Raw genomic sequence first — 141,096 nt, 5'->3', positions numbered from 1 at the left:
AGAACAAAGGACATCTCTAGGAAAAGAATGAATGGCTCGTGGCTTTGAAGGGGGGTTATAGGGTTGTTATTGCAGTAGCTTTCCTCCAATTAGCATGTGTGATTTTTGGACGCCCTTGTCTGTCTCCTATAAAAGCATGGCTTTTCGAGCAATAAATTGATGCAGCTATATGTAACCATATTGGTGTTTGTCTGTTTGTCCCAGCACGCTGACATTTTGCCTTTCAGGTTCACCAGCAGTGGTGGGTGAGCAGTTGGCCAGCAGTTCTGTCCCAAAGAATTATAGTCAGTGGGTTTCATTGGGCTGGTAGATGGTCACTGTCAGAGTTCCCCAGGGTTCCATTTTAGGGCCACTTTCCTTTCATGTTTATGCAGATGACTTGAATGCAGGACTAGAAGATGTTCTGAGCAAGTTTGCTGATGAGACCAGATGAGGAGGTGCTGTTGCCTCCACTGAGGGTGGAGAGGACTTGCAGAGAGATGTGGACAAGTCAGAGAAGTGGGTACCAGTTGGTACTAAGCACCAAGTGCATAAAGCATAACAAGAGCAAGTGCCTGACTGTGCACCTGGGTATGGGCAACACTGGGCATACACACTGACTGGATATGGGACACATGAGAGAGGTCTGACTGAAAAGCATTGGGGGTCCTGCTCAACATAAAATTGGAAGTGATTCAGCAGTGTGCCCAGGCAGCCAGGAAGGCCAAAGGTAACCTGGAGCGCATCAAACAATTTATTGCCAGCTGGGTGAGGAAAGGTTTGTCCCTCTTTGCTCTGCATTGCTACAGCCTCACCTGGAGCGCTGCAAGCACTTCTGGGCACTGCAGAACACAAAGGACATCAAAATATGAAAGAGTGTGCACAGGAGGGCACTGGAACTGAGAGATCTGAAGTTCAGAGTTTCACTGTGATTGACTGCTTGTTCAGACTGAGCCCTTCTCACACCCCACATCCTGCGATGAGACACAGGGCACATGTGGGATAGGAACTTAACAGCATCCTTGCACCACATGCAGAGCCTGGGATCTTCCATTCCCATATCTTTCACTTAACATCATACAGACTTCCAACTCACTGCCCCAGGAAGTGCCTTGAGACAACATGAGAGACAGGATCTCCCTATTTCTGGTCTTGCAATCAGGGCTTGACCTGTCTGCTTCGTAAGGCAAAGGAGAGGTTTCTTAGCATGCCAGTGCCTTTCCCTGCCTGTTTCCATGTCTTCCAATTATCTTCTCTAACTAGTGCCTTGGGAAGCTTACTTGGTAATGGCCCTCAGTGGGCCCGTTAGTACTCCAAGAAACTTCACTGTTACTTCTGACTTTGTCTTCTTGAGCAGTTTGTGCAAACTTCTCTCTGCACTGGTGGTTGATGGACTCAGCAGCAAATGAGCCCTGGGACCCATTCTAACCTAAAGAGCATCTTGTGCCTTGTGCCTTCCTGTTATCTATTTCGGGTTATCAGAACTTGTTCAGAAAAATGGGGAGATACCTGGAGAGAGTTTAAATAGGAAGAATCCAGCAAACATTTACTGTTTATTTGTTTATAGTTCTGTTTAAGGAAGATATTAAAACAGCACTGTGCAACTCCTTGTGCTCATCTGAGCTGAAATAGAGGAATCCCAGCTCCCAAGGTTCTATGGGGAGCTGAATCCCATTTCTGCCCCAGGGTTTCCATCTAGGGATGAGGCACCTGCACTGCCTCGGCTGGATCACTGCCCTGCACAGAGAAGCTGTCTCAACCCTCCTTGTCCTTGTCTGGTTGCCCTTTTTGTTTCATCAAACATTCTCAAGCAGGACTCAGCAGATGTCAGGAAATGACTGGTGGATAACTCAGCAGATTTCAAAGAACCGTTATGATACTGTTGTCTTTCAGGAGCTGATGGCCACGAGGACCCAGGGACAACACAGGGGAAATGAGCGGGAAGGATAAAACTGACATCCTCTGCTGCTGAGCTTGGCCGCGCTCCTGGGACACAGGGAGCTCATAAAAGTGGGCAGAGCTGTAGAGAGACAGCTGTGCCCAGGAGCAGCTCTTGTGCACAGCACAGCCTGCAGGTGAAAGACAGAGACGAGAGAAATAGGAGAGAGCTTACAGGATGTGTGCGGTGTGAGCGGGCTGTGAGCTCACTTCAGGAACATTGCTCACAGGCCATGACACAGTAAGTCCCTTGCAGTAGGTAATGCAGCTGCTATTCATAGAGGGTTAACTTAATCTGGAACATCCCGAAGCAGATCTGGCTTCAGGCAATGAATGTTTCTTTACAGTGGAAAAAGCCTTCTGCTCCACCTGAGGGCTTCCATACTGCAGTATGAAAGCACAGCCCTGAGGGCTGGGTGTCCCAGCACGGCTGCAGGCTGTGCAGCCGGGGCTGCAGGCGGGTGCCCAGGGCTGTCCTGCAGAGCAGGGTCCCTGCTGTGCCCCAGGGGCTGTGTGCCGGGTATGGGACTCTGCCGCCTGCCAGGCTCAGCACTCAGCCTGCCCGGGGAGCTGCCCAGGGCGCTGCGGGGAGACGGGTGGGGGGAAGGAGCCCCCAGCAGGGCTTGTGCTGCCACAGCTGCTGCCTGGGGCAGGGGATCTCCACTGCACAGCTGAAAGTTTCTGTGGGTACTTTGCAAGAGGAGAGCCAAGGTAGCAATTTTCTATTTCTTGTTTGGACAGAAGGGAGAAGGATTCGAAGCAGAAGTCTAAGAGTCTGTCAAATATAAACACAGCTCTGAGACTTCCAATTCTTCTTCAGTCAATTGCTTGTTATGTGAACTGTCACACGTGAAGTGTTTTCAGCCTCTCCTTTCACAAAAATGAACCTTTCCAAGCGTTGAACTATTTGAAATTATCATTTTTGTTGACAAGAATAATGCACCTATATTGCAAATAGGCATGTTTCCAGAACAGAAAGTGAAGGGCACAAAGGTTGGGACTGAGGATTTTAACAGTAGTGAGGGTAAAGATATGAGACACGAAACAGATGAAAAAATCCAGGGAAATGGGATAAGATTAGAAGATGAAAGGAAGGTTAAAGCTCCATGTGCTTTTTCTGCTTATAGAATGGTGAACTTAATGAAGTTAAATTCAATTAGAGTTGCTAAATGAATATTGTCATAGGAGAATGAAAACATTTCATAGTATAGCAGGAGGAATGTCTTTGAGAATCATCTGGACTTGTCATTATCTTCTGCATTCTGAACAGGTCTCTGAGGCAAGGAACAACAGCAGATGTCCAACAGCAGCTCCATCAGCGAGTTCCTCCTGCTGCCGTTGGCAGACACGCGGCAGCTGCAGCTCCTGCACTTCTGGCTCTTCCTGGGCATCTACCTGGCTGCCCTCCTGGGTAATAGCCTCATCAGCACAGCCGTAGCCTGCGACCGCCGCCTGCACACCCCCATGTACTTCTTCCTCCTCAACCTGGCCCTCCTCGACCTGGGCTGCATCTCCACCACTCTCCCCAAAGCCATGGCCAATGCCCTCTGGGACACCAGGGCCATCTCCTATGCAGGATGTGCTGCACAGATCTTTTTCTATGTCTTCTTCATGTCAGCAGAGTTGTTCCTTCTCACCATCATGTCCTATGACCGCTACATTGCCATCTGCAAGCCCCTGCGCTACAGGACCTTGATGGACAGCAGAGCTTGTGCCACCATGGTAGCAGCTGCCTGGGGCACTGTGCTTCTCTATTCCCTGCTGCACACTGCCAGTACGTTTTCACTGCCTCTCTGCCAAGGAAACATTGTGAACCAGTTTTTCTGTGAAATCCCCCAGATCCTCAAGCTCTCCTGCTCAGAATCAAATCTCAGGGAAGTTGTGCTTCTATTTTTTAGTGCCAGTTTAGCCTTTGGGTGTTTTGTTTTCATACTGGTGTCCTATGTGCAGATCTTCATGTCTGTGCTGAGGATGCCCTCTGAGAAGGGACGGCACAAAGCCTTCTCCACGTGCCTCCCTCACCTGGCCGTGGTCTCCCTATTTCTTAGCACTGCTTCTTTTGCCTACCTGAAACCCCGCTCCATTTCCTCTCCACTCCTGGATCTGACAGTGGCACTTCTGTACGCAGTGGTTCCTCCAACACTGAACCCTATTATCTACAGCATGAGGAACAGGGAGATCAAGCACGCTCTCAGGAAGATGTTGCAATACGCACTATTCCAGCTTCCATAAAATGCACAACTTCCTCATACGATTCCCAGTGATGGTTCTTCATGTTTTATGCATCTTTGATTGTTTGCTTATGTGAGATATAGCAATGTGCAAAAAAAAAAAAAAAAATGTTATTGAACTTATAAATAAAAATTTATTTCACTTCTTTCCTACTTAATTTGCATTTTTTTCACTCCAAGAGCTCATGTAAACATATAACCAGATTCCCCGAATACGTTATATGATACCTAAAAAGCTTTCAAAATTGACATTTACTTAGCTTTTCTTTCTTCCTACTTTGTCTGGATTTGGGGAGGTACAGCCACAGACAGCAGCTCAACGTGCTCTTTTCATTTCTGATCTCTTTACACTGCCATAGTGCTCTCAGGCCCTCTCATTTGTGCAGTCCTGAAGGTCTTGTGTGTCTCACGACAGTCCTGTTGCCTCTACAGCAGCAATCCAGGGCTGCAGTCAGTATCCGGCAATACGAACAGCTGTGTCAGGGCTGGTCTCCTTGCTGGCACTGCCATAACAAGAGGGCTCCTTCAGAGCAGGACCAGAGAACTGGAGGGAGGCCTCTTCCAAAGCTGGTGTAAGGAATATACCTCAGGAGCTGCTCCCTGAGAAGACCTTGGGATCTTCTGGTGATCTTCAGTGTGTGACCGGACCAGATTGAATAGTCCCAAGGAGATCAGTAAGAGACTCGGGGCAGTGCTGTGGTTTAAGGTTTATGGGTTGAGATAAAGAGAAAAGAGGAAAAAAAAAAAAAAAAAAAAAAAAAAAAGAGGGAGAGAGAAGAAAAAGAAGAAAAAGAAGAAGAAAAAAGAGAAAAAGAAAAGGATAATAGTTTTGACAAATGTATTTATACATATATAATATATTTAGTATATTTTCACACATATACAATATATGCATTTGCAAACATATATGAAGTAATTCTTATGTTTTTCTGTTTGCAAGTTCAGAACTAGTTGCAGGGGTTTTAACAGCCATAGTATTCACTGTAGGAACAGAAGTGACTGTTGGGCTGTTGCAGGAGTTGGAGCAACTGCAGAGCTCATTGCCAGAGCTGGAATCACCGCAGGACCTGAGATTGAAGTTGGAGCAGCCACTGGGCTCATTGGAGGGGTTGGAGTGACCACAGGGCTGTACCTCCTGGCACAGTGCACCTCCCTTGGGAGGAATTTGTTTCATTTTCTTATAGCAATACATGGAACAGCTACAGGACCTGTAGCAGGAGTGACTGCAGAGCTCATTATGAGGGGATGAGTGACAGCGGGATCTGTCCAGAGCATGGAGCAAACGCAGGACATGTGGCAAAACCTTGGAGCTGCTGTAGGGTCTGTGCGAAGAGTTGCAGAGGCTGCTTCACTGTCGGCATTTCCAGCTCTCTGGATCTGGCACACTGCAGTCATGTGTGTTTGTTGGGGGTTACCAGAGCCACAGCAGACCTGCCCGCAATATTCTACCAGTTTCTCAGGATCCTGCAGTTGCTCGGAAATGAAGTTCCAAAGCCCTGGGGGTGCCCACCGCTCCAGGCAGCTGCCCAGAATGTCCCACACCCTCTGCCATGCAGAGCCTTCTCACCTTGAAACAGATCTCTTACTGATATTCCTGAATAATTTTTTAAATTCAAACATTGCCTGGAACACATTAATGACACGTAGCAATGGGAGTGTGCTGGTGTAAGCATCCCATGGATAGTCAAAATCGTCAGGAGCTATTGGAACTAGATCTTGATCTCCAGGACAAAAAGATGTGAGAGCAAGTCCGAGAGACTACTGGAAAGTGTCCACCCTTCTTTCCTCCGTAGCCAGACTCTCTGAGGAGTCCAAGTCAAGAGTGTAATTACTAACCTTATCAACAGTATTACTTCCATAAATCAATTATGACCTCAGAGATGAATGTGCACAAAACGTCACTTTGTTGGCTGCCAATTTTATCGTGATACAAACCAAGGTCAAACAGCATAGAAAAATAAATATCCCTTATCCAGCATCCAGAGTTGACAAATAATGCAGCAGGGAAAACAAACAGCAAGCAGGGAGCTGTGCAATGCAGCTTCATGAGAAGACTCAGCAAGCTCCAGACATAGGGAAACTATCAGCATCATGGCCAGCAGTTCTCCAACTCCCACAAAGCCCTGTCCACTCTGGATATCCGTGCTGTTATCTCAACCCTTTGAGCCTCACATCGGGCACCAAAATGACGGTGGTTTTTGAACTCAACATGTGGCTCAGCAGCACACAGTGCTTTGTGCACTGCCCCATTCCCAGTGGGATGGGGAAGAGAATTGGGAAAAAAAGTACAACTTGTGGGTTGTAACAAAGCAATTTACTAAGAGAGACAAAAGGAGAGGAGTAATAGTTATCACTATATATCCGTTGATATGGAATAATACGTAATAACTGATGCACAGGCACTTGCTCAGCACCACCAGACTGATGCTCAGCTGGGCCCTGGGCAGTGAAGAGACTGAGATGGACTCCCACCCCTTTCAATACAATTTCTGCTTGCTGTCAAGTGGCACAAAATGTCCCTTTGGCCACTATCAGTCAGCTGTCCTCACTCTTTTCCCTCCCAGCTCCATGTGCTCTCCACTGACCATGGCCTTGGCTCTGTACAATACTGCTTAGCAGCAGCTGTAAACATCGAAGTGTTATCAGTGGTTTTCTCCTAGAACCAAAACACTGCACTGGAGCGGACAGTCTGAACAAAACAATTCCATCCGAGCTGTAACTCAGAGTCCTGCCTGTCCCCCTCCTCTTGTTCTTCCTGATCAGGAAGCAAGGAACAGAATCTGCTGCTCTTCTTTTTGAAACCTTTCCATCAGTATTCAGGTGGCTCCTCTACCATCCCCAGGCAGAGCTCAGTGCACTCTCACAGATGGCAGCAGCCTTTCTTCATCTTCATTGCCTAATCGTAATGAAGAGTCAGTACATACTTTGCTACAGTTCAGAGATGGAAACCATCCCACCATGTCTCTGTGAGACAAACAAGACCCTAGGCCTGCAAAGGCACAGAGATTTGGAGTTCGCTGAGTGAATGTTTGTGGTCCTCTCATTAGTGTAAGGATTCTTCAGAAAGCATCCCCTTCCAGAAGCATGCTTTGATTTAGCCTGGCTGGGCCTTGCATCTACACCGTGGTACTGGTGTTCAGGGCCTTGCTCAGAAGCAGCAGCCTGCATGAAAGGAAATGCTCTGTGGTTTTCTCTTGAGTTGTCCCATTTATTTCTCATGCTACCTGCACTGGTCTGCAGGCACTTATGGGCAGCAGCAGGTTGGGGTTATCCCCAGAGGGTTCACAATAGGATTTAGGATGGGGTATTTGCAACAAGACTTTCTCTGAGGAATCCTCACACAATCCTATGGAACAACTCAGAGGCTTTCCCTGCAGTCTCCAACAGCAGCAACATCCCTCAGCCCTTCTCTGTCACATCCAGTTCCCCACCCTTCCCCATTTGGACCTGGTTTAAAGCCCTTTAATCTATCAGTGCAGGAGCATTTCAGATGGGGTCATGGAGGAGGCAGACTGCCATTCTTGGGGTGGCCATTTTCCCAGGAGGGCATGGTGGGAGGGCTTTGTCCCATCTGGTTCCACCAACACTTGCATCCACCCAGCAGAAGGCTGTGCCCTCTGTGTCCCACTTGAACTCTGCATGGAGCTTACAGTTGGCAGTGACATGGCTGAGAATCTCTGGGCATGGACTAATGGACAAGAAAGTAAGGTAGCTTCTTAACTTCCTCTCTTCATACCTTAGCAACTTCCTTGTAATCTCCCCAAGTATCCTGTCCCTTCTTCTGGACGATGGAGATTCTCTTTTTCTTCCTGAGTCTTAATAGTTTTTCCCAGTTCAACTGCACTGGTCTTCTTCCCCTATGGCTCACCTGATGGCATTCAGGGACAGCCTGATCTTGTGCCTTTAAGATTTCCATCTTGAGGAGTGTCCTGGTTTCCTGGACCCCTTTACCCATACGGAGCGACTCCCAAGGGACCCGTGCTACAAGTGTCCTGAACAGGTCAAAGTCCGCCCTCTAGAAGTTCAGGATAGTAGTTTTGCTAGTCACCCTTCTGACATCTCCAAGAATAGAGAATTCTACCATTTCGTGGCCACTCTGCCCAAGACAGTCCCCAACCTTCTCAACTCCTACCACTCCTTCACTGCTAGTGAAGAGCTGGTCTAGCAAGGAACCACCACTGGTAGGCCTTCATACCAGCTGCGTAAGGAAGCTGTCTTGCATACAATCTAGAAACCTCTTGGACTGATTCCTCTGCTCTTTATTATATTCCCAGCATATATCAGGGAAGTTGAAGTCTCCCAAGAGAATGAGTGCTGGCGATCGTGCGACTTCAGTAAGCTGCTCATAGAATGCCTCACCCATCAATTCATCTTGATTAGGCGGTCTATAAGAGACCTTTAGCAAGATGTCACACTTACAGACTTTTCCCCTGATCCTTACAAATATGCACTCATCTCGATGGTTCTGAAGCCCACGTTCTTCAACATCAAAACTCTCTTTAATATAAAGGGCCACACCACCACCCTTCCTTCCTCATCTATCCCTTCTGAAGAGCTTGTAACCATCCATCACAGCACTCCAGTCATGGCAGTGGTTCCACCATGGGTCGGTAATAGCAACTAGGTCATGGTTTGTCTGATGCACATTTGCTTCCAGCTCCTCCTGCTTGTTGACCAAGCTGCGTGCGTTGGTGTAGACACTTCAGCTGAGGCATCTGCCTCTCTCCCAGCTCAAGAAGCGTTCCCCTTGGCTCATCTCTGGTGAGCCCTGTTTCGTCCCCTCCCCCATTGTAGCTAGTTTAAAGCTCTTTCGATAAGCCCCACTACCTTCTGTGCTAGGATTCATTTCCCCCTTTGAGACAGTTGGGTTCCTTTCATGGATAACAGACCATGGGCCAAGTAAACTGTCCTGTGATCAAAGAACTCAAAGTTTCTGGCTCAGTACCAACCTCTGAGACAATTGTTCATTGCTTTGCTTTCCAAGCCTGCTCCGTGTCCCTCACTGCCACTGAAGGTATAGAACAAAATATCACTTGCTCTCCCACTCTGTGAACTAAATGGCCTAAATTCCTGAAATCTCTTTTCATAGTTTGTAGTCTTATCTAAGAAATTTCATCACTGCCCACCTAAACTATGAGTAGTGGAAAATAATCAGTGGACCTAACCAGCATGGGGAGTTTCCTCATTATGTCCCTGACCTGCAGCCAAGAAGGCAGCAGACTTACTGATGGCTCGGGTCCAGTTTGCAAATGGGGCCTTCTATTCCTCTGAGAAGGGAGTCACCCACCATGACCACCCTTCTTTCTTTCATGGCAGAGGAAGTCACAAGGCTTGGTAGTGACTGCCTTGCATTAGGCTCCTTCCTAGGCAGATCCTCCATTGCCTCCCTATTTTTATCTCCTTCAGATTTCAGAGTGTCAAACCTGTTGCTTAGATGGATCAGGGGTCGAGGGCTAGGCAGGCATGGGGGGGCTCCTGTGATGTTGAGTTGGGACTCTCTTCCAACCCTCCTCATCAGTCATGTCTGTCTGACTGTGACAGGGCAGGGAGTCAACCACTTTTCTGGGGGTATCTGCCTGGCAGCCTTCCCTCGGGGATGCCAGCAAGTCACTCCACCAGCCCATCTCCCAATCACACACCCTGATGGTAAACTGTGAGTAAAACCTTGAGTAAAGTGAGAGTTCACCTAGAAAAAAGTATGAGTAGAAACCTGGATTGACGTGAGGGTAAACCCAGAGTAAACCCAGGATCCCATCCATCATCATGCTCGGCCTCTAAGGGGAACATTTTCCAGTGTTGCTGTGTAAAAATATAGGTTCCTCACATCTAACCTATGTCTCCCCTTTTTAATTTAAATCCATTTCCATTTGTCCTGTTATCAACAGACCATCCCATCCTTATTCTAGTGTTAGGCATCTCATCCTCAGATGGGCTCCAAACAGCAGCTTTCCATCTCCAATGCTTCCCTACAATATGAAATGATCCATCAGTGAAAAGAGCATATTTCTTTTCATTTTCTGGTAGTTCGATGTATGGTGGGGCCGCTTAAGCACATGACACCTCTTCTCCTGGTGATGTTCCAAACTTTTTATCTTCAGGCCAGTTCATGATCACTTCTAAAATTCCTGGACGATTGAGGTTCCCCATCCGCGCTTGTTGTCTAATCAGTGCAATCCACTTGCTCCAGGTGGCATCGGTAGCATGATGGATGGAGGGAACCTCCCCTTTCAACATCCGGTTCATCATTGACAGTCGAGGTGCGAGAAAGAGCTGCATTTCAGTACCAACTACTTCGGAAGCAGCCCGAGCCCCCTTATACGTGGCTAAGATCTCCTTCTCAGTTGGAGTGTAGCACTCTTCAGACCCCTTATATGATCGACTCCAGAATCCCAGGGGTTGGCCTTGGGTCCCTCCTGAGGCTCTTTGCCACAAACTCCAAGTGGGACCTTTCTCCCCAGCAGCAGTATAGAGGATGTTTTTACATCCTGTCCAGTCCGTACTGGCCCCAGGTCCACGGCACAGGCTATCTCCTGTTTAATCTGTTCAAAAGTCTGCTGCTGCTCTGGGCCCTATGCAAAATCATTCTTCTTCTGCATCACCTGATAAAGGGGGCTTACAATGAGGCTGTAGTTTGGAATGTGCATCCTCCAAAAGCCCACTGCACCCAGGAAAGACTGTGTCTCTTTCTTGCTAGTTGGTGGAGACATGGCAGTGATTTTGTCGATCACTGTTGGGATGTGATGACATCCATCCTGCCACTTTATACCTAAGAACTGAATTTCCTGGGCAGGCCCTTTTACTTTGCTTCACTTAATAGCAAAACTGGCTCATAGAAGAATTTGAATTATTTGCTCTCCAGCACAGCAGCTCTCAGTGGGGGTGTGACCTCATTCAGGCCACGGTAGTCTACTGTCAGCCTCCATTCTCCACTGGCTTTACGCACTGGCCATATGGAGCTGTTAAAAGGTGAGTGAGTTTTACTGATCACTCCCTGATTCTCCAACTGGCGAATCAAATCATGAATGGGGAGCAAGGAATCCCTGTTGGTGCGATACTGCCGTCTGTGCACTGTCTTTGTAGCAATCGGTACCTGCTGCTCTTTTATTTTTACTCATAGCAGCCTCACAACAGACGGGTCCTCTGACAGGCCAGGTAAAACTGACAGCTGCTTAATGTTGTCCATATCTACAGCAGCGATTCCAAAGGCCCAGTGATACCCCTTAGTATCCTTGAAATGCCCTCTTCTGAGGTAATCAATACCAAGTATGAACGGAAACCCTGGGCCACTCACATAGGATGTTTTTTCCAGTCTTTACCAGTGAGGCTTATTGACTGGAGGGCATTAGGGTGCACTGTGCACCGGTATCCACCAGCGCCTTATATTTTTGTGGTTCTGATGTGCCAGGCCATCGAATCCACACAGTCCAATAAACTCTATTATCCCTTCCACTCCCTTGAATGAGGGCAGGGCCCCTCTATTGGTTACCTGTGATAACTGGAGCAGCCGTACTGGTGGTTGGACTGTTTTGTAGTTCCCTCACCCGTGCTCATAGTACAGGAGTAGGCTGGTCATGCCACTTCCTCATGTCTTCTCTGTGGTCACGTAGGTAACGCCACAAGGAAACACGCAGTGCAATTGTACTGTTGTTCCTTGCTCGATCTGGAAAGCGCTTGTGTCTAATAGCTGAGATTTTTAATGATACACATGAAGGCTTTATGATCGTTAATTTCTTTACGATCTCTCGCCTTCAACTGAAGCAGCAGCTAGGCCAATTACCAAGTGACACCAAGGAGATGAAGTGGCAAAATGGCGATTTATTGAAACAGACACATTCTTATATAACCTACGCCTTTTTGTCTACACCCACTGTATTACACTAAGATTCTTCCAGAATATGGGGAAGGGCCTGTCACATCACAACAAGCTACCGTCCCAGCTGTCCCAACAGCGAAGCAACCAGGTAACAAGAGATTCATTCTGGTGCCGTGTGAACTCCTGTCTTACGCCTTGGATTTCAGTCATCTTCAGGGGTCGACAAACAGTAATAGAGATTTCCTCCTCATCACTCTCTTCTTCATGCCACTTTTCCTTTTGCCTTTCTCAGTACTGATCCAGACCCGTCACCTGGATCTTCTGCTGCCTCCTCCTCTGCTTCTTTTTTCTGTCCTAGACATGAGGACACCCATTTCCATTTCTTGCCTTCCACAGGGGCAAGTTACTGATCAGAATTGACTTGGGGATTTCCCTTTTTGGTTTGAACATCATCTCAGAAACTGTGTCTTTCCAGAACAGTGTTATAAAGAGCACAGTAAACACAAGCCAAGCCCCAATTCAGTCATACCCCCTTAGATTTATCTAGGCTGCACCATCCCTGTCTCCAATACTGGCTTAGTTTCTGGGGATCCCACTGGTGTTCAAGAGTGAAATCCCATGACATTGCCGGCCCCCACGTGCTGGTGAACTTGAAGGCAAAAGGTCAGCTTCCTGTTTTAGGACAAACAGCCACACACCAATACAGTTAAATATAGCTGCGTCCATCTATTGCCCGAATAGCCATACTTTTATAGCACACAGATGGGGGCATTCAGAAATCACACACACTAATGGGAGGAAAGCATCTGCAATAACAACCCTAAACCCCCCTTCAAAGCTGCGAGCCATTCATTCTTTTCATAGAGGTGTCCTTGGTTCTCATGCTGTTTATCCTGCTCTGCAGCTGCTGCTCTGTGAGATCCTGTCTTGATCCATGGCTGCTGCTCTGTAAATTCCTTCTTGAATTATAACACAAAGGCAGTTCCCTGGGGTCTCCAGCACGGCCCCAGCCAGCTGGCAAATACAGCTGAGGACCTTCAAGAAAGCCATGTCCTGGTAGTGTCAGTGCTTGCTGGACACCTGTGAGCACCAGAATGGGTCTCTTTCCTCTGTGCCACTTTCTGAACACCAGTATCACAGTGTAGATCTGAGGCCCAGCCAGCCTAAATCAAATCATGCTCCTGGAATGGGATGCTTTCTGAAGAGTCTTTACACTAATGAGAGGACCACAAACATTCACTCAGCTAACTCCAAATCTCTGTGCCTTTGCAGGCCTAGGGTCTTGTTTGGCTCACAGAGACACGGTGGGATGGTTCCCACCTCTGAACTCTAGCAAAGCAGGTACAGCTTTCTGATCAGGAAGAGCAAGAGGAGGGGGACAGGCTGAGTTACAATCTGAGTTACAGCTGGTTTGGAATTGATTTATTCAGACTATCTGCTCCAGTGCATTGTTTTGGCTCTATGAGAAAAACAACGTTGATAACACTCTGATGTTTACAGCTGCTGTTAAGCATTGCTGTACAGAGCCATGGCCATGGTTAGTGGAGGGCACATGGAAGTGGGAGGGAACAGATCGTGCACAGCTGCCTTAAAGTGGCCAAAGTGATGTTCCATACCAACTAAGAGCAAGTAAAAGGAGTATTGGAAGGGGTGGGAGTTCATCTCAGTCTCTTCACTACCCAGGGCCCAGCTGGGCATCAGTCTGGTGGTGCTGAGCAAGTGCTTGTGCATCAGTTGTTACATATTATTCCATATAAACGGATATATAGTGATAATTATTACACCACTCCTTTTATTTCTCTTTGTAAATTGCTTCATTTCAACCCACAAGTTGTACTTATTTTTCCCAATTCTCCTCCCCATCTTACTGGGAATGGGGCAGTGCACAAAGCACTGTGTGCTGCTGAGCCACATGTTGGGTTCAACAATCACCATCATTTTGGTGCCTGATGTGAGGCTCCAAGGGTTGTGGTAACAGCACATCTGTCCAAAGTGAGATAACACAGGGTTTTGTGGGAGCTGGAGAATTGCTGGCAATGATGCTGATTGTTCCCTTATTTGTGGAGCTTGTTTAGCCTTCTCATAAAGCTTCAGTGCACAGCTCCTTGCTTGCTGCTTCCTTTCCCTGCTGCATTGTTTGTCAGCTGTAGGGTCTGGATCAGGGTATTTATTTTGCTATGCTGTTTGACCTTGGTTTATATCATGATAAAATTGGCAGCTGACAAAATGAAGTTTTGTGCAGATTTAGCTCTGAGTTCATCTTTGGGTTTTGGAAGCTATTTTGTATAGCTTCTGTGTTTCTTCATTGAAGATCTGGATGAGGGGATTGAGAGCACCCTCAGAAAGTTTGTAGACAACACCAAGTTGGGAGGGAGTGTAGATCTGCCTGAGGGGAGAAGGGCACTACAGAGGGACCTGGATAGACTGGATTGACGGGCCAAGGTTAACGGCGTGAGCTTCAATGGGACCAATAGTTGGGTCCTGCATTTTGGTCACAACAACCCCAGGCAACTCTACAGGCTTGGGGAGGTGTGGCTGGAAAGCTGCCTGATGGAAAGGGACCTTGGTGTGCTGATGGACAGTCAGCTGAATATGAGCCAGCAGTGTGCCCAAGTGGCCAAGAGGGCCAATGGCATTCTGGCTTGTATCAGGAATGGTGTGGTGAGCAGGACTAGGAAAGTCATCCTGCCCCTGTACTTGGCATTGGTGAGGTTACACCTCGAGTACTGTGTTCACTTCTGGGCACCTCAGTACAAAAAAGACATGGAAGTACTGGAGCAGCTCCAGAGAGCGGCAACGAGGCTTGTGAAGGGATTGGAAAATCATCCCTACGAGGAGAGGCTGAGGAAGCTGGGGCTGTTTAGTCTGGGGAAAAGGAGGCTGAGGGGAGATATTGTCGCTCTCTTCCAGTATCTGATGGATTCTTACAGTGAGAGTGGGGCAAGTTTCTTCTTACTGGTGACAAGTGACAGGATGAGGGGAAATGGCCTCAAGTTGTGCCAGGATAAGTTCAGGTGGTTGAGTCATCGTCTCTGGATGTGTTCAAGAGCCGTTTGGATGTGGTGCACAGAGATATGATTTAGCAGAGGGTTGTTAGAGTTGGGGCACTATGGTTAGGCTGTGGTTGGACTTGATGATCTTCAAGGTCTTTTCCAACCTGGGTAGTTCTATGATCCTATGATTCTATGAAGCCTGGAAACTTCTGACGTGATAAACCGTATCAAAGAACTTGTCCTGTGCAGGGTCTCACAGGAAATGAGGAAGAGGGGACCTGACAGCCAACATGCAAACCAGCTGCTGCTGCTGGCCCCTCAGAGGCACTGACAGATGTGAGCCTGAAAACACAGACCCCAGCCAGGAGCCCAGGGATGGCCCGTCAACTGTTGCAGGCTGAAGTCACCACACAGTTTGATGAACAGCCGTGTGCTTCCTGCTGGTTTGTGGGTTTCTGAGAACATCCAACCCCAACAAAAGAAGGAGGACAGACAGAGTCACTGCACGTCTGTTACGGTTCACAGAGAGCCTGGTTCATTATTTGCAGTGTGTCTGGGCTACAATAAAAAGGTACAAGCTGAATAAGAACTGGTTTTAATAATGAGGTTTTAGTGAAAAATATTATGGTATTTAAAATAATAATAATAAGAAGAATAACTTACACATAAAAAATAGCACAAAACAAACAAACAGTAAAAGAGAGTATGATTCAGTAAAAAAGCTGCATTGCAAGTGTTAGAACCCTTCTTTGTTTTCTGGCTCAAAGCTTGCTTCCTGAGGTGTTTTCTAGTGATAAGACTCTCACTGATTTATGGAGGAGGCAAGTGATGTGTGCTACTGTGTGACAATCAGCATCACCCTGTAGGCATCTGATAGCACCTTCCTTCATAGCTGTTTGCTTCCGGAAGAGAGTGCACAGGAGTGTTTACAGGCAGAAGATCTGGCCTGGGACTAAATAGCTCCAGCTTGGTATGGGAAAATTGGGGAATGCTACCATCGTGTCCTGTGAAAAACAGGATGCAGATGGGCATCCCTGCTCCCTCTTATCTGCTGGCAAGGCCCGGAAGATTGGAACAAAGAAGTTTCTGCTGAGATCCCAAAGCCAGAATTTTCTACTCCAAGCAGAGCTGGCTCAACTACTTTGGATTTGAGCTGTCACTCAAAAGAGAGAGCTGACTTGACCACTTTGGACTTATAAATAAGTTGGTGCTACCATTGGAAATTAGTCGTCCTCGTCCTTGTCATGCTCATCATCATGATCACTATCATCACCAGTGAAACAACAACACCTGACAACCCACTACTAATGAAGATCAATGAACTACAAACCTCACTGGATCCATGGTGGTGACTATCTCCCTCTTCCTTCCCACAAAGACTCCTTGCTTATATTTCCTACTTTTCCTATTGCCTACCTTCCCTTCCCCATCTCACTAAAAACAGCTAGGACTTTAATAAACGGGTTGGACCAACATTTGAACCGTTGCTTCTTAATCTCATGCTGGGTATACACATATAAAAGAACCTTGCCTCCCTCCTACAAATTGGAGTGAGACTACAAGTCATGAATTCCAAAAGAGCGGCAGTTCAGTGTTTTTGAAACACATTTGGTCATCGCTTTTCTCACTGCAACCTTGACTTCCTGGTTTCTCATGCTGTAGATAAGGGGGTTGGCTGCTGGAGGCACCACTGAGTACAGAACTGCCACCATCAGGACCATGGATGGAGAGGAGACAGAGTGGGGATTCAGGTAGGCATAAAAGCCAGTGATGATATATAGGGAGACTACGGCCAGGTGAGGGAGGCACGTGGAGAACGCTTTGTGCCTTCCCTGCTCAGAGGGCATCCTCAGCACAGCCACGAAGATCTGCACATAGGACACCACTATGAAAACAAAGCACCCAAAGGCTAAACTTACACTAAAAATGAGAAACACAACTTCCCTGAGATTTGATTCTGAGCAGGAGAGCTTGAGGATCTGGGGGATTTCACAGAAAAACTGGTTGACAACATTGCCTTGGCAGAGAGGCAGTGAAAACGTACTGGCAGTGTGCAGCAGGGAATTGAGAAACCCAGTGCCCCAGGCAGCTGCTGCCATGGTGGCACAAGCTCTGCTGTCCATCAAGGTCCCATAGTGCAGGGGCTTGCAGATGGCAACATAGTGGTCATAGGACATGATGGTGAGAAGGGAACACTCTGCTGAGGCAAAGAAGAGAAAGAAAAAGAGCTGTGCAGCACATCCTGCATAGGAGATGGCCCTGGTGTCCCAGAGGGCGTTGGCCATGGCTTTGGGGAGAGTGGTGGAGATGCAGCCCAGGTCGAGGAGGGCCAGGTTGAGGAGGAAGAAGTACATGGGGGTGTGCAGGCGGCGGTCGCAGGCTACGGCTGTGCTGATGAGGCCGTTGACCAGGAGGGCAGCCAGGTAGATGCCCAGGAAGAGCCAGAAGTGCAGGAGCTGCAGCTGCCGCGTGTCTGCCAACGGCAGCAGGAGGAACTCGCTGATGGAGCTGCTGTTGGGCATCTGCTGTTGTTGGGCTTGGAGTCCTGCTCAGAGTGCAGAAGATAATGGCAAGTCCAGACCATTCTCAGAGACATCTTACTGCTATAATATGAAATATTTTCATTCTCCTACAACTGTGTACATTTAGCACCATTACTTGCATTGAATTTCATGTATTTCAGCATTCCTTAAGCAGAAGCAGCATATGGAGCTCTAACCTTCCTCTTTTTTTCTTATCCCACCCCCCTGGATATTTTCATCTGTTTAATGTCTCATATCTTTACCCCCAGCTGCTCTAAGACCCCCAACCCCAGCCACTGGGCTATTCAGTTTCAGTTAGAAAACGCTGCCTGTTTGCAGGATACGTGAATTATTCATGTCTACAAAAAATAATGAAAATTACAACTGGTTCCAACTTTTGAGAAATAGGAGACTGAAAGCACATCACGTGTGACTGTTCAGAAAACAAGCAATTGATTGGAGAAAAATTCTCAAATCTCTGTTAGCTCCGTTTATATTTCTGTTTCAAATCCTATTTGCATCTGAACAGGAAATGGAAACCTTCTGCCTTGGCTCTCCTCTTGCAAAGGACCTTCACAAACATTCAGTTGTGCAGTGGAGCTGTGATCCCCTGCCCCAGGCAGCAGCTGTGGAAGCACAAGCCCTGCCTGGGGGCTCCTTCCCCCCACCCGTCTCCCCGCAGCGCCCTGGGCAGCTCCCCGGGCAGGCTGAGTGCTGAGCCTGGCAGGCGGCAGAGTCCCATACCCGGCACACAGCCCCTGGGGCACAGCAGGGACCCTGCTCTGCAGGACAGCCCTGGGCACCCACCTGCAGCCCCTGCTGCACAGCCTGCAGCCGTGCTGGGACACGCAGCCCTCAGGGCTGTGCTCTGACACTGCAGCACGGAATCCCTCATCTGGAGCAGAAGGCTTTTTCCACAGTAAATGAATATGGAGTGACTGCAGTCAATTCTGCTATTGGATGTCCCACATTCTGTTAACCCTGTATGAAAAGTAGCTGCATGGTCTGCAGTGAAACTTACCTTGTCATGGTCTGTGAGCAATGCTCCTGCAGTGAGCTCACAGCCTGCTCACACAGTGCACATCCTATAAGCTCTCTCCAATTTCTCTCTTCTTTTTCTGTCACCTGTAGACTGTGCTGTGCACAAGAGCTGCTCCTGGGCACAGCTGTCTCTCTACATCTCTGCCCACGTTTATGAGCTCCCTGTGTCCCTGGAGCCTGGCCCAGCTCAGCAGCAGAGAATGTCAGTTTTATCCTTCCCACTCATCTCCCCTGTGGTGTCCCTGGGTCCTCATGGCCATCAGCTCCTTAAAGACAACAGTATCATAACTGTTCTTTGAAATCTGCTGAGTTATCCACCAGTCATTTCCTGACATCTGCTGAGTCCTACTTGAGAGTGTTTGATAAAACAAAAAGGGCAACCAGACAAGGACAAGGAGGGTTGAGACAACTTCCCTGTGCAGGGCTGTGATCCAGAGGAGGCAGTGCAGGTGCCTCATCCCCAGATGGAAGCCCTGGAGCTGAAATGGGATTTAGCTCCCCACAGACCCACAGGTGCTGGGATTCCTCTGGTTCAGCTCAGATGAGCACAAGGAGTTGTACAGCGATCCTTTAATACCTTCTTTAAACCCAACTATAAATAAACAGATAATAAATGTCTGCTGGATTCTTCCTCCTTATGCTCTCTCCAAATACCTCTCCATTTTGCTGAACAAGTTCTGAAAACCTGAAGAATATCACAGGAAGGCATAAGGCACAAGAGGCTTTGAAGTTTATAATGGGCCCCAGGGCGCATTTGATGCTGAGTCCATCAATCTCCAGTGCAGAGAGAAGTTTGCACAAAGTGCTCAGCAAGACAAGGTCAGAAGTAACAGTGAAGTTTCTTGGAGTATTAATGGGCCCACTGAGGGCTATTACCAAGCAAGCTTCCCAAGTGACTTGTTAGAGCAGATAATTGGAAGCCATGGCTACAGGCAGTGAAAGGCACTGGCATGGTGGCTCTGATGCTAAGAAACCCCTCCTTTGCCTTATGAAGCAGACAGGCCAGCATGATTCCCAGACCCTTGGCATGGAGATCCTGTCACTCATGTTGGCTCAGGACCCTTCCTGGGGATGTGGGATGGAGATCTGTATGATGTTAAATGAAAGACATGAGGACAGTGGATTCCAGGCTCAGCATCTATGTCTGCAAGGATGCTGTCAAGTTCATGTCCCATGTGTGCCCTGTGTCTCATAGCAGGATGTGGGATGTAAGAAAGGCCCAGTCTGTACAAGCAATCGATCCCACTGAAACTCTGAACTTCAGATCTCTCAGTTCCAGTGCCCTCCTTTGCACACTCTCCCATAGTTTGATGTACTTTAGGTTCCCAGAAGTGCACCCAGTGCTCCAGGTGAGGCTGTAGCAATGCAGAGCAGACAGTGACAATCCTTTCCCTCACCCAGCTGGCAATAAATTGCTTGATGCACTCCAGGGGACCGTTGGCCTTCCTGGCTGCCTGGGCACACTGCTGACTCACTTTCAATTTGATGCTGACCAGGACCCCCAGTCCTTTTCAGTCAGATTTCTCTCCAGTGTCCCATATCCAGTTAGTGTTTATGTCCAGGGTTGCCCCTACCCAGGTGCACAATCAGGCACTTGTTATACTTAATGCACTCGGTGCTTAGTACCAACTGGTACCCACTTCTCTGACTTGTTCACATCTCTCTGCAAGTCCTCTCCACCCTCAGTGGAGGCAACAGCACCTCCTCATCTGGTATCATCAGCAAACTTGCTCAGAACATCTTCTAGTTCTGCATGCAAGTCATCCACAAAAACATGAGAGAAGTGGCCCGAAAATGGAGCCATGGGGGACCCTGATAGTGACCATCTACCAGGCTGATGGAACCCATTGACTATAATCCCTTTGGCCTGACCTATTGGCCAACTACTCCCCCACCATGTTCTGTTTCTGTCTAGCCGTATGCAGGACATTTTGTCCAGAAGGGTGCTGTGAGAAACAGTATCAAAAGCTCTACTGAAATCCTCAAGGTTTACAACTAGCTTCCCTTGGTCAGCTAAATGGATAACCGTGTCATAAAAGGATCTGAAATGAAATAAGACCTTCCCCTCAGTATCTTGCATTGGCTGCAACCAATGATAGGATTGTCCTTCAGCTGTTTTTCCATAACTCCCACCATCATTTTCTCCACAATTTTAACAGGCACTGGAGTGATACTGGCTGGTCCATAATTGCTCATTTCATCTTTCTTTCTATTCCTTACAATGAGACAACATTTGCCAGCTTCCCGTTAACTGGTATGACCCTGGATTTTTTTAGATGCCATGGAAAAGAGAGCCCAGAGCATACTAAGGTGTCATCAGTGCAAGAACGTAGACGTGCCATAGCTTTGCAACTCCTTGAACTCCGCAGTATGCCGCAGATGGAGCAGAGAGGAAGATCTGCCTCTTCTGTTCTGATCTCATCCATTTGGTAAGCAGAATATCACTACACGCTCCACGGGGACAGGTGCAAAAGACACACTGGGTGCCTTAAGCACGAGGCTGTTGTGGTATTCAGGATGGCCAAGAATAGGCCATTCTGGCCCTCAGCTGATGCTCCAGAAGGAGCTGTCTATCTCATAGATTTTCCAGCACAGTTTACAAGCACTAGCACAAAACTAGGATCACCCAAGGCACCTTGGGCATCACTGAGAGTCTGTGTATGAGCAGTGCAGTCACTGTGGAATAAAAACCAAGGATTCAGATGAGGGACTCACACACAGACACCTCACTGTGCACATCTGAACTCAGCTAGGTGAACTTGTAGCTCCTGTGGTTCTTTGAAAAGCTGATCCCAATTCAGCCCCAGGGTTTCCATCTGAGGATGAGATGCCTAACTCTAGAATAATGATGGGATGGTCTGATGATAACAGGACAAATGGAAATGGATTTAAATTAAAAAGGGGAGACATAGGTTAGATGTGAGGAACCTATTTTTTTTACACAGCATCACTGGAAAAAATTGCCCTTAGAGGCTGTGCATGCCCGATGGATGGGATCCTGGGTTTACTCTGGGTTTACCCTCACATCAGTCCAGGTTTCTACTCATACTTTTCTCTAGGTGAACTCTCAATTTACTCAGGGTTTTACTCACAATTTACCATCAGGGTGTGTGATTGGGAGATGGGCTGGTGGAGTGACTTGCTGGCATCCCCGAGGGAAGGCTGCCAGGCAGATACCCCCAGAAAAGTGGTTGACTCCCTGCCCTGTCACAGTCAGACAGACATGACTGATGAGGAGGGTTGGAAGAGAGTCCCAACTCAACATCACAGGAGCCCCCCCATGCCTGCCTAGCCCTCGACCCCTGATCCATCTAAGCAACAGGTTTGACACTCTGAAATCTGAAGGAGATAAAAATAGGGAGGCAATGGAGGATCTGCCTAGGAGAGAGCCTAATGCAAGGCAGTCACTACCAAGCCTTGTGACTTCCTCTGCCATGAAAGAAAGAAGGGTGGCCGTGGTGGGTGACTCCCTTCTCAGAGGAATAGAGGGCCCCATTTGCAGACTGGACCCGAGTTGTCAGGAAGTCTGCTGCCTTCTGGGCTTCAGGTCAGGGACATAACAAGGAAACTCCCAATGCTGGTTAGGTCCACTGATTATTTTCCACTACTCATAGTTTAGGTGGGCAGTGATGAAATTTCTTAGAGAAGCCTACAAACTATGAAAAGAGATTTCAGGAATTTAGGCCATTTAGTTCACAGAGTGGGAGATCAAGTGATATTTTGTTCTGTACCTTCAGGGGCAGTGAGGGACACGGAGCAGGCTTGGAAAGCAAAGCAATGAACAATTGTCTCAGAGGTTGGTACTGAGCCAGAAACTTTGAGTTCTTTGATCACAGGACAGTTTACTTGGCCCATGGTCTGTTATCCATGAATGGAACCCAACTGTCTCAAAGGGGGAAATGAATCCTAGCACAGAAGGTAGTGGGGCTTATTGAAAGAGCTTTAAACTAGCTACGATTGGGGAGGGGACAAAACAGAGCTCACCAGAGATGAGCCTAGGGGAACGCTTCTTGAGCTGGGAGAGAGGCAGATGCCTCAGCTGAAGTGTCTACACCAACGCACGCAGCTTGGTCAACAAGCAGGAGGAGCTGGAAGCAACTGCGCATCTGACAAACCATGACCTAGTTGCTATTACCGACCCATGGTGGGACCACTGCCATGACTGGAGTGCTGTGATGGATGGTTACAAGCTCTTCAGAAGGGATAGATGAGGAAGGAAGGGTGGTGGTGTGGCCCTTTATATTAAAGAGAGTTTTGATGTTGAAGAACGTGGGCTTCAGAACCATCAAGATGCGTGCATGTTTGTAAGGATCAGGGGAAAGACCTGTAGGTGTGACATCTTGCTAAAAGTCTCTTATAGACCGCCTAATCAAGAAGAATTGATGGGTGAGGCATTCTATGAGCAGCTTACTGAAGTCGCACGATCACCAGCACGCATTCTCTTGGGAGACTTCAACTTCCCTGATATATGCTGGGAATATAATAAAGAGCAGAGGAATCAGTCCAAGAGGTTTCTAGATTGTATAGAAGACAGCTTCCTTACTCAGTTGGTATGAAGGCCTACCAGGGGTGGTTCCTTGCTAGACCTGCTCTTCACTAACAGTGAAGGACTGGTAGGAGTTGAGAAGGTTGGGGACTGTCTTGGGCAGAGTGGCCATGAAATGGTAGAAGTCTCTATTATTGGAGATGTCAGAAGGGTGACTAGCAAAACTACTATCCTGAACTTCTAGAGGGCGGACTTTGACCTGTTCAGGACACTTGTAGCACGGGTCCCTTGGGAATCGCTCCTTATGGGTAAAGGGGTCCAGGAAGCCTGGACACTCCTCAAGATGGAAATCTTAAAGGCACAAGATCAGGCTGTCCCTGAATGCCATAAGGTGAGCCATAGGGGAAGAAGACCAGTGCAGATGAACTGGGAAAAACTGTTGAGACTCAGGAAGAAAAAGAGAATCTCCGTCGTTGAGAAGAAAGGACAGGATACTTGGGGAGATTACAAGGAAGTTGCTAAGGTATGAAGGGAGGAATTTAAGAAGCTACCTTACTTCCCTGTTCCTTAATCCATGCCCAGAGCTTCTCAGCCATGTCACTGCCAACTGTAAGCTCCATGCAGAGTTCAAGTGGGTCACAGAGGGCACAGCCTTCTGCTGGGTGGATACAAGTGTTGGTTGAACTGGACGGGACAAGCCCTCCCACCATGCCCTCCTGGGAAAATGGCCACCCCAAGAATGGCAGTCTGCCTCCTCCATGACCCCATCTGAAATGCTCCTGCACTGATTGATTAAAGGGCTTTAAACCAGGTCCAAATGGGGAAGGGTGGGGAATTGGATGTGACAGAGAAGGGCTGAGGGATGATGTTGCTGTTGGAGATTGCAGGGAAAGCCTCTGAGTTGTTCCATAGGACTGTGTGAGGATTCCTCAGAGAAGGTCTTACTGCCAATACCCCGTCCTAAATCTTACTGTGAACCCTCTGGGGGTAACCCCAACCTGCTGCTGCCCAAAAGTGCCTGTAGACCAGTGCGGGTAGCATGGGAAATAAACGGGACAAATCAAGAGAAAACCACAGAGCTTTTCCTTTCATGCAGGCTGCTGCTTCTGAGCAAGGCCCTGAACATCAGTACCACAGTGTAGATGCAAGGCCCAGCCAGGCTAAATCAAAACATGCTTCTGGAAGGGGATGCTTTCTGAAGAATCCTTACACTAATGAGAGGACCACAAACATTCACTCAGCAAACTCCAAATCTCTGTGCCTTTGCAGGCCTAGGGTCTTGTTTGTCTCACAGAGACATGGTGGGATGGTTTCCATCTCTGAACTGTAGCAAAGTATGTACTGACTCTTCATTACGATTAGGCAATGAAGATGAAGAAAGGCTGCTGCCATCTGTGAGAGTGCACTGAGCTCTGCCTGGGGATGGCAGAGGAGCCACCTGAATACTGATGGAAAGGTTTCAAAAAGAAGAGCAGCAGATTCTGTTCCTTGCTTCCTGATCAGGAAGAACAAGAAGAGGGGACAGGCAGGAATCTGAGTTACAGCTCAGATGATTTTTTTTTCTTCAGACTGCGTGCTATGGTGCAGTGTTTTGGTTCTAGGAGAAAATCATTGATAACACTCTGATGTTTACAGCTGCTGCTAAGCAGTGTTCTACAGAGCCAAGGCCATGGTCAGTGGAGGGCACATGGAGCTGGGAGGGAACAGAGTGAGGACAGCTGACTGAAAGTGGCCAAAGTGACGTTCTCTATCAGCTGACAGCAAGCAGAAATTGTATTGAAATGGGTGGGAGTTCATCTCAGTCTCTTGACTGCCCAGGGCCCAGCTGGGCATCAGTCTGGTGGTGCTGAGCAAGTGCTTGTGCATCAGTTGTTACATACAATTCCATATCAACGGATATATAGTGATAACTATTACTCCTCTCCTTTTATCTCTCTTAGTAAATTGCTTTGTTACAACCCACAAGCTGTACTTTTTTTTTCCCAATTCTCTTCCCCATCCCACAGGGAATGGGGCAGTTCACCAAGCACTGTGTGCTGCTGAGCCATATGTTGGGTTCAACAACCACTGTCATTTCGCTGCCTGATGTGAGGCTCCAAGGGTAGAGATAACAGCACAACTGTCCAGAGTGAGATAACTCAGGGCTTTGTGGGAGTTGGAAAAGTGCAGGCCATGATGCTAATTGTTTCCCTATTTGTGGAGCTTGTTGAGTCTTCTCATGAAGCTTCACTGCACAGCTCCTTACTTGGTGCTTGGATGCTGGATTAGGGTATTTATTTTGCTATGCTGTTTGACCTCAGTTTGTACCATGTTAAAATTGGCAGCTGACAAAGTGAAGTTTTGTGCACATTCAGCTCTGCGGTCATCTTTGGGTTTTGGAAGTAATATTGTCCATATGATTAGGAATTACATAATTTACATTGTCGCCTCTGTGAGTCCGGGGGTGTACTGGATATTGTGTTGAGGGACATGGTTTAGTGGGAGCTATAGGTAATAGGTGAACGGTTGGACTGGATGATCCTTTAGGCCTTTTCCTCTCCAACTGCATATGTTGTATATGTGTGAAAATACACTAAATATATTATATATGTATAAATACATTTGTCATAATTATTATCATTTTCTTTTTCTCTTTGTCTCAACCCATAAACCTTAAACCACAGCACTGCCCCGAGATGCTTACGGATCTCCTTGGGACTATTCAATCTGATTCGGTCTCACACTGAAGAGCACCAGAAGATCTCGAGGTTTTCTCAGGGAGCAGCTCCTGAGGTATATTCCTTGCACCAGCTTTGGAAGAGGCCTCCCTCCAGTTCTCTGGTCCTGCTCTGAAGCAGCCCTCTTGTTATGGCAGGGCCAGCAAGGAGACCAGCTCTGACAGACCTGTTCATATTGCTGGCTACTGACTGCAGCCCTGGAGTGCTGCTGTAGAGGCAACAGGACTGTCGTGAGACACACAAGACCTTCAGGACTGCACAGATGAGAGGGCTTGAGAGCATTGTGGTGGTGTAAAGAGATCAGAAATGAAAAGAACACGTTGAGCTGCTGTCTGTGGCTGTACCTCCCCAAATCCAGACAAAGTAGGAAAAAAGAAAAGCTAAGTAAATGTCTATTCTGAAACCTTTTTAGGTATCTTTTAACATATTTGGGGAATCTGGATACATGTTTACATGAGCTCTTGGAGTGAAAGAATGGAAATTAGGTAGGAAAAAAGTGTAATACATTTTTATTTATAAGTTCAATAATATATATATATATATATTTGCACGTTGCTATATCTCACATAATCAAACAATCAAAGATGCATGAAAAATAAAGAACCATCACTGGGAATCCTATGAGGAAGTTGTGCATTTTATAGAAGCTGGAATAGTGCTTATTGCAACACCTTCCTGAGAGCGTGCTTGATCTCCCTGTTCCTCAGGCTGTAGATAATAGGGTTCAGTGTTGGAGGAACCACTGAGTACAGAAGTGCCACTGTCAGATCCAGGAGTGGGGAGGAAATGGATGGGGGCTTCAGGTTGGCAAAAATGACAGTGCTGAGAAACAGGGAGACCACGGCCAGGTGAGGGAGGCACATGGAGAAGGCTTTGTGCCGTCCCTGCTCAGAGGGCATCCTCAGCACAGCAAGGAAGATCTGCACATACGACACAACAATGAAAACAAAGCAGCCAAATCCTATACTCACACCAATAAAGATAAACACAACTTCCCTGAGATTTGATTCTGAGCAGGAGAGCTTAAGGATCTGGGGGATTTCACAGAAAAACTGGTTGACAACATTGCCTTGGCAGAGAGGCAGTGAAAACGTACTGGCAGTGTGCAGCAGGGAATTGAGAAACCCAGTGCCCCAGGCAGCTGCTGCCATGGTGGCACAAGCTCTGCTGTCCATCAAGGTCCCGTAGTGCAGGGGCTTGCAGATGGCAATGTAGTGGTCATAGGACATGATGGTGAGAAGGGAATACTCTGCTGACATGAAGAAGAGAAAGAAAAAGAGCTGTGCAGCACATCCTGTGTAGGAGATGGCCCTGGTGTCCCAGAGGGCGTTGGCCATGGCTTTGGGGAGAGTGGTGGAGATGCAGCCCAGGTCGAGGAGGGCCAGGTTGAGGAGGAAGAAGTACATGGGGGTGTGCAGGCGGCGGTCGCAGGCTACGGCTGTGCTGATGAGGCCGTTGCCCAGGAGGGCAGCCAGGTAGATGCCCAGGAAGAGCCAGAAGTGCAGGAGCTGCAGCTGCCGCGTGTCTGCCAACGGCAGCAGGAGGAACTCGCTGATGGAGCTGCTGTTGGGCATCTGCTGTTGTTGGGCTTGGAGTCCTGCTCAGAGGGCAGAAGATAATGACAAGTCCAGACCATTCTCAGAGGCACTACTCCTGCTATACTATGAAATGTTTTAATTCTCCTACAGCAGTGTACATTTAGCACCATTACTTGCATTTAATTTCATGTAGATCAGCATTCCTTAAGCAGAAGCAGCATATGGAGCTCTAACCTTCCTCTTATTTTCTTACGCCTTCTCCCTGGATATTTTCATCTGTTTCATGTCTCATATCTTTAACCCAAGTGCTCTTAGAGCCCCCTACCCCAGCTTCTGTGGCATTCAGTTTCAGTTAGAAAATGCTGCCTGTTTGTAAGATAAGCGAATTATTCATGCCTACAGAAAATGATGATAATTCCATCCTTTGAGAAAGGGGAGACTGAAAGCACATCATGTGTGACTGTTCACAAAACAAGCAATTTATTGACGAAAAATTCTCAGAACTCTTATTGCCCCTTTTAGATTTCTGACTCCAAACCTCTTTGCCTCAGAACAGGAAATGGAAACCCCCTGCCTTGGCTCTCCTTTTGCAAAGGACCCTAGGTAACATACTGTTGTGCAGTGGAGCTGTGATCCCCTGCCCCAGGCAGCAGCTGTGGCAGCACAAGCCCTGCCGGGGGGCTCCTTCCCCCCACCCGTCTCCCCGCAGCGCCCTGGGCAGCTCCCCGGGCAGGCTGAGTGCTGAGCCTGGCAGGCGGCAGAGTCCCATACCCGGCACACAGCCCCTGGGGCACAGCAGGGACCCTGCTCTGCAGGACAGCCCTGGGCACCCGTCTCAGCTGGAGCAGAAAGCTTTTTCCACAGTAAAGAAACATGCAGTGCCTGCAGTCAGATCTCCTATGGGATGTCCCAGTTATAGTTATCCCTTAATTAAAAGCAGCTCATGGTCAGCTGTGAGACTTACCTTGTCATGGTCTGTGAGCAATGCTCCTGCAGTGAGCTCACAGCCTGCTCACACCACACATATCCTGCAAGCTCTCTTCAATTTCTCTCCTCTCCTTCTGTCACCTGCAGGCTGTGCTGTGCACAAGAGCTGCTCCTGGGCACAGCTGTCTCTCTGCAGCCCTGCACACTTTTATGAGCTCCCAGTGTCCCAGGAGCCTGGACAAGCAAGCAGCAGATGATGTCATTTTTATCCTTCCCACTCGTGTCCCCTGACACATCCCTGGGTCTTCATGGCCAACAGCTCCTGAAAGACAACAGCATCATGACTGTGCTTTGAAATCCGCTCAATTATCCACCACATGTCCAGTGGTCAGTGACTGATTGGAGACATATGGGGAGTGCTCCCAGAGTTCGTTTGATGAAACAATAAGGGCACCCAGACAAGGAAGGCGAGGTTTGGACTTTCCCTGTGCAGGACAGTGATCCAGCTGAGGCAGTGCAGGAGTCTCATCCGTTGACAGAAATCCTGGAGCTGAAATGGGATTCAGCTCCCTACACACCCACAGGAGCTGGGATTCCTCTGGTTCAGTTCAGAAGTGCACAAGGAGTTGCCTGCATGTGAGCTCCTGCTCTGAGTCCTCGGTCCTTCAGCAGGGAGGCAGTTGCTCACACACAGACACTGGGTGATGCCCAAGGTGCCTGGGCTGCTCCTGATGTGTGCCAGTGCTTGTAAACCGTGTGGGAAGTCCCTGAGACAGACAGCTCCTTCCTGGGCATCAGCTGAGGGCCAGAGAGGGGATAGCACCGGATGTCTGGTGAATTCACATGCAGCTGCAATTGCAGCACAGGGCCTTCAGCAAAGCCATGCCCATGGTGTGTCCGTGCTGCTACGTCACCTCCAAGACCCACAATCGCTCTAATGTCTGTGTGCCACCTTCTGCACACTGATACCATAGATGAGCTATCCAGTCAGGCAATGTCCAGTGATGCTTTTCAATTAGGATGTTTACTTCTGTGGTTTTGCACTAATGCAAACACCAACACACAAGAAGCTAGAAATCTTGATAGAGCTGCTGGCCTGAGCTCCTGTTTGGACCACAGGGACACAGTTGAATGGCTTCCACAACTGCACTGTAGCATAAGGGGGATACAGAGTCTTTAGGATGGATGGGCGAGGAGATAAAGAAGGGTGACTGCCCTCTGTGAGAGTGCACTGAGCTCTGCCTGGGGATGGAAGAGCAGACAGGTCAGACCTAATGGAAATGGCCAACAGAGGAGACCATCAGTGTCTTTTCCTGTCTTCCTGATCAGGAACAGTCAATGGAAGGTGCCCTCTGCAGACAGATGGGAATCTGATGTTGTCTGTCCCTTGTCCAATTTGGGGGCCTTTGTCACTCCATTATCTGCGGCAGGGACAGCACAGCAGGGCATGTGCCATCCAGCAGATCCCTGGAGAGCACAGATGGCAGCTTCTTGACCAAGCAGTGGAGGAACCAAAGAGGAGAGGTGCTCTGCTGGATCTCATACTCTCCATCATGGAAGGACTTGTGGGAACTGTGAAGGTGAGAGGGGCATCAGGCCATGTGCAAGATGCAAATGTATCTCTTTTAATTTATTTATTTATTTTGAGGCTGTAAGCTTAATAGTTGATCATAAATGTCAATAAAACGGAAACAAATAATTGAAGACAAAGATGGAAATCAATGAAAATATGTTAACCCTTCTCAACATGAGAAATTCTCATGAGTCTTGTTCCATTTTAAGTTGTAAATATGAATCTTTGAGGTGATTTGATGTCTTTTTTTTTCTTTTACTGAAACTACAATGTTTTCCAGAACTGTGTTCGCTGGACACAAATGCCTTCAGATTCACAGACACAGACAGCGGTGCTAGTGCCAATGCCCTGTGACTATAGCCCGGTGCCCAGCACTACTCTTCCCTGCTGCCTATATGATGTGTCTCATCCTCCAGGTATTTTCAACTCTCCTAAATAAATTGCCATGGTTAAGGGCATGTTTTCAGCAGGCCATTTGGGCACACACTACTCCCACTGCCCTCCAGATTTCTCTATCCCTTGCTCTTTGTTCAGTCAGATACCTCCCAATTATCTGTCTGATTTCTGACTTTCAGGGGGATTACTGGAATTTGTTCCATCTCCCCAAATTCTGAGAATCAGTGAGAATGTGTTAACCCGTCTCAATGTGTGAAATACTCACAAGTCCTGTTCAGTTTTAAGTTGATACCTCTCAACTACCTGGCTGATCTATCCCAGGAAGATTACTGGAATTTGCTCTATCTACCAGAGTCTGATGGCCTCTGTTGTCAACTACTTCACTGTGATTCAATCTATCCTATCCTACCTCAGTATAAATCATTTCTTTTAAAAGTATTCCATATGAAAGACAAACTTCAATAGATGCAGCTTGAACATGGCATGCAGTTGATCCCTGTGTTTTACTGTTCATTCAATTGCATCACCTTTCTTTCCATTTGCTGGCCAGATAAAAAAGAGAAATCTTTCCTTTTCCATGTGTAGCTGGTTCTCTGAGGAAAGCCAGTGGGAGTTGGTGCAAAGCAGTTTTAACACTGAGCAGATGAATGCAGAGGAGAAGAGTGATGTGAAGAAAAGTGATGCAAGTCCCATAGGTCCATTGTAAGCAGAAATTGGGTGGGGAGGTTGAGAAGGAACTTTGTCAACACAGTAACAGTACAGAACTCATTGGGACAACCTGGATTGGTATCAGTTGCACAGTGCTGCTTTAATGTCTTCTTTAAACCCAACTATAAATAAATAGACAATAAACATACAGTACACATGGCATCTCACCTATGAGGAGAGACTTAGGGAACTGGGTCTGTTTAGCCTTGAGAAAAGAAGGCTGAGAGGGACTTGATCCAGGTTTATAAATTCCTGAGGTGTGGGAGCCATAGTGGTGAGGCTGGTGTCTGTTCAGAAATGCATGGGGACAGGATTAGGGGTAATGGGATGAATGTACAGCATAGGAAGTTCTGCACTAATGTGTGCAATAACTTCTTTATGGTGAGGGTGACAGAGCACTGGAACAGGCTGCCCAGGGTGGTTGTGGAATCTCCTTCTCTGGAGATATTCAAGACCTGCCTGGATGCCGAGCTGTGCGACGTGGTGTAGGGAACCTGCTTTGGCAGGGGTGTTGGACTCAATGGTCTCTGGAGGTCCCTTCCAACCCCTACAATTCAGTGATTCTGTGAATATCATGGGGTGGTTTGGATGGGGAAAGACTACCCCTTTGAATGACCTTTTGTCAGGGCATGTCCTGGGATTCCTAGGATCCTCAAAATGCAGCATTGCTTCTGTCACTGAAAAATGGGGCCCTGTGTGGGACGGAGGGAGGGTCCATGAGTCCCTGGCCCACCTGACTGAGTATTTCCATGGTCTCAGCAAAGACATACGTACAACTTGAGAATGACAGTTAGCTGTGTTCATGGTGGCATGGCCACTGCTGATGGCCTTGAACTGTCTGAACATAACTGAAGAGGCTCAGGCTGATGCAAATCAGCTATTGAATGATAGTGTTGAAAAACTGGAAAGACAGGTGGCAGTTTTGATGGGGAAAAAACCTAATTCAATCATTCTCCTATGGAAGATCAGTAACATCTCTCTGGAAGACCATGGGGACCCTGTACAGGGAATCTGTATAAAATGGACTCTGTAAATGAAGGCACTAAAAGGTCAGATTTTGAGGTTCCATTTGGACTAGATCTATTTGAGATCTGACTGATTGTAACCCAAAAATGAAAAAAATAATGCAGGATAGGCTGGTGGGAGTGCCCTGACCAGTGTCCAACCCCCCAAACCCTGCTGCCCATAATACAGCAGCTGTAATGATGGATATAGTACAGTGGTTTAGACAGAAACCAAGAGAGCATGCCAGCATAGCTGCTCTGGTTATGGGACATGGAGGCAGAAAGCGCTGTGGTGAACGGACTGGAAATTTCAAAACTGACATCCATTACTACTCACCCTGCCCTCAGGCAAAGACTGTATGTTCTGTCCAACATAATGAGGATAGCCATTTGATCAGTGAATGATTTATGGTTGTGTGTCATATAACATGGCCAAATAAGAATGACATACCATTAAATATGAGCCTGTGGTCCTCTATGGAGGACTAACAAAATTATATTAGAGAATTAGGCATGAAAGAGGCAATCTATGAAGATGATTTTGAGAGCCCAGTCAATAAATTTTTCATCAGGAACGAGGGATCTCATCCTACAGCCATCACCTTTACATCAGGATGGGTCTATGTTATCCATACTGAACCCCCCAGTGGCCCTCAGGTGCTGTAATACAACAGGCTGCCCAATTGATGGGGAGACAAGAGTGCCTATGGCCAGATGCAGGCTCTGAATGGTGGTGGAAAGGTCTGAGAAAGGCAGAGAACCATCTGCTGCCATGACTTAGGCGTCCAGCCCCTAAGGTAATCCAGTCTGGACCCATTAGGGTCTTGAGACAACCAATGTTTAAAGACCAGATTAGAGCAGGAGTTCAGTTTAAAAAGATCGATGGACAGCATAATCAGGAAAAAATATCTGTTAAACAGGCCCAAGCACTGAGTATTTATAATCCAACCTTTTCAGCCAAACTAGATGTGAATGTAACTCAAGAAGGGTCTGGATGGGGGCTCTGGCAGAGCCAGAGTTCTTTGTGAACCCCTATGAGGTTTTGGTCACAGGTTTGGCATGGAGCAGAATAAAGATACATCACAGTTGAAAAGCATTTATTGGCTACCTATTCTACACTACAGGTGGTAGAACCAGTAACTCAGATTTCAGAGGTTATCGTTAAACAACAAGGCCAGTCCAGGGGTGGGTAAAAGATCTAACACACATCTCTATGATGGGGGTGGCCCAATCACAAGCAGTGCTGCGCTCAGTTGTTCTGCTTGCCTGCTCCTCAAGGAGTTAGGAGAAATCTGTGCCTTTTGTGTGTTCGAGTGCATGCGCAATGCCATGTGGAGGGCTTATCGCAATAAAGATTGGCGGATTTGCTGCGTAGACCGGTCAGAACTCAGATCTGCGTTGTGCTTCCTGCGGCACCAAACGCCCAACAGTGGCAGTTCCGTGTATTGGCCAGCAGGTGGCAGCAGAGACCACGGAAAGAACCTCTGCGGGACAGACCCTGGGGATCCGTTCTCTTTTGGTTATAGGGGAAGAACACAAAGATGGAAGAGGAGGGAAGGGGGAAAAAAAAAAAGAAAAAACCAAACCACAGCAAACAAATAAAAACTTCTCCAAACGTAGCAAACGTGAATCTCTGTCAATAAATAAATGAGTAATTGAATTGATGTCCCTTGATGACCACGGGCATCATGTTTCTACGCTGCCGCCTGCATTTAACAGGCAATGGGACTGCCCAGCATGTGCAAGGCAGCACCTCTTTCACACCACCAGAATGTTTAAGGCTGTTGGGATTGTTGTGAGCGTCCCATTAACACTGAGGCTAGAGATACCCTTAGGATTGACATTACTATTAGCATTATTTTGATGGTGCCCTATCTGGGTCATTTCCAGGGGATGTCAGGAGTAAGGCAGTGACAGGAGAAAAAGAACAGACTCTGTTACTTTATAAACGTGAAAATAGAGAGAGTTCATTGGAAAAAATACAACTCTTAAATAATACAAAGCATGCTTCTGATTGGATGCAGGCATCATTTGGGCTCTGATTAATATTACTTTTAAGGTAAAGATTATTGTTACCTTACTGATTGTTTTTTGGATTATGATCAGGGTTAAGGTTCCTTTTGCTACAAATTTCTAGCATCATTTTTGTTGTTACATTTGGAGTTAGGGATGATTTTAGAATCAGAATAAAGGTTAGGAACTTTCAGATCACAGCCATGTAAAATAAAAACAAATTCAGTGCAGAAATAGCAATCCTGTACCTTAATACTCATGAGATTATCCATTTTTTACAGCACTCTGACTATGTTCTAAAACTTGCTCATCCCAGTTCACTTCAACAAGTTCCACCAGTTCAAGCAACGCAGTTCTGAGATCCTATGTATGTTAGGCAGATAGAATTGAACAGTGCAGAAATAATCTCTGACAGCTTTAAGAGCTCCGTTCTGCTTACAAACTCTCAGTCCAAAACTATTCACAGTTTTAAGGAAATGAACACCTGAAGCAGTTGGATCATCTGCCATTTGCTGCATTCTGCTTCTTGGCATCATGATTAGCACAAAGGGTTTTCTGCTGTCCTGCAGAGATGGACGAAGTCCTGCTTACAAATGGACCAAGTTCCAGTGTACAGCAGAGTTTGTACCAGACTAACAAGCCGCGTCATTCAATTCATGTGCTCAGGTTGTTATGCACTCAGAAAGGAAACAGAACTAACTGTTGAATTCTGAAGGTAATCTGTGGGGTCCTGTAGAGAGTGTTTTTTACAGCTAGTTAGCTGAGAAGGGTCGTAAACACGGTGCGGTTAATCAAGCAGCCATAACACCTGCAATGACAGTGAGAACATCAGGATGCCCTGTGATGGTTAGAAACTAGCCATGGTTCTGGGAACTCAGCAAGGGAGTAGCTTTCAGGATGATAACAACAAGCTGTTAAGATACTCGGGGATAGTATGTAATTGGGAACCAATGATGAGCTCCACTTTTGCAATATGTATGAGCTGATTATCCGTATTATAAAGGTACACGCAGGCAAGGAATAAACGAGATTCGCTGATCATGTCAATGACAGGTGTGGTCGTCTGCTTTTCTCCCGCCGTTCTGCAACATCGTTGTTGTTTAGTGTCACTGGGTTCGTTAAACTGCTGTTCATTCTCAGATCGTTGGTTTTTTTTCATTTTTTCCCTCCTAGACCCATTCACAATCTCCCTTCCCTTCCCCTCTCAGCCGCGCCGCACCGCGCAGTTAGAGAGGGGAGGTTCTTTGTTCCTTCTCTCCCTGGGTTTGTTCCCACTGTCACTGAGTGAGCTCTAGAGAGAACTCCGTGACACAAACTCATTGCAAAGTCTAAGCTAGAAGAAGCATCACCTCAGTGTATCCCAGAAAAAGAACAGCGTTGAGATTTTAATTGGTTTAGGTTTTTTGTTTTATTGGGGGTGGGTTGTTTTTTGTTGTTTTTTTAGGGTTTTTTGGGTTTTTTTTTGTCTTTTTTTTGTTTTTTTTGGGGGGGGGCGGGGTGGAGGGGGGCGAGGGGAAGGGAGAGGGAGGGGACAGTTGTTTGGTTGTTTTTAATATACAATAAAGCTCTGCAGTTCCGCTGTCAGTCGCCTCAGAGAGTTCCCGAAGGAGCTCAACCACATTCTGCTCAACATCGAGTTGTTCCATTGAGTGGAGCAATGGTAGTCTTGCAGATGGAGCAATGCAGGAATTCTGACAGGATCTCCAGGTGTATCCAGTTCATCATCTGAAAGCTCCGCAACCAAATTGGAAGGGACCAGTCCTCTTGTGCCATCTGTCAGCTCTCCCTGAAACCAGCCATTCTCACCCACATCTCCAAAGACATTACGTTTTGTCCAGCAGTCAGAGGAAGCTCGTTTTCTGGGTCCTCATGAGGACCCTCAACAGGAATGTAGCTGTGTCGAGCTAAGAATCTTCAAACTGCTGGTGATACCTGTCCTGGAGAACGCAGGATGAAGGACAAAAGCTCTGCTCTCACATTCAGGGCCATCCTCTGACAGAAGGCAGCACTCAGGACTGTTCCCAAGGATCTCTTTCATGGCTTTCAGTTCAAGCTCCTGGTCTTCCAGATGACCTTGAAGACTTCGGGCCTCTTCAATGGCAGAATGGAACGGACTGGAGCTATTACGGAGATTCTTGTTTGACTGGGTCAGAGTCTGTCTCGTTGCCTTCCCCAGCTCCATCTGCTGCTTCTGCTGCTCTCTTTTCCCTCTTGCGCGCTCTGTGAGAATGAGTTTCAGAAAGCACTACTCACTGACAGGAAATAAGGGGAAACTTGAAAGACTTTGCAACCTAAGTCCTGGCAGTGTACTGCCAGCGGCTGATTTGGCCATCCAGGATCCTGGCACCACAAATGCTTCATTGCCAAATGCAGCAATAAGGTGTTCTGGGGAAAGGCCAACTCACAGGTAGTTTTTGAGCACCCATATCACAGTACCAACAGCCAGCACCAGCGCAGGCAGCAGCATCACTGAGACCGTCATCGGAATGTGGCGCTTCCGCACAGATCTGTGAGCAGCAGCCTCTGTGCTTTTGCCTGTGTTCATCCCTGGAAGAAATGAGACAATATCCCACGTTACCTTCAGCTGCGCTACAGATAATCTCTCAGTGTGCTTCATGGACCCAAGAGGTCATTTTGTCAGTGGGTGCCTCCGTCTCTGGTGCCGAAGCACCGGAGGACAAGAAGGATTGCTTCCACCTCTCGTTGGGTACGGAGAGGCTGCACAGGCACTACCGTGTCCTCCTCTGGGCCGAGAGCTGGGGCTGTACTCTGGGGTCTGGGCTTGGTCCGTGGGGAGAGCTACAGAGCAGAATCCCTCACGCTTTTCCTGGCATACGTGTCCTGAGCTCCCCCTGTGGGACGCCCCCCAGGCTGAAGGTCAGGCTTCAGCCAGCACAGGGCACAGCCAGAGCCAGCCCAGGGGAGAAACACTCCTGCTTCTTTTACATGTGCTCTATGCTCACACGCTCAGGTCTGGCTGCTGACCTGGTGTGCAAGAGCTGGCAGCAAGAGCCTGCAGGCACGCAGTGACTCTGGTTTGTGACACCGTATGATCATGGGACAGAAATTACCTGGCATGCTGGTTGGTGCTGCCTGCATTCCTCTGTCCGGGACGGGCAGTGTAGGATATCTGCCTTCCTGCAGCGCATCCGGGACTGGCAGTGTGGGATATCCACCTTCCTGCAGCGCATCCGGGACCGGCAGCATGGGATATCCACCTTCCTGGAGTGCATCCCGCTCACTTTGTTGGTCCGTTCCTTTAGAAAGAAAGCAGGGCAGTAGGATTGGGATGTCATGTGCCCTCATCAAAAACTGAGCTTCTCCAATCCAGAGCTCAGGTAAAGTCCAGGCCTTCCCCCAAGTACACTGTGAGCCCCTCTGTTACCCAAGGGCATTTGGGCCCTCCCAGCTATTGGACAATGCTGACTCCCTCACACCTCTTGAGGAATCAGCTCCTGTGCAAGGCCCTCACATACTGTGCTGTCACCAGCCCGTCACAGCCAGGTAGCTGCAGGCTAAAATCCAAGATCTAACACACAGTCCAAGCCTTCAAAATCAGCATCTCCACCTCATTTCCAGCATTAGCAAAGGCAGCCAACCCTGCTCGGGATGCTCCTCCTGCCTTGAACTTGCTCAGCTGCACGGAGGGCTTTGGATGAACAGAAGCACAGCGCTTGCCACTTTGCCACTTGCTGCCATCTGGGTGCCAATGACTGCACAAAGCAGCTCTGACAAGTAATGGTTGTGCTGGGGGAGCAGCTGCCTCTGGGTCTTGGCTGGATGCAGACCATCTGGCAGCAGACCAGCTCTGGTGCTTGACAGCACCTGCAAGGTGATACATGGAACACGGCTGCAGCACGGCTCTGACCCATCCCTTCCTGCTGTGCAGGCTACAGCCTGCCCACACCTGTATATCACACCTCAGCTTCCCAGGTCCCACAGTGAACAGACTGAAGTATACCCACCACGCTCTGCCTTCTCCATTTCCTTCAGCAGTCGCTTCAGGAGACGGGATGAGCCCTGAGAGTATTTTCCTTGTTTGGATTCATCCTCTTCTCTTTCCGGACCTTAACAGAATGTATGAAGTTAAATATCATGTGCATGAAGATCTGAAGATCAGCGGCGAGTCAGCCAAGTCAGTGAAGACAGAGTACTCACTGCTGGGATTCCAGCTGGGCTCCAGCACAGGAGGAAACCGATGACCGGGCAAGGCCCACACTGGGGGCACTTCTGCAACCAAAGACCCATGAAAAGTTTTAGTCACACACTACAGCATCAACTGAGTAGCAGAGCGTACAGGGGACAGGGCCTGCAGACACAAGTGTGATCAGACACAGGTGAGGAGAGCTTCCGGCACATGTGGGGGCCTCCTTTTCCCTGAGTGACCTGTAGGGTCTGGCGGTGGTTGGGGAATGCCACAGCCCAAATACAAAGGTCTGGGCTCCCTCAGCTGCAGAGGGGCAGCGGTAACCTTCCCACTGAAACGTGGCAGCTCTCTGAGAGAAAAAATACTCATGGCTCATCTGTGCAAACGCTTCCGGGCACAAACAGGCTTGGAAGACCTGGAGAGGATCTCCAGTAAAATTGCACCCAGGTAAACCATGAGAGCATGAACGTTTCAGCCTCCAAGGAAACAGACACTCACAACTTACCCCTGGGTTGTCCCCCAGGCACAGGCATGAAGTCCGGATCCAAAGGAGCATCCGGAAAGGGAGCACGAAGCTCATCATCTAGAATCAAGAACAGATGAGATAAGTTCCCACTTATATACACTATATGGTGTGATCTCCTTCTCCCTCAGTAACTGGATGTGGGGCATGGGAGAATAACTCAGGTCATGATTTCCAAAGTTGCAGGGTGGACGGGATGACCCGTAGGCTGGCACCTGGCAGCGTATGCAGTGCTCTCTCCGGGCCACGTGCCACATCTCTCACAGATTACGTGGAAGAAGATGCAGCCCCCCAGGGCTTTCTTACTGGGAGGCCTCTGATGGACAGCAAGGTCACACTGAGGCACTGGAGGAAAGCACACCTGTCTCTTCCCCTGGGCTGTGGACTGGGGCTCTGGCTTGGAAACTGGGGAGTGCCATGAGCCTGAAGCAGAAATGCTCATGCACGCCCAGCACGCCTCTTCTGAACTCTCCCCGGGCATCTCCCAGGACGAAGGCTGTGCTGCAGCCAGCAATTAGCAGAGCTACAGCCTGGTATGGCTGGAGCCAGCCCTGGGGAGCAGCGCAGCCACGGGCTCTTGCCCAGCTCCTGCAGTGCTGCCCATCACCCCCTACCCAGCAACACCCCCATGGAAGGCAGGCCCCAGGCAAGTGTACTACAGGGCCGTGGGGACACAGCCTGACTTCTTGCTCCCAGCGCTGCTCAGTTTGGGTCCCATCTCTACCCACTCACCTGCTCCCCGTGCTCGCCACGGAGCAGCACAGCTCTCCTGAAAACTCATGGCCACCAATAGGAGGAAGAGGACAAGGCGGGCAGGGTCCATGGCCGCCCCCACACTTGCACCACGCTTCCAACACCACCGCTGCAGCCACAGTGAGTGTCACACTGAGCCAAGCCTGCAGCCAGGCCTTGTGAGCTCATGACGCAGCTCAGCACAGTCATAGGATGGGGCATTGTGACCTCACATCTCTGTGATTCCGGGTGGTGGCACCCCGCAGGCTGCTGCTCTTGTGATGCACTGCACCAGGGCTGTGGGGCTGGTGCTTACATCATAGAAATGCAGAATCATAGAATGGCTTGGCTTGCAAGGGACAGTGAAGAACTCAGAACCCCAGCCCCACTGCCTCGGGCAGAGATGCCACCCACAGAGTCTTGCTGCCCAGAGCTCCATCCAGCCTGGCCTTGAACACCTCCAGGGATGGAGCATCCACAACTTTGCTTGGCAAAACTTTTGCAGAGCTTCAACAACCCCAAGAAGGCATTATTTCCAGCCTGGTGCACCACCTCAGGCCACAGGGGTAGTGACGCAATATGCACAGGTTATCCACGCGTGTGAAACGTGCTGCAATTAAACAAGCCAAGCGGATAAATCCTCTCCAGTGTTGAGGATGATGGCTGAAATACAAGCTGAACTGCTGAACCAGGCACCAATGGGGCTTATGTGTTTGCGTCAAAAGAAAAAATACCAAGCAGAGAGCATTGGAATCAGATATTGTTTCTGAAGCAGAATTAAGTTTAAAAAAATTGATTTCACAGTCTGACATCAACCCTCCTCCACCCCTCCCATTCCCCCCCCAGCGCACCCCTCCCTTCCTTCCCTCTTTGTTTAACAAAGGCTTTGAATAAAATCATCATATCAATACTACAATTGCTGGCCTGGGATTATTATCACCTCTTTCGGGTTCCTGGACAGGAGAGGTGCACCCCACTAATTTCAGCGGTCCTGCCTGGGTGGTGAGGTGACTTCACAGAATCACAGAATCACAGAATTGTAGGGGTTGGAAGGGTCCTCTAGAGATCATCGAGTCCAACCCCCCTGCCAAAGCAGGCTCCCTACACCATGTCACACAGGCAGGCGTCCAGGCGGGTCTTAAATATCTCCAGAGAAGGAGACTCCACCACCTCCCTGGGCAGCCTGTTCCAGTGCTCTGTCACCCTCACTGTAAAGAAGTTCTTGCACACATTAATGCGGAAATTCCTATGCTGTACTTTCATCACATTACCCCTAGTCCTATCCCTACGCACTACTGAAAAGAGACCAGCCTCACCACTATGGCTCCCACACCTCAAATATTTATAGACCTGGATCAAGTCCCCTCTCAGCCTTCTTTTTTCAAGGCTAAACAGACCCAGTTCCCTAAGTCTCTCCTCATAGGGGAGATGCTCCAGGCCCTTCACCATCTTTGTGGCCCTCCACTGGACTCTTTCCAAGAGATCCCTGTCTTTTTTGTACTGGGGAGCCCAGAACTGGACACAATATTCCAGATGAGGCCTCACCAGGGCAGAGTAGAGGGGGAGGATCGCCTCCTTTGACCTGCTGGACACGCTCTTTTTAATACACCCCATAATGCCATTGGCTTTTTTGGCTACAAGGGCACACTGCTGGCTCATGGTTAATCTGTCGTCCACCAGGACGCCCAGGTCCCTCTCAGCAGAGCTCCTCTCCAGCAGCTCTTCCCCCAGCCTGTACTGGTGCATGCAATTATTTCTACCCAGGTGCAAGACTCTACACTTGCTTTTGTTAAACCTCATCCGGTTTCTTACTGCCCAGCTCTCCAGCCTGTCCAAGTCTCGCTGAATGGCAGCACAGCCTTCAGGTGTGTCAGCCAATCCTCCCAACTTCGTGTCATCAGCAAACTTGCTGAGGGTGGTCACTATCCCCTCATCAAGGTCATTGATGAAGATGTTGAACAAGACTGGACCCAGTACAGACCCCTGGGGGACGCCGCTAGTTACAGGCCTCAAGCCAGACACCGCACCGCCAACGACAACCCTCTGCACTCTGCCAGTCAGCCAATTCTCAACCCACTTCACCGTCCACTCATCTATCCCATACTTCCTCAGCTTTGTTATAAGGATGTCATGGGGGACAGTATCAAAAGCCTTACAGAAATCAAGGTAGACTACATCTACCGCCCCGCCCCCTGTCCACCCAGCTAGTGACATCTTCATAAAAGGCCACCAGGTTGGTCGAGCATGACCTCCCCTTGGTGAACCCATGCTGAGGACTGCTGATAACCTCCTTATCACCCAGTTGTCTGGAGATGGCATCCAGCACAAGCTGTTCCATCACCTTCCCTGGGACAGAGGTGAGGCTGACCGGCCTATAATTGCCCGGGTCTTCCTTCTTGCCCTTTTTGAAGACTGGACTGACACTGGCCGTCCTCCAGTCTTCAGGCACCTCCCCAGTTCTCCAAGATCTCTGATAGATTACAGAGAGCGGCTCAGCAACGACCTCCGCCAGCTCTCTCAGCACCCGCGGATGCACCCCATCAGGTCCCATGGATTTATGGACCTTAATGTTTCCTAGGCACTCACAGACCACCTCTTCCCCGACTAAAGGGAAATCTCTCATTCCCCGGACTCTCTCATCAACCTCCAGGGTCTGGGATTGCTATTGCTGAGGGAGAGTCCTTTCACTAAAGACAGAAGCAGATGATCCTGCGGGGTAAAAGCCCACAAAAGGCAAACCACAATTAGTATCGAGACCCTGTTGCTTTTGTTGCAGAAAATACCGCGGTTTAAATGTGATAATGATCCAGATTAGAGAAACAATAGGGTTGTGTTACCTCCGCTTTAACATGTTAACTTTACAAAATTTGTTTTTGAACCATTGCTCCCCCTCCTCGTGTGTGTAGGAACATAAGGGAAAGAGATACCTAAGAAAATCTCTTAGGATGTATATTGGCATATCAGAGGGATATTGCTGGGGAACCGGGAGGGAATCTAAGCAAGAACACCGTCATCAAATAATGTAATCATTGGTGGTTAGTATATAAGTTGAAGGACGGGTTAAAATGGTCCCAAAACCAGGAAAAAGGATAGGCAAAAGATGTTTAAATATTGTGTTAGATATGGCCTAGAGATCCACTACAGGGAAAATCAGTATTTGGCCAAAATACAGATCTGGTGAAGGTTGGGTTTGTCAGATTTCGAATTTATATGTAAAGAACAAAACCCCTTTTCAAAGGAGGAATCAGAATATGCTGCCTGTTGGATACAAGAAATCAGCCTGTCATTAGTAAAAAGAAAAAGGCCCGGACCAGGAAGGAGAGGAATTAGAGAAAGGAACTAATCAATGGGACCCTCCTGAGAATCTCCCCCCCATATAACCCCAATGTAGCACAAAGGGAGACAGGCGCTGCCCCAGTAAGAGGAAATGGTAAAGCACACAGGGACATTTCACAGAAAAGAGGGGCATGCTGGGCTCAGGAGAGAATTAAAACAATGTAAAAGGGACATAAAAATTTCTCCTTTCCCAGACACTAGCTGTACCAGCACCTCAGTGTACCCCTTATGGGAGGTCCCATTGGGACAAGGACAAATATGCTATGTAAACTCCCCACTCACTAGTGGAGAAATTAGAAATTTTAAGAAGGAAATGAAATCTTTAATTGAAGATTCTATAAGAGTAGCAGAACAATTAGATCAGTTCCTGGGGCTTTCAAAATTTTGGTCCCATCAGGACCCCCTGGTAAATATAAAAGTGGGACCTGAGGGGGAAGAAGTTGTGGTTTTAGTTGATACTGGGACAGCTCATTCATCACTGGCCCGTAAGGTGTCAGGACTCAAATTAACAAATGAGGCCTTAAAGATAACAGGGGTAGAGAGAACCGGGATGACAGTACCACTTTTTGAGAATACTGTATTAAAACTAGGGGATAAAGATGAAATTGGGAATCAAGAAAAACATGAAATAAGGCCATAAAGATAAGGGTGGAACAGCCCAAGGAACTGAATGATATGGATTGCTAAGGGAAAGTTATATGGTATTAAAGGTGTTTGTGGAAACCGAAAAATTGTACTGTTTGATCTGTGGGTTTTGAAGGGAATGGGACAAACTGCTTTGATGGTATAAGAAAGTGTAATTGCTATTAGTATACAGAAAGTATAATTGAGGGTGTGTCAAAGTGTAACTGAAGGTACAAATAGTGAAATTGTGTACAAAGGAAAAAGGGTTAAAGAGAAAGTGAGCTTATGTGTGCTGGTATGAGAGCAACCCCCTGTATTGTTTCCCCCAGAGATCCCCTCTGAAGAGTGAGCAAAGCCTCAAAATGGTGGTAAGGTAACACTTTGCTATAGAAAAGGGAAAGGGGAACTTCACAGAAACCAAGACAAAGGGTAACTGTACATTTAAAAGTGCAGGGAAAGGGGGAATTGCAGACACTTAGTCAAAATAAAGCCAGAGAAGAGGGCAATAAAGATAAGAAGAAACTGTCTGGAGACCTCTGACAAGAAGGATTAGATCCCCCCCCCGGGCAAGATGATGCCGACATGGGAGAACAATAACAGCAGATAACACCAAGAAGAAAATAGAAGAAGAATTTCACCCCAAAACATCGGCAAGGGTCGCGGGGAATGGGGTCAGGGGGAATGAGGGAATGGGGTCGCGGGGAACGGGGCCATAGGGAATGTAATGAATATGTAATCAAACTGAGGAGGAGACTATTGATTATGTATTAGCTTAACCTATATCTGTAACACTCATTTCTCTTTACGGTGTGCAAGTTTGGTGGAGCTATCCCCCTTGCACCTGGCGCTGCGCAACGCTGGAATAAACATACCTGCTTTATAACCCATCTCTGGATTATAGAGTTTGATTCCGCAAGTCAATTGGCACCCCAGATGGGACCCTCTCTGTTCGGCTGCAGGACCAGCTGAGAAGGGGAACGCCTTTGGCGCGCCCCGAGATTTCTCGGAAGGACTCCCCTCCCTCATCTGATCACTGCAGGAGCAGACAAGAACCATCTGTCGGCGGAAAGGTATGTGAAACTGGGAAACGGGGATCCCGTAAGTCGTGAGGAGACGTCCTACGCAGGGCACAGTGGAGTCGGCGTGCTCCCCCCCTAGGGATGTGAGCTCACGGGTTAGGTTAGGTTGCCGGCTGGGTTAGGACTCCCTAGGGAGTGCCTACAAAGGGGCCAGTAAGTCGTTCGCATGGTAAAAGGGCTATTGCTCACATTCAGGTGATTGCTAATTGGGCAGAGCTTGTCTGCTTTCTCGTACAGGGTGATCTGGGTAATCCTGGGATAATTGGTATCGTACAGCGCTGTCTATATAGGTGACCTAAGTCAACAACTAGCACCGGTGTTCTTAACATCTTTGGTTAAGCTTAACAAATGATATATTGTAATTTTGTTTGAATTGTCGTGTGAGTGTGGTGTGAGTGAGACGCAGCACAGCTGCGGGGCGAGTGCGGAGTCCCGACCCGCGGTTCCGTCCTCCCGCGAGGGAAACGGCCGGGGACGGACGAAGCGAAAGTTGTCTCCAATACTTGTTTATCTTTGTTTTAATACGTGTTTATTTTGTATTATTAATTACCGATTGTTGTAAAGTATGTGGTCATAAGTCATAACAATGCTGTTGTGTCAGAAGTGGTTTTACTTATGAAAGAATACGGTGGTTTATATTAAGTTACGATGGGAAAATCACAGAGCAAAGAGGTCCCTGCGCGCTCACCCCTGGGGTGTATACTGGCACATTGGCGAGATATCGCTGGGGAACCAGGAGGAACCCTGAGCCGAAAAAAAAAAAAATCCTGATTAAATATTGTAATCAGTGGTGGTTGATGTATAAGCTAGAGGACAGGGACAATGAACATATAGAGGGATGTCTGTGTGGAATGAGTATCAAGCCATTTATGTGATACTGTGTTCTGCCTGCGAAGAGGTGTAAGGGAGGTGGGTCAGTCAGTGCTGGCGCTGTGGCGAGAGGGTTATAACTGAACGATATGGATTGCTAAGGGAAAGTTATAAGGTAGTAAGAGTGTTTATGGAAACTGAAGAACTGTGTTGTTTGATTTGTGGGTTTTGAAGGGAATGGGACAAACTGTTTTGCTGGTATAAGAAAGTGTAGTTGTTAATGTCATACGGAAGTATTGCTGAGGGTACGTGGAAGTGTAAATGAGGGTACAAATAGTGGAATAATGTACAGAGGAAAAAGGGTTAAAGAGAAAGTGAGTTTATCTGTGCTGGCATGAGAACAACCCCCCCGCACCGTTCCCCTGCAATCAGAACTCTCAGAGAGGGAGAGGGAGCCAGGGTCAGAGACTGCTGCTGTAAACAGCAAAGGGGAAGGTGGAGAGGACAGGGCACTGGAAGTGAGAATAGCCTTCATGTGCAGAGATCTGGGAAATCTGAAATCTGGGCAGCACTGGATGGCTCTGGAGAGGAGGTGAAATGTAATGATGAGAGTTTGGAAAGTGAGAAAGTTTGGGAAGGACACAGGTTGAGGAAGGCAAAGATAAAAACAGGGATGTCAGGTCTGAAGAGAGGTGTACAATAAGAAGAAAACAAACAAACAACAACAACAACAACAAATAACAAAACAAACACCTGATTGAGAATCAGAGATGTTCAGGGAATTGAGAATAATAACAGCTGTTTCTGTTGTGGTGCTAGAGTAGGGCCATAGGACCCAGGGATCCCCCACGAGGAAAGGGGGGGAGGGAGGCTTGAGGAGCCCAGGGAGGGCTCTGCCCCGCTGGAATGAAAGCAGTGTGCAAATGCAGTGGGACACTGGTAGAGAAATCCGACCAAGCTGAGTGAGAAGGAATTGCCTCTGATAGCAGAACTGAACAATGAGAACTTGGGAAGTTAACCCTAGCAGATACACCGATGAAACTGCAGCTAAGGAAGCAGGATAAAGTAGTTCATTTTCTGATGGATATGGGAGCTTCTTACTACCCATAGATGGTTTTGTAACATTAGTAGGTGCTACTGCCCAACAAGAAAAGGCTTACTTTTGGAATTAATTAAATATAAGCTAAGAAAACAAGTAGGAATACAGAAATTCTTGTACCTGTCAGGTTACCCTGGCAAGAAATTTAATAAAACTGGAGCTAAGGGTCAAACAATATTGGCTGATTAAGAATTGTAAGTCTGACTATTAACACAAACTGGGAAAAACAATGTTATACCCCCAGGAGCCACAGCAATCTCAATTAAGACACACTTAGGGGTGTGGGCATCAGGGCCAAAAATTAAGCCCTAAATACAAGTTGAAAGCAAGAGCTCACCCACTCAGGGTAAAGTGGAGCCCTTTGAGGATATGTGACTGTAGAAGGACAAAAGAAATAATAGATAATTTTTTGAGTTTGAATTACTAATTGAATGGGAATCCAAGTACAAAACTCCAATTTTGCCAATTTGCTAAATTTTCGGATAGCAAGTGCTTTAGTTTGGTAGAAGACATGAGGACAAGTAATGGAATTGTTGAATGGATACACTCAGTGATGGAAAATCCATGCACTTTATCAACCAAGTTAAGGAATGAATAGGTGGAGTTTACCTTCTGGATTTGAGGGATGTCTCTTCTGCCTGGTTTGGCTAAAGGAAGCCTAAGGTTATTTGCCTTTGAATAGGAAAACCCTAATAGAGGGAGAAGAGACTCAGTTAACCTGGACAGTGTTACCCAGGGTTGTGAGAACAGCTTAATGATTTTTGAGAACTGGTCAACTCATGAGCCTGAGACCTGGGATCCTCCATCCTAGGGTGGAACTTTACTGGAGCATGTGGATGCCACAGCAACAAAAGGACTGTGTACAATAGACTGAGAGTTTGCTGAGTTTCTTGGTTTACAGAAAGCACAAATAACTCAGAAATTACAGCTGGACTTTGGACCTTAAGGACTGCCAAGAAAGAAGCCATCTGCTAAGCCCCTGAGCTGCAAACTGTCAAGGAACTCCATACGTTCCCAGGAATGACAGGAGGATGCTGACCATGGATACACAGCTACGGACTGATGGTAAACCTCAAACAGCTTGAAGTGAGTAAGGGATGGTGCCTGAGGGCAGTGGCTGCACTAGTGCTCAATATTCAAGAAGCCCATAAATCGACACTGGGCCAAAGGACACCAGTTTTAATATCTCATACAGTGTTTACTGTATTGGAGGCAAAAGGGGGACATTAGTTCATTGGCTCTCACCCCAAAGATTCCTGAAATACCAGGCCATCCTGGTAGAGCAAGATGATGTAGAAATAATTGTGACTAATATTGTCAACCCAGTATCTTTCCTTAGCGGAACTCCCGGAGAACCACTATTACATGACTGCTTTGAATCAACTGAAGCTGCACATTCCAGCCGGTCAGTCGAACCTGAAGGACGAACCCTTAGAAGATGCAGAAGACACCTGGGTTACCAGCAGCTGCAGTTTTATGAGACAAGGAGACTGTAAGGCAGGACATGCAGTAACTGCTACTGACCAGGTAATCGAAGCACAACCACCAGCTGTGGGGACTTCCCCTCAGAAGGCTGAAATAACTGCCTTGACAAGAGCTTTAATCATATGGACAGATGTTAAATATGTGCCACACGCTCATAGTACCATCTGAAAAGAGCAAGGATTGCTCACACACAAGAAAAACAGCCTGATTTAAATCTACCAATGGTTATTATATGTTGTAAAAGACATCAGAAATGTAACACTGTACAGGAAACAGAAAATAAGATGATAGATCAGGTGGCAGAACAGGCAGTTGAAGAGGGCTTCAATTCCAGACGGTAAACTTAAAATCTCTGAAGCCAAGTCAAAACCTGTAAAATATTCTAAAGAGAACAGGAGTCCAATTAATAATTTAGAAAGGAAGAGAGCAAGCTGACAGATGGGTGCATGCCCAAATGGACACATTGTTATGCCCTTTAGTATTTTATGGAAATTGGTTATAAGGGAAGATAAGAGAATATATTGGGCAAACCAATACTACAAAGTACAGTCCCAGTACCAGGAACAGGGCACAAGTGGGCCTCACGGGAGAGGGCCTTCCAGGGCAACAACGGCAAATTGAGTTCACAGAACTCCCAAGAAAAGGGGGGTACCCCTGTATGAAAATTTCTGTAACCTTAGAAACAATTGAGGATGCTGCTGCAGATGCTTGATGGACAATCCAAAAGGAGGTATCCTGTTTATCCAAAGATGCATTGCAACATGGAGTAGGCAGGGATAACACTGACTGGGGAATAGTTTTCTCTGAACCATGGGATAAACTTACTAGTTGCCAAATTTAGGATGACTAAAACAGCTTTTCTTAGCCTGCATCACCTTGCTACTCTTGGTGTGTTTTACTTGTGTTGTTATAAGATGTCTTTTGTGTCTGTACCAAGGTACTGGAAGGGAATACGAGGTTTGGAAGAGACATGAGCTGAGACAAAAGGTAGAGAGCGGAGCCTATTTTGAGACCCATTAAGAATCTAGCAGGTAAAAGCCTGCTAGATTAAAGAAAAGGGGGGAATTGAAGAGTGAGCAAAGCCTCAAAATGGTGGTAAGGTAACACTTTGCTATAGAAAAGGGAAAGGGGAACTTCACAGAAACCAAGACAAAGGGTAACTGTACATTTAAAAGTGCAGGGAAAGGGGGAATTGCAGACAGTCAAAATAAAGCCAGAGAAGAGGGCAATAAAGATAAGAAGAAACTGTCCGGAGACCTCTGACAAGAAGGATTAGATCCCCCCCCCGGGCAAGATGATGCCGACATGGGAGAACAATAACAGCAGATAACACCAAGAAGAAAATAGAAGAAGAATTTCACCCCAAAACATCGGCAAGGGTCGCGGGGAATGGGGTCAGGGGGAATGAGGGAATGGGGTCGCGGGGAACGGGGCCATAGGGAATGTAATGAATATGTAATCAAACTGAGGAGGAGACTATTGATTATGTATTAGCTTAACCTATATCTGTAACACTCATTTCTCTTTACGGTGTGCAAGTTTGGTGGAGCTATCCCCCTTGCACCTGGCGCTGCGCAACGCTGGAATAAACATACCTGCTTTATAACCCATCTCTGGATTATAGAGTTTGATTCCGCAAGTCACCTCTGGGAGAGGTGGGGGGAGTGGGGGCTTGAAGTGCCCAGGGAGGGCTCCGCCCCACTGAAAGGAAAGCAGTGTGCAAACTGCAACGGGAAATTGCATCTAGGGAAGCAGGATAAAGAGATTTATTTTCTGGTGGATATGGGTGCTTCTTACTACTCATAGATGGTTTTGTAACAGTAATAGAAGCTACTGCCCAACAAGAAAAGGTTTACGTTTTTTTTTTTGGATTAATTAAATATAAACTAAGTAGGAATACAGAAATTCTTGTACCTGCCAGGTTGTTCTGGCAAGGAATTTAATAAAACTGGAGCTAAAGGTCCAACAATATTGACTGATTAAAAACTGTAAGTCTGACATTAGCACAAATGGGGAAAAACAATGTTGTACCCCAGGAGTCACAGCAATATCAAACATGATGCACTTAGGGGTGTGGGCATCAGGGCCAAACATGAAGCCCTGAATAGAAGTTAAAAGCAAGAGATTGCCCAGTCAGGGTAAAGTGGTACCCTATAAGGATACATAACTGTAGAAGGATAGAAGACTTTCTGGAGTTTGGACTCCAATTTTGCAAAAATTTTTGATAGCAAGTGCTGTAGTTTGGTACAACACTTGAAGGCAAGTAATAGAATTGTTGAATGCATACACTCAGTGGTGGCAAATCCATGCACTTTATTAACCCAGTTAAGGAATGAATAGGTGGAGTTTACCTTCTGGATTTGAAGGATGTTTCTTCTGCCTGCTTTCTGTATCATGGCTTTACAAGTCGGTGTGCAGGTTTGGAGGAGCTATCCCCCTTGCACCCAGCGCTGCGCAACGCTGGAATAAACATACCTGCTTTACAACCCATCTCTGGATTATAGAGTTTGATTCCGCAAGTCAGCTAAACATTTGTGGTTGGTTTTTCTTTTCCCTAAACAAAGCAACCTGTTTTCTGCACTTCTGCCTTACGAAAATGCACAGAAATTAGGCAAGCCTGAGACTCACCAAACACCACATGTGACATTTTGTAAAAGGTCAGTTTTGCAGCAGAGAACCACATATAATTATACCAAGTGTGCAACTACTTTTCCCATGCAGCAGCAGGCAGCAATGAGGCTGTTCTCATAATAAAAATACCATTTGAAAAGTAGTGTAATTAAGTGTATATCATGATGTACCCAGTAGCAACGAGAGCTCTGTTAACAGCTTCTGGAACAAGTAGATCACTCCCATCCCCTGCAATGACTTTGCCTCCAATATCGCATGGCTGATAAATTGCAGTCTTCTGGATATGAAATATTTGCAAGTAATTTGCAAACTGCAGCTAATCAGAACCGTCTTCCATATTGTCACCAACCACTTCAGGCAGCATTGTTCCATTTTGACATCTGGCTATGAGGCATTCATGCACGGCATTCACATACATAGGTCAATAAATAGGAGGGAGGGTGATTTCAAGTACTTATGCTTCCATCAGTTTCTTCTGTGTACCTGTGCAGTAGCTGCCCATCTCACCTGGTAGGTACAAATGCTGTTTTCGACTCCAGGTCAATAAAAGCCTCCATGTTGACATCCACATGCAGATTTGTCCAGCTAACACCATGGAGAAAAGCTTCTAAAAGTCAGTTCAAGTTTTTAATGAGATTGCTGATTTTTCACAGATTGTTTTCTGCAAACCTGGATCTCACAAGCCTACAAGCAAGGAGAAAGCTTATCGGCACAGCAGCAAATAGTACGATTGTGGGTTTTTTTAAATACAATCAGTATATTGTTCTATCACCAGCTGCTTTTAAGGCAATTCACTCCCATCAAACTCTCAAATATTCACCCAAGTCGGCTTTAATCCATGTTTTTACCTCCTGAGCAATTGAATCTATAGGAACTATTGGACTTGGAGACAACACAAGGACATACTGCCAGCTGAGAACCTTTCAGCTAATTCATCCAACAGCATCTAAAGGTTCGAAGCTCACTGAGGGGGAGAACAGTATTTGGGATATTAGAATTCCCCCCAAATGTATTGGGTTTATTTTTCTAAGTTTATTAATTTAAAGCTGAATTTGCACAAGTGAGGGAAAGCACCTTGCTTCCACACTGAGGAATTGGCACCATCTTCTCTCCAAAGAAAATTCTTTAAAAAGGCCCAAAAATTAAGTATACATAAATATTAATGTGTATTCATGCTCTTCTCTCCCCCGGATTTCTGCTAAGTACACCAGTCACGTGAAAAAAGCAAGCCAGGCCATCCTGAACAAGTACAGTTATTACTGCACAATGGGTAAATAGCAATCAGTCCTAGAGATACTGTTCCTATACAGGGGAGGCAAGACAAAAATAAATAAACCCTTAACCACAATAAAATCCAAACCCAGTTTAAGAAAGCTTGTATTTATTTCAGCCTCAATGGAGTCAGTTTGAAACTGTCAGAGAGACACAGTACACCTATATACAAATTTAAGAACACAACGGAGTAACTGTTACTGTTTATTAACAACCACTTTTAATAATACAATAAAAGTATGTCCTGAGAAAGGGGAACAAACATGCTTCTTCAAGGTTTTTTAGCTGTTCTGGATCTCAGCCGTCGCTTGATGATCAGATGATCACTTTCCTTCTTTTGTTCCTCAGATTCCTGAAGAAAACATTTCAAAAGTTACTCATCTTTTGCACAAGACTGACAAGCTCTTCTTGACCCACGCAAACATATTTCTTCCCCTAAATGGATTTCAGAATGGCATTTGCTTATTATATTTTATTCAGAAAACTATGGGATACCGAGATCATTTTAATGCAGCTTAATCACAAGGAACAAATATGGAGAATGTACAAAATCCTGTTTATCTTAAAAAAGCACACACATCTGAGGAAAGCCTGAAGGCAGCTTTCATTTTGAAATACTTGTTTTCAAAAGAGTATTATAATACTTGTTTTGTGAAACATGAAGCGTTCAGAAAACATTTTTAGCCTCAATCCCTGTAGCTATGACTTGCCCAGAATTTCAGTTCTCGGTTCAGTTCCATGTTCTCAGAACTACAGTGAGAGAAGAAATTGTCTCATCTTCTTCATCCTCTAACAAAAAAAATATAACATTTTGGTTTCTGCCCCTATCATTCGTCAAATCATCAAAAAATTCAGAGGGATGTTACAGTATGGGCAAATGATCACTTTGCTGAACAGAAAAAGGACTCTAATATAATTAAAAGATGCAGTTCCAACAGAGCAAGAATGTTCTTAGCACAATAGCTGCTGACAGAGTCATGAAACTGGCACATCAGATCCTTTGCAAGTTGGCTGAGACAGGAGATCATAGTTTAAGCATACCTAAAAAGCTGTCTAAGTTGTGCTCTAGAAAAGTGTGTAGTAGAATAATCCCACTCCGACACATTGAAATTATCTATGATTCCAAATTAGAAGACATCTCCGTGATTGCTACATCACCTACTTAGTAAACTGTAAGCCAGCCAAACACAGAGATCTTTGAGGACAAAATAAAACAGAACAGCAGGAAGACCAACAAGAATGACTTGGTAGAATAAAGAAATACCTCAGTACTTTCAACCTCCTCCTGCAAATAGATGAAACCTCCAGTCTGTTTGGACTCCTTAGTAGTTTATTTTAAGCCAAGACTACAGTATAATCGCTTACCGAAGAAGCAGGTATATCTAGAGGGCCAGAAACGACAGTGGAATACAGCTTCCTTTTGGATCGTTTTGGCTTGGTCTCTCCTTCTTCGAGACTTTCAGGTTCGTTTGATTTAGGAGAACTTACTGCTGACATCAGCTTCTTGGCTAGAAGAAATTTGTTTTGATACATAAACCAATCAACTTACTGGTTTTGTGAGTCTTTAAATCAATGAATGCAAAAAAAGCTTTGTAACAAACTTGGTTAATAAACGACACATAAAATTTAAGTGAAAATACTCAGAAATTGTATTTGTTCATCAAGGCTCTTTATTGCTTCTATAGCTGAAAGAGTTTATAGCTTCAGGTACGGCAGCTTAAAGCACGCATTAAAATGGAGTATGAAAGACAATCATGGCTCAGAAGTCGCTGGAAGTCAGAAACTTCAGCAGGAGTTAAACAACAGGCCTAACTTTCGTGCTGACAGAAGCACAAGACAGAACCAACTTTCTCTGTATACTTGTAGGTTTTCACAAATGTAATAATGAATCTCTGAAGAGACGAATAAATGCATTTACTTCATAAATCAAAGGACAACTTAACATGGCAGACAAGTCTAAGAACACATACATTAATAGCCTACAGCAGAAACAAGCCATTCTACAATGTCTAGAAAACATGGAATAAAACTTATTCTACACCAACCTTTAGAGTGTATAATAGAAGGAGAGCTTTGAATAAAATCTCCAACTTTTTGCAGTGTTTCATCCTTCTTTTTAGTCAGTCTTGAAGCATGTACTCGCTTTCTCAGGAAGTAGTCTTTTCCGGATTTCTGTTCAACAGAGATGTGAACATGTGAAACAAGAGCATTGTTTAAACTTCATTTTAGTTCAACGTTATTTTAAGTTGACATTTTGAGCTTTACTACTGACACCTCTGTTCATTATGCTGATGATACCACAACGGCAAGTAATGTAGACAATTTTATACCCTTTAGGGAGTTGTCAAAATCTCAGCTATTTCAAGGCATACGTTTCTTAAAGTTTCTTAATAAGGCAATAGTTTCTTTAAAAGTAGCTCCCAAGCTGTGGAGTTGTTTCTTACATAAGCTGTTCTAATTACATAAAATAAACAAACATACAAAACAGAAGACAACAGATGGGAAAAATCTACTACTCATACTCTGACCATGCCAAGGATACTGCTATCACATGTGAACGTCTGTTTTTAATAACTGCCATGCATATTAATGATATGAACCTTAGTTTAATACAAGGGCTTCACTTACAAAAGCACACGATAATACACTAAAGCTTCTCTTCCCAACTATTCAGTGTGCAATATCCTTCCCTCCAAATCATTACACAGTACAGCCATTACACGCTCTGGGGACAGACTGACTTGCCCTTTGGTTAGCTTATGGAATTTAATAGGAAGAGCTCATAAGCATGTAAGATTCCCATTCAGGTATACACATAAGGATAAGACACTGCTTCTTTCGTGTGACCACACAATTACAGGAAGTCCCAAGCTAGCTTCAAAACTAGAACAAAAACCAACCATTTTCTTGTCACTTGCAGAGGGTGAATTAAAAGCCATGACACATTTTGTATTTTTCGTGTTCTCACTTTTCACAAAATCCTGGGAAAATAAGACAAGTTTCAGCCATGATTCTTTTGGAAAGAACAATTGATGTCACAAAAGTGAACACTTTAAACACTTTTTCTAATAGTAGGGAAGTATCTGCTAGTGGTAACTATTCCACTGTAAATCAGATAATAAATAAGCATTCAATTATAAAAACAGGACATTAAGATATCAGTATTAGACATCTCACAATGTCTAAAAAGCTGATTTATGTCTACAGGTTTCAAAGAAAATACACAATGGAGTTAAGAGAAATTCCCTTCTCTTAAACCATTATCACTGAGCTTGGCTATTAGTTTTGTTCATTAAAGCAGTTCATTGATTAAATTCTTCAACTACTTTACTGAGGTAGAAATAGCATTTTTTTAATGCTTAAATGAGAATGGTAAAAAGGCATCAGATATTTTGTTTTCTGTTGGGTCTAGGTCATACCTCATCCATGTCATCACTTCTTTTCTTTTTTGCCTTAGGCATTTTCACTCCTAAAGGTATCATGCTGCCGTGCTGCTTTATCTCCATCTTATCAGGTTGCAGAGGTGTCAGTGGGATTTCCAGCTCCGGTTTTGGGAACCGACTAGTTTTGCCATTTTCTGCGGACACTCCAGAAGAGTCGAGGACAGTTTCCAAATGCTCCTGATAGCACAGAAGAATTTTAAGTGCAAGTGTTAAGGTAGCCATGAGATTAAAAAGCTATAAAGCATCTGGTAAAGGATATGTAAGCATTCGATTTTCCTGCTGTAAGAACACTTGTAGGAAGACACAGAAGGAGTCTATTTCAGTTACAGCAGAGTTTTACCCCTCTTTCCTAGAACTTGTTACATTTAAAATTATTTCCAATCTATGATCACAAAAAAAGTTCTCCATGTTAAACTAAGCCTGATACTTTACAAGTCATTTTTTCTCAAGGGCACAGACAACTACACTTTTTTTTTAATAGAGAATGGTGGTAGAACTGACACGATTTTCTTCATCTCAACTCTGCTGTGTCAGAACTGGGCAGGAAAAGGAGCATTTGATTCAAGTGTTCAATTAACTTCCAGCTTAATCTTAGGGAATTTGCCCTTCCTCTTCTACACTAGAGATGTTATTTACATAAGTAAGGTCCAGCTGGCAAGGTGCAAGCCCAGTACAAGTCATTAAAGAACTCCATTGCTATCTTTTCCCTGGAGAGAATAGAGGCATTCAAGCAATGACACCGTACTTAAGCTGAAGGCTATCATGTACCTGCTCATGGTCAAATGGCAGCAAATGCACAGCTAAGTGACAGGGAAATGTCAGTATGCATTTCCCCAGCAGCACTTACTGTCCACAATCCACCCAATCCTGTTTTTCTCAACAGGAACAACAAAGTCAGAACTGAGATCACCTGGACTCCTCCTTCTCTATGGCAGGAATTCAGCTAGCATATCAAAAATGAGTTCAGATGCTGGTTGAACACATGGAAGACAGGCTGCTGGGGACATCAGAAAATGGTAGATGGCTGCTTCTACTGCTGCTAGTAAATAGCAAACTCCAGTGTCCCAAACACAGACTAGCAGCTTTTACTGCTTACACTGTTCCGACCCCCTGAGGGGAGTCTTCTTCCTCTCAAAAAGTTACCAAAGATTGTAGAAAGACAAAAAGTAGTCAGAGCCACTTTATCAGGCTCTGCTAAGAATCTGAATGGAGTATCACCACCCACTGTATTTCCAAGAATTAAGCTGGTTAATAAATACTTTGTTTTTAAAATATATGTAACTGCTATTTTATGAAAGTTAGCAATTAAAAACTTATATAGGAATGATTAACATCATCTGCTAACAAAACAATATCCAGAAATCCTGCAGAGGAAGAAAATAAGTTCAATTTGCTGTGCCCGTTTCAGTGGCTCCATGAATTTTTTCCAAGTAACTTATCTAATCATGAGCCACTTCATAAGCATTAACATGAGGAGAGTTTTCAACAGCACCTGACAAAAATTCATCACACAATTGTTTCAACAGCTTTTATTCCTATCAAAGGCTATAAAAACAGGTGATCTGATCACCTTGAAAGGGATAAATAAATTAAAACTTGGCAATTGTTTAGAGAACATGAGATCTTTTCCTACTCATTCCTTATCAAAAGCAATACAATCACAACATTTTCAGATCTGAAGTTTCATACTAACCTCAGATTCATTTAATGAAGTGAGGCTCCTAGTACATCGACGTGACAAATAATTGTCTTCAGCTTTGCATCTTAATGGAATACTTTCTCCAGTTTTAGTTTTGCTTTGTTGTTTCCTAGGCTGTAAATATTTAAAAGGAGTAAAGATTAGGCTATGCATTAGACCTCCAAAATATCTCGAGTTTTCTAAAGTTACAGTGTAAAACCTCAAGCTCAGACGCCACATGAACACGTAAGCTGAAACACAGCACAAGTGTGGGAAGGTAGTAACATCTATTCATTGTGTGATCTTCAGATACACCCTACTGGGTCTCACTAACAGTCTCAGGCAGTATTCTGCCTCCAAAAGAGAGAAAGCGAGACATTATTTAGGGACAAAATCTGTAACGCTGGTCGTTTTGTCATCCATTCCCCCCATACTCTGCACGCTCACAGCTGCTATGTTAGAACACCAAAGGCTAAACCTCTGCCTAATCTTCAGCATCCACATATGAATACATCGGAAACTGCATGGAAAAGTTCCATAATGTACACAGAGAGATGGTGTTCTAGTAAATAAAATATTTTTGAGAAGATGAGAGCTCATGTTTGAGTGGAAGACAAAAAGAACCAACAAGTACTCATCACTGAATATGTAGTTAAAGGACTATATGCTAAGAAAAATGATTCCAGCTCCAGTATCTCCTAGGAAAACAGAAGAACAAAAAGGGGTTAACAAGATGTTAAGTACTGACTTTCTATAAATATAATCATACCTTTTCATTTACAGAGTCATTCCTTCTACTTTGTCTTTCTCCAAGTAAAGGTATTTCTGGCAAACACTGAGGGCTACTGTGGTTAATGCGTTGTTTTAATTCCTTTATAAAGTCATCTTTGTCAGCCAGTTCTTTTCTTAACTCTTCTATCACAGTTGCATTATCCTAATAAACAGTAAAAACTGCTGAGTTGTGGGATTGGCAAAAGGAATTAACACACACAAGCAGTATTGCAATTACTTAGTAGCATCAGTTTTAGAATTGCAGGCTAGAACACTTAACTATTCAAGAACAGTAACATTTCACGGATTTGTACGGTCACTGTTACAAGTGCAGTAGTCACAGAATTGCCTGGGAAGTTGTAATACAATATATTTTGATTCTTCTATTTTACTTATGTGCTTCAGCCTTCATCTCTCTTAAGATATAATAACCCGAGCTTTTATTTGTTCCCAAATCCTCGGTACTGTGAGAAAGTCGGCAGTTGTAGGGGAAGTTTTGCTATGAGAACATCTTTCTTCTCAGAGAAAGTGAATCCAAACATTCTCAAAAGAGCACAACTCATTTAGTCTTCTGTTTAGCTTCTGAAATTCTATGCTACGGCTTAGATTGGCTATCCTGATTAAAAGCTGGATGTTGAAATAAGAAATGCAACTTCCAGAGATCATCCCCCCTCTGCTTTCTGATGCTTCCCTTAATCTCTCTCCACATCCCCTTCTGTCTTTTCATGCCATTGTAGATACAACCTCAGAGAAAGCAAAGAAAGTAAGAAACCTGAGACAGAACTACTGTCTGAGTATTGAGCCTAGCTTGGGATCCGGAAATGCTGTGAATTATCAGAAAAAGCTACAGATGTCCAGTCTGACTGTAGGATCATAAGCATCAAACTGACATCTGCTTATCTGAACTACTGAAAAAATTGAAATTTTAGTAATTAACAGAAATTCTGTTTCTGAAGAACAAAAATAAAAGCTGGTGCTTTTTTTGGTTAGTTGCACATGATGTCAATACGACAGTGTTCAAGAACAGAACCACACCCAGAATACAAAGAGCAGGTACAGGAGTCTTACAGAATTTATGGGTAGCTAATCAGGTAGGAGGAAAGGAGAGCTGACCTTGCTTGAATCCTTTAAGGCAGATTGTCTCAGTTCTGCTATTTCTGTCTCTTTTTGTATGACATTAGAAGCCAAAGTTTTGAGCTGTTCTTCCAAAGCTTCAACAAACTGATCTCTCTCCTCACGCCACTTTTGAAGATTATGGTCCTTTTCCTCCAGCTCCTATATTTCATGATGATAGAAAAGCATACACAGTAGAAACAAGCAGAATTTTTAAGACAGCCTAGAATTAATAAGTTTTTCATATAGCATAAATAAGGACTCAAGCTGATAAAAAGAGTTTATGGTAAGACATTTCAATTAACATATCGTGATGTCACTCAACAAGATCAGGTTACATGCATGTATTACATATGTATTTACTATGCAGATTATTGTATTTAAAGCAATCTGCCAGTGCTCTGTAGTGACTAATTATTTGAATATCTTTCATGATCTACCACTAATTTCAGTTGGCCACTTTCATTTTGCTCCAATTTTTTTTTTCACCTTTTTCCTGTTGCTTGGAAAACCTGCATCATTCATTTAATAAAAAATAAGAGCAAGAAAAATACCTGTTTAAGTTGTTGGATAGTATAGTCTTTATAATCCAGCTCATCCTTAAACTGGTTATTAATCCTTTCAAGTTCATCCATCCTGTTCCTGAGGGATTCCTCCACAGAACGCATCGTGGACACCTGTAATGTAAGCACAGCTCACGGTTCATTAAAAGACTTCTGTAATCCAACCTGGCCAAATACTTCTTTGTTAAATAAAGAGGAATTCACAAACAAGTGCTGAGTAGGAAAACGACAGCAAGTGCAAGGTTACCAAGGAAGACATGAATTCATTTTTAAGCTTCAATTTTCCACCCCAAGCACACCCAATAAACTTTCAGACTAAGATCCTGCAAAATGGGTTTTAAAATATCTTCTTGTTTAATAATTAAATTTTAACTATTAGCATCACTGAAGCTGAAATTGAAGAAAAAAATATACATGCTTATATTAAAGAGCCTCTGGAAATTAGTCTATTTCTCTTCAAGTAAATAGCATTCTTCTTCCCAGTTATCAGCGTTTTTTCACAAGACTTAGGTTTTAGGCTTTGGAGTTACCACGGATACCAATGGCAAGTCACCAGTAACTTAGAGATAATAACAAGTCCCCTCCAGAGGCAGATTAGCTATTCTCTTCACAAACCTTATTCCAGACTACCAACCAACTTTACTTTCCTCTGTTCATTATCTATGCGAAACCATGTTTTAACTTGTGGTCCCCTCTAGAGCTTCAATGGCAACTTTGCCTAAGATTTGCTGCTAGTCACACTAGTGTGAAATTTCTAGCTTCATAGTTAAAGTTTGAGAAGTTTTAACAGCAGAAAACCAAGCATAATCTTACAGAAAAAAATAGCTCAGTTGACTACAAACCTCGCTTTGTACTTGCTGAATTTGTTTCTCGGCATCAGAATGTTTGTCTTTTAGATCTGCATACTCTTCTTCTTTCCTCTGCAAATCTTTTTTCAAATTCAGTACAAGGGCAGAACTCTCAGAAAGAATATTTTCTAGCCTTATGATAAAAATAAAGAAACAAAGAACATTACTGTTACACATCTCATGGAAACAGCAATTACAGCTTAATCCATGCCCTGCCTGTTGGTTTCTATTTGTAAATAGACTCTTATATCTATCTAGACCAGTGACAAGATTTAAACAATTACTTTTGAATTTCAGCTTGCTTCTCATAATCAGATGCTGAAGCAATAAATTATTCAGATGCTATTCTGAGGGATGTACAACAAAACCACCAGAAATCCCCATATTATTCTTTATTTCCTTGCACACTCCTGTTTTCCCTTGGAACTCAAGTAGCATACCAAAGCATCCTAAAGTAGTAGTTTGGCCATTGATAAGCATGCAGATGCATTAAGTCGAAGGGATGTTCCCATTAACTATTTTTAACTCTAGTTCATTCTCAAAGGGCTCTAAGTTAACTCAGTGGTTACTTACGATTCTATACGTTGCACTTTCTCCATTTCACTCTTTTCCTTTTCCTGAAGAGAATGTTTCATCTGCTCCAAGCTGTTTTTCAGCTGCATAACTTCTTGAATCAGATTTGCTTCATTGCTACTTAACTCTTCAACCTTTTTGTCTGCATTTGCAGACTTCTCCTGCAGAGTTGCTGTAACTGTCTCCAGACTAACAATAATAGATTCTTTTTCTTTAAGTAATTCATTGAGTTTTGACACATTGTCTTCCATTGTCTTGGAAGCCTCCAGGCGATATTCAAGCTCTCTTATTTTTACCTCACAGTTGGCAACTTCCTCCTGAAATTGTGCAATCACTCTCTGATCTTCTGCAGTCTTTTCTTCAAAGTCCTGAGTTTTCTTTTCTATTTGCTCATGTAACTGATTCACAAGATCATCTTCCTGACTAGTGTGAGTTGTAATCTCACATAGCTTCATTACAAGTTGACGATTATGATTTTCAGCATTATTCAGTCCCGCCTTTAGGTTTTCATTGTCTTGAAGCAGTGCTTTGATGTGCTGACTTTTTTGTGAGGAAACATCAACAATACTTCTGCATACTTCCCAAATCCTTTCAAGACTATAGTTAAAGGAGAGGTCCTGCACAAGATCTGAGATGGAAGAAGTCTGTGACTGAATGCATGCAGAACTAATTTGAGATGTCCCTGGCTCATCTTTTTCACAGTCTGAGGAATCCTTTACACTGACAAAGTCAGTACCGATGGCGTGAAACTCTAAGTGACATTTGTATAATTCATCTAATTTGGTCCGCATTTTTTTTACTTGTGACACTTTATCAATTATATATTCTTTGGCAACTTCTATGTTGTTAGTTAGTTGGGCATTTTTGTCTTCTAGTGTCATATTTATAAATTTCTGTTCATCCAGTTCAGAAGCAATTTCCCGATAGTCAGCTTGACCCTGCAGAATTTGTTCACGGAGGACATCAGCTGTTTCTTCAGAAAAAGAAAGCTGAATATGCAGGCTTGTTACCTGCTTACTGAAGTCTTCTTTTTTATTTTTTTCTCTTCTGCATTGTTCTTCAAGCACAGCTAAATGACGTTCCAAGATTTCAGTTCCTTCCCTCAGTGCTAGTACTTCCTTTCGGTACGCGGAGCACTTTTGTTTCATGTGTTCAATTTTCTTTTGCTCTACAGTGTTCTTTTTCTTTCTCTCATTTACAACTACTGTAAAACAAACAAACAAACAAAAAAAAAAAAGGGAAAAGGAATGTAGCTCAGATTGATTAAAATCATTATTACATAGCAGTTCACAACACCAAGTAGCAACTTCTAAGTGAAAAACTGTCGTAATATGCAAGCCATGCCCTCACATCACATAGTATTTGATCCTAGTGAAGGAATTAAAGTCCTCTGGACACGTATTCAGGTGCCTCAGATTTCTATACAGAATTAACAGCAAAAGGTTTTCAGTCTGGAAGAACACTTTTACCATGGCACTACTCAAACCTTCCACTCCACACCAGTAGAAAATCTTATTAGATTTAAGAAACATGGGAACGAGATAGATAATTCACAGCTATATTCTTTCTATCTTCCGTGCCTCAGCAATCCCTATAAGGCAGCCAGGAATCACTCCATCTACATCTAAATGGTAGATAAACAGTTCTCTAAGAAATTTCATTCCAACTCACAGTCCTCTTACTTTCAAAAGAAAGATAAAACCCTGGACAAGTTGATCACTTAAGTGTTGATATCTGTCTCTCTTATTCAGTTGATCTCTAAACAAAATATGAGGATTCCTACTTCTGTCCACACTTACTCTTTTGCATATAAAGTTCTCTCATAAAGTTGTACAAATTTGCAGATTCAAGTTTCCATAAATATTCCATTAGCTTGGGGCTGTTTTTTTCTTTAACTGGTGAGCAATTAGCTAAAATCACATGCATTTTCTTTCTATCAAAAGCAACTTCTGCTGTATTTCATCATTGCTTTAGAATCCAGTTATGTCCATTCCATAATATGCATACTTTAAGTATTAAAAAAAATAAATATAAGTCAAGACTTACTAGGGATTGTGTCACCACAACAATATATTCCATGGTGATTCTTGTACAGTCCTTTTATTACTACAACTACAGAAATGCAGAATTTTATAGCGCCCACGTGCAGCCTGCATTACATACAGATTCACATGTACTGCATGGAAACAGCCTCTTAACTCATCTAAGGAGTTTTATATACAGCCCTCAACTGATTTAAAAGTCATACTGAAGAAACAGCAGTGGCATATTCCACCCCAAACCAGGTTTTGGTTTTGATTGCTGCTCCCAGCAACACTAGTGAGGGGAATATGATTTATAAGTAATCTAAACAATTTATGCTGAAAACAACAAGCAAGCACTAAAGCAAGATAAATAAGACTAGGGAGAAGATGTGTAATGTTCAGTCTAGAAGCTCCTTACACAGGAAGTAGGGAAAAAGCATTATTACAGAGCATAGGAAACAAGACCTAAAAGCTCAGAGAATGGTGTAAATACCCTGAACTTGAAGCTGAGATAACCTAGCATCTCCTAAAACACTTTTGCTCGTGCTACTTATATAACTAATTCTACAAAAGAACCAGCACAACATACCTGTGCTCATTGTTCTACTGTGTATATTTAACATAGCTAAAGAATATATATTAAGCGGTTTTTGAAATTGGACGCTATTAATACTCACAAATAGAAGAAAATTTTAACATGATTGAATACTCAGTACATCTTAACAGAAAACTTCATGCTGACATTGTGACTATCAGCTACCCATTTTAATTCCTATGTGGAGTATTGCTGTCATTAATTTTTAAATGAGAGCTTTGGTCATATGATTAGAACAAACCCACTACTATTTGGAGTATGGAGGAGTCCACATCCCTCCCTCAGTCTCTGGTAAGATGCTTATATGTGATGCCATTCAGTGGTCACAATAGGATTCAATATTTATGCCAAATAAAGGCAGCAGGGACAAATCATCCAAGAACAGCATCTCATCCAAAGAAGACCTTGACTTTCTCCCTTGCACATATTTTGCAAGAGGAATACAAGAAAGGAAGGGACTACAGCTAAGTTTTAGATTTTCCCTTCTACATTGTATATGCCTTCCGTAATTCTAGGAACACTGATGCTCAGCTGTGCCCAGAAGTGAAGTTAAATGCATCAGAGCTTATCCAAACCATTTTGCTCAAATATTGCCCATGAGCGAGCAATTAGCAGGTCGTCAACAATTTTGATAGTTGCTTCAGGAAAAACAAAACAAACAAACAAAAAAAAGCACTTGAGCAGCTGATGCTACTCAGAAGATCAGCAACAGCAGTTGAAACAATCCTAAAGAAACTGCTTTAAAACTATTACCAAATCTGCACGTGCATCAACAGATGAGGAAAAAGCAGCAAAAAGGAAAAAAATAGTGCAAAAAAACTTTTATTCTTAAGCATTCAAAAATGAACAGCATAGGACCTTCTGAAAAAGGGATATTTACATAACAGTTACTTCTATTTACAGTTTAACACAGTGGCTTTTCTCCTTATACCATAAGGTACGCGCTTCACAGCCTTTTGCTTCCTATCCGGAATAGGAAGCAATTTATTGTTTTGGAAGACACCCTGTTCAACGATGGAAGAAACTGTACCTTTCTTTGGAGGTGGCTCTTCCACAGTAGGCTTCTCTTCATCAGTACTGTGCTTTCTTCCCACTTCCAACTCAGTTTTCTCTTGTTTCAGTGCTTTAACTGAAAGCACTGAAAATTGGCTGCTTTCAGTTCCTTTATTAGTGTTCTCTTCTGCAGGTTCTGCTTTAATGGTAGTTAAATGGTAGGTAGTCTTTTCCTGTATTGATATAAGATCAGTTACATTGAAGCTTAACAAAAGGAGCACTTAAGTCTCAGTAATCTTCTGTAGGCAAATATTTACACAAAACCATACAGCTAAAATATTTACCCGGTGACTCTATAGACATCAGTTACAAATCTCAATAGTAGACAGAAGAAGTACACCTTCAGATAATGACAAGTGCAATACTCGGTAGAGTATACAAGGGAAAGCAAGAGCCTAGCAGGTTACAAAGTAAAAGACTTGCACGCAATCAAGAGTTTACCAGTTTATCAAAGAATTTCCTGTTTCCAAGAAGTCAACATAATTACAAACATGGTCAAAGAGCAAATGGTCAGCTCTCATACAAGTTCATCACATCACACTTCTGCTAAGCTGCTAAAATCACTTTCATCATGACAGATATAATCCAACCTTAAAGCTTAGTCAGCTCTGTCACGCATATTTTAGATTGTGTCCTTGACCACAAGTGAAGCTTCCTTACTTACAAGATGACGATTGTTAAGCCATGCTGGCACTGCCAAGGACTGATTATTCATCTTTAGTAGCTTATGAAAAGAAAAGCCTCAGAAGTGTTCAGGCCACACAATCTCACAGATAGAGTTGGAGCCTTGTTCTTGGAAGAAGTAATAGGTGAGGACATGACTACTCATCACAGTCAGCTTTAATACCATGGAAATACTAAGTTGCAGTGATGCAGACAGTCAAAGATTTAGAAGGGTCAAGTTGCTAAGCTTACAAGGTTAGAGATCTGAGTGACAGAATTAACTATAAATGTTTTCAGAGCTACTTCAGGCTACCAAACATCAAAAAATGAACAAAAACCACCAGAAGTGGTATGCACACATACTTAATCAAGCTAGTCTTCACATATTCAGTAGCTCGCAGTACATTAGTCAGGATAAAGTTTTATGGACTGCATAGAACGTGGAGATATCCTGACCATTCATACTCGTACTTCCAACTGTACTCAACATACTTTTACTGTTGCTTTTCCTCTGATGTAGGAGTGTGAGGCAGGAGTTAGTGGAACACGCTGATATTTTTGTTGTTTGTGTTAACAACAACTACCTTCAGATAAATTTGAATTGTTTACAATTTCAAGCGAGTACCAGCTACATACAGAAAATCAGTTTTCCAAAAATGTGTTGATTACAAGCATAGAATTAGTGTTTTTCTTTTTTTGTATAAGGATACGGAGATGTGTAAAACTCACATAATCTTTTACTTTTTCTTCTAAATGAGATTTTAAGTCTTGTAGCTCTGTAATAATGTCATCTTTCTGCACCTTGATTGAGATTGGAAATAAAAAATAAAAAAAATCACTCATCAGTTTCTAATGTAGTGTTAAGTAGCTGAATTACACAATGCATTAAAGGCAAATTCAGTTAAGCTAAGCTCGGTAAGAAATCTATTAATTGAGCCTACTGGAATAGCATTTTAAGCTACCACAAGTTGCTATTAATTAATTAATTAATTAAAACAATTTTACACAACATCTTGATAAAGTTACCTCAGTTGCTTCTTTAAGTTGCTCAACAGACTCATCTAATTTAATCATCTGCATTTCAAAGTCTGTAACACACAGAAAAGTTTGTATTACATAAGTAGCCAATAGATAATTTATTAAGTAATCAATTTTTCCAGATATTCTAATGTTTAGGTAGCTTTTGAACAGATTAATTAATTTGCATGTGGTCTTCACTTATTGGGAGTGATTCAAAAGTTTTCTATATTTCTTGGAACGAAAACATTGCATCAACAAGACATAAAGAAGAGTAGAGATTACAATATAAAAGTAAAAATCAAGATATAGACATTTAACCCCATACTTACGAAAGTGTAAAGCTGCTAGTTGCAGTTTAAAGGAGAGGGGGAAAAAAAGAAAAGAAATAACCAAAAACCGTGGAATTGCTGAACCTGAATATACACAAGGAACAAACTATCACTTATCTACAGACTATGGTTCCAAAGGTAGAACATCTCCTCTAATTCCTACTCAAACTGGTTATTTCTCTTTTAGATTAATGAACTATTTCTGTCTTCTACCTTTCACATCGCATAACTCACCTTTGTTCTTCTGCATCAGCTCTTCTTCAGTTTTAAGTAGTTTGGTGTTTTTCTCTGTTAGCTCTTCTTTGGTCTCCATCAGTTCAAAGTTAGTTTTCTCCAGCTGCTTTTCAAACCAGCCAATATCTTCCTTCGGGTCCTCCAGGGATACAATGGAACTATGTGCTGCCTCAGCTTGCTCTTTAATATCCATGACATCATAATGCACAGAATCAAGAATGCCCTCAGGATCAACACAGGTGTCAGGCACTATGCTATGTTCTCCACCCTGAAACGTAATTTATAATCAGTTAAAACTGGTGAATAGCTGACTACATAATAGCTGTTATTTCTACAGATAGTCTGGATAGCCACTATGAAGACAGCCATACAAGAAGTTTTTAATTTCAGTTTCAAAACCCACCTCACAAATTCACATACAACATGACAGTGATTCATATGGGGGGAAGATAAGTGGCATTCTAGTAACAGCTAATATATTTTATAGTATTTGATGTTTGGTCACTACTTAAACCAGTTTTCAAGAAAGTACAAAGGAGTTATTGCAGACTCCAATCCTGCTTTTAACCTCAAGAGTTTCACTAGGCAAACAATGTACAAGAACTGCCACTTCATGCAGCCATAGACTTCTGCTTTTTTTATGTTTTGAGTTTCCAGTTGCATTCAATGCAACTGATCATCATCTTTTCAGTTCTTTGTCTTGCAGCGCCACATCACCCTCATAGGCTGCTCCCTCTACTTTCACACTTAACCTCTTTCAGATAAGGCCATGATCCAAGGGCACACATCCATCAATTGTGCTTCAAACACAAACTCTCAGCACTTCAAAGTTTTCCATCAAGACTGTAGCACTGATCTGACAGCTTAACTTCTTCAGTGTTATATCATAGCACTCACTCCTACCCATTCTGCTTAACCCCCACTTTCCCACTGAAGCATCTGATGGCCATAACACAGCTTTTCAAACTCTTTACTGCTCCACTTCTTTTGTCAACACTTGAACTGGACAATATTCAAAATTACAACAGCAGCAACATATGGGGTAGCTGGATTTGCTTTCCTACATGGGATCATATTTTGAGAAGAGAGAAAAATTAAGTAAATAGCATAAAATCTCCTCCAGATGTAACAAGTTGCTTCTTGTTAGGTTGAATACTTTTTAGGAATGAGATTCTCAGAAGGTGCTTCTGCCCTCACGCCCCAAAGAAACACAAAGACCCCAGTAGAGATTTTTAGAAAACTCTGTAGGAAAATTAAGCTCAACTAAAACACTAAATTAAAAAACCTGACTGCTGTATGGAGACAAACACCCAGATTCACTACAGATACTACACAAATAGATTCATATTCTTAGAAGAACAGAATTTTTTCTTTAAATGCAAATCATAAGTACTGATCAACAAAATAGACTACAACATACTCACTTTTTGTGCAATAGCTGAGAATCTTAGCACATTGAGTGTTTCTTCATAGGTTGAAGCACACTGGCTGATGTTTGCTAACATGTGTATCTTCCCTTTTCCACTGAAGAATCCCTGAAGAAAGTGTGTTAACTTACTTTCACCACACGGTATGTGCTGCTGCACCCTTTGAAGACAAAAACCACAACAAATCCCATTAGCAGAAGTTAACAGCTTCATTTCAATGTGAGAGCTATCCAAGTGGAAGACAACACATTAATAACTGCACTAGTCTTTAAATCATTTTGAGTTGTGGGTTGTTTTGAATTTAATCTTTTTGCTAGTTTGCAGTCAGGTTGTATGATTGTTCCAGCTACTATGCAGCCATTATCTTCTTAGACAACCCACGAGAACATTTAAAACAAAAAGTACATTCAACATCCAGCCTAAGATAGGTCATACAGCCTCACGTTAGCTTAAATTCTCTCTCACCTTTCTCTTTCCCTTACCACATCTGGCAAACTGACCTATCTACTTCTAAGAAAACAGTACCCAACAAAATCAGAGATAACCACTCTCTCAGTATATTGTCTCTAGGAAAGGACGATAGTAAATACTTTGGAAATAAAGAAGCATATACTTATCACAACATCTCTGGTGTTTCCTAAACCAAGGTTAAGTCACTGAATCAAACAGCTGGTGATGTACAGAAAATTAGGAGAGAACTCCTAAAGCGTGACTAAACACACTGTTCTCTAGTGAGGTTACCTGCTGGACTCTTTACAGCTACTGAATTCTGCAAACAGAGCTAAAAGCTTCACATAGCTACGCTCCTGTCACAACACACGTGACCCATAAATAGCTTTAGTGCAGGAGTGGTAAATGAGTTCTTATTTTAAAGAAAATTACTATCAAAGTCATCACTACATTTCCCCCATATTGTTAAAATTTCAAGTGATCAGGACCAACAAATAAAACAGTTCTGAATAAATCAAAGCACTTTAAGCAGCAGCTAATTTTAAGGAATCCTTCTTCCCTAGAAAGGACAGACAGATAAGAGACTAATCCAGTAGCAAGGCCTATTTTCATCTACTTTTAAGCATAACAGAATTTGAATAGGCTACCAGGCACAGTGTGGCATTTCATGAACACAGAGCTCACCTAATCTTTGGGACAGAAAGACACCTTCAAATGAGTATCAGCAGAGAATTCTGCAATTATATCCAGCTGTGACTGTAAATAAATACTACATTGTTTAAAATACAGAAAGCTCTGTCTGCACTCATTTAGAGCACAACCTCAGACAGAAGTAGCAAGCAGGCTTTCTTCTCTCTGAATTTGGTTAGCTAGATCAGAAAGAATGATGAAGTTGCATCAAGGTTTGGAAAAAAAAATATATATATGTATATATGTAATTATATATATCTATATGTATATATGTAATTATATATATCTATATGTATATATGTAATTATATATATCTATATATAAATTTTTTTTTCCAAATTATATATATATATATTCTGACCATGTCTCTTGGCTAGGACAAAGCACAGCAATATCCCTGAGGAAAACTGTTACAGCAGAACTAAATGATAAATGCAACTAACTAACAAAGGAGGAAAAGGTCTAACACTTCACACATTTAAAGTGAAAATAGTGAAAACAAATTTTATAATCTGCCCCAGGACTTGTTTGAGAAGGCAAGGCCAGAAAAAAAAAAAACAAAACCACAACGCTAATTTGCTTAAGTCTATGAAAACACATTCAGAAATTTAGAACTGGAATGGTTTTATTTGAAAAAACAAACAAACAAAAAAAAACAGCAACATTAAGAAGGCAAGTTTATAGATCACTTTCTTAGATCATTAAGTCTTCACACATCTGCAGAAGCCTACAGATAGTTTTCACTCATAACATAGTTTCGTACTCTGCATTTTAAACAATAGTTTAAACATTGTACATGATATCTGAAATCTACAACTAGTTTACAGTTTGTACAAGGACTTACTTTGACTGCTGACTGATCTTGAGTGCACTAATGCACTTGCTTAGAGTTAGGAGAGATGCATTGATATTTCCACTCTCTTTCAGTCTGTCACCTTCATTGCACATCTTGGTATTCCTTTCTGAACCAGCAAGATCACACAGTGATAATCTGAAGGCAGATAAGGAAAATTAAGTTTTCTTGCCTTTGAATGTACATTGATTATTTATCATTTCTAACACAATCACTCCTCCTAGAGGAACAATTTCTTGAACCCTTTCATGCTTTTTAATGTTGCTTTCCTAGTGAAGTTGCACACTACTTCCTGCCAAACTCTTTTCCAACACAGCTTCCATTTTTCTGCCATATTCTTCCTTCTGAGGATTTACATTAGTTCAGAAGTTGAGTGAGAAGGATAAAGAAACACTGTGTGGAACAGTGGGCACAAGATATAGAACAGCATTACAACTTGATGGTTTAGTACTGCACAATGACAGGAAATGGGGAACCACCACTCATACAGGAGGCTGTATCAGGGAACCTAGTGTCCGTAGCCTAATATCAATACATCAATACTGAAAGTAACTGACAATTTCATCCTAAAAGAAGAAGGGAACTCTGCTCTGAACTTACTCATTGACTCGTGTCACTCATGGCATTTCAAGGTCTTCGATTCTTAGTACCTTAATTGTAAATATACTGTGGCTAAAAGGAGAAATGAAGCAAGGTCAATAGCCAGAAATACACACATTTTCTAAAATCTATAACATCTGTTCAAAACACTGCTGGATTTATTCCAGATTCAATTAACAATAATTCTACTAGATGCATTAAACCTTTTAAAGACACATTCTTTCTTGGTTTATTTTGCTTTTCTTCCCCCTCATGAACCACCATTACTTACATGGAAGAAGGCTTAGTTGTTTTGTTGAGAGTTTTTGATAAAACACTTAGCTTTTGTATGCACTTATCTGCTTGAAGGACTAATCCTTCTAGTTTAAAGCACTAGAATCACAAACTGTCACAAAACATCACATGGAACACTAGATATCAAGCCTTTTTAAAGCCTCTTCCCCGAAAAAAAGCCATAAACAATATTTTCATTCATCCCTCTTCCCCACACTATGTTACACCCAATGTTAGTGAAAGTTCCCACCTTCAGCTGGAGCAAGTATTTAGCTTTGTGCTTGCAAAACTCTGGTGTTTCTGTCCCAGTTTAAAAAGTCTGAAAGCTTCTTTAGAATCAGAAATCTGAACCCACTGCAAACCTTTCAAAAGAAGGAAAAGTGATTTTTGCAAGCTTCATTAGCAAAAGAGAAAGTGAACAAGAAATAAGGTATACAAACTAAGAACATTTAGTTAAGACAATAAAATACTTCATTAACTCTGCCTCAAACATACGACAAGCTGATGGCAGATAAGACTAAGATTCTTCCTCCCACAGAAAAGGGCAAGGTATAGTATAGCACAACAGTTTATCCTACCAGTATACTAAAGTACGCTCCATCCAAATTAAGCAAGCAGCCTTAGTACTGAAAGTACAAAAGCTAAGTTCTTAAACTACAGAAGCCCAAAGTTTATATTCACTGGTGCAGAAGTCAATCTGAGAAGTTTTTTGTTTTAGCTTGTAGTTTTTATTGGGGATGGGTTATCTGGATTCTGTCTGCATTATAACGACTGTATGGCTCTCATTTTCAAGGATGATGAAGGCAGTGGAGTTCACACAGGCTTTATGGGCAAAGTACAGGAATAAGGAGAATACTGTTGAAGATGCAGATACGTACATGTAGCTTGTTGCCTTCGCATTCAAGCAGACACTTCTAGAGCTACACTGAACACATTTAAGAGTTTTCTATCTCAGAAGAAACATTGTTACACTATTCCATGACAAGCTTGGCAGTTTGCAAAGTATTCTAGTTACCTTTTACGTAAGAATATCCCTTGATGTCTTGAGCAAGGCGAAGTGTCCTTTTTTTTCTGTCATTTGATAAAGGAGCCAGTAAATCACAAAAACATTCATTGTAAATCTCAAAAAATGAAACCCAGAGAACTTCACAAAATCATCTATAGATAATCTGCTAAGTTGGTCTGATCCTTCTGAGAGATTTTCTGCACCTGCAAAGTAGAAAATATTACAAGTCAATGTAGAGACAGTAAAACTAGCTGCATTTAAAAATAAGTAATAGTTAAGCTTACAGCTTAAAACTTTTCCCAGAACATAAACACAGAGAACCCCCACCTCTCATACAAACACCAAGTATCTGGAAGTCAAGACGCTTGCCCTACACATTTGCAAAGACACGCCTGCTATAAAGCTTGCTTTTTCACTTCCAAAACCCAATCTAACATCTATAGTTGGGTTAGAAATATTCAGAACTCTTCAGTCTTTACAATATAGAGAACTGAACTAGTAAGGACACTTCGTTCTGACTTTTTAGGGAAAAAAAAGTATTTAGTGAGTTCTTAAGTGCCCTAAAGGCCTGTCGGAAAACCACTAGGGATCTTATCACAAATCATACTCTTTTTCTTTGTTTTACTTTCACCTCATAAAACCAGGTTATGATAGATGTCCCAGTAGTCTCCTAGCCATTTTATTCCTTCTGTTTTCTGCCCAGATGTCCTGCCCATTATTCCGTTCTGTTACAAATAAAAGCTAAATAATCCTTTTATTATCAGCATTAGCCAAAAAGCCAGTCGTTGACCTTACAGAAGCTTTTCTAATTGCTACTGTTTAATATAAAACATACCCTTAGAATCAGCTGGGGATTTGTCATTAGTGCTGTTGTGATGGTCTACCTACGAAAGAAAACAGAGACTTTAGGATTTATTATTGATGTACAGCACCAATACACCACTGGTTGCTTTTATTTATTTATTTATTTATTTATTTTAAAAGCAGCTGTATTGCTCTACCAGAAAACAATACAGTATAGTTCCAAGGTGCCAACACAAAAATCCTGGCTACACATTTTGACTGGTTTCACCTTACTACTCATTTCTGACAATTCCTTTACTATAAGATCTGATGCACTTCAGCTTCCTGATTCAGAAAGAAAAAGAACAAATAGGGAGAGAATCCCCAACAGGAAAAGGAGTTATTTAATAAGATGATTTTCAATAGCCCATTTATAATCTGCATTTTACCCTTCATGAATCTTGGACTCCTGAAATATTTTTCTTATTGGGATTTTCTTAATTCAGGACTTCCATATCCTATGGCTTATTAGGTCAACTCTCAGAAAAGGAAGTTAAGGTAGAATACTCGATCACTTAATGTAGATAAGCAGCTTATTATTTCTTAACTCAGGCTATCAAAGTGTTACACAAATGAAGTTATGACTAAATTTTGTAAATATAATATTTTTAAGTAGTTTGGTCATAGAAAATACAGAATAGCTCCCAACATGTAGATCTCATGATGTTCATAGATGTATACTCAGTTCCCAGGCTTCAGGTTGTGTTGCTTTTTTATAGAGCACAAAAGTAGAAAGAAATTCTCATCTACTGAAGAGGAGTAATCTCACCTACCAGATACAGTATGCTTAGAAGTAAAACTTTTAACATAGAAGTTTTCATCTACATGACACTCACCCAGATCTGGCTTTGTATAGTCAGCAAAGCTTGTACCTACTTAGCTTATAAGGTCAAGTATTTTACCTAGGAACACGGTTCTTGAAACTAGAGGAGGCACCTATATCGCACGATCGCATCTTAACTCTCTAATGGAGTAGGATGAGATCAGCATATAGCTGTCCACTGCATTTTCTTTCCACATACTCACTAAACCTAAAACAGTTTTACACATCTTTGGTTCATGTAGAAGACAGGTGTTGTTTTTCCCCGAAATACTTAAAGATCATTGGAGCCAGACTTCATACTCAGCTGTGCTCTTGAAATAATTCAGAAGGAATTTTACTGCCACCTGCCTTTCACACTGTGAAGTCCACACTTAACCACCTCATCAGTAAGATCAAGTTAACATACTCCACAACTAAAATACCCCAGTGTGGTGTAGCACACCACTAATAAGATGCTTCATTCTTTTTCAGCAAGAACAGAAAGACAAATAGAAAACTGTGTGTAAATACAGAACCCTCTTTCATTACAGAATGGAAAGGATAACACTGAACTATCACAAGATGCATGTACTCATCATTTCTTTATAAAGTAGTTTCCTACCTCTTTTGTCAGATAAAGCAACAAATTTTTAAGAGCAATTTCTTCTCTCACTTTGTCATTAGTCAGTTTTACGTAATCTCTCCACCGAATAGGTTTCAGATCCATTTTTGTGTATAGCCTTCCTCCAACAGTTTTAAACAACATATCCATCGTCCTTGGCAAAATACCAACATCATCTTCTGTCCCTGTAAGCAATACACAAAAGAAGGGCCAGGTTACTATTGTAAGCAACATATAAACATAAATGAAGACAAAGATAACTGATTCTAATCTCAAAGTATACACAAAGAATTTAGAGGCCAGTTACAGTCTGAAGCAATGTTTGCAGTGTTACTAGACTGTTCCCTGAAAAATACTGGCTTTAAGCAACAGCTCACATCCCATTCCTTAGACATTACAGGGCATCACTTTAAAACAGCCAGAATATTCTGCATAAGCTTAGCCTTAAGAAGAAAAAATAACCCACAGCAAACTCCCACATTTAACAGACGTGCAGATTTTCAACTGTTTACCAGGCTCCCTTCCCGCTCTGAAACAACCCTGAAATAACAACCAGAGTGATGTCTCTGCTACAACATCCCGTTCGTCCCACAAACCCTATTTAGAAATATCTACAAGTCTCATAAAAACTGTTAAAGTAACTCAGCTCCTTTCCCATTGCCTTTTCTTGGAGCACACAACTACCTCCACATCTTGCCTACTTCACGCCTTAGTTTTTCCACTGTCACTAAATACCAAGCAAGCTTCAGTGTTTTAAAGTCAGTCATGAACACAAGAGAGGACAATACGCAGAAGAATTTCTATAGTGCTGTATGGAAGGTGCATAGAAAGATAATTTTTGAACATACTACCCTGTTGATTCTTAATATTTAAGTCCTAAAAAGGTATTACTATGGGAAAGTCTTCAGCTCCACGCATATAAAACTATTGGAAATACATAGTAACAGAACACTAAATAACAGAAATAAGGGGAATTTGTTTCCTGTGAACCCAATCGTTTCATTTGTTATGACAATATTAAACATAAAAAACAACTGCTCCCAGCCAGAAAGGAGATTGATGTATTATTTCTGTACTACTAAAGCTCAGGGAACACAATCTTCTATGCTGCTGTTATTACTAAAATCAGAAATTTGAAAAAAGATTGAAATACCTTGATCAAATGTTTCAGAATGTTTAATTTCTGCCTACAATAAATCAAACAAACTCAGACATACTTTGCCTTCAAATAAAGAACAGCATTTAAGATGCACGCATTTATAGTAGGAACAAAAACCAAAGTTATTGTAGTGTATGCTGTCTTACACACTTGTAAATTTAGTAATATTTGTTATGGAAGAAGACGACTTTTCAAGGCTACTAGTATTCAAAAGAAGGCAACGTACAAGGCCTGTTGAGTAACTAGGTAAGAAGTCATAACATCTCTCTCTTCTAGAAGTAGTTCTCACTTTAAGAAATTAATTCAAGGAAAAAGCATTTCTGCTCATACCTTGGAATGTGTAAGTTTTCCCAGCATTTGTAACGCCATACGTAAAAACAAGGCAATTACATCCTTCTAAGAACTCTTTCACTGGTTGCTTCACAGTACCTTCAAAGAATTCTTCTTGAGTTGCTTCAGGTCCAAACACCTGAATGTTACCAAGAAGCTGGTTAATCTATTTATTTTGTTTAAGCAATATTTAAGTACTTGTAAGGAGTCAGATACACGTTGATAATTCTAAAGACAGTTAAGAAAAACTTGTTTGCTTTATATGAAGTAACAGAAGACAAGCAACTTTTTCCACAAATAACTTAATATCATTTAAAGACAATTAATTTACCTGTGAAAAGGTGAACTTCTGTGTTGTCTGTCCTAAAGTTTTATTGCTCATTCTTCCCAATGAGCTCTTAGGGGACTTCAGTATGATGCTTGTTGAGTCCTCAAGTGAAACACATCCCTATTACAAGGAAGCACAAGTAATGCAGGCATGAAAAAAGTTTTAAAAGGTCATCTTACAGGAAAGAAAACATATATACTTTAAGGGTTGTTTTTTTGTTTATGATTAAATAAATGCCTTACCTGCGATCCATTTGCTCTCTCCCGTGCCGTAAAGGGTTTAATACGCAGGCAAACTTGTATGCGTCCCCTAGGCTCCAAACTAGACCTCTAAAATTAAAGAGCTGGAAGTTAGAAATCTGACTAGATCCTCTGTTTGATGATTAGCACATTAAAGCAGTATTATTTTCATCATCCTATTGTAACAGACTCATTTGTTAACACAGGAAGTAATAATATTTTACTGTTTTCACAAGTGCTTTGGACCCTGCTAAACTTCTTTGTCAGAGCCTAGAATTTCAGAACAAGTACTACTGCAACACACTCCTGTACTGCATTCAGGCCAACTATGAACAAAAGTACTCCATTATTGTGCTTCTGAGACAATGTTAGCTTCATCCACTGATACCGGTGCTCCTCATAAGGTATCAAAGCAACACCACACATCTTGGTCTAGTCTATGTACAGTCTAAAAGCACAGTGAAGATGATTTTCATCTCCTCTGTAAGATTCTAATGCTTCTTATAAAGAAAAGAATTAAGTTTATTTATTTTTGGAGAAACAAGCTGCCTTTGTGGTCCTGAGGGCCCCTTTTTGTCACCTGTTGGGCATAGCAAGAGAGCTTTTCTTGTACAAATCTATGCCCCGTGTACCTTTCTCCATCCCAAAACCTAGAGTTGTGGTGCAGACACTGGATGCTGACCAGAGCAGTAAAAGAACAGAAGAGGGGAAAAGCAGATACAGGTAAGACACCTAAAAGAAAGGAAAAGAGCAGAAGAGAAGGAAGGATACGGTTAAGAACAAAGGACAGAAGATGGAAAGTGCTATAGAGGATTGGACTGGACATGAGCAGATCAGAGCTACACCAAGGTGTGGCTTCTCCCTGTGTCCCTGTCCACCACTGGCAACATCCCCCAATGACAGGGATGATGCTGCCCCAGCAGCTGATGGGGTTGTGGTCTGGGGTTACGTTCTATGCAGAGCCTCCAGAACCTGCTACAGACCTCCAGTTCCCTGCCACTTCTTTTTTTCAGGTGTCTGCACACAAGGAACAGGTGTTCTCTATGCCCTGCATGCTGGTAATTAGTGTGGGCAATTACTGTGTGGGAATTGGGGGAAGGAAATTCAGGGGTGGGATAGTGAGGAGGAATTGGAGGGGGCTGGGAAATTGTTTGGGTGGGATTGTAGAGATCAGATATGACTGCTAGGATGGGGGATATTTGGTTGGAAATACTGTCATTTCTATTACTCATTGCTTTGTATGATAAGTTATTAAATGCTTTATGTTCCCTCTGCTACATCTCTGCTTGCAGTCATTTGTGCAGTGACAAAGGTCCTCAGCTCTACATGCCCACCTCCAAGGTAGGATGGAGCACCACAGATGGCAGTGTTCCACAGCTGCCACCAGCAGCCCCAGCTCATCCCTCCACACCTGAGGTGTGAGTGGCTGTGAGAGGAATGTCTCTGTGGAAGTGCAGCTCATTCCTCCCCTCTGATGGGGGCAGAAGGCATCTGCATTTCCCTCATGGCTCTTATTTCCTGTGTTACTGTGGGAAATGAGCTGAGCCACTGTGCCTCCCTACTATGGCAAGCTCTGCAGCTCTGCCATTGTCTTTAGACTCAGCTGTTCCTGTGTGTAAAGCTCCACACTTGGACCCTGCAGAGCCCAAAGGCCTCCTTGGCTGCTGTTACTCACCTGGACATTGAGGGTGCTGTGTCTCCAGTCTGTACCTGCTTCCAGGTGTCACTTGCAAGACACTGCGATTCCACCTGGTTGGAACTGCAGTCAACAAACACAAATGTGAAAGAAATAAGAAAGGATTCTCTCATTTCACAGGCTTTCATCTCCATTGAAAGATGTTCTGCTGTGCAGCACAGCTGGGAGCATTTCATATGTGCAAAAAAGGGGGATAGGCCCTGGCTGTGCCCGGCCCCCTTCCGGCCCAGGCCCCAAAGCAGCCCCGACTGTGCTGGGTTCCCCTCTCACCTGGGCCCTGCAGTGGCCTCAGCTGTGCCTGGTCCCCCTCTGCTCTGGGCCCTGAGCTGGCCCCAGCTGTGCCTGGTCCTCCTCCATCCTGGGCCCCAAGGCCCTGCCTCTGCCTGCTCCCCCTCTGCTCTGGGCCCTGAGCTGGCCCTAACTGTGCCAGGCCCCCCTCTGGCACAGGCCCTGCCTCAAGCCCCGCCCCCTGTGGGCAGCACTGCTAGTGCCTGTTGGTTTTGCTCTCTTCCCTCTTCTTTCCCTGTTCTCTTCACAAATGCTTTCAGATCCCCCAGGATGACGTGCACTGACACTGCTGCCTTCTTCCTGCACAAACTTTCTGGGCAGCTCAGCTTTTTCTACAGAGCAGCGTGCCTTTGGAAGTGCTTGGAGGATGTAAACTAACAGCAAGAGAACACTGAGCTCTTCTGGGTCTTTCTAGGAATGGCAAAGAGACAGGAGAGAGTGCTCAGCCTTGAGTGGTTGCTTGTATGCAGAAATCACAGTTGTCAACATCTGTGCTGTTTTGCTGTAGGCAGTAGTGTGTGACAAGAAGCCTACAATTATCAATTTAGTGAACGTAATTAATTGTAACAGTTCCCCTTTCTTCTTCCCTTGACACTTGGGTTATGGAGTTCTCCTATGCTATGTGCCGGTGTAATACCTCTGAGCCACAGCACTGTTGCGTTTAGCAAAGCTCATGGCAACAGGCTTTGGCCAACCTCAGAGCTACGTAGATGATGATAAGATATCCGATGATAGGAGAGAAAATGAACAAGCTCCAAGGTAAGTGTTGTTTTTTCCTTCTAGTCAGCACGCCATCGCTAAATCTTCCATGCTGTGACTTTTATTGTGACAGTGATGATCCCTTAACCTCACACCTTTAGCGCAGCACTTTCTGTGGAGATTCCCACCAATGACAAAGTATTAGTGCCGCTTTTCTGCCTGTTTCTTTTTTGTCTGTATTTTCCAGAATGTGGGTATTTCTTTCATTGCCCACAAACACTGCCCAGTGCAGGAGGAGGCAGGGACAAGAGTCAGGAGCAAGGGCAGAATAGTTTCTCTGTTAGTGAATGGAATGCCAGTGTTTTCTGCATATGGACTTGCCATAGTGCTTCTTACAAGGCCTAACAGTGGGATGAAATGTGCCCTGAAGCAGGTGTGCTTGCAGGAAGGCAAAAGAGAATTGCAAATATTGCTAAGGGGGGCCAGTAAGATGATCAGAGGGCTGGAGCACCTTTCCTATGAGGACAGGTTGAGGGAACTGGGCTTGTGCTTGGAGAAGAGAAGGTTCCAGGGAAACCTCACTGTTGGCTTCTAGTATTTGAAAGGAGCATATAAACAGGCAGGGGAATGGCTGTTTACAAGGGTGGACAGTGATAGGACAAGGGGAATGGTTTTAAAGTGATACGGGGAAGTTTAGGTTGGATATTAGGTTGATGTTTTTCACACAGAGGGTGGTGACGCACTGGAACAGGTTGCCCAGGGAGTGGATGCTCCATCCCTGGAGGCATTTCAGGCCAGGCTGGATGTGGCTCTGGGCAGCCTGGTCTGCTGGTTGGAAACCCTGCACACTGTGGTCCTTTTCAACCCAGGCTATTCTATGAGTCTATGGCTGTTTTTAACACCAAAATGCAACTTGGCTTGTAATTGTTTCTAAAATGATCTGGTTCGTCCTGTTTTGAATGTGATATTTCTACAGCAGAAGGATGCAGAAGTGAAAAGGCTCGAAACGCTACTGAAGGAAATTGCCGAATGTCAGGACAACCTCGAGGAAGCAAATGAATCCATAAGAAAACAATTGAGATGAATTATTTCCTATGGCCAGACCGCGGGGGGGCAACGAGGCGGCCGCCACCCACCCCCCATCTCCTTCCCCTTCATCCAACACGAAGGGGGTGATGACGGTGGGGGGCCGAGCCCCTTCCCACACCAACCGGCTTTCAGGTCCCACCCCCAGCGTTTCCCACATGGTGAGTGGGGGGGGGGAAAGCGGGAGGGGCGCAGGGTGAGCCTTAATTCTGCTCCCCCCGACTCCAACCGCACCGATCAGCCCTGAGCCCCCCCCCCCCACCTGCAGCAGCAGCGCCAGGATGTGGAGGCGATGAGGGGGGGTCGCGTCGTCGGGCTCCAAACGGAGGCAAAGCCGTAACCCCCCTCCGGGGCTCCCCATCGTGCCAAAGCCCTCCCGTAACCCCCCCAGGCTCCGGGCGGCCAAACGCCGCAGGTAGCGGCTGCACGCTTTGGGCCGGGGGGGGCCGGGCGCCCGAGCCAATACTCTCAGGTATCCCCGCAGCCCCCCTTCGTTTTGGGTGGTGGTGGTGGGGGCGCCCACGGGGGTACACGAGCAGCAGCAGCAGCAGCTCCACCTGTAGGGGGGGGACACACAGCCCTCCGTGGAGACACAGCTGACACGTCCCCACCCCTCTGAGGACACCCCCCCCCCCCTCCCCGAGATCGCCTTCCTCCGGCTCTGTAGACCGTAGGAACCAAAGCGAGGGCGGAACGCCAGTGAAGCAGATCGCGTTTCCCAGGGGACTCATTTCCGCTGATGCACGCGTTCCCTCCGGGGGAGCGGGTTACGGCACGGACCCATTGGGGATAATGGGGGGAAGGGGGAGTGGAGACCGGAGAGGCCTGACCTGGTTGCGTGGGGCGGAGGGGGGGGGAACGGCAGAGGGAGCGGAAGAGGTTTGTGGGCTGAGGGCCGCCAACAGCCGCCCCCAAGGCCCCAGCATGGTTTAAGGGGGTATTTTGGGGCTAAGGGGTGGATTTGGGGTCCATAGGGTGGGTTTTGGGTGTATTTGGGGGCTGAGGGGTGGATTTGGGGTCCATAGGGTGGGTTTGGGGGGTATCTGGGGGTTATGGGGTGGCCTTTGGGGGTTTTAAGGTGGGCTTGGGGGGGTTTTGGGGGGCTGTGGGGTGGGATTAGGGTGCAGTGGGGTGGGTTTGGGGTCTATAGGGTGGGTTGGGGGAGGTATTTGGAGTCAGTGGGGGCACTCTAAGACCCCAGTTTAATGCGGGGGGCGGGGGGGTCTCTTTGGAACCAAATTGGGTTGAAGGGGAAGGGGCGTGGGGGGCAATCTTTATGCCTACGGCTCCCCCTAGTGGTCACCCACAGCCACGACAGGGGAACTTCGTGTCCTTCCGTGCAGGGGGGCAGAGCTTAGGGGTGGGCCCATATGAGTGTATATGGCCCAGCCCCCTCCCATCATCAGCGCTTCCTGCCCCGGGGCTGCGCCGCACCCAATGCTGCGTTCTGAGTTTCTATATAAAGGGTGTGTGTGTGTGTGTTATTAATGAGTATATATTGAAGGGGGGGGGGGCTTTATTTTGGGGGGTTTGCGATGGCTTCGGTGTGGAAACGGCTGCAGCGTGTGGGGAAACGGGCGGCCAAAGTGCGATTCAAAGCGGAGCTGGAGGAAGTGCTGCTCGGGGGGGTGGGGGGGGGGAGTGGTGAGTGAAGACCCCCACCCCCCCATTAAATAACATCAACATATACACAAAAGAAGGGTGGGGGGTTATGGGGGGTGTATAACCCTATATTGTGCTACAGGTGACCACCCCTGTCAGACACTTGTGACCTCCCTGACTCCAGCCCTGCTGCATGCAGGCACCACCTCCCCAATATCCAACAGGGTTGTGAGCCCCAAAACCTTGGGGGGACACTTGGGGTTCTATGGGGACATGAGACCCCAAATCCTTGTGGACACATTGGGGACACCCGGTGGGGATGTGGACCCCAAAACCTTGGGGTGAAGCTGAGGATGTGGACCCCAAAAACCTCACGGGGTGAAGCTGAGGATGTTGGGGATGTGGGCATAGGACCATCCTCCTACAGGACCAGCAGCAGCAGCTCCATTGTGTGACCTGCAGGGAGCTGGAATGGGATGGGGTTGGGGGGGTCACAGGGGTTATGGGATGGGGTTGGGGGGGGAGGGGCTCACAGGGGATGTGAGCAGACCCCCGTCCCATAATCAACAACAACCCCCAACCCAAAGCGGGACTGCCCCCGCCATGAGCCCTAAAGGGGCTTTCATCTGACCTGATCCCCCTTTTCCCTACAGACCGCCACAGACACAGCAAAGGGGCTGCAGCAACAACATCAACAGATTGGACACGTCTGAACAGATTGAACAGATTGGATACGTCCACCCATCCTGTTGGGCCCAGCTCTTCTTGGCTCTCTGTTCCCTCCTGGCCTTGCAGCTGGCAGCTCATCGGCTGCTTTGGGGCTTCAAGCACAGCCCCGATGGGTGGCAGAAGACTGAAAGGACAGAGCGGGAGGGGTCTGCCTGAGTGGCTGATGGCTTTGGGGCCGCATCCCGCCAGCCTGAGCCAGGAGCCTGGGCTGTAATGCAGCCTTCCCCACAGACAGCTGATGGGCTGTCCCATGGCTCTCTGGAGACGTGGAGAGGGACCAGCCCTGTGAACTGGGGGGCTCCTGGCCTCCCCATCCCTCTCTCGGGCAGCCACAAACAAGCAGCGACCCTTTGGCGTTAGGGAATGGGCTCTCGTTGGGTCACCCCCATGCACATCCCAGCCCACAGCCTCCAGCCTCACCTGTAGGCAATGCTCTCCCTCTGCAGAGAGCTCCGTCTCCTTCGCAACTGCCCGCTGTCAACACTTGCAGTGCTCAGGCTTCTGGTGTAGGTTGGAGTCATGTCAAATCTCACTGCAGTTGGGAAGGAAGAGGAGATTCGCCATCAAGCCTTTGGCTCGCTCACTAGCAGCAATCAGGCCTGTTCCCAGAGCCAGCCCTGAAACCATCTCTGTCCCCACTCCTGAGGGTGGATAGTGATAGGACCAGGCCAGGGAGGATGTGACTCTGAGCAGCCTGGTCTGGTGGTTAATGACCCTGCACGCTGTGGTCCTTTTCAACCCAGGCTATTCTATGAATCTATGACTGTATCAGATGAGTCTATGATTGTATCAGACCTCAGGGAAGTCACATGGAAGAGGCAAGCCTTTGAAATTAAGCTTGATTTGCTTTGCCCCTCATACACCTGATCACTGCATCCCTTACTTGGCAAATGGTCTTTCTGTGGGGTGTAGATGAGGAAAGGGAAAGAGGAAAATAAAGCAGCTGCTTTGTCCTAGAGCTCTTGTTTCACTGGGGTCTGGCCCTATTTTCTGAAACTAAAAGACGATGTGTGAAAGAAGGACGGGAAAGGTGCAAGGAGGTTTTGGTTTTGGTGCTGACTCCAGCCTGGTGCTTGCTGCTGGGAAAGGCACACTTGGCTCCAAGGAAGGATGCATGCGTGGAAATCCAGTGGCCAGGGGTCAGGGATCCCCAGCAATAGAGGGCAACAGCCCAACCAAGAGCTGGGGTGATTTGCTTTTAAACTGCATCCAGTGAAATCCTGTCCCATTGGTTCTGACATACGTCTCCCCATTCCCTTCCAGTTTGTGCAGAGGTGGCATGAAACAGAGGGCATTGCTTTCTGCCAGACTGCAGGAGCAGAAGCATTTCAGGTGCCTAAATGGTTTGCTTTCCACATTGTGGTTGAAAGGAGTACATATAGAAGGAGGACTTCCATTCTTGGGGTGGATATGCACATGGGAGGCTGCACAGGGAAGGCTCCATCCTGGCCAGTTCAGCCAGCAGCTGTATCCAACTGGCAGAAGCCCCACTCAGTGAGGCCAGCAATGGTCCAAGGGCCTCAAACCCCAGCCCATGAGGCCGGCACTGGCCCTGGGCCATAAAGCCACAGTAAGGGAAGTCAACATCAGCTCTGGAGCCTAAAGCCACAATCAGAGAGGTGAGCACCAGCCTCGGGGCATACAGATGTGCACCCCTATTCCTTCCCACGATCTCCCCTGGGACTCCATTGAGCACTATGAGGCCACATTAGTCTTGACTGGTTTTTAATGAAAATTACAAAACCATGACAGCTGCGCAAGAGTCACCTTCACTTCCCTGTTGTTTGACTTCAGATCACCCCATGGGCTGACCCTGGCGTTGGTTTCCTTAAATTCGGATCTAGGAGGCGTCCACTTCCATTATGATGAAAGCGCAGAAGTCATGCGAGCATTGCTGAGGTCTCAATGGTTGGCACGGTGGGAGGAGCACGTGTCCCACAGGTGGTGAGCAGAGCTGGTGCTCTGGCGAGCGTGCTGCACGCGGAGACTGAGCTCTGTGCATTTCGTGGAACAGATCACCCTGGCAGAGCCTGTCCGAAGGACTGCTGTGCTGTGTTGGTGAGCTGAGCGCAGCTTAGGCTGAACAGGCCCAACAGGTGAGCTGGGTTTGGTGCTGGCTGGCTGCTGGGAGGTGTCTCTACAGACATGAAATGCTAGGCCGGGGAGAAGTCCCCAGCTCCAGCAGTGCCCCTCCACATGGCTGTTCCCAGGGGAAAGAGGTTCTTGTGGAGATTCCAACCCGTGTTTTGGTGAGGATGATGAAACACCATTCATAAGGAAACAGAGCGCAACTTGTGCCTCACTACCACACGGATGGCTGGGTGCAGAGCTCCTGAGGAGATGGAGAAGAGCACTTGCTGACACAAGCCATGGCAGTCAGACACAAGCTGCAGCTAGCGTTGGGACGTTCTTGCAGCCAGCTGATTCCCAGACCTTTTCCTCCACAAGAGACTCAATTGCATGGCAGAACAAAGCTGGGAATATACTTCTCCCATTGACTTTTCTCTTGTGGATGATTTCTGCAGGGTTCCTGTTTGCAGGGAGATTTGGAGGATCGAGGCAGTCTTAGGAAGAGTGAAGCCAGCTCTTTCCAAGAGCAGGGAAAGTTCCTGTGGAGAGAGCTTGTGAGAGAACTTGTGCTTCCTCTGACACTTGAGCGATCATGTCTCAGCAAGGAGACAAGTGCGGATCCAATGCCTGCTCTGTGAGCGGAAAGGTATGGCTGGGTTCCTTTGGCTTGACTTTTCTTCTTTGTTCCCATTTGTAAAGGGAAGGAGTGGAGCAGGGGGAGCCCTGCTGGTCCTTTGGGACCTCAGTAAGCGGTTGGATCCTGAGCTCACTGCTGACAGCCTGGGCTAATGGCACGGGCAGGGCTCAGGCTGTATTTTCCCTTAGAGATCAATGATGTCTCAGCACTCTGATATCCCATCTCTGGCACGATCTGGAAGCTCTCAGCTGCCCGTTCCGACCTGAGTTTCTTCCTTTCTCTCTTCAGAGGCGGCGCAGCTGCCAGACATCCAGCTGCACCTTTCAGCGCGCAGAGGGACACAATGGGGATGGACTGTCTTTACTGCCACGCAAAAGTGAGTTTCTCTTCTGTCTGTAAAACAGGGTCTTTCTTTAGTGGGGGGTGGACACGGGCTAACAGGACAATACTGCTACTGTCATCTGTGAAATCAACACACGATCTCTTCTTTTAGGGACAGAGCCCGTGCGTCCATGCAATGGTGCTGGGCAAGGTGGGAAACGGAAAGCCCATGCAGGTAAGAGCTGTGGTGTGGGTACCTGCCACTAAATAGGGCTGCATGAAGGGGTGCATGTGTGATGGAAGAGTGAAGAAAGCCCACTGCAGATCTGTGCTGACTGCAGAAATGGCACCATGCTGTAGCAGCAAAAAGGAAAATGGTAGGAACTACACTTGGAGAGTTGAAGTTGGTGGTTGGCTGTGCTCAAATCTTCCTCCCAAGAGATGCTCTTCAAGTATTTCTTGTTTCTTTCTGCCAGAAGATGACGCAAGCGGCCTTCCAGCAAAGCGCAGCCTTGCGGCAGGTCTGGGTAGGACTGCAGCCTGTGACGTGGCACCCAAGAGAGGTACAGAGGCACAACAGGCATCGGGGTTTGATTCAATGTCGTTCTAGTCAGGCTTTCTGTCTGTTCTTTCCTGGGAGTGTTGTTGCTGCATGTTGCTTGAGGTCTTTGTCCCTGGGATTTACAAGTACCTTCCCTGTCCAGATTTGAAATGCAAACCCACACTTCACCCAAGATCTGCTGCTGTGAACACTCAAGATGAGATTTCCTAGTATTGTGGCCCATTCTGCAGACTGAAAGTAGCCTTGGGCTCCCTTGAAGTCTAACTGCTTCTCCTTTCTTGATTATAACAGATGTACAATGTGAGCCAAATGGAATGATCTACGTGAAAGCAGTGCAGGAAGTGCTTTCTGGGAGAGATCATCTCCAGGCTGGAGGGCTTCCAGTAACAGCAGGTCCCAGCTCAGGGAGAAGACCTTCCCTGGCTGTGTGCCCCCGCTCTGTCTCCAAGACCCTGGCTGGAGGGAAACGCAAGGGCTTGGACGAAGAGCAACAGGCAGCAGCGCAGTTGCCTGCTAACAAAAGAGCCAGGGGCCAGAGCACCGGCAGTGTGCCGGCCCCAACCCCACCACGGAGCTCCAAGCAAAGAGGTAAGAAGGTGCTGTGGCACCGTCCCGGTGAAGTGCTGTCCTTATCAAACACATTGAGTTTGCTTAGGGCTTGCTTTACCTTTTCCTTCTCTGTGGAGGGGAAAGGAGTTGAAGGCTACAAAGTCCAAAGGCAGCGAGGTGCCAGAATACCTAAACGCATCTCTTTCCATTAACATCATTATGCTCTTCCGTATTTCCCCCTGGAAATGTTACTCACTGAGAGGCTTCCTAGTCCCATTTGCTTTATCTTTGGACTGCCATTTGTTTTCTCGGCACCCATATTTCTGCAGCTTTGCTGTAGACAAAATGAATTCATTGGTATTCTTGCTTTCCAGCAAGAAGACAACAACAAAAAGAAAGGAAAAGGGAAATGAGAAAGGCTTCTTTGAGAGCTGCACGTGCAGAGGTGAGTCCTTGGTGAACACAGACACGCATTCTCTTGTTGGTCTCAGTGCCTACATCTGTCAGACATAAAAGAGATGGCAAAATCCTGAGAGAAGCGATGGAATAGAAAAATTGTGTGTTTGAGGAAATGACACTGTCAGTGAGAGCTGCCATGGGGAGCTTGGACGCCTTCCTCTGGCTTGAGAACAATGTGGTTGGTAACAGCAAGAAGGTTTAGCTGTGATAAAGAAGCTTGCCATGTTGGGCACTGCAACCTTTGAAACGACCTTCCCATGACAGAGCATGAATCTTACCATAGACAACGTGTCATGGGAAGTAGTGTCAGTGACCTGAATGAAAGGAACATGCTGTTCCACACGGGGCCATTCTGGATGTTTACTGGTCAGGCTTTCTTCATGAGATCTCCCTAGATTGTTTCTGTCCTACTTCTACGCTTGCTTTGTTTCTTTCCAGTTCTTCGCAGAGATGAACAGCCTTGCAGAGATGATGCAGAAGGTGCACATGAAGGACTGAGAGGAAAAGCGTCACAAGGCAGCGGCTGCAGTGCACAGCATTTCAGTTGCAGCCCAACTCAGCATTCCATGTTTTACTACATTCTGGGATTTCTTTTATTTATTTATTTATTTATTTATTTTTATTTTTTTATTTTTTTTTCCTTTTTTTTTTTCTTTAATGCATTCAATCAATAAACTATCATAATTACATATTCACAAAGACTGCACAGCCTGATTTGTCCAGTGGCATTCCATGAGCAGCTGCCCGACATTTGGTCCAGAGTAGCATCTACGCATCTTCGGTCCACTATGCATCTTCGGCGCCCACCACAGCCCATCCCAGCACCATTCTTCCAGGCAGTGCTCCAAGTGCTCCTGCTGTTGCTAGCACTCATAGAGGTTTCCCATGGAGCTCCATGGCACACAGGACCTGGCCCCCGCACACAGCTGTACAACCCCACTCCACTGCACAGCCCTGCACACAAACATGGGCAGCTCCTCTCTTGCACACAGCCACATGCCTGCTCATACTTGTATGACCCCAGCCATTTGAATAACACTGTGCACACACATTGATGTGCAACCCTGTCCTTCTGTCTACCCATGTGCATGGGCATCTATGTGTGCCACCATGCCTCCTTTGCACACCCAGGTGCCCACACAACATTCCATGCCCTTGTACTGATACTTGCTGCTACTCCTTCCCAGGCTGAAGATTCTGCACTTGCTTTTGTTAAACCTCTTCACGTTTATTGGTGCCCAGCTCTCCAGTCTGTCCAGGTCTTGCTGAATGGCAGCACAGACTTCAGGTGTGCCAGCCATTCTTCCCAGCTTTGTATCATAGGCGTACTTACAGAGCATGGACACTATCCCCTCCTCAAGGTCATCAGTGAAGATACTGAACAAGATCAGACACAGCACCAAGCCCTGGGGAACACTGCAGGCCACAGGTCTCCAAATGGACTCTGTGCTGTGATGCCATTATAGAAGGCTGCAGGGTTGGTTGAGCATGACTTTTCCTCGGTGAATCCAAGCTGCATACTGCTGATAAACTTCTTCCTTTCCAATTGCTCGCAGAAGGCATCCAGACCAAACTGTTCCAGCACCTTTCCAGGGACAGAGGTGAAACTGACTGCCGTGCAGTTTACCAGATCCTCCTCCTGCTCCTTTCTGAAGACTGCAGAGTCACAGGCTCTCCTCCAGCTTTCAGGCACTTCTCTTCTCCAAGACCTGTCAAAGATGACAGAGTTTGGCAATTACCTCTGCCAGCTCCCTCCGCACATGTGGATGCATCCCATCAGAGTCTATGGATTTGTGCACACTGATCCCACCCAGATGCTCCCAGATCACCCCGTCCTCACCCAGAGGAAAGCTCTCCATTTCCCAGGCTTTCTCTCTTCCCTCCAGGGTCCAGGAGTCCCAAGGGGCAGTCTTTGAAGTGAAAACCAAAGTAAAGAAGGTGTTCAGCATCTCCACCATCTCAGCATCACCCATTTCCAGGACACCCCCCTTCCCTATTTCCTACCTTTAGGGATGAACCAATCCTGAGCTCCAAAGAAGCGCTATTTAAATACTGCCCAGCTCTCATGGCTAGGAATGGATTTCAAGTAAGACTCATAGTCATAACGTGGTGTTGAGTGACCTGCAGTAAGCATTGTTACTGCTAGAAATGACCTGCAGTCTCAAGGAAAGGTAAACAAACCCATGCTAGGTATTACACTGAATCGCATCAGTGCAAAGGGCTTTATGACAGATTGCTTTTGTGTCAGCATCTATCAGATATCAGATGGGTCCCTTGGCTCATTTCCCACTTTGTTAGGAATTTGGAAGCACCGTGGAGGAGCTACATGCAAATCACAGTCAGTTTGACTAAATGGGGTGACAGAAGAGATGGTGTCACTGTGCAGGGAGCACCAGAAAGCCAGGATGACCTGAAAAAACTCTGAACGCAATTGTGAAGTGTAACAGATCCAAGGACTGATATCAGTCACAACCCACAGCTGCAACAAACCATATAGATGTTCTGCTTCTGCCTTTGTAGCTCTACGGACAGACAGACCGTACAAATGTGTGGTGCTCACGGGTACGTCTCAGAAAACCAGTGGTGGAGGAGCACATTTGGCTGCAACATCCATCCTGCTTCCCTCGAGATGTCGGTCTCCAGCAGGCGGCGCTGTGATTCAACTTTTGCCACCTTTTTCCTGGGTGCTTTACTTTAATGTGCTCCAAGTGATCAGTGCTATTCCAAGAGACTGAGAGAGATTTCTCATCAGGAAATTAAGGACTGGTTAGATTGGTTCCCTTGATCCACAGTCTTTGCACCATTCAGTGCACTGCAGAACTAATGAATGGCTGCATGAAGTAGATGCAGTGAAAGCTAAATTACAGCTTTAGATGGAAAAGAATGGGAGTAGCTGCTGTCCCCAAAGTTGTGGCCCTTATTCAAGTGCATGAGCCCTTTTCTCCTTTAATAACAGAGGCTTCCCAGATGTTGAAGCCTATGTGATCTGAAACGACCTGGTAGTCGAGCAGTAGTCATTTTGAGATGCTAGATGCCTTGGTTTGAAAGGATTGATACATTGTGAAAGGTTCACATTTTGTCCTGTTGCATTTCATAGAGGATCCTCCTTGGGGAAGGAGCAGTGATGCTTAACTGAACTGACATAGGGCTGGGAACTGATTTCTCTGCAGGTGGAGGTAAGGCTTCCTGCAGTGCTTTTCTCTTTGTTAGAATCAATTGCCCATACAGAAGTCACTGTCTGCTTCTGTTCTGTAGCACTAACTGACCAAAGTATCAGACAGTTCAGACAAAACATACCTCTAAGTGCTAGACATAAAGTGGACTGCAAACCTACAGCATGCTTTCTGTCACTCTGTCTCCTTAGTTGCAGACTGTGGTCTCTGGGGAATTATTGATGGGCAGGCAGGTGTTCATTCTCTGTGCATCCCACCACTGATGTATGGCCATCTGCCTCCTGCTGTGGTGCTGGCAGCAATGTGCAGCAACAGGGCAAAATCTCCAGAGAGCCCTCTCCATCCTACTTGCCAGTCCCTGTGACCAAGTCACAAGCCTGGAAATCAAAATACATACTGTCTGCCACTCAACTTCAAATGTGTTGGGCTTGAATCGCCCAGCAGAGACCTCACCTCACAAAATCCCCCCTGAGTGCCACCAGCCAAGCAGGACAGTGAAGAGGCACATGCACAGAGCTCTGAGTCCATCTACTGCTGACTTTGGCCAAAAATGAGGCAGGCACTCTGGACACTGGCAAGGTAGGCCTGCTGGTTCCTCCCAGCAAATGAAATGACAGATCCCTCCTGGCTGAGTCCCACAGCTTCTTTTCAGCATCCAGGTCACGGGGACAGGAGCCCAAGTGGCTCTCTGCTCGAGTGAGGATGCCAGTCAGGAAGTCAGCCATTCCATCTGAAGCAAGATGAAACAAACAGTCGGGTTGTGTGGCACAAAACTCTCTAAAATAATTGCAGATGGACCTCAGTGTTCACATTAAGCTGATACTGCACCGAGTTCTGTCAAATGAAAGAGAAATGTGATGGTTTCTCCCAAAGAATTGCTTGCTTCCCCAGGCAGGCGCACTGGAAGACCCAGAACACTGAACTTTATTTTAAGTACCCAAGCACGAAGCTTACTTCTCTCCTCTGCCAAGGGAACAACCACTTCAAAGCACCTCTGGAGAGATCACTCAGGTCAACCAGTACTGGCAGCAAGGTTATCACTTGTGATTTCAGCACGTGTTTGTTTCTTTGTTTAATAGGTACAAAGTGTAAAAGGAAGATTTCTGCCTTTACCTGGAAATGGTTGGGAATATTGTCATTTCTTTACTGTTTAGACTGTTAATGTGTTAAATGTTTGGTGCTCACTTGGGTACATCTCTGCCTGCAGTCATTCCTGCAGCACCAAAGGCCACCCAGACCTCCATGCCCACCTCTGGGGATGCTGGAGTGGTTGCAGTGAACCAAGAGCTGCAGCTCCTCCAGACTGAATGTCTCCAGCACCATCGTTGCTGTCAACGTCTCTGTGGCCTTGTGTTGTTCTCGTGGAAGGAGATGGTCATGTACTGTACAATGGCTGTGTTAACTGGGGGCACTGGGCAGTACTGGTGCCACTGGGAGGCTATTGAAGGACGCAGACAGCACTGTGGTGGCTCCAGGCAGTACTGGGGGATACAGAGTTTGCACAAAGAGAGTCTCGACAATACTGGGAAGCAATGAGAGCTTACTGGGGAACTGCAAGGAGCACGAGCGGACACTGGAGAGCTCTGGACAGCACTTGTGGTGTTGGAGGACGTTCAGGAAGTACCCAGGTGGCACATATTAAGCTCATTCATTTCCTGTTCTCCAGCATCTCACGCAAGGTATTAAATGACCCACTTTTTTCACGGGGGAGACTTTCCCCTTGGGGCTGACTTCCCCCCACCCCAGCGCTGCTCTGCTCTCCCCTGGCTCTATGTTGATGCATTCCCACCTGATGCTGTCACTCAGTGACACACTGGCCACCAACAGACTCACTGTGGGTCCTGAGGATGGCTGGGGGTGGCACCACTGCACGTCGCACGAGGGGAAACAGAGGCAACAAGGTGAGCCAAGCGCTGCAGGGCAGAAGTTTGGCAGGATGTCACAGCGGGCACGGGGATGGCTTTTGCTCTGAGTGCTGCTGAGTCAAAGCCAAGCGTTTCTTTCCTGGAATGAAAGGCTTTTTGTCAAACTCAAAGTGTCCTCATTTCCCCCCTCATCTTCCACTTCTCCCTCTCCTTTCCTCCCCCTCCAGCTTCTGGGGGCAGACAGCTGAGGGGGTCCCACTCTGCAACCCTTTAGCCCCTTTTCTTACCCCAAATGGGGACAGGAGCAAAGGCCTCCCATGCCCCTCCCACACTTCCCAAGCTTCTGCTTTTTGCTGCCTTTTTAGCCCCAAATGAGTCACTCGGGGATTTTTTTTTGGGGGGGGGGGGGGGGGCTATTTCTTCACTGAGCAAGTAGAGGGGGTCTCCTATGTGATGCTGAGGGGTTGGATGCACATGGGTGCTGCAGCAGCCCCCAGTCCTGCTGCTGTCCCTATTATCCCTTATTTACAGGTGATTCCATACGGGTGGACCCCAGCCAAGCTGAGGACAGGGGACAGACCCTAGAAACTGGTTCTCATCAGCAGAGTGATGCTGGGTACTCAGGACAATCCCCAGGCCTACAAGGCGGGGAGACACCAGTGGCTCTGTCCCTATTTGTCCTAAAGAGTCACCAGGAAGAGGATGGAACAAGGCATCAAGCTAGGGATCAATTCTAGGGATGGCAGCGGTGGGGGGTAAAGGGACAGCAATGAACTGAGACCCACCAGCAGCCAGGGCACAGCAACATGGTGGCAGTAATGTCCCCAAAGCCCTGGGGGCTCTGGAAAACCCAGCACAGTCATTCAGTGCTGTGCCTCAAAACTCCTGTGTGTTCCGGTAAGGAAAGAGTCCATGGCACACGCATGAGACCAGCCACACACAGCACTTCCCTTGAGTGGGGATGAGTCATCCTCAGCCTTCATCCCCAGCCCAGTAACACTGCACAGCACTGCACTCTTCCTTCCGGGGCCTCCACAAGACCTGAGTTTGGGTTGCGGAAAAGCAGGAATTGTCCCTGCATCCCAGTGGCATCCCGCTGCATCATGTCAGTGCTCCCACAGCCCAGGGCTACTGAGCAGTGCTGCATCCAAAAAGCCATAGCCAAATGAATGCATTTCATCCTGACTTGCGGAATAAAACTCTATAATCCAGAGATGGGTTATAAAGCAGGTATGTTTATTCCAGTGCCGGGTGCAAGGGGGATAGCTCCACCAAACTTGCACACCAACTTGTAAAATCGTGACACAGATATAGGTACATCTAATACATAGTCAATGATTTCTCAGAATTCTAATACATAGTCAGTAGTTCTCGGAATTCTGATACATATTCAGTAGGTCTTTAGCATGAAGACCCCCTCTTGTTCTTATCAGGGGGATGAAACTCCTCTTCTGGTAGTTTACAAGTAGTTATTCTCCTCCTTGCCTGATGTCGTCCGTGAGGTCTCACTCCTTAGCTGCATCCTCTTTGCTCTCCTATGCCCCTTGTTTCTTTTACTTGTAAAATTTAACTATCCTTTGTTTCTATAAACTAGCTTTAAGTTTCCCTCTTTTAGTCCCCCTTTATTCCATATTCCAACAGAGCATCAGTTTCCTGCTTCACTGTACAATCCCCACTTGGTATGTTATTCCTTATTTTGCATGGCAGAGTTCCTTCTTATTTCCCCTGATGGAGGTGGGACCTTCCTCCGTCAGCTCCACCAAAGAGCTCCCTGGCTCCAAGGAGCTTTGAAACCTCCCCAGCCACTGCATTGACAAGGAGGGAAGGTTTGGACCTGGCTGCTCCTCACGCAACCTGTGAAACCCCACTTATTGTATGCCATAGAGAGGCTATGTGAAAGCAGGGGGAAGGCAGCCTTGTTCCCAATTCAGTCAATAGCCATTTCAGCACAGACCACAGTGGGATAAGGACATGGGTCACTGCAGTTAAATTCTTCTTTCCTTTTTGAAGGTTGGGCTGCAATTTATTTAACAAGGAGAACCAGAGAAAGAAGCAGAAGAGGCAGGACAGCAGCAGAAGAATCAGGGCAAGCTGGAAAGGGACGAGGAAAGCAGAGATGCTCTTATCTAACTACATGTCTACAAGACGAACTGCAAATGCAAGCAGTAGGAAAGGCTCCAAGGAAGTGACGGGGGAGTAAGACGGGAAGCAGTTTGTTTTCCCCAACCAAAATCAAACCCCGTGCATTTAGTACAGATGTTTTCAGAGTATCTTGTAGAAAAGGAACCACTCCTTTTCCCTAGCAACAACAAAGATGCAACATGGGGAGGTGTAACCCCAGGCTGACTGGTTCCAAACCTGAACGTGACACGGGGAAAAGAACTGCAGGCTATAAATTAGGCTAAGTGATAACGAGATAAAATTCAGAGATTAAGAGAAATGAAAAAAACAGCATAAGTAAAAAACAACAACAACAAAATAACAATTCAACAACAACTGAAACAAACAAAGGAATACAGATCAAACAAAGGATAAGGAAAAGAATGCACTCCCATGGTGATGCAGAGATGACAACAGAGCCAGAAAAAGGCTAAGATATCACCAACAATACAAGGGAAGAGGAATAGGTAGCTACAGGGCATGCTGCTACCTCCACCAGAGAAGGTAAGGCTAGATACTGGGAAATGAATCTCAGAAGTGACAAGAGGAAAAGAAAAAGAAAAGAGAGAAAGAAAGAAAGAAAAAAAAAAAACAGACTGGAAGGAGAGGAACACAGGCAGGAAACATAAAGTAGCAGGACACAAGCACTGGCAGGAGACACGAACTGACCGGAGGCATACACTGGCAGGTAACAAACACAAACAAAAAAAAAAAGAAAAAATAAAATAAAAAAAACACAACAGTACGGAAAAACAATAAGCAACAACACTAAGAAAAATCAATGAGGAAAAACTCTGAGGAAATGTACGAAGGGAAAGCACTAGGGAAAAGTAGTATCAAAGACAGAATGCAGACATGCAAACAGAGTCTCGAGGACACAAAAAGTAATACATCCATGCCAGGGAGGAGGAATGGGTAGCTACAGGGCATGCTGCTGCCTCAACCAGAGATGCTACATCAGGGTGACAAGCCCAGATTGGGTCTCCGGATGACATTTAGAACAAAACATATCTTTGTAGGAATGCAAAGCATCTGCAGTCATGCCAAGAAGGAGGTAAGGGATGGATTTAAGCAGCCATGAGAGTAAACAGAGAAGTATTATAAGACAGAAAGAAAAAACACACTGGCAGGAGACAAACACGCAATAGCAGGAAACACATACTGGCAGGAGACAGAATGGCAGGACACACAAAGAGGAAACGAAAGAAAAACAATATCAAAAATCACTAAGGAAAATAAAGGAACAGGAAAGACAAAGAGGCAACAATAATGAAACAAGGACCATGGAAAGTAAAGTAAAAGGAGCACTATAAAAAATCAAACAGGGGAAAACGAAACATGGAAGGAAAACAGAGCAAAGCAAAAAAAGGTCTAGAAATGCAAGAGTAAAGCAAATCACCTGAACACAAGATCATGTCAAAGCAAAGAGTCCATATCAAAGAAACAATAAAAAAGCTCACCAGTGCTGAGCACTGGAAAGAAACAAAGAACACTCAAAAACAAGGGCAGGTAAAGATTCAAAAGAAAAACTAAAGAGCAAAGATAAAACAAAAAAGAGAAATGAAAGCTGAAGAACTAAGAAGCCAAGGTAAAGAAAGCAAAATGGCTTGAAATACTGAGTAACAAAAAGGAATACTGCATAGTGAAGGATAAAAGAATGCCAAGACTGGAAAAGGAAAAAAAAATAAAGGAATCCACAGATATGAAAAAAAAAAACCAAAACTCAAAAGCAATCCATGGCAACATAGACGGAGCAGCAAAGCAAGACATGAAAAATAAAAAGGGCAAAAGGCAACGGTAAAGGCAATGGCAAAACAAAATGGCATAGGACACAAGGCAAAGGCAAAGGCAAAAGCAAAAGCAAACTGCCAAAGGCAAAGGCAACAGGCAAATGCAACAGGCCAAAGCAAATGGCAGAGGGAAAAGACAAAATGCAACGGCAAAGCTATAAGGCAAGGGCCAAAGAAAAAGGCAACGGGCAAACGGAAGGTCAAAAGCCAAGGGCTGAGGCAAAAGGCAAAGGGAAAATACAAAACACAAGGGCAGATGCACCCACCAAGGCCAACGGGAAAATGTAATATGTATGCAAAAGGCAAAGACAAATGTAAAATGCAATAGGTAAAAGGCAATAAACAAAAGGAAAATGGTACGTGGCATAGATCAAAAGGCCAAGGCAATAGGGAAATGAAAAAGGAAAATTGAAAGAGTAAAGGAAAAGGCAAATTGCATACGACAGAAGGCAACGGGAAATGACAAAATAAAAACTGAAAATGCAAAGACAACGGGTAAAAGCTAATGGAAAGAGCAAAAGACAAAGCATAAAGGAAAAGGCGAAAGGCAAAAGAAAAATGCACAGACAAAAGGTAAGTGGCAGATTCCAAAAGGCAAAGGCAAAAGCTAAGTGGGACAGTTAGTACAAAAGGCAAAGGCAAAAGGGAACTGAAAATGGCAAAATGACAAAGCAAAGGAAAAAGGCAAATGGCACAGGAGAGAAGGCAAAGGCAAAAGCCAAAAGGAAAACTGAAAATGCAAAGGCAACTTGTCAATGCAAATGGCTATGGCTAAAGACAGTGCATAACAACAAAGGCAAAAGAAAAAGCAAAAGGCAAAGGCAAAAGGAAAATTGCAGAGGACAAAAGACAAAGGCAAAAGGGAAATGCAAAAGGTAAAGTGAAAAAGCTAATGCCAAAGGTAAAGGAAAACGGCAAATGACATAGGACAAAAGGAAAACACCAAAAGCAAAATGCAAAATTCAAAGGCAAAGGGCAAAAGCAAATGGCAGTGCGAAAAGCAAAAACCTGAGGGCAAATTCAACAGAGGAAAGGCAAAAGGTAAGTGACATAGAAGAAAAGGCAAAGGTAAAAGGGGTATGCAAAAGGTATCATCAAAATCATTTTGATGGGGTGCTCAGAGACAAAGTGTAGTGGAGGGCTGTTAGAGTTAGGCTAGTACGGTTAGGTTGTGGGTGGACTTGATGATCCTTAATGCCTTTTCCAACCTGAGCAATTCTATGATTCTATGAGATTTAACACCACAGTCCTTGTGGCAGCTGTGATGGAACTTGCAGTGTCTCTGGCTTCCCCACAATCACTTTCTCCAGGCAGATTCTTAGGCCCTGCAACTTCTTGAAAACCAAGTACACACCTCTGTCCAGCTTCCGCACCAGCTCCTGCAGTGACATCTCTGACAGCTTGCTCCTCAAAGGAAAAACCAAGCAGGTGGTTGAGTCACCACCCCTGCATGTGTTTAAGAACCATTTGGATGTGGTGCTCAGGGACATGATTTGGCAGCAGGTTGTCAGGTTTAGGGTACGTTTGGTCAGGTTATGGTTGGACTTGACCATCTTTAAGGTCTTTTCCAACCTGAGCAATTCTATGACTCTATGATCCCTATCAAAGCTGACCTTCTGCAGTTTCTATAATCACTCTGCACTCTGCAAAATGTTACTCTCTGCATCCTTCTGCCTTCCAAGGCTAAGTACAGAAGCCTATCTGCCAACCAGTAGTCTTTGCTGGGCTGGTTGCTGAAATTACCCACCAACAATGAAGAGCCAAAAATACAAAGAGAAGTACATCAGCTGAATTAGTCACACTTTAGACTACCAGATGCTACTAAGATCTAAACTACCTGAGCCGCCACGGGAACACTTCTTCAAGCTACACTATCATCTACTGCAGCTAGGAATTATGCTCTGTGTTCCTAAGCCTATTTCTTCAGCTGATTGGAAAGAATGCTTTAATCACCAGCACAATATCAAGAGCTTGGTGTTCCAGTTACGTGTAGTAAAACTCGCTCTTAACAGAGACATCTTGAACTATTCTGGAAGCCACCCATTGGTTCCTGTCGTCAGGAAAGATCAAATGAAATCCAATAAGCCTGCACTCTCAGCCTGTGCTTTCAAGTCACATGACAGGATCCACTAAAGTGGGATGCGAGAATGACACGAGTCCTCCGGCAGTCAGAAGCTTCATTTTAAAAATAACCACATTTCTCTGAGGCTGTAACAGCAAGTGAAATGGGCTCCCCCCCACGCCCCTGCTCACACAAGTAACCTGCTGCTGGTCGGGGTCCTGATTGGCAGGGAGCTGCAAAAAGTGCTGCCCCACACCACTCCGAGGCTGCCTTCATCAGCACAGGGCAGCACTAAGCCCAGCACCAGGCAGGGCAACTTGCACAGCACGCACCAGGCTGTGGCTGGCTCAGCTTCCATGCCGCTGTGCCTGCAGTCCCACTGACCCCAGGCTGCAGCGGGCGCTGTGTCATCACAAGACTGAGTGACACAGAGGCATATTCCCTGTGGGCTCTGCCCCATAAATGCCATCACACAACCTGGTACTCTGAAGTTTACATGGGTTAATACCTTGGGAGCCCTCTCTTCAAAGAGCTAGTTCTACAAGTCTGAGTCCCACAAAGGGTGGGCGACGATGACAATCAGCAGTGTGGAAGATACCCTATCCTAAGCACGATCATTCCCCTAAGACGTTCAAATTAGTGCTGCACAACCCTACTTAATTTTCTGTATTCATCTCTGTATTGATCTCACGTGGGTCAAGATAACACAGTGAGCACCTGCAACGAGTCTAGACCGAGCAAAACTTTTGATGGAGGGAGCAAAGAGGTCAAGACAAGATGATGTAGTGCGATGCATTCAAAGCAGCTGGCCAAGCAAAAGCTATGTGCATGCATTTCCAAGCTGAGCACGCACCTGGAGTTGGGACACTATCACTCATTGTCAGAAAAGAATTCCTGAGTACCCTCCTAAAGAAAGCTATACACCGACATGACTGGAGTCTGTTTACATTAATTAGCCCTCTTTACATTTTGATATGCACCATTTACTACTCCAAAGTTGCACATCCCTTTGCCTTTCCATCTGAAGGGCTTTGAAAAAGTCTCTGAAATAGAAATTCCATGACTGCTGTAATACACTTGGGCAGGTACCTGGACTTCCATCCTGAGACATCCAATGCCTTTTACGGAAATAACGATTACTCAAGGACTTACCCCACTAAATTCACACTCAGTTTTACACCACTGGTTTTTAGTCTGATAGGTAGGAGGCAGCAAAAGGCAGCGAGAGGCAGCTATTCAGCAATCCCAGGAAGTCAGCTGGGCTCTAGGGAGACAAGAAGGGCAGTAAGGTGACAAACAACCATTGCCATTCATCCTTCTTCACAGATCTTAACATCTTTATTTCCTCCTCTCCTTCACACTCTCCCTTTGTCCAGAGGCCAGCAAGTCCTCTCTGATGGCCTGAACTGCTCAGCAAAATGGAAATCAGACAAACTGTTCTCTACTCTGGGAGAGTTCCAAATCTTTTAATCTGGGGCGAAACACGGGTGCTTCACAATATTTTTCCAACCCTTAAAACCACTATCATTCTTTATGTGTGTATTACCCATCTTTACGTTTATCAACAGTTCCTGAAGATCCTAGAGAAAAGAACCAAGAGACATTCCTCCTTATTTCTCCTATCTCCTGGCCACTACTTTGTGCTCCTCCATAACAATCAAACACTACTGGCATATTCATTATCCTTTCTATTCTTAAAATAACAAGTACTTCTACTTGAGGGTTTTGGTTTTTATCTTCATTTCCCCATGCAATTCATTTGAAAATTAGCGATGGACAATCCTCAAGCTTTTGAGAGGTTTGAGCTGGTTATGAGAAGCATCCAGAAGCTCAGAGGCTTAGCCAAAGCTAATCTGGGCATTTCCAAAGCACAAAGCTCCACACAGAGGCACAGAAACTAGGTGGCTCAGGACTCCTACCACCACTTGGCTCGCCCCTCTCAACACTGCTCCCTCACCAAACATCCAGGACTGGTTTTTATTACGTCCTTGCCAAAGAGAACACAAGATACTCAAGCACACCTTGTGCCATATATACTCCGCAAAGCTATAAACATGTTTTTAAGTCCTACAGGAAACAGAGAAACTTAAAACATATGCCTGAGGCCCCTGTTAAGCAGTAACTGTTTGCTGAATTTGGGCTCACAATAGGATTCCAACTTATCACATCCAAAGCCTTAACGTCCCTACCAAAAAGCATCTACTTCATCAAACACAGAAGGAGGAAGGTCGCAGCAACATACCACACACCAGCCATGCTCATAAGGACAGGTAACTCTTCTGTGACAGATTCATCAAAACCTTACTGGATTAGCCTTGCTATCACCTGCAACTAGTTCTAAACACTGTTTTGAGGGGTCAGTTCCCAAACTCTGCCAAAAGGCCACATACCATCATGAGATCAGGTACACCTGAGGCAACCACGCCACTAAGGCTCCTCTGCTAAACTGAAGCAGTCCCCAGTGATGGTTAAGAAAAAAATAAAAATAAAAAAATGCAGAGTTCCAAACACAAACACTTCTCTCAGTATCCCAACACCTCTGCCTTGTCCATCACTGGCCTGCAGGACTAAAGTCAAAGCAGTGCAAACCACAATCCCAGTGAAGTAGCTGGATGCTCTGTTTCATCTTCTCACAAGGTTAGCAGATCAGAGATCAACGAATGCAGGCTAAGCACAAGTTGCTCACAGAGAACAGGGGCTCTGCTATCACCAGCACCCGCTATACATCAAGAAGGAATGTGTGCTGTGGCATTCATTTTCCTTGACACAACTAGGAGTTCCCCATGACTGTCAGCACTGGAAGGAAAGCAGGCTGAAGAGAAAAACAAATAAATACAGACAGGACAGAAAAGCAGGGAGAACAAAGGACGGGGACTGATCTTGAACTAAATAAATTAGAGAACAGCCTCAAAAGGAATAATGGACAAGTCTGAAATGGTGATTGCTATAGAAAATTCCAGAGTATTCCTCTTGGTTTTTGTTGTTGTTGTTGCTGATTTTTTGTTTGTTTGTTTGTTTTTAAAAAGGACAACACGTAAAGAAATCAGGATGGATATGATTTGAAAACTCTTTTCAAGTGGCCTGGCATCTAAGGGCAAACTGAAGACTACACAGAACACCAATAGAAAAAGAGAGAACTAACAGCCTAGGGGGGTGCCACAGAGAAACTGGGAAGCGACCAAGTCTCTGCTCAGAGAACAACTGCTGGGTGAGGTAGAAAGCTGATGGTGATACCTTCTGCCAAGGAGGAGGAGAAGGATGAGGAAGGATGGCATCTGCAGCACAGGCACACACACCAGCGGTATAGCCTAGCTCAGAGCTACAATGCCAAAGTAATTAGAAGGTTTTATTTAACAGCTCTGTAAGGGACGATTCAACTACTTCAAGCTCCAGCAAGCTGCTAGTGACTGATAAACCAAGACTTCTCAGCGACCTCAAAAGCTGACAGCCTTTCAAAAAATAAACTGATTGTATGCTTTTTGAGATGGTTTGTTCAATCTACAGAAATTAATCCAGCAGGCAGCCCAATGGTCAAATTCTGTGCTGCCAGTAGAGCCTTTTCATGAGCATTAGGACCATCCCCGGTTACAGAGCTAGCACAGCACTGGCAGAAAATACAGTCACCTAGGAGAATAGAAAAAAAAAGAAGCAGCTTACCCTAACCTTATCTAACTCCTCTCCCAAATTTAGTAGCTATGAGTGCCATTAAAAATGCCATTAAAAAATTGGGGGAAAATTCATCAGGTAATTCCACGAAGGGCCACCCAAAAGCAAACAGCCTTTAAGCTGCAGCAGCTCAGGGCCAGGCCAGAAGTAAGAATTTTGTTTATATTGTTCATGACATAAGAAACTTTTGCCTGGTGGTAACAACAGTCCATTCCCATTGTGTCCCTCTGTGTTATGAATACTGCAATTGGCCTTCTGAAAGCCTCCTGGATGAATCCACCAAAAGCAAGGAAGCACCCTGCACTTACTCTGAAGACAGAAAGAAAGCAAGGTTCATGGAAACAGGCACACAAGGCTCGCAACCAGACACTGTGCTCCAAATCATGACAGAGATAGGACTACCACAGTGCCAGAACATGATTTACCACTAAAGGAAACATCCGGGAGCACATTCACAACTTCAGCTCAAGCTGTAACGGCTCAGCATGTTTAGCTTTCTTATCTTTCAGCTGGAAAACAAGATACTCCCAAACATCAGCCAGCAAGAACTTGGATGAGCCTGCCCTCTGGTTTTTACAATGACAGACATCATTACTGCCGCCTCTGACACCTTACCAGGAGATGCTTCCGTTTATTAGCCTGGACTTGATTCCTTCCACCAGCAGCTGCTCCTAAACTGACCTCGATTCATACAGTGATGCCATCAACTTCTAGCATGAGCTGACCTGCCAGAGAGAAGAGAAAGCAGGATAGAAACAAACACTGACATAGTATGTTCTAAAATTCTTGAACAAGCACAAGAGACAAAACAGGAGATAAACGCATCCGCAGCAACACCCCAGTTCATAAAGAAATGGAAATCTAGCCTGGCCTCAGCAGCCCTTATATATTTCTTACACATTTGATGAAGCCGACTGCAGTTTGAACCAGGAGAATTCACAGTCTCTTGCAAATGTCACCATAAAGGAGAACATGACACAGCAAATTAAGGAAAAAAAAAAAAAGCAATACAAAGAAAAATAAAGAAAAAAGCAAGCCAAAGACCAGGGAATCTAAGTATAAAAAAACCCAGAAAAAAAAAAAAAAACCCAGAAAAAACAACCACATACTATCTGTAGCAGCAGAAAGACTAGCACAATATTACAAAGGCAAGGAAAGAATGGCTCACCCACTGCTGAGGATAGAAGTGCACAGAACAAACTCCACAGAGGAGAAATCAACAGAAAAAAATCCCACCCAAGGGCAGTCAGCCCCCTGAAATGAGCTGTAAGAGAGGTGCAGCCAGGCTCCACCCCTTCAAGTCAAAAGAAGGAAAGACAAGAAAAAAATTATAAAAATAAATAAATGAATAAGACATAGAAAACACCAAATAGGAAAGAAAACCATAGCACTGCAACGCAAAAAAATATCACAGCACAGGAAAGCACAGATGACAAAAAAAAACCAAGGAAAACGCACCTCCCTGACATGACATCTTGCCTCCTAAGCAGGTCACGGTGTCCCTCACTCAGGTGCAGAGCAGGAAGGAAGCTGAGACCCTGTTGGATCATTGCTGTGCACTCCCATCTAAAAGGTCCATATGCTCCTTGGGAAGCACAATGCCACCTGTGGAAAAGAGAAAGCAGGAACATGACATGCAGGTGGCTATCATCCAGCAGAAGGCCAGATCCTTCCATCTGTTATCCACTCCTCTTTTAGTCCTAACAAAGCTTTGAGAAAACAGAAACAGTAGAGCTTAGCAGAAGGTCTCAGGGAAACATCAGTAGAAACTGTCAGGAGGACAACTGGCATCGCGTGGACACAAACAGGCTGTTGGTGCAAGGAAGGAAATGGCACCTGAGCATTTCACCAGACAGGTTCCCTCCTCTCTGTCTTCCTGCAAAGATACAAGGATAAAAGCCTCATTTCCTCTGAGCAACAATTGGGAACAAATCAGAAAATTATTCATTCAAAGGCACTTCCAGGAGATATACAACAGAATCCTTCCCAGTTACACGAGCTTACGCTGTGGCCTTTGGGAAAAAAAGCTGCCTTTGTGGTCCTGGGTCCTGAGGGCTCCTTTTCATCACCTGTTGGGCACAGCACGAGAGCTCTTCTTGTACAAATCTATGCCCTGTGAACCTTTCTCCATCCCAACACAAAGTCCAACCTAGAGCTGTGGTGCAGACACCGGATGCAGACCAGAGCAGTAAAACAACAGAAGAGGGGAAAAGCAGATACAGGTAAAACAACTTAAGAAGAGGAAAAGAGCAGAAAAGAAGAAAGGATAAAGGTAAGAAAGAAGGACAGAAGATCGAAAGTGCAATAGATGAAAGGACTGGACATGAGCAGGAAAGGAGCAGATGCAGAGCTACATCAAGGTGTGGCTTCACTCTGTCCCTGTCCACCACTGGCGACATCCCCCACTGACAAGGATGCTGCTGCCCCAGCAGCTGATGGGTTGTGTCCTGGGGCTGTGTTCCATGCAGAGCCTCTAAAGCCTGCTACAGAACCCCAGTTCCCTGCCACTTCTTTGGAAATACTGTCATTTCTATTACTCATTGCTTTGTTTGATAAGCTATTAAATGCTTTGTGTTCCCTCTGCTACATCTCTGCTTGCAGTCATTTGCACAGTGTCAAAGGTAGGATGGGGCACCACAGATGGCAGTGTTCCACAGCTGCCACCAGCAGCCCCAGCTAGCTCCTCCACACCTGAGGTGTGAGTGGCTGTGAGGGGAATGTCTCTGTGGAAGTGCAGCTCATTCCTCCCCTCTGATGGGGGCAGAAGGCATGAGACAAAAGAGGAAGGCAGAAAGCATCTGCATTTCCCTCATGGCTCTTTTTTTCTGTGTTACTGCAGGAAATTAACTGAGCCACTGTGCCTCTCTGTTATGGCTAGCTCTACAGCTCTGCCACTGTCTTTATACTCAGGTGTTCCTGTGTGTAATGCTCCACACTTGGACCCTGCAGAGCCCAAAGGCCTCCTTGGCTGCTGTTACTCACCTGGACATTGAGGGTGCTGGGTCTCCACTCTGTACCTGCTTCCAGGTGTCACTTGCAAGACACTGCGAGTCCACCTGGTTGGAACTGAAGTCAATGAACACAAATGTGAAAGAAATAGGAATGGATTCTTTCATTTCACAGGCTTTAATCTTCATTGAAAGATGTTCTGCTGTGGAGCACAGCTGGAAGCACTTCATATGTGCAAAAAAGGGGGAGAGCCTGGTTGCTGCCCTCCCTAATCTCATGTTAGAGCTGGCTGTCTAAGAGAAAGAGTCTCTATTTGGAGATCTGCTCCATAGCAACATTTTGTGAATCCTGTTCTTCAGAAAAGTGTATTTGGGATTTTTTGTTTAGATTTGTGTTGGGTTTTTTTTTCAGAAATTCCTTTTTTTGGATACTAGCTCGAGTCCTTCACCATTCTTTGGAAAATTAAAACAGAGTAAAGCAGCTGTATCAGCTCCTGCCTTCCACTACAGTTACCATTTGAGGTTATGGTTAACGGTTGAACTGGAGAGTCTGAGTGCTGCCACAAGGCCCTGGCTGTGCCAGGCGCCTTTCCAGCCTGGGCCCCAAAGCAGCCCCGACTGTGCTGGGTTCCCCTCTCACCTGGGCCCTGCAGTGGCCTCAACTGTGCTGGGTCCCTCTCCAGTCTGGGCCCTGAGCTGGCCCCAGCTGTGCCTGGTCCTCCTCCATCCTGGGCCCCAAGGCCCTGCCTCTGCCTGCTCCCCCTCTGCTCTGGGCCCTGAGCTGGCCCTAACTGTGCCAGGCCCCCCTCTGGCACAGGCCCTGCCTCAAGCCCCGCCCCCTGTGGACAGCACTGCTAGTGCCTGTTGGTTTTGCTCTCTTCCCTCTCCTTTCCCTGTTCTCTTCACAAATGCATTCAGGTCCCCCAGGATGACGGGCACTGATACTGCTGCATTCTTCCTGAACAAACTTTCTGGACAGCTCAGCTTTTTCTACAGAGCAGCGTGCCTTTGGAAGTGCTTGGAGGATGTAAACTAACAGCAAGAGAACACTGAGCTCTTCTGGGTCTTTCTAGGAATGGCAAAGAGACAGGAGAGTGTGCCCAGCCTCGTGTGGTTGCTTGTATGCAGAAATCCCTGTCATGGTTGTCAACATCTGTGGTGTTCTGCTTTAAGGCACGAGTGTGTGACAAGAAGCCTACAGTTACCAATTTAGAGGAGGTAATTAATTGTAACAGTTCCCCTTTCTTCTTCCCTCTACACTTGGGTTATGGAGTTCTCCTTTGCGATGTGCCAGTGTAATACCTCTGAGCCACAGCACTGTTGCGTTTAGCAAAGCTCATGGCAACAGGCTTTGGACAACCTCAGAGCTTTGTAGATGAGGATAAGATATCCGATGATAAGAGAGAGAAAATGAATAAGATACAAGGTAAGTGTTGTTTATTCCTTCTAGTCAGCACGCCATCCCTAAATCTTCCATGCTATGACTTTTATCTTGAGAGTGATGATCCCTTAACCTCACACCTTCAGCACAACACATTCTGTGGAGATTCCCACCAGTGACAAAGTATTAGTGCCGCTTTTCTGCCTATTTCTTATTTGTCTTTATTTTCTGGAATATGGGGATTTCTTTCATTGCCCACAAACACTGCCCAGTTCAGGAGGAAACAGGGACGAGAGTCATGAGCAAGGGCAGAATGGTTTCTCTGTTACTGAATGGAATGACAGTGTTTTCTGCATGTGGACTTGCCATAGTGCTTCTTACAAGGCCTAACAGTGGGATGAAATGTGCCCGGAAGCAGGTGTGTTTTTTAGGAAGGCAAAAGAGAAATGCAAATAATGCTAAGGGTGGCAACGAAGATGATCAGAGGGCTGGAGCACCTTTCCTACGAGGACAGGTTGAGGGAACTGGGCTTGTTTTGCTTGGAGAAAAGAAGGCTTCAGGGAGACCTCACTGCGGCCTTGTAGTATTTGAAGGGAGCATATGAACAGGAGGGCCTCCTTTCTGCAGCTCAGCTCTGTTTTGGGGCTGCAGGAGGGACGTTGGCTATGGGAAAGAGGACCTGGCTGGTGACAAGAAGGCAGCAGAATGACTTTTGGGGTCCCTGCCCTTCCACTGGGGGAGGGCAGGGCCTGAGATCCCCACATCCTCCTGCCATAGCCAGGGATGGGGGTACGTCACACCCAGCACTTCCCTTTTGGACAGGCCAACCATTATCTAAGGGGAAGAAGCCATGCTGAGCCGGCAGGAAGGTTTGAAACAAGTGAGAGCCCTGGGATGATGGTCAGCAAGAGACTGCCCACCTCCAGTTGGTTGCCTGTGCCGTGGAAAGGAGCTGGAAGCCACTTTACCTTTCCTGCCCTTGGAAAGAGGTGGCAAAGTCTCATCTTTTTTTGGCTTCCGTGCCCCAGAGAAGCTCCCGGAGGACTTGCGGTGTATCAGGGGCGGCAGTTTGGGGACCAATTCCATTTGAAACCTGTAAGGGAGGAGAGGGCAGTGAGCGGCGTGACGCAGTGCAACAGCAATCCTTGCTGCTCTCTCTGCTTGTTTGCTCACAGGCACGTTTTCATGCTGCATGAAGGCTTTCTAAAGCTGTTAGCAGGGTCACTTGGGATAGGAGGAGGGGAAACAGTTTCAGGCAGAAAGAGGGAAGATTGGCTTTGGATGGTGTCACGGGTTACTTAGATTTACCTATGCCTGTGACAGGGGAAGCCACCCCGTGGGCCCCCCCCCCCGGGGCCCGGAAAGGAGGGGGAAAAGGGGAATGGGATAAAACAGCGGCAATCTAAGGAGGAAAAACTTACTTTACTAAATATGATATCGAAATACAAGATAACACAATATAATATAATTGAGGCCAACAAATCGAACGAAACAGAGATATGTTGCAATATGTATGAGCTAATTATCCGTATTATAAAGGTACACGCAGCCAAGGAATAAATGAGATTCGCTGATCATATGTCAATGACAGGTGTGGTCGTCTGCTTTTCTCCCGCCGTTCTGCAACAAACACCTATATACAAATTTAAGAACACAACGGAGTAACTGTTACTGTTTATTAACAACCAGTTTTAATACTACGATAAAAGTATGTCCTGAGAAAGGGGAACAAACACGCTTCTTCAAGGTTTTTTAGCTGTTCTGGATCTCAGCCGTCGCTTGATGATCAGATGATCACTTTCCTTCTTTTGTTCCTCAGATTCCTGAAGAAAACATTTCAAAAGTTACTCATCTTTTCACACAAGACTGACAAGCTCTTCTTGACCCACGCAAACATATTTCTTCCCCTAAATGGATTTCAGAATGGCATTTGATTATTATATTTTATTCAGAAAACTATGGGATACCGAGATCATTTTAATGCAGCTTAATCACAAGGAACAAATATGGAGAATGTACAAAATCCTGTTTATCTTAAAAAAGCATACACATCTGAGGAAAGCCTGAAGGCAGCTTTCATTTTGAAATACTTGTTTTCAAAAGAGTATTATAATACTTGTTTTGTGAAACATGAAGCGTTCAGAAAACATTTTTAGCCTCAATCCCTGTAGCTATGACTTGCCCAGAATTTCAGTTCTCGGTTCAGTTCCATGTTCTCAGAACTACAGTGAGAGAAGAAATTGTCTCATCTTCTTCATCCTCTAACAAAAAAAAATAACATTTTTTCTGCCCCTATCATTCGTCAAATCATCAAAAAATTCAGAGGGATATTACAGTATGGGCAAATGATCACTATGCTGAACAGAAAAAGGACTCTAATATAATTAAAAGATGCAGTTCCAACAGAGCAAGAATGTTCTTAGCACAATAGCTGCTGACAGAGTCATGAAACTGGCACATCAGATCCTTTGCAAGTTGGCTTAGACAGGAGATCATAGTTTAAGCATACCTAAAAAGCTGTCTAAGTTGTGCTCTAGAAAAGCGTGTAGTAGAATAATCCCACTCCGACACACTGAAATTATCTATGATTCCAAATTAGAAGACATCTCCGTGATTGCTACATCACCTACTTAGTAAACTGTAAGCCAGCCAAACACAGAGATCTTTGAGCACAAAATAAAACAGAACAGCAGGAAGACCAACAAGAATGACTTGGTAGAATAAAGAAATACCTCAGTACTTTCAACCTCCTCCTGCAAATAGATGAAACCTCCAGTCTGTTTGGACTCCTTAGTAGTTTATTTTAAGCCAAGACTACAGTATAATCGCTTACGGAAGAAGCAGGTATATCTAGAGGGCCAGAAACGACAGTGGAATACAGCTTCCTTTTGCATCGTTTTGGCTTGGTCTCTCCTTCTTCGAGACTTTCAGGTTCGTTTGATTTAGGAGAACTTACTGCTGACATCAGCTTCTTGGCTACAAGAAATTTGTTTTGATACATAAACCAATCAACTTACTGGTTTTGTGAGTCTTTAAATCACTGAATGCAAAAAAAGCTTCGTAACAAACTTGGTTTATAAATGACACATAAAATTTAAGTGAAAATACTCAGAAATTGTATTTGTTCATCGAGGTTCTTTATTGCTTCTATAGCTGAAACTGTTTATAGCTTCAGGTATGGCAGCTTAAAGCACGCATTAAAATGGAGTATGAAAGACAATCATGGCTCAGAAGTCGTTGGAAGTCAGAAACTTCAGCAGGAGTTAAACAACAGGCCTAACTTTCGTGCTGACAGAAGCACAAGACAGAACCAACTTTCTCTGTATACTTGTAGGTTTTCACAAATGTAATAATGAATCTCTGAAGAGACGAATAAATGCATTTACTTCATAAATCAAAGGACAACTTAACATGGCAGACAAGTCTCAGAACACATACATTAATAGCCTACAGCAGAAACAAGCCATTCTACAATGTCTAGAAAACATGGAATAAAACTTATTCTACACCAACCTTTAGAGTGTATAATAGAAGGAGAGCTTTGAATAAAATCTCCAACTTTTTGCAGTGTTTCATCCTTCTTTTTAGTCAGTCTTGAAGCATGTACTCGCTTTCTCAGGAAGTAGTCTTTTCCGGATTTCTGTTCAACAGAGATGTGAACATGTGAAACAAGAGCATTGTTTAAACTTCATTTTAGTTCAACGTTATTTTAAGTTGACATTTTGAGCTTTACTATGACACCTCTGTTCATTATGCTGATGATACCACAACGGCAAGTAATGTAGACAATTTTATACCCTTTAGGGAGTTGTCAAAATCTCAGCTATTTCAAGGCATACGTTTCTTAAAGTTTCTTAATAAGGCAGTAGTTTCTTTAAAAGTAGCTCCCAAGCGGTGGAGTTGTTTCTTACATAAGCTGTTCTAATTACATAAAATAAACAAACATACAAAACAGAAGACAACAGATGGGAAAAATCTACTACTCATACTCTGACCATGCCAAGGATACTGCTATCACATGTGAACATCTGTTTTTAATAACTGCCATGCATATTAATGAAACGAACCTTAGTTTAATACAAGGGCTTCACTTACAAAAGCACACGATAATACACTAAAGCTTCTCTTCCCAACTATTCAATGTGCAATATCCTTCCCTCCAAATCATTACACAGTACAGCCATTACACGCTCTGGGGACAGACTGACTTGCCCTTTGGTTAGCTTATGGAATTTAATAGGAAGAGCTCATAAGCATGTAAGATTCCCATTCAGGTATACACATAAGGATAAGACACTGCTTCTTTCGTGTGACCACACAATTACAGGAAGTCCCAAGCTAGCTTCAAAACTAGAACAAAAACCAACCATTTTCTCGTCACTTGCAGAGGGTGAATTAAAAGCCATGACAGATTTTGTATTTTTCGTGTTCTCACTTTTCACAAAATCCTGGGAAAATAAGACAAGTTTCAGCCATGATTCTTTTGGAAAGAACAATTGATGTCACAAAAGTGAACACTTTAAACACTTTTTCTAATAGTAGGGAAGTATCTGCTAGTGGTAACTATTCCACTGTAAATCAAATAATAAATAAGCATTCAATTATAAAAACAGGACATTAAGATATCAGTATTAGACATCTCATGATGTCTAAAAAGCTGATTTATGTCTACAGGTTTCAAAGAAAATACACAATGGAGTTAAGAGAAATTCCCTTCTCTTAAACCATTATCACTGAGCTTGGCTATTAGTTTTGTTCATTAAAGCAGTTCATTGATTAAATTCTTCAACTACTTTACTGAGGTAGAAATAGCATTTTTTTAATGCTTAAATGAGAATGGTAAAAAGGCATCAGATATTTTGTTTTCTGTTGGGTCTAGGTCATACCTCATCCATGTCATCACTTCTTTTCTTTTTTGCCTTAGGCATTTTCACTCCTAAAGGTATCATGCTGCCGTGCTGCTTTATCTCCATCTTATCAGGTTGCAGAGGTGTCAGTGGGATTTCCAGCTCCGGTTTTGGGAACCGACTAGTTTTGCCATTTTCTGCGGACACTCCAGAAGAGTCGAGGACAGTTTCCAAATGCTCCTGATAGCACAGAAGAATTTTAAGTGCAAGTGTTAAGGTAGCCGTGAGATTAAAAAGCTATAAAGCATCTGGAAAAGGATATGTAAGCATTCAATTTTCCTGCTGTAAGAACACTTGTAACAGAAGGAGTCTATTTCAGATACAGCAGAGTTTTACCCTTCTTTCCTAGAACTTGTTACATTTAAAATTATTTCCAATCTATGATCCCAAAAAAAGTTCTCCATGTTAAGCTGAGCCTGATACTTTACAAGTCATTTTTTCTCAAGGGCACAGACAACTACACTTTTTTTTAATAGAGAATGGTGGTAGAACTGACACGATTTTCTTCATCTCAACTCTGCTGCGTCAGAACTGGGCAGGAACAGGAGCATTTGATTCAAGTGTTCGATTAACTTCCAGCTTAATCTTAGGGAATTTGCCCTTCCTCTTCTACACTAGAGATGTTATTTACATAAGTAAGGTCCAGCTGGCAAGGTGCAAGCCCAGTGCAATTCATTGAAGAACTCCATTGCTATCTTTTCCCTGGAGAGAATACAGACATTCAAGCAATGACACCGTACTTAAGCTGAAGGCTACCATGTACCTGCTCATGGTCAAATGGCAGCAAATGCACAGCTAAGTGACAGGGAAATGTCAGTATGCATTTCCCCAGCAGCACTTACTGTCCACAATCCACCCAATCCTGTTTTTCTCAACAGGAACAACAAAGTCAGAACTGAGATCACCTGGACTCCTCCTTCTCTATGGCAGGAATTCAGCTAGCATATCAAAAATGAGTTCAGATGCTGGTTGAACACATGGAAGACAGGCTGCTGGGGACATCAGAAAATGGTAGATGGCTGCTTCTACTGCTGCTAGTAACTAGCAAACTCCAGTGTCCCAAACACAGACTAGCAGCTTTTACTACTTACACTGTTCCGACCCCCTGAGGGGAGTCTTCTTCCTCTCAAAAAGTTACCAAAGATTGTAGAAAGACAAAAAGTAGTCAGAGCCACTTTATCAGGCTCTGCTAAGAATCTGAATGGAGTATCACCACCCACTGTATTTCCAAGAATTAAGTTGGTTAATAAATACTTTGTTTTTAAAATATATGTAACTGCTATTTTATGAAAGTTAGCAATTAAAAACTTATATAGGAATGATTAACATCAACTGCTAACAAAACAATGTCCAGAAATCCTGCAGAGGAAGAAAATAAGTTCAATTTGCTGTGCCCGTTTCAGTGGCTCCATGAATTTTTTCCAAGTAACTTATCTAATCATGAGCCACTTCATAAGCATTAACATGAGGAGAGTTTTCAACAGCACCTGACAAAAATTCATCACACAATTGTTTCAACAGCTTTTATTCCTATCAAAGGCTATAAAAACAGGTGATCTGATCACCTTGAAAGGGATAAATAAATTAAAACTTGGGAATTGTTTAGAGAACATGAGATCTTTTCCTACTCATTCCTTGTCAAAAGCAATACAATCACAACATTTTCAGATCTGAAGTTTCATACTAACCTCAGATTCATTTAATGAAGTGAGGCTCCTAGTACATCGATGCGACAAATAATTGTCTTCAGCTTTGCATCTTAATGGAATACTTTCTCCAGTTTTAGTTTTGCTTTGTTGTTTCCTAGGCTGTAAATATTTAAAAGGAGTAAAGATTAGGCTATGCATTAGACCTCCAAAATATCTCGAGTTTTCTAAAGTTACAGTGTAAAACCTCAAGCTCAGATGCCACATGAACACGTAAGCTGAAACACAGCACAAGTGTGGGAAGGTAGTAACATCTATTCATTGTGTGATCTTCAGATACACCCTACTGGGTCTCACTAACAGTCTCAGGCAGTATTCTGCCTCCAAAAGAGAGAAAGCGAGACATTATTTAGGGACAAAATCTGTAACGCTGGTCGTTTTGTCATCCATTCCCCCCATACTCTGCACGCTCACAGCTGCTATGTTAGAACACCAAAGGCTAAACCTCTGCCTAATCTTCAGCATCCACATACGAATACATGGAAAACTGCATGGAAAAGTTCCATAATGTACACAGAGAGATGGTGTTCTAGTAAATAAAATATTTTTGAGAAGATGAGAGCTCATGTTTGAGTGGAAGACAAAAAGAACCAACAAGTACTCTGTTACCTCGATCTGGTAACCTGGAAAGTCAAGTCCCTTTGTGAATGTGTATCGACGGCCCCGACCAAGTCACAGCTGTTTGTTACACCATTATGGTGAGCTGTAAAATGGCGTTTATTGGAATGTGAGGGTCCCTTATATAGGTATCCAGTTTCATCCTTATCTTTTTTACATATGCATGACCCAGCAGGGGAGGGCCTATCACGTTACATCCCGAGGGTCCGATTTCGCCTAATACAACATTTCCCCCTCCCCATGCTTAACAAAACCATGCCCCGTTAGAACGCAAGTGCCGATCCTAATCCTAATATATAAAAGTGTTAGTACTTATATAAATTTTTGTGGTGAGTTATTTAAAAAGTGACGTAAACATGCAGAGGTATGTGGTGCAGTGTGTAATAATGTTAGTGCTTCTTTAGTTAGTATTTTCAAGGCATCTTGGGCTATATTATACAGTTCATCCTTCTGCTCAAAGCTTCTCATATATCTGCTGGAACTCCATTTTCTCATTCAAAGTCCTTGCACCTGTGCCTCTTGAGCCAGCAGCAGGAAATCTATTGCAGCTCTATTCTCTGTGACCTTCCCGCTCCCCAAGGACACGTATCTTGTCATTCAGGAGACGGTTGGCCCTTTCCACAATGCTTGTCCCTGGGAATTCCCAGGGATGCCTGTCGAGTGAGATATTCCCCAATGCTCCTTGAGTAGATCTCGAGATGAAGCACGTGCTATTGTCTGTCTCGAAGTGTCGCAGCACACCAAGGACCACGATGGCAGTGGCCCAGTGTCGCTGAGCTGCAGGGGACTTAAATGTTAACATAACCATCACTCAATCAAAACCTTCACTGATAATACACTAAACAGAAGATTACATGTAACGTCATAATTTTTTGAGTTGACATATACACACTCATTCAAGCATTCATTTTAGACAATTCTATAAATGAAAATTCCTAAGCTAATGTATTATTACTTATCGATAACTATGAGGTGGCAAACCACCAAAAGGAGAGAGAAGGAACACAGTAGTGATGGATGCGATAGGCAGTGCCAGCAGGGCGTCCCCTGCTTCAAAGTGCACTTTGCCTTTCTCACCCATCACAGATTCTCTCCTGTGCAGGTTTTTTTTTCACATGTACTCCATATATGCATGGCCAGTGCATGATACAGAGCCCAGATGAAACACCTGTTCTTAAAAGATAACAAACCACTATATTAGATCTCTTTACAATACAAACTACTCAGAAAAGTTATTTAGAGCTACAGTTACTTATTCCTATTGTTTGTTACTTGCTTCCCATAGCTTCCTTTCTTTATTTAATTGGTAAGCTTTTTCTTGTTGACCTATTCCTACTATTGTTACAAAAATCATCTATGGGTAATAATTCTTGATGCAGTATAGAGTGAGATGCACCTGAAACTGTCAGAAAACAAATATCTTTGCACTGCTGTGTGCACGTTGCATTCAGCCCACTACGGGCAAAACTCATCCTGGGATCTTCAGGACCTGCTCTAGTACAGCTGCCACCGTTCCTCCCAACTCCACCACCACAATTCCCCCTCCATACAATTTCAAGCTCCATCAACAAATTTGTCCAAGTCCCTACCCTAGTCCCCTAAATGTGTATATTATTGGGAGAAAATGAAGGCATTCTTGCTCCGACTAGCAAGAGATACTTCTAATGTCTTGCTTTTGTCCCCATTCAGAAGTAACGATTTGTTTACTTTCGCAAGCGGCGGAGCCGAGGGGCGGGGGAGGGTAAGCAGTGAGGGGGGGCAGCGCGGGGGTTTGCGTTCTCTTGCTGGCACTTAAACTTCTCTGGCTAGAGCAGATCACATTCAATATTTTAACTCACTGTTCTTCTGTAACCTTTTTCCCGTTTTTTTGTTTTTCATAATTCCACTACTCGTACCATCAATTACACTTCCATATAACATTCATGTTTACACATCCCTATAACATTAACAGTTCCATATATCATTTGCATTTATACTTTCATATACCATAAACATTTAACAATCACAAAGACAGTGACAATAATCAATACAGTTTATCCTAAGCATTCTTCCTCTCCTCCAAGTTGTCAGCAGGAGTTTAACCGACTCCAACTCGGGCTGCCGTGGCTCGCTCGTCAGCTGGTCTTGTTTCAGCTTCAGAGACTCCACTCGAGCCCGGGGCCCCCTGACCAGGCCTCCAGTTAACGATAAAAAGGAATGCCTCCCTTATCTTTGACCAATCCGAGACTTGGTCGCTCTTGTTCTCCCTTCTCCCTCCCCCCAGGTAGAGCTGGACCAGCAGCCCACCCTCTTGGGGAAAAATTATGATGATTAGGAACGCCTCCGCCTCCGCCCTCGCTGATGCGGATTGGCTTCCATCTTGGTTAGTCCTATCCACCCCGCCCCATGGGGCGGAACCACACCCACAACCCATCCCATCTCGAGGAAGGGACCCATCCTCCCGCCCCTGCTCACTCCCCTTCCCCACCCCCAAGGATGGGCGAAGGAGTGCAGAAGATACCGGTTGCTTTGGATACCGATATGGGGCCTCAGAGGAAGGCTTCTCCTGGTCAAGAGATAAGGATGTGGAATGTGTGGAATGCTGCTGGACGGGGCCATCTGCTCGTTGTTCAGCCGGAGTGATGGGTGCGGTCTGGATGGCTCCCGCCACCTTGTCTTTGTCTTTCAAATCCTCACATCTGCAAGAGAAAAAGCCTCCCGACCCAATTCCCAAAGCAGCCCCAAGCCGAGTCTTCCCTTTCCGAGCCGCTTTCAGCGCCCCAAGCACCAACCCCCACGTTTTGAACTCAGCATCTTTCTGCTCATTCATTGCGCGCTCACAGAGCGAAAAAGTTAAAGAGTCCCGCTTATTGTGATCCAAAATCACCCGAGGAGAGGAAAGCTCCCTCTCCTTTTCAAGACAACTAATGACGACTGCAATGTCCTTCTTAGAAGGCGTAGCTTTCCTACCATAGTAGGTTTTACAAAGTTGCAATACTACTCTAATGACGGAATACATTTACCCAGAGACCTGAAGTCTTCCTGGTCTTCTACGAACTATCGGCCGTAGGATAGGCGCAGCGCTGCATTCCCCTTTGCACCCCACCGAGAGTGCTTCCACGGGCTCGAACCGTGGATACCGCGTCCGTCAGCGCGGTTTTAGCCGTCGCACACTCACCTCCAGGACTTTGCCTCACACGGGGCACCATTTGTTACCTCGATCTGGTAACCTGGAAAGTCAAGTCCCTTTGTGAATGTGTATCGACGGCCCCGACCAAGTCACAGCTGTTTGTTACACCATTATGGTGAGCTGTAAAATGGCGTTTATTGGAATGTGAGGGTCCCTTATATAGGTATCCAGTTTCATCCTTATCTTTTTTACATATGCATGACCCAGCAGGGGAGGGCCTATCACGTTACATCCCGAGGGTCCGATTTCGCCTAATACAACAGTACTCATCACTGAATATGTAGTTAAAGGACTATATGCTAAGAAAAATGATTCCAGCTCCAGTATCTCCTAGGAAAACAGAAGAACAAAAAGGGGTTTACAAGATGTTAAGTACTGACTTTCTATAGATATAATCATACCTTTTCATTTACAGAGTCATTCCTTCTACTTTGTCTTTCTTCAAGTAAAGGTATTTCTGGCAAACACTGAGGGCTACTGTGGTTAATGCGTTGTTTTAATTCCTTTATAAAGTCATCTTTGTCAGCCAGTTCTTTTCTTAACTCTTCTATCACAGTTGCATTATCCTAATAAACAGTAAAAACTGCTGAGTTGTGGGATTGGCAAAAGGAATTAACACACACAAGCAGTATTGCAATTACTTAGTAGCATCAGTTTTAGAATTGCAGGCTAGAACAGTTAACTATTCAGGAACAGTAACATTTCACGGATTTGTACGGTCACTGTTACAAGTGCAGTAGTCACAGAATTGCCTGGGAAGTTGTAATACAATATATTTTGATTCTTCTATTTTACTTATGTGCTTCAGCCTTCATCTCTCTTAAGATATAATAACCCGAGCTTTTATTTGTTCCCAAATCCTCGGTACTGTGAGAAAGTCGGCAGTTGTAGGGGAAGTTTTGCTATGAGAACATCTTTCTTCTCAGAGAAAGTGAATCCAAACATTCTCAAAAGAGCACAACTCATTTAGTCTTCTGTTTAGCTTCTGAAATTCTATGCTACGGCTTAGATTGGCTATCCTGATTAAAAGCTGGATGTTGAAATAAGAAATGCAACTTCCAGAGATCATCCCCCCTCTGCTTTTTGATGCTTCCCTTAATCTCTCTCCACGTCCCCTTCTGTCTTTTCATGCCATTGTAGATACAACCTCAGAGAAAGCAAAGAAAGTAAGAAACCTGAGACAGAACTACTGTCTGAGTATTGAGCCTAGCTTGGGATCCGGAAATGCTGTGAATTATCAGAAAAAGCTACAGATGTCCAGTATGATTGTAGGATCATAAGCATCAAACTGACATCTGCTTATCTGAACTACTGAAAAAATTGAAATTTTAGTAATTAACAGAAATTCTGTTTCTGAAGAACAAAAATAAAAGCTGGTGCTTTTTTTGGTTAGTTGCACATGATGTCAATACGACAGTGTTCAAGAACAGAACCACACCCAGAATACAAAGAGCAGGTACAGGAGTCTTACAGAATTTATGGGTAGCTAATCAGGTAGGAGGAAAGGAGAGCTGACCTTGCTTGAATCCTTTAAGGCAGATTGTCTCAGTTCTGCTATTTCTGTCTCTTTTTGTATGGCATTAGAAGCCAAAGTTTTGAGCTGTTCTTCCAAATCTTCTACTAACTGATCTCTCTCCTCACGCCACTTTTGAAGATTATGGTCCTTTTCCTCCAGCTCCTATATTTCATGTTGAAAGAAAAGCATACACAGTAGAAACAAGCAGAATCTTTAAGACAGACTAGAATTAATAAGTTTTTCATATAGCGTAAATAAGGATTCAAGCTGATAAAAAGAGTTTATGGTAAGACATTTCAATTAACATATCGTGATGTCACTCAACAAGATCAGGTTACATGCATGTATTACATATGTATTTACTATGCAGATTATTGTATTTAAAGCAATCTGCCAGTGCTCTGTAGTGACTAATTATTTGAATATCTTTCATGGTCTACCGCTAATTTCAGTTGGCCACTTTCATTTTGCTCCAATTTTTTTTTTTTTTGACCTTTTTCCTGTTGCTTGGAAAAGGTGCTCTTAATTTTTATTAAATGAATGATGCAAGAAAAATACCTGTTTAAGTTGTTGGATAGTATAGTCTTTATAATCCAGCTCATCCTTAAACTGGTTATTAATCCTTTCAAGTTCTTCCATCTTGTTCCTGAGGGATTCCTCCACAGAACGCATCGTGGACACCTGTAATGTAAGCACAGCTCACGGTTCATTAAAAGACTTCTGTAATCCAACCTGGCCAAATACTTCTTTGTTAAATAAAGAGGAATTCACAAACAAGTGCTGAGTAGGAAAACGACAGCAAGTGCAAGGTTACCAAGGAAGACATGAATTCATTTTTAAGCTTCAATTTTCCACCCCAAGCACACCCAATAAACTTTCAGACTAAGATCCTGCAAAATGGGTTTTAAGATATCTACTTGTTTAATAATTAAATTTTAACTATTAACATCACTGAAGCTGAAATTGAAGAAAAAAAATATACATGCTTATATTAAAGAGCCTCTGGAAATTAGTCTATTTCTCTTCAAGTAAATAGCATTCTTCTTCCCAGTTATCAGCGTTTTTTCACAAGACTTAGGTTTTAGGCTTTGGAGTTACCACGGATACCAATGGCAAGTCACCAGTAACTTAGAGATAATAACAAGTCCCCTCCAGAGGCAGATTAGCTATTCTCTTCACAAACCTTATTCCAGACTACTAACCAACTTTACTTTCCTCTGTTCATTATCTATGCGAAACCATGTTTTAACTTGTGGTCCCCTCTAGAGCTTCAATGGCAACTTTACCTAAGATTTGCTGCTAGCCACACTAGTGTGAAATTTCCAGCTTCATAGTTAAAGTTTGAGAAGTTTTAACAGCAGAAAGCCAAGCATAATCTTACAGAAAAAAATATCTCAGTTGACTACAAACCTCGCTTTGTACTTGCTGAATTTGTTTCTCGGCATCAGAATGTTTGCCTTTTAGATCTGCATACTCTTCTTCTTTCCTCTGCAAATCTTTTTTCAAATTCAGTACAAGGGCAGAACTCTCAGAAAGAATATTTTCTAGCCTTATGTTAAAAATAAAGAGACAAAGAACATTACTGTTACACATCTCATGGAAACAGCAATTACAGCTTAATCCATGCCCTGCCTGTTGGTTTCTATTTGTAAATAGACTCTTAAATCTATCTAGACCAGTGACAAGATTTAAACAATTACTTTTGAATTTCAGCTTGCTTCTCATAATCAGATTCTGAAGCAAAAATTATTCAGATGCTATTCTGAGGGATGGACAACAAAACCACCAGAAATCCCCATATTATTCTTTATTTCCTTGCACACTCCTGTTTTCCCTTGGAACTCAAGTAGCATACCAAAGCATCCTAAAGTAGTAGTTTGGCCATTGATAAGCATGCAAATGCATTAAGTCGAAGGGATGTTCCCATTAACTATTTTTAACTCTAGTTCATTCTCAAAGGGCTCTAAGTTAACTCAGTGGTTACTTACGATTCTATACGTTGCACTTTCTCCATTTCACTCTTTTCCTTTTCCCGAAGAGAATGTTTCATCTGCTCCAAGCTGTTTTTCAGCTGCATAACTTCTTGAATCAGATTTGCTTTTTTGCTACTTAACTCTTCAAACTTTTTGTCTGCATTTGCAGACTTCTCCTGCAGAGTTGCTGTAACTGTCTCCAGATTAACAATAATAGATTCTTTTTCTTTAAGTAATTCATTGAGTTTTGACACATTGTCTTCCATTGTCTTGGAAGCCTCCAGGCGATATTCAAGCTCTCTTATTTTTACCTCACAGTTGGCAACTTCCTCCTGAAATTGTGCAATCACTCTCTGATCTTCTGCAGTCTTTTCTTCAAACTCCAGAGTTTTCTTTTCTATTTGCTCATGTAACTGATTCACAAGATCATCTTCCTGACTAGTGTGAGTTGTAATCTCACATAGCTTCATTACAAGTTGACGATTATGATTTTCAGCATTATTCAGTCCCGCCTTTAGGTTTTCATTGTCTTGAAGCAGTGCTTTGATGTGCTGACATTTTTGTGAGGAAACATCAACAATACTTCTGCATACTTCCCGAATCCTTTCAAGACTATAGTTAAAGGAGAGGTCCTGCACAAGATCTGAGATGGAAGAAGTCTGTGACTGAATGCATGCAGAACTAATTTGAGATGTCCCTGGCTCATCTTTTTCACAGTCTGAGGAATCCTTTACACTGACAAAGTCAGTACCGATGGCGTGAAACTCTAAGTGACATTTGTATAATTCATCTAATTTGGTCCGCATTTCTTTTACTTGTGACACTTTATCAATTATATATTCTTTGGCAACTTCTATGTTGTTAGTTAGTTGGGCATTTTTGTTTTCAAGTGTCATATTTATAGATTTCTGTTCATCCAGTTCAGAAGCAATTTCCCGATAGTCAGCTTGACCCTGCAGAATTTGTTCACGGAGGACATCAGCTGTTTCTTCAGAAAAAGAAAGCTGAATACGCAGGCTTGTTACCTGCTTACTGAAATCTTCTTTTTTATTTTTTTCTCTTCTGCATTGTTCTTCAAGCACAGTTAAATGATGTTCCAAGATTTCAGTTCTTTCCCTCAGTGCTAGTACTTCCTTTCGGTACGCGGAGCACTTTTGTTTCATGTGTTCAATTGTCCTTTGCTCTACAGTGTTCTTTTTCTTTCTCTCATTTACAACTACTGTAAAACAAACAAACAAACAAACCAAAAAAAAAGGGGAAAAGGAATGTAGCTCAGATTGATTAAAATCATTATTACATAGCAGTTCACAACACCAAGTAGCAACTTCTAAGTGAAACACTGTCGTAATATGCAAGCCATACCCTCACATCACATAGTATTTGATACTAGTGAAGGAATTAAAGTCCTCTGAACACGTAATCAGGTGCCTCAGATTTCTATACAGAATTAAGAGCAAAAGGTTTTCAGGCTGGAAGAACACGTTTACCATGGCACTACTCAAACCTTCAACTCCACACCAGTAGAAAATCTAATTAGATTTAAGAAACATGGGAACGAGATAGATAATTCACAGCTATATTCTTTCTATCTTCCGTGCTTCAGCAATCCCTATAAGGCAGCCAGGAATCACTCCATCTACATCTAAATGGTAGATAAACAGTTCTCTAAGAAATTTCATTCCAACTCACAGTCCTCTTACTTTCAAAAGAAAGATAAAACCCTGGACAAGTTGATCACTTAAGTGTTGATATCTGTCTCTCTTATTCAGTTCATCTCTAAACAAAATATGAGGATTCCTACTTCTGTCCACACTTACTCTTTTGCATATAAAGTTCACTCATAAAGTTGTACAAATTTGCAGATTCAAGTTTCCATAAATATTCCATTAGCTTGGGGCTGTTTTTTTCTTTAACTGGTGAGCAATTAGCTAAAATCACATGCATTTTCTTTCTATCAAAAGCGACTTCTGCTGTATTTCATCATTGCTTTAGAATCCAGTTATGTCCATTCCATAATATGCATACTTTAAGTATTAAAAAAAATAAATATAAGTCAAGACTTACTAGGGATTGGGTCACCACAACAATATATTCAATGGTGATTCTTGTACAGTCCTTTTATTACTACAACTACAGAAATGCAGAATTTTATAGCGCCCACGTGCAGCCTGCATTACATACAGATTCACATGTACTGCATGGAAACAGCCTCTTAACTCATCTAAGGAGTTTTATATACAGCCCTCAACTGATTTAAAAGTCATACTGAAGAAACAGCAGTGGCATATTCCACCCCAAACCAGGTTTTGGGTTTTGACTGCTGCTCCCAGCAACACTAGTGAGGGGAATATGATTTATAAGTAATCTAAACACTTTATGCTGAAAACAACAAGCAAGCACTAAAGCAAGATAAATAAGACTAGGGAGAAGATGTGTAATGTTCAGTCTAGAAGCTCCTTACACAGGAAGTAGGGAAAAAGCATTATTACAGAGCATAGGAAACAAGACCTAAAAGCTCAGAGAATGGTGTAAATACCCTGAACTTGAAGCTGAGATAACCTAGCATCTCCTAAAACACTTTTGCTCGTGCTACTTATATAACTAATTCTACAAAAGAACCAGCACAACATACCTGTACTCATTGTTCTACTGTGTATATTTAACATAGCTAAAGAATATATATTAAGCAGTTTTTGAAATTGGATGCTATTAATACTCACAAATAGAAGAAAATTTTAACATGATTGAATACTCAGTACTTCTTAACAGAAAACTTCATGCTGACATTGTGACTATCAGCTACCCATTTTAATTCCTATGTGGAGCATTGCTGTCATTAATTTTTAAATGAGAGCTTTGGTCATATGATTAGAACAAACCCACTACTATTTGGAGTATGGAGGAGTCCACATCCCTCCCTCAGTCTCTGGTAAGATGCTTATATGTGATGCCATTCAGTGGTCACATTAGGATTCAATATTTATGCCAAATAAAGGCAGCAGGGACAAATCATCCAAGAACAGCATCTCATCCAAAGAAGGCCTTGACTTTCTCCCTTGCACATATTTTGCAAGAGGAATACAAGAAAGGAAGGGAATACAGCTAAGTTTTAGATTTTCCCTTCTACATTGTATATGCCTTCCGTAATTCTAGGAACACTGATGCTCAGCTGTGCCCAGAAGTGAAGTTAAATGCATCAGAGCTTATCCAAACCATTTTGCTCAAATATTGCCCATGAGCGAGCAATTAGCAGGTCGTCAACAATTTTGATAGTTGCTTCAGGAAAAACAAAACAAACAAACAAAAAAAAGCACTTGAGCAGCGGATGCTACTCAGAAGATCAGCAACAGCAGTTGAAACAATCCTAAAGAAACTACTTTAAAACTATTACCAAATCTGCAAGTGCATCAACAGATGAGGAAAAAGCAGCAAAAAGGAAAAAAATAGTGCAAAAACTTTTATTCTTAAGCATTCAAAAATGAACAGCATAGGACCTTCTGAAAAAGGGATATTTACATAACAGTTACTTCTATTTACAGTTTAACACAGTGGCTTTTCTCCTTATACTATAAGGTAACGTGCTTCACAGCCTTTTGCTTCCTATCCGGAATAGGAAGCAATTTATTGTTTTGGAAGACACCCTGTTCAACGATGGAAGAAACTGTACCTTTCTTTGGAGGTGGCTCTTCCACAGTAGGCTTATCTTCATCAGTACTGCGCTTTCTTCCCACTTCCAACTCAGTTTTATCTTGTTTCAGTGCTTTAACTGAAAGCACTGAAAATTGGCTGCTTTCAGTTCCTTTATTAGTGTTCTCTTCTGCCGGTTCTGCTTTAATGGTAGTTAAATGGTAGGTAGTCTTTTCCTGTATTGATATAAGATCAGTTACATTGAAGCTTAACAAAAGGAGCACTTAAGTCTCAGTAATCTTCTGTAGGCAAATATTTACACAAAACCATACAGCTAAAATATTTACCCGGTGACTCTATAGACATCAGTTACAAATCTCAATAGCAGACAGAACAAGTACACCTTCAGATAATGACAAGTGCAATACTCGGTAGAGTATACAAGGGAAAGCAAGAGCCTAGCAGGTTACAAAGTAAAAGACTTGCACACAATCAAGAGTTTACCAGTTTATCAAAGAATTTCCTGTTTCCAAGAAGTCAACAAAATTACAAACATGGTCAAAGAGCAAATGGTCAGCTCTCATACAAGTTCATCACATCACACTTCTGCTAAGCTGCTAAAATCACTTTCATCGTGACAGATATAATCCAACCTTAAAGCTTAGTCAGCTCTGTCACGCATATTTTAGATTGTGTCCTTGACCACAAGTGAAGCTTCCTTACTTACAAGATGACGATTGTTAAGCCATGCTGGCACTGCCAAGGACTGATTATTCATCTTTAGTAGCTTATGAAAAGAAAAGCCTCAGAAGTGTTCAGGCCACACAATCTCACAGATAGAGTTGGAGCCTTGTTCTTGGAAGAAGTAATAGGTGAGGACATGACTACTCATCACAGTCAGCTTTAATACCATGGAAATACTAAGTTGCAGTGATGCAGACAGTCAAAGACTAAGAAGGGTCAAGTTGCTAAGCTTACAAGGTTAGAGATCTGAGTGACAGAATTAACTATAAATGTTTTCAGAGCTACTTCAGGCTACCAAACATCAAAAAATGAACAAAAACCACCAGAAGTGGTATGCACACATACTTAATCAAGCTAGTCTTCACATATTCAGTAGCTCGCAGTACATTAGTCAGGATAAAGTTTTATGGACTGCATAGAACGTGGAGATATCCTGACCATTCATACTCGTACTTCCAACTCTACTCAACATACTTTTACTGTTGCTCTTCCTCTGATGTAGGAGTGTGAGGCAGGAGTTAGTGGAACACGCTGATATTTTTGTTGTTTGTGTTAACAACAACTACCTTCAGATAAATTTGAATTGTTTACAATTTCAAGCGAGTACCAGCTACATACAGAAAATCAGTTTTCCAAAAATGTGTTGATTACAAGCATAGAATTAGTGTTTTTCTTTTTTTGTATAAGGATATGGAGATGTGTAAAACTCACATAATCTTTTACTTTTTCCTCTAAATGAGATTTTAAGTCTTGTAGCTCTGTAATAATGTCATCTTTCTGCACCACGATGTCCATTAGCTCTCGAACCCTTTCATTTTGTGCATTCATTTTCTTAGAAATAAAAAATAAAAAAAATTCAGTCATCAGTTTCTAATGTAGTGTTAAGTAGCTGAATTACACAATGCATTAAAGGCAAATTCAGTTAAGCTAAGCTCGGTAAGAAATCTATTAATGGAGCCTACTGGAATAGCATTTTAAAATACCACAAGTTGGTATTAAAATAATTTTACACAACATCTTCTTGATAAAGTTACCTCAGTTGCTTCTTTAAGTTGCTCAACAGACTCATCCAATTTAATCATCTGCATTTCAAAGTCTGTAACACACAGAAAAGGTTGTATTACATAAGTAGCCAATAGATAGTTTATTAAGTAATCAATTTTTCCAGATATTCTAATGTTTAGGTAGCTTTTGAACAGATTAATTAATTTGCATGTGGTCTTCACTTATTTGGAGTGATTCAAAAGTTTTCTATATTTCTTGGAACGAAAACATTGCATCAACAAGAAATAAAGAAGAGTAGAGATTACAATATAAAAGTAAAAATCAAGATATAGACATTTAACCCCATACTTACGAAAGCGTAAAGCTGCTAGTTGCAGTTTAAAGGAGAGGGAGGAAAAAAGAAAAGAAATAACCAAAAACCGTGGAATTGCTGAACCTGAATATACACAAGGAACAAACTATCACTTATCTACAGGCTATGGTTCCAAAGGTAGAACATCTCCTCTAATTCCTACTCAAACTGGTTATTTCTATTTTATATTAATCAACTATTTCTGTCTTCTACCTTTCACATCGCATAACTCACCTTTGTTCTTCTGCATCAGCTCTTCTTCAGTTTTAAGTCGTTTGGTGTTTTTCTCTGTTAGCTCTTCTTTGGTCTCCATCAGTTCAAAGTTAGTTTTCTCCAGCTGCTTTTCAAACCAGCCAGTATCTTCCTTCGGGTCCTCCAGGGATACAATGGAACTATGTGCTGCCTCAGCTTGCTCTTTAATATCCATGACATCATAATGCACAGAATCAAGAATGCCCTCAGGATCAACACAGGTGTCAGGCACTATGCTATGTTCTCCACCCTGAAACGTAATTTATAATCAGTTAAAACTGGTGAATAGCTGACTACATAATAGCTGTTATTTCTTCAGATAGTCTGGATAGCCACTATGAACACAGCCATACAAGAAGTTTTTAATTTCAGCTTCAAAACCCACCTCACAAATTCACATACAACATGACAGTGATTCGTATGGGGGGAAGATAAGTGGCATTCTAGTAACAGCTAATATATTTTATAGTATTTGATGACCACGCTCCCTTTTTTTTTTTTTTTTTTTTTTTTTTTTTAAATATTACCCCAGATTGTTCTCCTTCAAATTTAACGTACAAGTTCGGACTCCCCTTTTCTTTGTATACAGCGTAAATTTTCATTTTGTGTTGCAGAAACAAGGAAAACGCCCAAATTCCCAAAGCTTTCTGAAACTGTTCTTAAGGCTCAGCAACTATTCCTGCTAGATGAAGAATAGATGTATCTTGCTCATCATACAGCAACACAGCATGCACTTCTTTGTAAACAGCCTTGTGTTTCTATAAGATGTGCCCATAACATTTAAATAGTAAAAAGGAAAATATTTAAGAAAAAAAAAAAGAAAAATACCAGGGTGTCATGGTTTAATAATTTTGTAATTTTGCTATCAGTATTCCACATCATAACATCATATAAAGCATGAATAATTTTACTGCTCCCGAACACTTGCAGTATATTGATGATATTGTCGTGTGGGGCCATACAGCAGCAGAGATTTTCAAGAAAAGAAAACAGATAATCCTAATTCTTTTGCAAGCTGGTTTTGCCATTAAGCGCAGCAAGGTGAAGGGGTCTGCCCAGGAAATCCAGTTCTTAGGTGTAAAATGGCAAGATGGGCATCGACACATCCCAGCAGATGTGATTGACAAAATCACTGCTATGTCTCCGCCCACCAACAAGACAGAGACCCAATCTTTTCTGGGAGTAGTGGGCTTCTGGAGAATGCATGTCCCAAACTACAGCCACATAGTGAGCCCCCTCTATCAGGTAACACGGAAGAAGAATAATTTCTCATGGGGTCCTGAGCAGCAGCAGGCTTTTGAGCAAAGAAAACAAGAGATAGCCCGTGCCGTGGCCTTGGGGCCAGTACGGACAGGACAGGATGTAAAGAACATCCTCTACACTGCTGCTGGAGAGAAAGGTCCCACTTGGAGTTTGTGGCAAAGAGCTTTAGGAGAAACCCAAGGCCAACCCCCGGGACTTTGGAGTCGAGCATATAAAAGGTCTGAGGAGTGCTACACTCCAACTGAGAAGGAGATCTTAGCCGTGTACGAGGGGGTTTGGGCTGCTTCTGAAGTAGTTGGGACAGAGGTTCAGCTCCTTCTAGCACCTCGCTTGCCTGTGGCCCCCCTGTCACGGACACAGGTAGATTTTTGTTTAAACCGTGACAACTACCCAGAATGCAGCATCAGGGAATTTTTGCCTAGAACTCTGGAGGACTATTTTTAACTCAGAAAGGTCAGAGATAGAAAGTTCACACTGATTTCTGGGTCACCAGCCTCACCGTACATCAGCATTTTTGGTTTTTAAATGATACATAAAGTTCTCAATGGCACTGCTCTGGTCGGTAGCTGCCTTTCTGTGCAGCTTGCTCTGTGCATGGCTTGTGAACCGCTATTCAGGCCAGACAGCTGCAGCCCCAAAGACCTGCCATAAATGTACAAATTCTACCAGGATAATGTCTTGGTAGTGGAGAAACAGGATGCAGTCATATGGCTCTCACACATACCTTGTACAACCAGCTTGGCTCTGGACTGGGCATCACCAATGTCACAGGTGTACACGTCACTGTCACTTTTCTCCAGATTTTTTATGCTCAGCTGCAGGTCTCGTCCTTTCTGTGCCCTCTTGTATTTCCTGCCAGGCCTGAGCTCAGCAATGCCTTTCCTCCATATGACGAAGGATGCAGCTTTCTCGCTCTGACATGTAAAAAGTGCACTTCCACTTTCTTCAGTTTTCACATCTGAAAGTTCCTTGATAAAGTAATTAGGTTTTTCTGGAAGGAAAAAAAAAAGGATGAGGGTGTAGGACAAAGGGATTTGTTACCCCAACAAGTCCCAAGCATACAGAGGTGTCCTGAATCTCCTTTGCCCTCATTTCAGAATATCACATAGAGATGCAAAGAGTCTAAGAAGACCACAGAGTCCACCCATTTACATAGGTTTGATAATTCCAGTAGATATCTGGAAAGTTCAATACCATTATACATGCGCTGTTAGGATCTCATCTGATAAACTGCATATAGTTTTGATTACACATATTCAATATAGACTAATTCAGATTGCCATCTTTTCTTGGCTCACTAACACCCAAGATCATAGAATCATAGAATGATCACAGAATCATAGAGTGGCCTGAGTAGAAAAGGACCTCAAAGATCATCTAGTTTCAAACCCCCTCCAAGGGGTCACCAACCACCAGACCAGGCTGCCCAGATCCACATCACACTGGAGAATCATTCAGTTTCCAGATTATTTTAAGGAAAAGATTTTAATCCATCATATTTTCTGAAAACTAAGAATTGATCCTGCTCAAGGAAACAGAAGAGAAAAACATCACCCACAGGCTGCAGATATTTACCTCGACTTCTCTACATGCCATCCCCAGTGTGCTTTTCAACTCACCTTGCACAGTGACCCTGGCTTTTGTTATGGAGTCCTCTGTCTCACAGGGGTACTCCCCACTGTCCTTGGCAGTAGAGTCATGGATGATCAGAATGGCCCCAGTTCCCTCCTGCTGCAAGTCGTACTTCTGGCTTTTTCTGATTGCTTTGCCATCCTTGTACCACCTGATGTTCAAATCCGGTTTTGACAGCTCACAGCTCAGGCTGATGTCCTGCCCTGCTGCTGCTGTCTTATCCTCCAGCTGTTTTGAAACCTCAGTAGGTTTTCCTGGAAGAAAACAAACTTTTTGAGTAACATACACTTAGGGTAGGATGCCTCTCTCAAAATACATACATCTACATGCTGGAGATAAGTTAGAGAGGCACTTGCAACAGACGCCATCCTACAGCCAGCAGTAATCTGCAAAGTACAGACAATAGAATTCCAGGCAGCATTTATTCTCTCTTAAATCTACCCAATTGAGGATGATGAACCATGTCTGAAAACTGCCTCTTTCTTCTCTCCACTCATCACACTGGGAGCCTCGGATGATGCTCTCAGATGCACATGCTCTAGATAGGAATTTGTTGTACAGCTAGATGATGTGAAGGCCATCCCTTCAGCTTATACTTAGAGGATATTTGCTCCCACAGTTCCCTCAACAGATCATTCCTGATTTACTGTTAATGGAACAAGCTGTAGTGAGATGCCCATTTCCAACACTACCCCAGTGCTTTGGGTAGTTCTCACATTTGTGTAAAATGTTTCCTCCTTTTACTTATTTTTAAGAGAAATTCTCAGTGCTTTGAGGTTCAAGTAGAAGGTTGCTATTCACTTTAACCATATTATGAGTTAGCTCTCACGACAATCTTATCAGAAGACAGTTGAAGGAATCAGGCCCCAGAATCTCTCCCATCTCATTACCTTTCACAGACAGAGAGGCTTTGGAGGTTAGACCACGGGCAGTAAAAACGACTTCCTCAGTGTCTGTAGGAGTCACACTTTTGATAATGAGAGTATATTTCCGACTCACGTTAGAAGCTTTAAATCGCCCACCACTTTCCACTCTGCTTCCAGTCAGTGTCCACTTGAACTCATCAATGCTTTCATGGGACAGAATGCATTCAAAAGTACAATCTTCTCCCTCCTGGATTTCAGTGTTTTTCAGCCATTTGGTAATGCCACTATTCAGCTCTGGAAGGTAAGAGATAGGTTAGTATGAGGTTTATATGGAGAAAAGGCATTTGTGACTGACATGAGTAGCAGTACTGGTGTTTTAACTCAGGATTTGCAGAACATGGCTGTGTTCCTTACTGATGTATTCTCTAAGACATTCTCCACTCAGAATTACCAGAAAGCTATAAAAAAAAAGAGACGTAAATCTCTTGTCTTTGCTCTGGAAGAACTACAATTAGAGCAGCTCAGTCCATGGAGCAGAATGAAGATTCAATGAGCTACAGAGGGAACAACCTAACAGAGAGGACAACTCTAGGATGCTGCGTGAGAAAAAGGGTTTTGCCTATGACAAGAAATTAACTGTTTCTATTAGCTAATTTGTTACCATCCTACCCCTACTGGTGTTCAAACCATTTCTCCATTTTAGGGATGTTTAGAAAGGAAATATTTCCAGGACATTCTTGACATGTTTGGTGATTTTCATGGCAAAATGAGATACATTTACATCAAAAGCAATGGGAATTTTCCAGACATCACTGTGCTAAATTGCAGTAATACACTTCTATTGTAGAAACTATTAAGGCTCGTGGGGTAATAGGTGTAAGACATAGTGACCACACTGAATGTGCTTTTAGCACTCCTTTACTTTCCACAGTACTTACCCTGAATGCCGACCTTTGATTTGGCAACATCACTGCCAATATCACAGGTATAGAAACCTGCATCTGACTTCTCAAGGTCATTGATAAGGGGACATAGGGTCTTCCCAGACTGTACCAGCTCATACTTGTTGCCAGAAGTGAGCACAACACCGTCCTTCTTCCACACTGGTTTGACCTTCTCTTTAGAGACTTCGCATTCCAATTTCACACCCTGCTCCTCACCAAAAACATCATCCAAGGACTTCATGAAGACAGCAGGGTTCTCTGCAATTAAAAAGGCAAAACAGAACAATGTGATACAGAAGTTGAGACATTTCCAGTTGCTTTCAGATTTTTAAAGAGGGATAAATAAATCTTTACCAGTACTGATGACATCAATATAGAACCTAAAGTGGTTTCATGTCTGTTGACTGAATGCACTTTATGGAATTCTGAACTAATCAGTAGGAGAATACAGGGAACAGGAGGGACAGCCTGCATTGCCGGTGGGTGGGACTGATATCATATGAAGTAATTGGGATGCAGCTCTTCTAAAGCTGGAGAGCTGGCATTGCCCTCACATGGAGCAGAGCTCATACAGCAGGCCACAGGATTAAGAGGATTAGCTGCTGAACAATTTTGATTTTCCTGTTTTATTGACTCCTTTTATCTATCTTCTATTTCACACATCAGATGTTTATACTGGGGAAAAAACTTCCACCAAATGCAAAAGAAAGGAGAAAGAGGAAATCCTTCAAACTCTGAGCGCATAGAGTAAAAGAGCTTAATTGCTGGGGAGAGCAGATTAGAATCACAGTACCCTTAGAATTGGAGGAGACCATTAAAGGCCATCTAGCCCAGATCCCCTGCAATAAAAAGGGACATTCACAGCTAGATCAGGTTGCTCACAGCCTGGTCATTAGTCATCCCAGAGGCAAAACACACATTGAATGATCTCTCCTTCAGTCATAAATCCTTGGAGACAACAGCATTGACACTGCATGTTACTGAAGCAGTAAAAGAAACTGCTCTTGTAACTCTCCTTGTGCTAAATAAAATGATGATAAAAAGCAATGGAATGCTTTGGCAGGACACCAAAACCATCCTCCTTCCTTGATATCTGCTGCAATGGAACCTTCCACTGGAAGAAAGCCTCTGATGACTTGTCACCCCAGAGAGGTCAGCTTTAGAAGCAGGACTGCTGCACAATAGAAAGAACTGGAGCTCCTTAGCATCTCTTACATCCAGGAGGGGTGTGATCAGACCCACCTATCACCTTCAGGCGCGCTTTCTGACACCTTGTCTGACTTCACTGTCACTGTGCCAGCATCCTCAGGCTTAACCTGCTTCATTGTCAGTGTGCAGCAATTGCCAACGTTCTTGATGTCATTGTAATTGTTGGTGTAAAGGAGGTTGCCATTCAGGAACCATTCCACGTCCTCGTCATCATGGGACAGCTCGCAGGAGAAGACAGCAGAGCTCTCTTCTTCAATTTCCACATCCTGCAGGTGCTTCGTTACTTCTACATTGCAGGCTGTGGGGAAACAAGGTGAACTGTTACCACTGTTACTATAAATCATACTGGGATGTGGTAGAATGGTAGGACTAGATGATCTTTGTGTAATCTTCTCAGTGAACATTATACGTTTATAAATTTAGCAGGAGAGAATGGCAGAAATCAACCCCAAGAAGAGAAATCTGAGGTGAAATAGGACATGGAAGAGGTCACCCTCCCTGCTCATACCTTCAGCTGTCAGCGTGGCCTCAGTCTCTGCAATTCCTGCCTTGCACTTGTACACACCAGCATCATCGGGCTTCAGCTTCAGAATCTTGAGCTCTGCTGAATGCTTATCCCTCGTGATCTTGTACTTCTCAGAGGGCTTGATGAGTGTGTGGCCCTTGAACCATTTCACAATTTTTGGAGAAGGCCTGAAGTCACAGGACAGGATGACAGAATGACGTTCCAAAGCTGTCTTGTCCTCCAACTTCCTGGTGATTTCTATATGGTAATCTGCAAAGCAGGGGTGGAAGAGAAGAAAGGATGAGGACAATTGGAAGAAGAGGAAAGTCTCTTGCGTGTATTCCATTCCAATTAATGTCATGTTCACAATGGTTCTTTGAACCACTCTAAAGATAAAACAAACGATTGTCTATAGGGAATGCCATTGACTACATTTCTATAAAGTAATACTGTATATTATCTACCAAATGCAAGGTCCAGCTCTTGTTCTGTGCTCCCACAAAACAAATTGCTCCCAATTGTTGAGGCTTTTATTCAAATAAGAGTGAGTTGAGTTGAATAAGAGTGAGTTGAAAATATAACAAGTACTTTAGGATGTGAATGGAGACTCTTACGCTGGAGACAACAGCAGATAAAAAGCCTGCAAGTTTCTTTCAGATGAAATCAATGACAAACTGCTTCAAATTTAGGTGCTACCAAACTTAAACTTGTCTAGTTCAGAAATACAATTAATTTCACCTGATCTGACTTCTTTGGTATAGCCAAGGACAAAACCTCAGCTCTGTAGATCTGAATAGTAAGCACATCACAGCTATTCAAACAGATCTTTTACTGAGATGCAGCTGTCTCATTGATTGTCCAACGGCTTTGAACTGGAAATGGAGCAGACCCTCCAGACACACACACAATATTTCAAAGACCCCAGTGAAGGAAGGCTGTACGTTAATTAATTCTTCATCTTCATGATGTAAACCAAGCCTGGATATGTTACCTCTGACAAGCAGATTGGCTGTGGATTTTGATTTGCCAATTGAGAACTGAATGGTGCTTGTCATATCAGTGGTGGTTTTCGGTATGGTCAGCTGGTGGATGGTGCCTTCTTGCTGCATAATCAAGTTTCTGCCAGCCTGTAAGACTTCCCCACGTAGGAATACCACTTGGGAGGTTTCACAGAAGGAATGGATATCTCGCATTCAAATTTGGCTTCTTCAGGCTCAGTCACATAGTCATCACACAGCTCCTTCACTAGATTAATGGATTGCTCTTTAAGAAGGATGGAACAAGAGAAAGCAGAGATTTAGAAGGAATGTAAAAAACCCTTACATTATCACCCCACTTACGTCAGCATTACTGCACATGAACACTACACCTATCAGCTCAGAATGCCTTAAAACATCATTAAAAAATAATAGAAAGAAAAGAATGTTGTTAAGAAGTCAGAGAATAAGACTGACAACCTGAAAAGAGCCCAGATCTTCTGATTCCCAGTCCAACATCCAAATCAAACCATGACCTTCCCATCCCGATATCAAACTCCTCGCATTACGAAATGGAAAAGAGGTTCAATGAAACACGGACATTGATAATTACTTTGGTTAAATACAGCAACTTAGCTCTGAACAACAAGTTTTCACCTAGTAAAGGTCTCTGTAGCTCAAATGTAATGACTGTACTTAGGAGAAATTCATTTTCCAGGAAGTTCTTGCCCTTATAATGTTAACAGTGGCAAAGGTGGGGACTGAACTCTTGAGTAGTGTGCTAACTCAAATGTCTCCGTTTTCTTTATCACACTTAACATCATATATATACCCTAACATTGTATATATTAAAAAAAAAAAAACAACCCTGTGCTCTTTTCAAACAGCAAGAGAAAATGAAGAAAAAGTCAAGCTATGTTTTTTATCCCTCAACGTTCAAACACAAATCTGAAGTCTAAACGTAGAAAATCAACCTCCTAAGAAAATAATCTGTTTTACTTAGCAAAAGTAAATTCCAAAAGAGAAGCTGGATATTTTGTGGGCAGAAAGGTAGGTAGGTAGGAGTTTTTATTTCTGTGAAAGGTCCTGGTGGTGTTTAACTTCCTTGACATTAAAGCAAAGGATGTTAGCTGGTTTATAACATAATTTAATCAAAATTGTCATGAGAAGCATAATTACCTTTAACTGAAAGATGGGCACGAGATTCTGCCTTTTCTGATAGAGATTTTATTTCTGCTGCATCCTTGACTTGGACACGTGTGTAAGTCAGCGAGTAGCTCTTTCCTGAAGCAGAGAACCACAGAGTCACTAAGGCTGGAAAAGACCACTAAGCTCATCTAGTCCAACCGCCAGCTCATCCCTACCAAACTGTGCTCTTGAGAGCAAACCCACAACTACACTTGGCTTCCTTGAGCAAAGAGCTCTGAGGCACATGGCCAGGCTGAGCATCATCCATCTGGTTTCACAGCATCACTGCCTGTTCTCTCATGTCAATGAAACCACCCATTCCTCCACGTCCACATCCCCACCAAAGCGTAATCTAAACATGGCTTCTACAAGGACTGACCGAATGTGGCCACCGTCACCTTCAAAGTACCTGATACAGAAGGATCACACTCACTGTCAGACAAAACCTCTTTGGAGAGGTGAACTGACTGCCCTGTTCACCCCCACTTTCGAAATAACTGCACTCATTTCCTACCTGCTCCCGGCAGTGTGGGATGGTGGGATAGCATCACACTTCCCACACTAAGCATCCCACCATGTCACTTGTTCCACCCTAACCTCAGTCCCAAAACAAAAGGGGAACTCCCTTCTGAACCTTCTTCATTTCAGATGTCTTATATGCTTGATCTCCAACCCACCCCCCACTCAGGAGAAAGATCCCCCTCTTACACCCTACCATCTTGCCGCATACTGATGTTGTCATCAGCCTTCAGCTTGTTGTCATCTTTGTACCACTGGCTCTGAACCTCATCGTGTGAAATCTCACAGACAAAAGATGCACTCCCATATTCATTCACTTCCACATCTTCCAGTGGTTTAACAATCTTGATATCTCCAGCTGTGAAATACTAGAGATATATTTGTCAGGGTATTTCCAGAACTGAGTGCAGCATCTTTTCCTTACACATATTTGCATAGAAAATAAGTAGGATTATGTTTTATTCTAAACCATCATCCATTCCTGAGTCATTTCCCTTTTGAACACAGTCAATGCATTATTGCCCTTGAACTTAAAGATAGACTTACTAGCTACAATGGAGCTCCCTGCAAACAGTTTTCATGGAAACCAGAATCTCATTTATTCTAAAACCTTTCAAGCAAAATTGAGGGTAGAAAAACAATAGAACTGAATGAATCTTTAAGGTCATTTAGTTCCAGTCCCCCTGCTATAGGCAGGGACACCTCCCTCCAGACTAACTCTTCTCCTCAGGGTCAAGGCTTCTCTCAAATCATTCTCCTCTAAGCCTGTGCCTGTGCTTGGGATTGCCCTGACCCAGGTGCAGGGCCTTGTACTTGGCCACACTCAAGTTCATGAGGCTGCCAAGGGCCCACCTCTCCAGCCTGTCCAGGTCCCTCTGGGTAGCATCCCTTCCCTCTAGCACATCAACAGTACCGCTCAGCTTGGTGTCATCTGCAAACTTGCTGAGGCTGCATTTGATTCCACTGTCCTTGTTGCCTACAAAAATGTTAAATAACACTGGTCCCAACACCACCCTCCACCTGGACACTGAACTATTGACTGCAGCTCTCTAAGTCTGACCATCCAGACAGTTCCCTATCCTGCAACTGGTCCATCCATCAAAACCATTTTTCTCCAGTTTGGTGACCAGGATGTCATGCAGGACAGGATCAAATGCTCTGCACAGGTCCAAGTAGATGATGTCAGTTGCTCTCCCATTATCCACTGATGCTGTTACTCCATCATGAAAGGCCACCAAGTTTGTCAGGCATGGCTTGACTTTGAGGAACCCATATTGGTTACCACCAATCTCCTCATCTTCATTTTCCAAACTATGCCAAGGAGAACTAGACAGAACTCTACAATGTCGTGTCACTACAAACCTGTCTGAATCATTGGCTTCTCTGCATGCTCATCACTAGTCTCTCCTTAGCTTGTGTGCCCACAGTGTATAGGGAATGTCAGCCACAAATCTTACCTAGGGGACATCTTTGCTTCAAAATCCCTTGAACATCACACAATCCCTTTTAACTCTCCAGGTCTGCACTTATTTGTGTCAGAATCAGACCACATTTCTGTGCTGCTATTTCCCTTTCCTTCTGAAGGGCCTGGATACAACTTGGATTAACCAGAGGAGCAGAGTTCCTGCATAAAACAGCCTGTACTGAAACAGCAACCCAACCTGGTTGCAGACTGAGAGAGAAAATGAGAGTTCACCACCTGTGAATAATGAGACTTCTCTTATTTCCCTGGGAAGTAATGCCCACTTTTTTACTTTGACGGAGCTCCTTCCCATCCTAGAAGGGAAAATATCAAGTCAAATCTACATTAGTCCTTCCATCTCTGCACTCAGCAAAGGGAGCCTTCAGATCTATGCTTAATTCACCCAATTCCCTAGAATTAATGGAACTGTACTTACTGGAACATATGCTGAAGCTTAAGCACAGTGCAGTGTTTTCAACATGTAGGAATAGCTATAGAACATGCATAAATTCTGGCTGACCTATGACAGCTTAAAGCACTGCGGAGGACTGTTAACAAGCCCGTTTGGACATCACCTTGAATAAATGACATTATCCCCAAGTAAGGGAAGGAACAGCTGAGCACCGGGGAGGTACACAAAGGGCCAGAGCAAATTCTCACACTGTCAGGTGCAAAGAAAACTGAGATTTCACCCTAAAACCCAGTTCACAACAAGGCTACAAAATCCTGGCTGAGAATTTCTGAATGCTCACCAGTTGTTTCCAGCTCGAAGGTCATCTTCTGGCCAGCAGCCTCGCAGATGTATTCTCCAGCATCTTTCTTCTCCAGCTGCTCCACAACCAGACGCCGTGTTTTGCCCACACATTCCAGTTTGAACCTTCTGGAGGAGGCAAGCAGTCTTCCATCCTTGTACCATTTTACTTTGGTTGTATCCTGTGCTACTTCACAGCTGAGGGAGGCACTTGCTGCCAGGGCAGCACTCACCTCTTTCTGCACCTGCTCCTGGTTTATAAACACAGGTTTTGGCTCTGAGGGAAGAAAAGAAAAACAGAAGGACTGAAATGAGACCATCTTGCAGGTTTGTATGTACAGGTTGGAACAGGTTTAGGTTACCACTTGTGCCCAAAGTAATAGCCTTCACTAGAGAATATCAGCTCTTCTGTTGAAACAAAGTGTCAAATCTAGGCAAGAAAGAACCTAGGAACTGAAGGAACCAAGAGTCCTTGAACACCAGTCCCATGGTTGCAAGTCACTATGCAAACATATTGAACCCAAAAGAACATCTGCCCTGCAGGCAACCAAAACCTGAGTTCCTTTTACTTAAGACCCACTGTGAAACATCAAAACACATAAACATGTGATAGTCAAACCACTGGCTGCCTTTTCATGACCCAGAACAGTACTCCTGGCTTCCTGAACAGACTCCTCATGGCCTCTACCACTGCCACAACTGTGACTGTCAAAGGCACAAAGGAAATATGCTCACCAACGCAGTCCTTTGTTCTTTGTGTGTGATTTGCAGATATCTATTTTACTTTGAGCTCTGGGAATAGTCAGCTCTACCAGGTCTCTTACTGTGAGTAGCAGACTCACCTATCCAGATGCAGCCTCCAACATAAAGGCATAGTAAAAAGGCAGTGTACTACTAGGAGAAGTTCCTGCTTCTCCTGCCATGAAAGGCTGCACGTAGAACATGCACTCCAGCCTCACTGCACATACTTATCTTAGTCAAATGTTTCGGTGAACAAGAATTACAGTTTGGGATCTCAGGCACAGGAGAGATTTGAATAATATCTTGAACACTGCTTCCATTGTACATATATCAGTAATTATTATTCTACAGACAGACTGAAACAGGTCTTTGTGCCATACTAAAACCAAATACTTGCTACAAACCCAGGCAATCAAGTATAGGGGAAAAACCTCAGCACAGACTACTGCACCTGGAGCACTGTATAATAGAAACTAGATTTTACTTTACTGTTCTCTGCTGTATTTCAGACAACACCTGTCTTACCTGTGACATGAATCTTGAAGGTGAGTTTCTGGCCAGCAGCCTCGCAGCTGTACTCCCCTGCATCTTTCTTCTCCACCTGGCTCACCACCAGCCGACACTGTTTGCCCTCTGACTCCACCCTGAACTTCTTGCTCCAGGTGATCAGTTTCCCCTCCTTGTACCACTTCACCTCCGTCTTCTCCTGGGCCACCTCGCAGCTCAGCGTGGCATTTTCTGTTGGTGCAGCCTTCACCTCCTTCTGCACCTTCTCCTTGTTGATAAAAGCATCTTCTGCTTCTGGAATTTAAGGCAAATGGGCACATTTAAGACATGAATCTTTTCTACACAGCCTTCCCCAAATGCCCAAATTAGTCTTTGGACTGTACCATTGAGGACAGCTTTCCCACTCACATTTCCTGACAGTGCTATGAACTGAATGCCAACATCTGAACTATATCAATTGCCAGTGAAGAACTTCCTCCCTGCCAGACCAAAACAGCTTAGATAGCCCTAAACTTGTTTTCATTTCCACCAGTATCATGTTCCAAAATCTTCAAAAATTAAAAAACACCCCTTTCCCCACTGTCCAGCAGCACACCAGCATACGCAGTCATTGAAAAGTCTGTTTCATACAAGGGGACAGGCATTAAATTGTCCAAACAAGCTGACAGCTGTAAGTTGCTTTGCCAGCAAAAGCCAGGTGAGGGTCAAGGTTAAATTCTGTTTGTAATTAAGTCATAGTGAGGAAATGTATTTTTCTCACCTACATATTTCTGAAAACAATTCTAATATCTCCTGAGTTTTCAGAGGCAGTAATAAAATGGTTTCCCCTATGGAATCATAGAACGATTTGGGTATAGAAGGAAGCTTTAAAGATCATCCAGTCCAACCTCTTGCCGTGGTCAGGGACATCATTCACTAAATGAGGCTGCCCAGGGTCCCCATCCAGCCTGGCCTTGGACACTCCAGTGATGAGTCACCCACAACCTTCACCGGACAATCTGTTCCAGTGTATCACCACCCTCATCATAAAGAACTTTTCTCATGTCCAAACTGAGTCTACCCTCTTCACTTTTGAAACTATTGCCCTTTGTTATGTTGCTACAGACCCTGGTAAAAAGCCTTTTTCCACTTTCCTATCAGACTCTCCTAATAAATAGAACGCCTGTCTTCCTCCATTTTGGAAAGAAAAGCACCAGCTTGAAGCCTTTCTATTTTTAAGCATTTCTTTTGTACCTGCTATAGAGAAGAAAACAAAAGAAAATACAGGAAAACCTTTTTAGTTGCAGGTTTCTTTAATTTAATAGAAACCACCAATGCCGCCTTCTAGCATTGTGACCAAATGCTGTCTCTGAGACTACTTAGGAAGAAGCATTTGCAGGGGTGTGCTTGTGCCCTGAAGATATCTTTAATATTCTTTAATTTCCCCTGAAATTATTGACTTCTCATTTTGCTATCATTGCATCTACTTGAGATCCCCAGGGAAATTCCCCAGTTATTTCCAGTCTGTCTTAAGCTGAGGCTACCCAAGTCCTAAGTGTTCATAGCTTCAGAAGGCAAACAAAACAGTGCATGAAATAAACAGAATTTAAGCACCGTCTACATCACTGAATGCTGGGGCTGAATGTGTCAAACCACTTAACTTTCCCCTCCTTCTTTGTTGGGGGATTCAATACAGTCGAAACAATTTCTCTCACCTGTGACATGAATCTTGGTGAGTCTTCTCCTGGGCAAGCTCAGCGTGGTATTTTGAGTCAGTACAGCCTTCACTTCCTTTTGTACCTTGTCCTTGCTTGTAAACACGTCTTCTTTCTCTGCAGGGACATCAGAACAGTCAAACCGTTTTGCTGTAGTCTGCTGTAGAGCTTACTCCAGTTCCCCGTTTTCACTATACTTGCCCTTCACAGGGAGCATCGTGATGCCTCATTAAGACAGGAAAACACTTTCCTCTCTATTTTGCCTTCATGCGGGGGGGGCACAGCGTAAGGCAGCGGCTTTGAGGGGGGTGTTGGGGCTGTTTGGCACTGGGGGGGGGTTATTGGGTTATTGGGTGCCCCACCCCCACACACAATGGGGTGTTAATGTGGGGGGGGGGCTTAAATCAGTTGCGTTCCCTATAGCGCCGCCCCCCCCCCCCCATTAACCCCCCCCCTTTATCCTCACGGCTGAGCCCCCCCCCCCTCAGCGCCCCATTCATCTTGATGGAGGGGGGGGGGGGTTTGGCACACGACCCCGGCGCGGCTTAAGGCACATCGTCGACAACACCCCCCCCACCAACCCCACCCGGGGGGGGGAGGGGGGCGATGTGGGGAGGGGGGGGGGTTGCGGGGTTGGGGGAGGGGGTGGGCAAAGCGCAATATGGGGGGGGGGGTCACAAATTGGGGCGTGGTCTTTACCTGGAGGGCAGCGGCTGCACAAAGAGCCCGCGGGGGTCGGAGAGCAGCACTTTGGCTGGGGGGGGGGGGTCCACGGGGTCCGGGGGTAATGCTGCCCCACCCCCTCCCCTACCCCACCCCCCACTGCCGACCCCCCCCCGCGTTGCCCCCCCGCCCCAACGTCAGCTCCTGCGGCAGCTCCTCGTCGCTCTCCTCCTCCTCTTCCTCGTCTGGGGGGTCAATACGTGGGGGGGGGGGTCCCATCGGGCAGCGGCAGCTCCGCCGGCTCCGATTGGCTGAGCCGCAGTGCGCGGGAGCGGCTGTTGTGTGCCGGTCGGTGGAGGGGCGGCTCTTCATGGAGCTGCCCCGCAGCCAACAACAGCCTGAATGAGATCCTGGAGT

At 44.3% G+C, this 141,096-nt stretch overlaps 8 protein-coding genes, 1 long non-coding RNA gene and 1 pseudogene across 14 annotated transcripts; 1 reads left to right on the top strand and 9 right to left on the bottom strand.

Annotated features, from left to right (window-relative positions):
- Positions 1-26,379: 26,379 nt before the first annotated feature.
- On the bottom strand, positions 26,380-27,294 carry LOC146760438 (olfactory receptor 14J1-like). Its single transcript, XM_085551438.1, has one exon. It carries the CDS (start codon positions 27,292-27,294, stop codon positions 26,380-26,382), a length of 915 nt encoding a protein of 304 aa, XP_085407564.1.
- Positions 27,295-35,392: 8,098 nt separating this feature from the next.
- Positions 35,393-39,413, bottom strand: LOC146760437 (uncharacterized). The gene is made up of 6 exons (XM_085551363.1): positions 38,532-39,413; positions 38,038-38,109; positions 37,845-37,946; positions 36,951-37,136; positions 36,285-36,426; positions 35,393-36,099 (listed from the first exon to the last, which is right to left on the bottom strand). Exons 1-6 carry the CDS (start codon positions 38,557-38,559, stop codon positions 36,003-36,005), a joined length of 627 nt encoding a protein of 208 aa, XP_085407489.1. The 5' UTR covers positions 38,560-39,413; the 3' UTR covers positions 35,393-36,002.
- Positions 39,414-52,486: 13,073 nt separating this feature from the next.
- On the bottom strand, positions 52,487-59,295 carry LOC146760436 (kinesin-like protein KIF20B). The gene is made up of 7 exons (XM_085551599.1): positions 59,177-59,295; positions 58,623-58,784; positions 56,754-56,873; positions 55,037-55,237; positions 54,518-54,598; positions 53,663-53,789; positions 52,487-53,125 (listed from the first exon to the last, which is right to left on the bottom strand). The coding sequence occupies exons 1-7, from the start codon at positions 59,288-59,290 to the stop codon at positions 52,953-52,955; spliced, it is 978 nt and encodes a 325-aa protein (XP_085407725.1). The 5' UTR covers positions 59,291-59,295; the 3' UTR covers positions 52,487-52,952.
- A 699-nt stretch (positions 59,296-59,994) lies between these two features.
- LOC146760435 (kinesin-like protein KIF20B) lies at positions 59,995-66,809 on the bottom strand. The gene is made up of 6 exons (XM_085551597.1): positions 66,525-66,809; positions 65,968-66,029; positions 65,671-65,742; positions 64,256-64,451; positions 60,607-61,810; positions 59,995-60,166 (listed from the first exon to the last, which is right to left on the bottom strand). Exons 1-6 carry the CDS (start codon positions 66,715-66,717, stop codon positions 59,995-59,997), a joined length of 1,899 nt encoding a protein of 632 aa, XP_085407723.1. The 5' UTR covers positions 66,718-66,809.
- A 903-nt stretch (positions 66,810-67,712) lies between these two features.
- On the bottom strand, positions 67,713-77,869 carry LOC146760434 (kinesin-like protein KIF20B; annotated as a pseudogene).
- A 3,293-nt stretch (positions 77,870-81,162) lies between these two features.
- On the top strand, positions 81,163-87,543 carry LOC146760433 (zinc finger CCCH domain-containing protein 11A-like). Of its 3 annotated transcripts, none has more exons than XM_085551600.1 (9): positions 81,163-81,381; positions 82,171-83,578; positions 84,041-84,962; positions 85,242-85,329; positions 85,447-85,509; positions 85,751-85,837; positions 86,128-86,424; positions 86,760-86,830; positions 87,283-87,543. In XM_085551600.1, exons 3-9 carry the CDS (start codon positions 84,909-84,911, stop codon positions 87,340-87,342), a joined length of 720 nt encoding a protein of 239 aa, XP_085407726.1. In that variant the 5' UTR covers positions 81,163-81,381; positions 82,171-83,578; positions 84,041-84,908; the 3' UTR covers positions 87,343-87,543. The 3 variants fall into 3 exon arrangements, with proteins under 3 accessions (XP_085407726.1, XP_085407728.1, XP_085407727.1); XM_085551602.1 differs by having other exon boundaries at positions 82,171-84,342; positions 84,772-84,962; XM_085551601.1 differs by having other exon boundaries at positions 82,171-84,342; positions 84,457-84,962.
- Positions 87,544-91,567: 4,024 nt separating this feature from the next.
- Positions 91,568-105,281, bottom strand: LOC146760432 (uncharacterized). Of its 3 annotated transcripts, none has more exons than XM_085551571.1 (5): positions 104,543-105,085; positions 103,019-103,165; positions 102,176-102,285; positions 99,047-99,158; positions 91,568-92,021 (listed from the first exon to the last, which is right to left on the bottom strand). In XM_085551571.1, the coding sequence occupies exons 1-3, from the start codon at positions 104,785-104,787 to the stop codon at positions 102,264-102,266; spliced, it is 414 nt and encodes a 137-aa protein (XP_085407697.1). In that variant the 5' UTR covers positions 104,788-105,085; the 3' UTR covers positions 91,568-92,021; positions 99,047-99,158; positions 102,176-102,263. The 3 variants fall into 3 exon arrangements, 2 of the variants coding, with proteins under 2 accessions (XP_085407697.1, XP_085407696.1); XR_014947693.1 differs by lacking the exon at positions 91,568-92,021 and adding an exon at positions 105,149-105,281 and having other exon boundaries at positions 93,461-99,158; positions 104,543-104,626; XM_085551570.1 differs by lacking the exon at positions 91,568-92,021 and having other exon boundaries at positions 93,461-99,158.
- Positions 105,282-107,292: 2,011 nt separating this feature from the next.
- Positions 107,293-109,613, bottom strand: LOC146760431 (uncharacterized). The gene is made up of 3 exons (XR_014947706.1): positions 109,403-109,613; positions 108,723-108,865; positions 107,293-107,712 (listed from the first exon to the last, which is right to left on the bottom strand). It is a non-coding gene; the product is annotated as an uncharacterized LOC146760431 (long non-coding RNA).
- A 1,141-nt stretch (positions 109,614-110,754) lies between these two features.
- On the bottom strand, positions 110,755-126,110 carry LOC146760430 (kinesin-like protein KIF20B). Of its 2 annotated transcripts, none has more exons than XM_085551595.1 (10): positions 125,741-126,110; positions 125,184-125,245; positions 124,861-124,980; positions 123,446-123,641; positions 119,794-120,997; positions 119,216-119,354; positions 118,364-118,486; positions 117,806-117,967; positions 112,485-112,604; positions 110,755-110,976 (listed from the first exon to the last, which is right to left on the bottom strand). In XM_085551595.1, the coding sequence occupies exons 1-10, from the start codon at positions 125,931-125,933 to the stop codon at positions 110,770-110,772; spliced, it is 2,526 nt and encodes an 841-aa protein (XP_085407721.1). In that variant the 5' UTR covers positions 125,934-126,110; the 3' UTR covers positions 110,755-110,769. The 2 variants fall into 2 exon arrangements, with proteins under 2 accessions (XP_085407721.1, XP_085407722.1); XM_085551596.1 differs by having other exon boundaries at positions 119,794-120,994.
- Positions 126,111-129,367: 3,257 nt separating this feature from the next.
- Positions 129,368-131,288, bottom strand: LOC146760429 (obscurin-like). The gene is made up of 3 exons (XM_085551437.1): positions 131,276-131,288; positions 130,458-130,721; positions 129,368-129,813 (listed from the first exon to the last, which is right to left on the bottom strand). Exons 1-3 carry the CDS (start codon positions 131,286-131,288, stop codon positions 129,479-129,481), a joined length of 612 nt encoding a protein of 203 aa, XP_085407563.1. The 3' UTR covers positions 129,368-129,478.
- Between the last annotated feature and the right edge of the window lie 9,808 nt (positions 131,289-141,096).

Source organism: Coturnix japonica, chromosome 6 (assembly GCF_054131305.1).
Source record: "Coturnix japonica strain WE chromosome 6, WE-NBRP24, whole genome shotgun sequence".
Lineage (NCBI taxonomy): Eukaryota > Metazoa > Chordata > Aves > Galliformes > Phasianidae > Coturnix > Coturnix japonica.
Note: the sequence above shows the minus strand (reverse complement) of the source record. Positions and strands in the feature narration are given on the sequence as shown.

What these genes read in the sequence shown, in the direction of transcription:
- LOC146760438 (XM_085551438.1), bottom strand. Translation starts at nt 27,294, where the DNA reads ATGCCCAACAGCAGCTCCATCAGCGAGTTCCTCCTGCTGCCGTTGGCA.
- LOC146760437 (XM_085551363.1), bottom strand. Translation starts at nt 38,559, where the DNA reads ATGCCTGTGCCTGGGGGACAACCCAGGG. An exon ending in GCCTGGGGGACAACCCAGGG is followed by an intron (nt 38,110 to 38,531) that starts GTAAGTTGTGAG and finishes CTTTGGTTGCAG; the next exon opens with AAGTGCCCCCAGTGTGGGCC. An exon ending in AATGGAGAAGGCAGAGCGTG is followed by an intron (nt 37,137 to 37,844) that starts GTGGGTATACTT and finishes TTCTTTCTAAAG; the next exon opens with GAACGGACCAACAAAGTGAG.
- LOC146760436 (XM_085551599.1), bottom strand. Translation starts at nt 59,290, where the DNA reads ATGCGTTCTGTGGAGGAATCCCTCAGGAACAGGATGGATGAACTTGAA. An exon ending in CTATCCAACAACTTAAACAG is followed by an intron (nt 58,785 to 59,176) that starts GTATTTTTCTTG and finishes CATGAAATATAG; the next exon opens with GAGCTGGAGGAAAAGGACCA. An exon ending in CTGCAAGTGACAAGAAAATG is followed by an intron (nt 53,790 to 54,517) that starts GTTGGTTTTTGT and finishes TCTGTTGAACAG; the next exon opens with AAATCCGGAAAAGACTACTT.
- LOC146760435 (XM_085551597.1), bottom strand. Translation starts at nt 66,717, where the DNA reads ATGGATATTAAAGAGCAAGCTGAGGCAGCACATAGTTCCATTGTATCC. An exon ending in AAGAAAAAGTAAAAGATTAT is followed by an intron (nt 64,452 to 65,670) that starts GTGAGTTTTACA and finishes ATATCAATACAG; the next exon opens with GAAAAGACTACCTACCATTT. An exon ending in AGAGCCACCTCCAAAGAAAG is followed by an intron (nt 61,811 to 64,255) that starts GTACAGTTTCTT and finishes TTTGTTTTACAG; the next exon opens with TAGTTGTAAATGAGAGAAAG.
- LOC146760433 (XM_085551600.1), top strand. Translation starts at nt 84,909, where the DNA reads ATGTCTCAGCAAGGAGACAAGTGCGGATCCAATGCCTGCTCTGTGAGC. An exon ending in GTCTTTACTGCCACGCAAAA is followed by an intron (nt 85,330 to 85,446) that starts GTGAGTTTCTCT and finishes CTCTTCTTTTAG; the next exon opens with GGACAGAGCCCGTGCGTCCA. An exon ending in ACGGAGCTCCAAGCAAAGAG is followed by an intron (nt 86,425 to 86,759) that starts GTAAGAAGGTGC and finishes CTTGCTTTCCAG; the next exon opens with CAAGAAGACAACAACAAAAA.
- LOC146760432 (XM_085551571.1), bottom strand. Translation starts at nt 104,787, where the DNA reads ATGAGATTAGGGAGGGCAGCAACCAGGCTCTCCCCCTTTTTTGCACAT. An exon ending in CCAGCACCCTCAATGTCCAG is followed by an intron (nt 103,166 to 104,542) that starts GTGAGTAACAGC and finishes TCTTTTCCACAG; the next exon opens with GTGGCATTGTGCTTCCCAAG. An exon ending in CAAGATGTCATGTCAGGGAG is followed by an intron (nt 102,286 to 103,018) that starts GTGCGTTTTCCT and finishes TCTCTCTGGCAG; the next exon opens with GTCAGCTCATGCTAGAAGTT.
- LOC146760430 (XM_085551595.1), bottom strand. Translation starts at nt 125,933, where the DNA reads ATGGATATTAAAGAGCAAGCTGAGGCAGCACATAGTTCCATTGTATCC. An exon ending in AGGAAAAAGTAAAAGATTAT is followed by an intron (nt 123,642 to 124,860) that starts GTGAGTTTTACA and finishes ATATCAATACAG; the next exon opens with GAAAAGACTACCTACCATTT. An exon ending in AAAGTGCAACGTATAGAATC is followed by an intron (nt 119,355 to 119,793) that starts GTAAGTAACCAC and finishes TTTTAACATAAG; the next exon opens with GCTAGAAAATATTCTTTCTG.
- LOC146760429 (XM_085551437.1), bottom strand. An exon ending in ATCAAAGGTCGGCATTCAGG is followed by an intron (nt 129,814 to 130,457) that starts GTAAGTACTGTG and finishes CTTACCTTCCAG; the next exon opens with AGCTGAATAGTGGCATTACC.